The sequence below is a fragment of the Panthera pardus genome, unplaced genomic scaffold (genome assembly GCF_024362965.1).
Source record: "Panthera pardus isolate Hobbes unplaced genomic scaffold, ASM2436296v1 HiC_scaffold_20, whole genome shotgun sequence".
NCBI classification, from domain to species: Eukaryota; Metazoa; Chordata; class Mammalia; order Carnivora; family Felidae; genus Panthera; species Panthera pardus.
In genome coordinates, this window is record NW_026526766.1 from 66,882,751 (window position 1) to 67,026,929 (window position 144,179).

Below are 144,179 nucleotides of genomic sequence, written 5' to 3' on the forward strand. Positions count from 1 at the left end.
ATCATGACCTGAACCAAAGTCGGATACTTAACTGACTGAGGCACCCCTCGGGTGCCTGTAAGTGTCTGACTCTTGACTTAACCTCAGGTTATGATCTCATGGTTCATGGGACTGAGCCCTCCATCTGGCTCTGTGCTGTTAGCATGGATTCTCAATCTCCCACTCTCTCTGCCCCTCCCCTGCTCTCACTCTCTTGCTCTCTCAAAATAAACATATATTAAAAAAAAGAAATGAAATGAGTTTTAACATGTCATTTAACTCAATGTAAATATTTTTTCAACATATATATGAAATTATTAATGAAATAATTTGCTTGATTTTTTTCATAGGAAGCCCTTGAAATCTCTTATATTTTAGACTTCTATCTCAAGCCGGGCTAGCCACATTTTAAGTGCTCGGTAGCCATATATGGCTAGTGGCTACTATATGGGACAGCAGAGTTCTAGAACAAAACTACCTGTATTCCAAGTGCTGCCACATACAACTATTTTTCCTGAAAACTTACTTCTGGCTCCAGTTTGCTGGGTCTGTGAGGGATTCAACTTACTACATGTTGTGCCTAGGATTATTTCCTTTTAGCCTAGTATTGTGTCTCATTTGCCAATTCAGACTCCACTTCCTTTACAGTGAACTGCCTTTTAGGAGTCTCCTGTATTTTCCTACTTTGCTACTACTCTATTAGAGAAAAATGTTTTAAATCCTTGAACATCAGTAGGTAGGGGGCAAGAAAGTCAGAATTTTATTCCCCTTTCTCTCATGAAGTTCCTCTGCTCCTATGTGGATTTGTAGATACAAAGTATATGTGGGAATCTGTAACTCAAGTGCATAGAGATATGATGGAGAATGAATATCTCTTAACAATGGCTGGCAGTTTCTGAGCCCTAGGCATTGGGCTATCTAAAATGTTCTGTTGACTCCTGGAAGTTATGCTAGATGGAGTATAAAGGAATGATGTGGAGGGGCAGACACAAGTGGTACTGTACTAGTATGGACTTCCTGGAGGAGGCATGCACTAGAAGAATTCTCCATTAGTGACAATGGTGTTATGGAGGTCCTGTGCACAAGGGATTCATGTGTCTTGTTTCCCAGGGTAGAGATTATTATCCCTGTTTATGGATGAAATAGTAAAACTCCAAGAGGTTAAGTAGTTTAGCTAAGGCCACAAGAAACGACCCACGTCTGGGGTCTCCATAGACCTTGCTCCTTCCAGTGTCTCGCTGCTGCCCTTGATGGCTAAGGATTGGCTCAAGGGACCACTGGAGTGTACCCAAGGAACTTTTGCTGGAGAGCAAGAGGTCTCTGCAGCAAATATTTGTAATTTCTTACAGAGGATATGGTTATAGTGCATTGATACTACGTTAACTATTGCCGTGGAACAAATTACCCCAAAATGGCATAAAATAATTCTTATCCTCACAATTCTGTGGGTCACAAATTCAGTCAGGGCAGAGTGGAATTGGTTTATCTCTGCTCCATAACATGGGAGGCCCCAGTTGGAAGACTCAAAGGCTAAGGGCTAGAAAGATCTGAAGATTTGTTTATTCCCAGATCTGCTGGCTGAGGTTGGCTGTCAGTGAGGTAGGTGCCTCAGACCTCTCCATGTCCTCTCTCTAGTAGACTGGTTTTAGCTTTTTCCCAGCATGGTGGCTGGGTTCTAAAGAACCAGACAAGAGGTATATTGCTTATCATTCCCTTGCCCCAGAAGTCATGCACTTCATTCACTTTATTCAACAAGGTGGTCACAAAGTCCTGTCTAGGTGAAACAGACACTTCCTCTCGATGGGAAGTGGCAAGGTCCCAGGTGGGCAAGTAGCACCAGAAATATATCTGTTGCCGTTTTTGGAAAATACAATCAGTTATGGTCATTATCAATGTTGTTGGCTCACTTATGGATGAGGAAGGAAAGGTGGAGAGGTAACTGGGAAGGAAATGTTTTACTGAGATCTCTAGTAAATGTCAAAATAATGAAGGGGATTAGGAAAATAATGAAAATGCAAATAAGTTCAAAGGAAAATGGGGGAGTATTTGAAGTCTTCCTCCAGCTGGAGATTCCTTCAAAAAAGGCATCTTTGACTTAGTCCACTGGCCTAATGCTCTTCCTTGCAGCCTCGGGCAGCCTCCACTGGCCAGAGTCCTGTCCCTAATAAACTTCCATAGCTCAGACCCAGGCCAGGCCACAACAGCTGGCCTTCGGCCTGCCCTTTTTTCTTCATGGCTTAACCCCATGCCTCCTTTTACTAGAGATTTGGAATTTCATTAAATCAGGGCTTGAACTGAGAAATAACGACTGCCTTTATATGCACTGGCTCTTTACTGGCAAGCTATTAGAGGGAAGATAAGGTTCTATAACACCGCAGGAATAAAGCCCAGAAAATTATGCGAAAAGCTCCACCATCCAGGATAAATGTTATAGGAGGCATTAACCTTCCATAAAAATCCCTTTGCTAGGCAGGAATTTAAATGACAGTCTCTGTGAGAGGAGATATTTAGCCTTAGAAACGTATTATACTGCTACCCTGTCTTAGAATAGCAAGTTCTTTGGTTATAAGCAGTTGGGTATTGTTCATCTTTTTCATAGGAATGTGTGCTCAGTAGTGTAGCAACTATGTGGATGTGGTTTCCTGGGTATACCCCTGTATTGCACTATGTGGTTTCCAAGAAGTTGTATATACATTCTGCTTTTATTTTGGAAAATTGAATAAGAAATTGAATTAGAGTTGAAGCACACTCTTATGATAGTCTCCAAATTACTTGTCTTAAGGGAAAAATAATTTTTCTCCCTAAGGTGTAAGTGTGATTCTCCAATGAATGTGTTAGGCTTGAAAGCGATTATCCTCTCTTTTTATATAAATTTGGCTCTTCAGCAAACAAGCCAACAAAGTCACAGGGCAAAGCCTTTATATAGAGACTTTATGCATGTTGCACATACATGTTTATATGTGCTGGGGGAGGACCTTAGCTTATGGCCTAAAAATTATTATTCGGCTTTAAATTCTTAATCTCCATGTCTCAACATGGAAAGCATTTGTAAACGGGAGGAGAGACAAGATTCTTTCTTACTGTCTTAGAGACTCAGCTGGAGCCCCAGAGCTGCTTTCTGCTCTTCCACAGTTTGGTGGGGAAAAGGTGCTGAATTTCCCAGTGGGCTGAGTGGATGCAAGTTGTAATCCCTACCCTCTTGAGTTCTACCATGCCTCCTGAGTGGTTCCTCCCCAGAAATTAAAAAATGGCACATTATTTTTCTTTCTGTTGACTGAGTCCCTTTGAAATTATTGTTTGGGCCTGGAATTGAAACTTCTCATAATGGGTGGTTGAAAAACCCATAGTTCCCCCTCATTTCCTTTAGTCAAGTTGACGTACTTATGAGGCAATCGCATTAAGAATTTTAAGATTTTCTCTAGATTAAATCACAATAAGACCAAACTGAGATTAACCTTGGGAGTCAGAAACAGTTACAAAGAAATGAAAGAAAAATAGATTTTTCTAAAAGGCTGTATAGTTATGCATCCTACTAATTTGTTAGAAACTACTTATTTAGAATATTTAAAAGCTTCCAGCCTTACAGTGGACTAAGTTTAAAAAAAAATCTTAAGAGGACTGTATCTGTTCCCAAATGAGATTTGTTATTGTAGGAAAAGTGAAACTAACATTTATGGGGCCAGTGTATGCCAGGCACTGTACTCTCTAAATTGCTTTGATCACTGGACAATCAGAATCCCATTTTTATACATAAGAGAACAAAGGCCTAGAGAGGTCTCCCAACTTGCTCAGACTTCAGATTACCTGGACTAAGCCAGCGTTTGTTACTCATCACCCCACATTCATTCTGGATCTTTAGAAATTTCTCGAAGTTCTGGGGTGGCCAGCCAGTTTCTTAAGTGGCAAAACTAGGTAAAATACCTCCTTTTTCCTTCCAGTTAAAGCTAATCCGTTGAAAATTTTCTCAGTTCTCCCCCTAAACTGATCACAAATCCATGTGTTTTTTTTTCTGTTGTCACCAGTGTTGTCATTAGAGCCTGGGGCACCATCCCTTCTAGCCCATTGCCTTCCCTGGTTTCCAAGTGTGCTCCCTTCTTTGGTGCTTGCTCACCGGCATCATGCAGAGCTGCCAGAACCATCTTCCAGGAAATGAAGATAAAATGTGTCTTTCCTCCACTTAGATTTCTCTGTGGATTTCCTATTGTGCCTAGAATAAAATTTGAATTTCTTACCTTGGCTTATGAGATCTGGCGTGCTGTGGCCCCAGCCTTCCCCTCTCTTGCTGTCTCCTACACTGTTTGCTTTGCTCTCCATGCTCCACTCCCCCACAGACTATTTCTAGAAAAGGGCAAGCTCTTTCCTGCTTCTTGCTCTTTTTCTCTCCCTTGAATATTCTTATACTGGCTCTTCATATGGCTGGAGTCTTGCCCTTCAGGTCTTGGTTTAAAGGCCAGTTACTCTGTGAGACCTTTGACAACCTTATTTAAAGAACTGCCCTCCACTGTGTTATTTGCCATCAGGTGCCCTCTTTGCTTCCTTCATGGCTCTTGTCACAAACTGTAATTACTTGGTGTATTTGCTTGTTATCTTGCCCCTCTCCCTACTCAGACTGTAAGCCACATGTGAGCACTGTATCACGTTCTTTGCTGTTACCTTGGTGCCTGACACGAGGTTGCTACTCAACAGATCTTTGATGCAAAAATCAATGCATACTTCGGTGGTCCTTCTCTTAAAGTGCCTCCCTTTGCTAAATCACAAAGTGTATTCAATCATCATCATCTTCTCAGTGTCCCATTGGGCAAAAATATTGGAGTTGGCTTCAAGAACACTGGTCTCCATTCCCATCTTGGGCATTAATTTGCTGTATGACCTTGGACAAGTCATAATTTCTCTCCAGATGATCTTTAAGTTCCCTCTGATTCCTGACCTCTGATTGTTTGCAGTTTCCTTACTGCTGTCCCCCTGAAGCAATCTTAATAGAAGCAACTTGCTTTTAACCAATTATGCTGGAATGCAGCCTGAAATTTATTGAGGTGGACCCAGGTTTCCCTTGTGTTTGGAGACTCTTGGGTGGTATTAAAGGAGTGTGTCAGGTGATGATGTCTGGGGAAGGGGGTCCCTCCAGATGCACTGCACAGGAGAGGCAGATGGGTTTCATTGCTGGAAGCTATTGTGACAATGGGGAGAACCTGTTTGCCTTTTGTGACACCGCAGCCCGGCTGAACAACCACAGAGAAACCAGTACCTACTAGTATATAGTGTCTTTGGGTTCTCCTCCCTCAGGAGTTCCTCCCTGGGAATCCCAGTCGGCAAAGGTGACTATAGACCAGAGAAAGTGAGTTCCTGTATGTGGGCTGGATCTGGACTGGGTGGCAGAGCCCAATTGGCTGCTCATCTGTGTCTTCTGCTTGTGGGAACCTGCTTTCTTCTGTCATGTTTACCTGGGAATGGAGGAGGAGAGCAAGGTGGGTGTTATTTGCTGTGCTAAATAAACACTCTACATTCATTGCTTCACTAAATTCTGTGGGACAGTTATTATCTTCCTATAGTCCCCATTTTCCAGATGGGGAAGGTGAGGTGTACAGAGAGATTAACTTGCTTGAGGTCCCAGTGTTAGGAAATGGCAGAGTTCTGGAGTGCTCACTGTGTGATCTCTACTTCTCTCTCATGTCATTGGTCAGTTTTTGGTGTCACGGGGAACACCAGACTCCTCAAAAGAAGCCATTTTCAGGGACTGTTTGAAAAGTCAATGTAATCAAATGTACTGGGATTAGATTTGGCAAACAAATTCCCAGCACCTGAACTTTGGAACTTAAAAAATAGGCAGGTTATATCAGATGTTAACATAGAGTCAAATAAGTGACGGTGAAGAAGAATCCTCTGCTTAATAGGAAAAAAGATTTAAGAGTTGAAGTGAACTTAAAAATATATATTTTTCTTTATATCCCTATTGGCATCATGGCTTTTGGATGTTTCAAGAAAGCTGAAGTTTTCTCAAGCCGGAAAACCAACCTTCTAGAAGGTTATCTGGGGTCTAAAGGAGGAGATATTCCACACTGTTTATGATGTTGGTGATGTTGGGCCAGGCCCCGCTGGTCACTGGAGATAAAAAGGTGAAGAAGATACAGCCCCAGGCTGAGGATGGAGGTCAGGGACAGACAAAGTGGACGGTTTAATATGCTGTCATTAGGCTGTGACAGAGCTGAGAACAGGAGCCTGGGGAAAATTCTCTAGAGGAGACCGATTTTGAGATGAGGCTTGAAGGATAAGCTGGCAGAAATAAAGGAGACAAGTGTGGGCAAAACTACAGAACCACAGGACATGTGAGTGTCTGGGGTGGTCAGGATGAGGCTGGAGAGAGTGATCATAACCTGCCTGTGGAGGGCCTTGCCGTTAGACTTTGGAGCTTGGATGTTATCCTGTGGTGAGGGTTTTAGAAAGATCCCCCTGGAGGGCCATTTGAGAACGTACTGGAGAGAAAGGACAGAAAGGATGGGAGGAAGGTTGTTCTAACAGTCCTGGCAAGACTGAAGCAGTCTTGAACTAGGGCAGCGGCAGCGTAGGAGAGAGGAGAGGACAGACTCAATCATGTAAGGAATTCTACCATTTGCAGAATTCGTGTATGAGGATGGTGTATAACGAAAGGACCTGGCACAAAGTAGATGCTACTGTGTGAATGGAAGCTGAGTATACAGATGGATTGTATTACACATGCACATATACCAGCTATGTAATTTTTTAAAAATGTTTATTTCTGACACACAGAGAGAGACAGAGCATGAGCGGGGGGAGGGGCTGAGAGAGAGGGAGACACAGAATCGGAAGCAGGCTCCAGGCTCCGAGCTGTCAGCACAGAGCCTGACGTGGGGCTCGAACTCATGGACTGAGAGATCATGATCTGAGCCAAAGTCGGATGCTCAAATGACTGAGCCACGCAGGCGCCCCACCAGCTATGTAATTTTTATGTTAAGCATAAATACCTGGGAATTTTAAGTTAAAATATTTACTTTCATTATAGAAAGTGAATGCCATTTATGGCAATTCTGTGGCATCTAATGTTCTGTACGTTAAGATGACAAATTATTCTTTCCCAAATATTCATACTTAGTAACAAATTTTTCTTCTCAATTGCTTATTATTTTATTGTACTATTACAGATGTTGTATTTGATTTCAGAGTGGAATTTGCTGTTCCATATCATTAAATAAATTCTCAGGGATATAATTTATTTCACTCCTCAGAGAATAGAAGGAATTCAGTAGTTTTGAAGCCTGTGCCTGTCTTTCAGGGAGTTAGAAAAGCACAGAATACCTTGTTGAAATTGTTTTCCACAAACAAAGACAGGTGTTTTTGGGGTGGGGGCACGGATATAATGTTGAAGATGGGATATAGTTGTGTGATGAAGATGGGCTGTACTTTTTAAAGTATGACCACTTATGCTTCGGAGCTAGAGAGAGCTCATGGCTGCCTGCTCATCCACTCTAAGTCCCCCTCATGGCACCCTGTTCTCATCCTTCATAGTGTTTTTCACAACTGTGATTTATATATTTGTGGTAGACTAAATCCAGCTGCAGATTCTTTCCTATCTCTTCTATCAGTAAGAGTGGGATCCCTATGACCTTTCATTGAATCTGGGTGGGCTCTATGACTGTTAGGCCAATAGAACATGGCAAAAGTTATGATGTGAGAATTTCCAGGCCCAGACCTTAATAAATCAGTGGCTTCTACTTCCCATGTCTTGGAGCACTTTCTGGGAGCCCCCAGCTACTGAGCAAGAATCCTGATTACCCTGACACTGCCATGCCAGAGTGTGCTTGTAGAGGCACTTGTTCACCTCTCCCTGCTGAGCCCGGTTTTCCAGCCATCCTTCTCAAGGCCTATGGCATGTTAGTGAGCTACTTCGTATCCTTCAGACTTCTTTGTATCTGCCAGTAGAATATTGTCTTGTGATCTCCATCAACACCACGTGGCACCGAACTGCCTAGCTAAACCCTACCCGAACTCCTGACCCTCAGTGTTGGGAGATATAATACAATGGTGGATCCTCTAAGCCATCATGCTTTGGGGTAGCTTTTTTCGGCAGTAACAAAAAATTGGAACGATACTTGTTAGTGTTTATTACTAATATGTATTTTTTTCTTTAGACAGTAAGCATGACGAGGATAATAGAGACCCTGCCTTGTTTGTTCACATGGTGTGCTCAGCCCATGATTAGAGGACCAGAGGAACTTAATATTTATTTATTTATTTATTTATTTAAAAAAAAGTTTTTTTCAACGTTTTTTTATTTATTTTTGGGACAGAGAGAGACAAAGCATGAACGGGGGAGGGGCAGAGAGAGAGGGAGACACAGAATCGGAAACAGGCTCCAGGCTCCGAGCCATCAGCCCAGAGCCTGACGCGGGGCTCGAACTCAGGGACCGCGAGATCGTGACCTGGCTGAAGTCGGACGCTTAACCGACTGCGCCACCCAGGGGCCCCGGAACTTAATATTTAAAGAATGGATGAAAGTTCCATGAATGCAATTGAACAGAGTGGAGTTAGCCTAAAACATAGGTGTGGATTCTTTACTTGGACTCCTGAATTATTCCTGTATGCTCTTTTTCATTCTTCGGTTTTCTTCCAATGTGTGTCTGGGTCCTGATACTAAAACTCCTCTGGTTGTTTGCATGCAATGTATTTTGAGGCTAAGCATGCTATTTGTCTTAAGTTAGGGGTATATATTTTTTCTAGAACCCATTACGTGCCTAATTTTCTCAGATTGGTGATTGCAAAAGGGTGAGCATCATCTGGGTCTAAAATGAATTAAGAAGCAATATCTAGATCCATATGTTCTTCCTTCCATCCATCCTTGCTTCCTTCCATCCTTCCTTCCATCCTTCCTTCCATCCTTCCTTCCATCCTTCCTTCCTTCCATCCATCCTTCCTTCCATCCATCCTTCCTTCCATCCATCCTTCCTTCCATCCATCCTTCCTTCCATCCATCCTTCCTTCCATCCATCCTTCCTTCCATCCATCCTTCCTTCCATCCATCCTTCCTTCCATCCATCCTTCCTTCCATCCTTCCTTCCATCCATCCTTCCTTCCATCCATCCTTCCTTCCTTCCATCCTTCCTTCCATCCTTCCTTCCATCCTTCCTTCCATTCTTCCTTCCATCCTTCCTTCCATCCTTCCATCCTTCCATCCTTCCATCCATCCTTCCATCCATCCTTCCATCCATCCTTCCATCCATCCTTCCATCCTTCCTTCCATCCTTCCTTCCTTCCATCCTTCCTTCCTTCCTTCCTTCCTTCCTTCCTTCCTTCCTTCCTTCCTTCCATGAAGCCTAATTTTGTCTCTGATGCAAAACTTCAAAAATAACTCTTGGGCTTATTAGCATCTGATGCCACACTGTACACCGAGAAACTGGCATGTTCATAGTAGGATGGAGGGCTTCTTTTCCTGACTTGCTTTGATAGCCCAACTTCTGTTTTCTTAGAGTCCACAAGTCACAACTATTAGTAAAGCTTTGTTCAAGTGGAATGCTGGTGCTGGATGCTTTATCTTTTCAACACACAATTCTGTTCCTCTTCCTCCTCTTTCTTTTGTTTGGTTGCAGTCTCACCTTCCATACACAGCGAATGTGAACATTTGGTGACACTTGGGGCATCTTTATTAATTTCTCTAAGAATCTTTTCCATCACCTAGAAGATGGATCTTTTGGAAAGCACCAAGCTGATGTGATAGCTGAGGTAGTTTTAATAGTAGTATTTTGTTTTCTCAGGGCAGCTCTTTGTAGTAAATAAAAAAATACTGTCATGACTTTTTAGCATGCTTTGTTTTAAATGGATTGTCCTGAGTGGATATCATTAATACTACCCTTTGGCTGGGAGGGGGGTGTGCACCAAGGCAATGGGATGATGGACTGGATGCTTACTTTCTCACAATTGGGCTGTTTTACATTGGGTAAACCAGGGTCCTAAAAGCCCTCGTTTCATCTATATATATTTTTTCCTGATGGGGATTTGAAAGAATTTCATGGCAGTATAGTCAGAGATAATGCAAAAAGTGGTGCCTGGTAATAATTTATTAATGTGATTAGTACTATGGAAGAGTCAGGGAACAATTCCATTTAGGGGGTCCATTGGGTATAGGTATGTAAGTGGATAGGGGAAAGGGTACTCATGTTGCCAGTGATTATGTTAAAAGCTGGGATGCATCAAGGGAGTCTTAACATTTCATTCATGATTGAAAGTGACTGAAAAGTTGGTATATTAGTCAGGATTCATTTGGTCACAAATGACAACACAACTCACTGTCTTAAAAAAAAAAAGTAAAATTTATTGACACATGTAATCGAAAAGTCTAGGTCTTCAGACATGGTTGAATCCAGGTGCTCAAATAATGTCACTGTGTTGGACTGATTCTAAGGAAGGCTTTTTTGAACTAGTGGCAAAGATATCCTCTAGTAACTCAGGACTTTCATACAGGAGGGGACACAGAGTAGATTCTTTTCTGAAAGCTCTAGCAAAAATTCTGGGGTGATTCTCCTTGGCCTTATTTAGATCATATAATTATCCCCAAACCCATAACTGGCCAGCAGGAGGGTGTGTGCTAATTATCCAGGTCTGGGTCATGTGCTTATCATCCTTGGAACTGGAAGCACGGTCAGACCCAAGTGAGTCATGACTAGAAATGGTGGGGAGGTGGTTTCTCAGAGGACCGCCTCAAGACATATTCCATTATAGTTGCTTATTAGTCTTCCAAGATCCTAGGAGCAGAGAGTGAGATGCTTCCTGCACTGACCTTCAGATGGGAGAACTGAGTCTAGATGTATTCTGCTGTTCACTCACTAAATGACTTTGGGCTAGTCAGTTTCCCTCATGGGGTCTCACATACCTCATTTGTAAGGTGAGGAATTTAGACCAGGTGATTCTAATGATCCCATTCACCTCAAAGATTCTACAGTTTTCTTTACCCTGGCTGGAGGGATTATTGTAAACATCCAGGCCGATGAAGTATGGTACTATGCTACATAAACACAAGGGGTTTCTGATTCTGATGTCGATGGTACTGATGGTGACAACAGTCCCGCACTCTGTTAAAAACAGCCCCCAGTCCTCTGCTCAGCATCTGAAGAAATGCTGCTTCAGAGCTCCCCCTACTTCCCCTCGTCAGCTCAACAGCCTTGCTGGTGAGACTTTCTGGCTGCTGTAAGGTCACTGGGATAAATGGAAAGGTTGGCCCATTGCCTGAAAATGAGTTTGGCTTAAAAGTTCCTTGCCCAAGAAATGGAAAGAAAAAACCTGCTGGGATAGCCAAGGGGAAAGAGAAGTGAGTGACCTCTTTAGAAAGAACTGCAGCCCTGAAAATCTGACTAATGGCTGGAGAGGGTACGTGATGATAACTCACAGTGGCCACTTGGATTTAATTATAGCAACATTTGCAGACAATAAGTGGGTCTTGAGTGAAGCCGGCCTGATGATATGGCAGTGACAGAAGCTAATCTGGATTTCTGGCCAAAAGGATGGATGAGAAAGAACTTGGGAACATTTCTTCTAGGAGATCCATGTTTGTGGAGGTTTTTTTGTTATCCTCATGGTCAAATATTTACTAAGTTCCTGGGGTGAAGATGATGATGTTCTGAATTGTGGAAAAAGAAGTGGATTTGGGGTTTGGAAACCCTGGGCTCACTTCTAGAGTTTTCACTCATTCACTGAGCCTCATTTGAATCATTTGCAAAATGAGGAGCTTTGTTCTTTGTGGTCCTAAAAATTAGTAATTTTGAGACTAGAGGTTTGTTAAGGTACATTATTTTTTTTTTCTTCTAACATTCTATGCTTTTTTAGTTCTGTGGCTTACCAATACTACTACTACAGTATTCTTGACATAGTACTCTCAGTAAAAAGGACTTATTAGAATAGTAGAAAACTCAAAAATTCTTAATACTGAGCTGTCCGTAGGATTCCAGCAGAAAATACATGGTCTGAACAGCAAAGCAAACATTTTTCCAACTAGCTTCTGTTTATTGAGTGTCTACTATGTGTCTACTCTTGAATGTCAACACTGTGCTTTGTGCTTTATATACAGAGAATGCTGTAGGGGAGGTTTTACTAAACCCATTTTAAAGGTTAGGATACTGAAGGTCCGATAGGCTAAGTAACTTGCTCAAAAAAATCAATTATGCCTTAACTCTTGTCCTTTAGTCTAAAAATTACTTTTAAGACTAAAAAGAACTCATTTTGAAGAGGGTAACTGGAAACACCAGAAGTGAACAAGATTTCCTAAGTTCAAGCCCAGTAAATAACCTTGCAAGGTATGGAGCTGGATTCAGGTCTCAGTGCAAGGACTGTTCTCTTAGCATTCTGTTATACCTCTGTTCTGTATCTCTTCTCAGGTCTCGTTAAATATAGGCAGCTTTGGAATTTCTGGTCCTAGGAATCATCTTTTAGCAGTAGATTTCTGCCCGATACCTGTCGTGTCTGAAATCCAAGCTTTGTGAGTTGTAAAAGCACACGGAAATATAGAAAGGCCTGGGGAATGGGGACCCTAGAGGACGCTGAGGGTTGTGGTTAGCCTCTTGCACTCAGCCAGCTCTGGATACATATTGGTTGGTAATGATGATTGTTTTTTGTGTCCTTCAAGTGAATTGCATTTTTCATGAGGATAAGTTGCTATGATTTGCTCCTATATGTAATGGAGTCATGGAGTCCAAGATGATGGTCCTAAAAAGGTTTTGATTATATTTTATATCTTTGTAGTATTCACAACTCTCAAATGATTATTTTCCTTCGGCTGAATTATTATTTTCCAGCCCTGTGAATGTTCTCAGCTACTGCGTAAGTTGACTTTTACTGCTTACAAATTTTCCCCAAATATAGTGGTTTGAAACAACAAACATATATTTATTTAGATTATGATGCTGTGGATTAGCAAGTAGGACTAGGCCCAGCCAAGTGGTTCTTCTGGTCTGGGATGGCCGTAGTCTTGCATGAACTTCCAGTTAGCTAGGTGGCTCTGCTTTTGGGACTTGGTTGGGGAAATGGGGGTCACTGCGTCACATGTCATTCATTATCCATCAGGGTAACCTGGGCTTGTTCACTTGACGGCTGGATGGGATTCTAAGAGAAGAGAACTTCTCAAGTTCTCTGGAGTCTCAGAACCATCACATTACTTCTGCTTCTTTCTTATCTACTCAAGTCACAAAACCCACCTACAGTCAAGGGGTAGGGAAAGTGCTTCCATGTTTTTGATGGTAGTTGCTACAAACTCACATTGCAAAGGTGAAGTCACACAGGGAAGGAAACCACTGTGAATTTTTGTGAGAAGTCTACCATAGTCATTCCTATTGCCATTGAGCTCATGAATGACTACGTAGACTGTCATGGTTGCTGTGGAATCCTAGCCCTTTGCAATAAGAAAGCAGGACATTGTCTTTAGCAAATAAATGGAGCTTTGATTGAATATTTTTGTTCTTTTTCATTTCAGAAGGAATTTGGATGGCTTTTAGAGTTACATGTAACAAGGTAAAAGAGAAAATGGAAAGTATAGGGAAAAGTAAAGTAGAAAAAGATGAAGCCAGGAGCATAGTGTAAGACAGCATGCTCAGAGGTCTTGTATAGTTGCTAGAAGTGGGCATGTTTGGACCTGGGCTCCTTGTAGCCAAACAGAGGAGAACATGATCAGTTGTGTGAACCGTAGTGCCCATAAGACAGAAGGAAGCTAGTCTCTGATGTTGGGTATGATACTTCAGAGTTGGTAGGAGTATAGCTCAGGGAGGGAACTTTTCTTTTTGTCTCATGGGAAGACTAGTGGGGTAGAATGTACTAAATAGAATTTGAAAAGAGACCAAGAGTAATTCAAGTCAATAGGTATATACTGTGTTTGATAATTAAATCTAACAGTCACATTTTACAGGTAATGTGTGTTTTATAGATTATCAAGTACTTGTGCATCATCATTTGTTGCCTTCAACAATGGTGTGAGATAAATAGGGGAAATATGGTAATATGACTTGTACTATCTCACAGGGAAACTCAGAGAGGTCCAGTGACTTGATTAAGGTCCTATAGTAATAAGGCATGTCTTCTGACTTCAGAATCAGTGTGATATGTGGGAAATACTGGATGAGATGCTTTGGAAGATACAGAGGAGGGATATGGTATCAGGAAACTATTAACTCTGGGGGAGAAAGGATTTAATAATGGTAACAGTAATAATAAGGAGTATTTTCTTTTGCCTTCTTTTTTATATGTATTATTTGTGTTGATCTTTGCACAGACCCCATTTTACAGATGGTAAACACAGGCTTAAAGAGCATAAATCACTTGACTGCGGTCTCCCACGTGGTCTCCAATGTTGGTTCGTGACTTTGGCTCTATATCAAATTCTAGGACTTTCCACTAAATGAGTCAAGTAAACTTGATATTAGCAGGGGATGCTGTAAGAGGGTGTGTAATAATATACAAATAGAACCTTAGGAAATCAGAAGAAGCAGACACCAGAGGAGGCCAAATTAGTAGGGGAGAATTAATGGAGGGACACAGAATTAGCTGGAGTCTGAAGGGCTGGCAGTGATGTGCATGGTAAGGGAAGGCCAAAGAGCTAGGTGAAGCAGGGGGAATAGTACAAGTAGGTGCAGAGGCAGGAATGAGTGAGGCTTATTCAGGGCAATAGTGGGAAAAATTAATCTGATTCACTTGTTAAGTGCAGTAAGTGAAAAGATAAATTAGATATGGCTGGGTCCTCAAAAAACTTAGTAGACAAACACCCATAAGGAAAGTAGTGGAATTTAAGTTTGGGGAAATACTGGTCGACCAAATATTGGAAGAACTATCAAGATAAGGGCTTGATCTATAGGGACTAAAGGAAAAATCATGGATCTAACAATACCAGGATTCCATGAGCCAGGTCACAGATGTAAAGAGGAAATAGTCCTAATGTCAACTATTAAATAGAAACTCTGGTAGAAAGACCCCTGGCCTGTGTGTCCCGGAGAGGGCTTGGGTCCAGATAACTGGGCCGATCTGTGGCAGAGTTCAAGCATCGTGAATGCAGGAGATGGCAGCCCGTTACCTCAGCACTGTCATGCAGAGAGTATTCAGGGCTAAAGTATGTACTTAACGTGATTTTCTTTAAAAAAAAAAAAAAAAAAAGTCATGTTGTTTCTCTGATGGTAAATATGTGTTCATGGTAGGAAAATTTAAAAACATCCAGAATTTAAAACCGATAATACATTACCTAGGGAGAAACACTGTGACTTTTGAAGAACTTCTTCTAGGTTTTTTTTTTCCTATTTATGGGTCTTAAAATAGATGTATTTATTCCAATTCCTCTTATGTATAGATCAGAGAGCTGAGTCCTGGCCCTCATCTCTGATTATGTTTTTAGTGATCCTAGAAATGAAATCACTTGGTTGTATTAATGATCATCATACTGCTAAAATTACTAAAAATTTTTTTTTGAATGTTTATTTTTGAGAGAGACAGAGCATGAATGGGGAAGGGGAAGAGAAAGAGGGAGACACAGAATGTGAAGAAGGCTCTAGGCTCTGAGCTGTCAGCACAGAGCCCAACATGAACTGCGAGATTATGACCTGAGCCAAAGCTGGACACTTAACTGACTGAGCCACCCAGGTGCCCCTTGCTAAAATTATTTCTAAGGAAGGTGTAGCAGGTTTTACTTTCACACTATATGAGAATGCTCTTCTTAATGCACCTTTGTCAGTCTTGGTCACAATCATTAAAACTAAATCTGTTATTCTAAATCCTTGAACCCAGTACTGTATAATCATTCATCAGGCAAATCCCATTAAAAGGAAATTTTACAAAATTCCTGACCAGTACTTCTCAAAACTGTCAAAGTCATTGAAAACAAGTAAAGCGTGTGAAGCTATCATAGTCAAGAAAAGCTTAAGGAGACATGACAACTAAATGTAATGTATCCTGGATGGGGAAAAGGCCGTTAGGTAAGACTAAGGAAATCTGAACAAATTATGAACTTTAGATAATAACAATGTATCAATAGTAATCATTTGCACAAATTTGCCATACCAATGGTGTGTGGTATATCTTCACAATTTTTCTGTAAATCTAAAGCTGTTCTAACATAAGTTTATTGAAAATTAAAAAATAAGGTGCACACACACAAACACAGGTGCAACCAATGAAGTAATGAAGTGACTAGAGAGCTATAAATACCTCTTAAAAATTTGCTAAAATGGTTGGTCTATACCTAACAACATGAGTCATTTATGGTCACTAAGATTTTCTTGAAATTACCCGAGATCACAGATGAGGTTGCTGAAAAGGATCATATGTTAATCCATATGATATACTATGTTCTATTGGATTGAGAGTATAGTGCTTAAGAGCATGGAGACTGGAATCAAAATGCCTTGGCTTGAGCCCTCATTCTGTTATTTACCAGCTGAATGACTTTGGATTAGTTGTCTCATGAATCTGCTCCTTAGTCTTTCAGTCTGTAAACTGGTGATAAAAATAGACTTTAGTAACTTGCTCTCAGAATGATGTGTTGATATTTGTATAGCACAGAACTATGCCAGGCATTTAGTGCCATGAAAGTGTTTGTTAATAAATTAGTAATGATGAAAAAGTAAATCTGTTAATCACGGAATAAACATGTACTGATCAACCATCCATGCCAGGCATTGGGTTCAGTGCTAAAAACATAGTTGTAGAAAGACCTTGCCCTCAAGGAGATTAATGTTTAGCAGGCAGATGATAAATAGGTAATCAAATTGCAGTAAGTGTTAGGAAGGAAATAATAAGGCTAAATTGATGCTTAAATATGTTTCATTGTTTTAAATTTATATTTCTTTGATTCCTTGTGATAGGAGATGTTTTATTCTATTTGTTAATCACTTAGTTTATTGCTTTTAATTTATGTGTGCCTTTTGTCTATGTTTCTATTGGGGCAGTTCTTATATTGATTTATAAGAGCTCTTATTTATTAAGGGTATTAAATCTTCTAGTTTTATATTTACCTTTTAATCCTATTTCTACTTTAAAAATATACACTGCAAGATTTGAATTATTATATGGGCATTTTAGCCCACTTACCCTGGAGAATGCCTCCATTGCTTTTATGAGACGAATGTAAAAGTTTCCTTTAACCCAAAAGCAAACATATATTCATATATATTTTTCTTCTTAACATCTTTTCTTTTTTAATGTTTATTTATTTTTGAGAGAACCAGAGAGAGAGAGACAGAGTGTGAATGAGGGAGGGGCTTTGAGATCATGACCTGAGCCTAAGTTGGATACTTAACCGACCGAGCTACCCAGGCATCCCTCTTCTTAATATTTTCTGAGTTCATTTTTTACCCTTAGCTCTTTCATCCATCTGAATTTTATTTTTTTAATAAGGCATGATGTAAAGAGCTAACTGGATTTTTTCCTAAACCTGGTTAATTTCTTGACTAATTCTTTGTTTTCCTACTTTTTGTGATGTTGTTATCATTCCTTATTATTTTTTTTTTTACCTACTAGAGTTTTACTTCTGGGTATCATATTATGTTTCTCTGATTTTAAAAACACCTCTCACACACTTGATTGTTGTAGCTCTGTGGTATGCTTTACTTTGGTAGATTTACTATTGGCAGGTACTACTTCATTTTTTTTTTTTTTTCCTTCTCTAAACTTTTTAGTTATTTCTATCAGTTTTATATTTTGGGTGAACTTTAGAGTTATTTTAACAAATTTCAATAAAATTCCACTTAAGCTGTTGACTAGGATTTTATTAACATTTCACACTGTATTGTCTGTTGGACAATTTTTTTTTTCCTGTTGGTCTCTTTTTATCAGTTTTGACTAATACTTAACAAATCCTTTTGTTCAGTAGATACAAATTTTTCTTCAGTGTTGCCCAGTTTTCCTCCCTCCCTTTAAATCTTTGATTTTTTTCTTCTTTTCTATTTGTCTTGTCTTATTTTTAGAAATATTGTGTGTAGATTTCATTTCTAGTCCCTACCCTCTGTATCTTCTCTCTCTTTGTTTTCTTTTCTGTCCTTTGCATTCTTAAAGGACTTTTGAAATTTGTTCTTATGCCACGAATTTTTATACCACTGATTTTCTACAGCGTCTATGGTTATGTATTTTGCTTCTAATGCAGATTTTGGCTCTGTTTTGTCATTTTTTGTTGCCTTCTCATCTCCGCAAGCTTATCTTTATGTCTCTGCCTATATTTCACTTGTTTTTTATTGCATCTGGCACTGGATATTCTCAACTTTTACTTGCTTAATGTTGTCCTTATTTTCTCTAAAAATTAAAATGGATGCTGTCTGAATTTCTTTAGTTTTCTAAGTAAATAATTTTTGGAAAGCAGCTTTTTGATTGAGACGTGGTTCTTAATTTAATGTAAAAGAAACTAACTTTGGAAGATTTCAGTAGAAAATTGGGTTGTTATGGAATTGCTGGGATGGAGAATGTGTGCTGGAGAAGTGGACCCAGAGGCAACATTGTGAGAGTCTTGTCAAGATCACACCATAGAACTGGGCAGTGAACATTCACTGAGGTCTTTGATAAGCACAAGGTAGCTCTTCCTCTGTCATTGCTGCCTCCAGAAAGTGGCTATTACTGATTTTAATTTGGATTTCCGTGATTACTTGTCATTTGAGCAGTTTCTTCCCCATGTGTGGACCATCCATTTGTTTGCATTCTTTTGTGAAGTGTCTACTCAAGCTTGTTGTCTACAATTTAATCGTCATTTTTCTTATTATTGAGTTGTTATAGTTCTTTATGAATTTCAAATACTAGTTCTTTCTCATAATGCAAATATTTTCTACTATGTAGCTTATCTCTTCATATCTTAAGACTGTCTTTTGGTGAGCAAAAGTTTTAAATTTTGATAAGATCCAATTTACCGATTTCTTTTAATAGTTTGTGGGGTTTTGTTGTAAGTAATTATTCCTTACCACAGGGCTGCAAGTATTTTTCTCCTTTGTTTCTCTTGTTTGCATTACATCTAGATATATGGAAATTTTAATTAATTTTTGTTTATGGTATTAGAGAAGGGTCCATGTTTCTTTTCCCACTTATGCATATGTAGTTGTTTCAGCAGTTTGGTAAAAAATTTTCTTTCTGCATTAAATTGTCACAGTATTTTTGTTGAAAATTGACCATGGTATGAATCTTCTTCTTGATTCCATATTCTGTACAAATTGAACTACATGTTTATCCTTTTGTATTATTGTCTTGGTGACTGTGTTTTCAGAGTAACTCTATTTGAAATCAGTGTAAGAATGCCAACTTTGTTCTTTTTCAAAAATGGTTTTTATATTCTAAGTGAATTTATATACGTATATTTTATAATCACCTTTTTTTTTTTTTTTTAACGTTTTATTTATTTTTGAGACAGGGAGAGACAGAGCATGAACGGGGGAGGGTCAGAGAGAGGAAGGCACAGAATCTGAAACAGACTCCAGGCTCTGAGCTGTCAGCACAGGGCCCGACGCGGGGCTCGAACTCACGGACCGCGAGATCATGACCTGAGCTGAAGTCGGCCGCTTAACCGACTGAGCCACCCAGGCGCCCCTATAATCACCTTCTAATTTTATATTAAAGTTCTGCTGGTATTTAAATTGGCATTATGTTGAAACCATAGGTAAATTTGGATGTACCAAATGTAATATTCTGTATATTTTGGTGTAGGTGTCCTATATGGCTTTTGTTGGATATTACCATTTTTTGGTGCTATTATAAATGAAATTTGAAAAATTTGTATTCCAGTTGTTTGCTGTTGGTATAAAATTCAATTAATTTTGATTATCAGGTTTTCAATTTTTTGATTTTCGGTTTTGATTTTAAAGTTTTAATTCCATATCCTGAGATCTTCCTATATTCACTCATTAGTTCTAGTAGTTTTGTATCTTATTGAAGATTTTCTACAGAAATAATCATATCCTCTGAAAATAGAGACAGTTTTATTTCTTTTCTGATTTTTTTTATTTTTGTCAATGTATTGCAATGGCTAACACCAGCAGTGTTGAGTAGAACTAGTGACAGCAGGCATCCTTACTTTCTTCTTGATCTTAAGAGGAAAACATTCATTATTTCACCAGTAAGTATGATACTGGCTTTAAAGTTTTTTTTCTGGATGTCTTTACCACATAGAGGAAGTTTCCTTCTATTCATAGTTTGCCTCAGAATTTTTATCATGAATGGGTGTGGTTTTGACAAGTGAGTTTTTCTGCATATAATTTTTCTCCTTTATTTTGTTAATATGGTGAATCGCATTGGTTTCTTTTTACCTTGCATTACTGGCATAAACTTTACTTAGTCACGATGTATTATTCTTTTGATATATTGCTGGGTTTGATTTGCTGGAAGTTTGCTAAGAGTTTCTGCATCTGTGTTCCTGAAGCATATGGATCTATAGTTTTTCTTTGATTGTAATATCTCAGTATGGATTAGCATCAAGATGATGTCATTCTCTTCTTCTATTTTCTGTAGGAATTTTTGTATAATTAGTATGATTTTCTTTCTTTTATGTCTGGTAGAAGTCACTAGGGTGACTAGAGATTTTCTTCATGGGAAGGATTTTTAGCAAAGACTCATTTTCTTAATAGCTGTCAAGTTATCCATTTCTTCTTGATGGTACTTCACTAGCTTTCAAGGAATATATTTTATTAAGTTGTCAATTTTTCAACATAAAACTGTAATTCTTAGCATTTTAATATGTGTAATATCTATATAGTTGTAACCTCTTTTTTATTCCCAATATTGGTCATTTGTGTCCTCTTCCCCACTCCACTTCCAATTCAGTCCAGCTAGAGCTTTAGGAATTTTGTTTATCCTTATCATAGAGGAAGCTTTTGGCTTTATTAATTCTATTTATTTTTTCTGTTTTATTGTTTTTTGCTCTTAATTTTATATTTCCTTTTACTTGCCTTGGCTTACTTACTTTGTTCTCCTTTTTCCAGAGGTCACTAATTGTAGATGATTCCTGTTGTTTCTCTAAGAAGTGTTTAAAACCATAATTTTTCCTCCAACTACTGCATTAGCCTCACCCCACAAATATCATTCCATTTCAAATATTTTCTAATTCTTTTCTAATTTCTTTTTTGACCCTTGGGTTATTAAGAAAGCTGTTGTCTGATTTCCAGACATTTGTGATCACCTTAGCTATATTGTTGTTATTGATTTATAACTTAATATTTTAGTATCCAAAGAACATTCTTTGTAGGACTTCAGTACTTTGAAATTATTGAAGCTTGCATGATGGTTTAACATAATGGTTTATCTTGGTGAATTTACAATATACACTTGAAAATGTGTATTGTGCAGTTGTTGGGTGTAATGTTTTATAAATACAAATTAGGTATAAATCAATGATAGGTCCAGTTATTCTATTCTATGTATTTACTGGTTTTGTCTAACTTTTCTGTCATTTGCTGAAAGAGAGGTGTTAAATTTTCTCACTGTGATTGAAGCATCATCTATATCTTCCTTTCATGTTGTCAGTGTTCAACTCTTGTATTTTAAGGCTGTATTTATTTGACACATGCCCATTTATGATGTCTATGCTTTTTCTGATCAATTGGCTCTTTTATTATGAAATGTTCTTCATTTTTTTTGGTAATACTCTTGAAATCTATTTTATCTGGTATTATTATAGCCATTTCAGCTGTACTTTGGTTATTCTTTTTTACATGGTGTGTCTTTTTTGTGTTTACTTTTAAACATTTTATATTTAAAAACATGTCACTTATGGATAGCATTTAATTGGGTCTTGGTTTTTTAATTCTGATGATTTGTGGCTTTTAATTGAAATGTTTAACTCATTAACATTTAATGTAATTATTGATATGGCTAGATTTAGGTCTACCATTTTATTTGTGTGTGTGGGCGCGCGCGCGTGCACATGTGTGTGTTTTAACCCATTTCCCCCCTTTCTCCCATCCTGCTCTCTTTTGGATTATTTTAATATTTTAACTTCCATTTCAGTTATTTATTGGTTTATAATTATACTCCTGATCACTTAAAAAAAATTTGGTCTATCCACTCTTAACTATGCATAGTGTATGTAGTGTTAAGTAATAAAAAGATCTTTAAAATTATCCTACATGGGCCTGAATAATTCTACTCTTAGGACTCAAACCTATGTAAATAGTCTGAAACAATAGAAGTAAACTTTAATAACAATGATTGTCGTCACAGCATTATTCAGTAGTGCAAACAGTAAACAACAATAAATGTCTAAATAAACCCTAAATGTCTAAAAAAAAAAAGTAATAAAAAGAGAGTATTGTAATGCATAGGTTCATTTACTCTCTATCCTACCATACTCTTAAGTTATAGCTGTTTTTATATCATACCTACATGTGTTATAAATCCCACAAGACGATGCTGTACTTTTTCCTGTGAATAGTCATATGTATTCAACAAAAAATTTAAAAGCCTTTTATATTTACATATATCTATATATTATTTGTATACAATGCTCTTCATTCATTCCTGAAAATCCAAGATTCCCTTTGGTATCATTTCCCTCAATCTTTATTTATTTATCTTAATTTTTCCAATGTACATTTAGTACAAGTCTGGTGGTGACAAATTCCTGTTTGTTTTTTTTTTAAATCTGAAAGTGTCTTTATTTCACTTAATTCTTGATGGGTATTTTGCTTAATTTGAAATTCCACATTGGCAGTTATTTTCTTTTAACATAAAAGATGTTCCACTGTTTCCTAGCCTCCGTGGTTTTGGTGAAGTCTATAGTGACTTCTCTCTTGTTTTCTTACACATAATGTAATGTTGTTCTTTGTTTGAAATTTTTTTCTCTTTATCTTTGCTGGTCAACAGTTTGACTATAATGTGCTAAGGCATGGATTTCTCTAAATTAATTCTGTTTAAGATTTTTTGAACTTCCTGAATCTATGAATTTATGTCTTTCACAAATTTAGGATGGTTTCTGGTATTTCTTTTTCTTTAAAAATATTTTCCTGCCCTATTCTTTCTCTCAGTGATACATTTTGAAGTTATTTCACAGGTCCCTGAGGGTTTGTTAAAATTTTTCAACTTTTTTCTATCTCTCTTATTCAAATTGAGTGATTTCTATTGATTCATCTTCAAATTCACTGTTTCCTTTCATCCCTAAATTTGCCATTAGGCTCATCTATTGAATTTTTAATTTCAGATGTTTTGTGTTTCAGTTCTAACATTTCCACTTAAAAAATATTTTCTACTTCTCTGCTGAAGTTTCTCTTGTTCATTATGAGTGTATTTTCCTTGACCTCACTGAGTATACTTATAATAGTTATTTTATTTAACATTTTTTTTAAGTTTATTTATTTTTGAGAGAGAGAGAGAATGCAAGCGAGGGAGGGGCAGAGAGAGAGAGGGAGCCACAAGATCTGAATGAAGCAGGCTCCAGGCTGGGAGCTGTCAGCACAGACCCCGATGTGGGGCTCAAACTCATGAACCCTGAGATCATGATCTGAGCGGAAGTCAGACGCCTAACCGACTGAGCCACCCAGGTGCCCCTATAATAGCTATTAAAAGTTTTTTGTTTTTAATGTTTATTTATTTTTGAGACAATGCAAGAGACAGAGTGCAAGCAGCGGAGGGGCAGACAGAGGGAGACACAGAATCTGAAGCAGGCTCCAGGCTCTGAGCTGTCAGCCCAGAGCCCGACGTGGGGCTCGAACTCGCGAACTGTGAGATCATGATCTGAGCCGAAGTTGGACGCTTAACTGATTGAGCCACTCAGATGCCCCTATAATAGCTATTTTAAAATTCTTCCCTCATAAGTGACTATATGGACTATCTTGAAGTTGGCATCTATTGTTTACAATTTCTCTTGAGAGTGAGCCATATTTTTTGTGTGTTGAGTATTTTTACATTATACTGGACATTGTGAATATTATATTGTACAGACTCTGGATTTTGCTATATTGCTCTAGAGAGTATTGATGTTTTGTTTTTGCAGGGAATGAACTTGGTTTGACTTAAACTGAAAATTGTAATGCTGATGATGAGTGGAATTTAAGACCTGAGCTCAGTTCTTTAAGCCTTAACTACTAGCTGCTTTCCATTAGGCCCACTGATACATGGTTTAGGGATCAGGCAGAAACTTAGGCTTTACTTAAGCACAGAATTTGATATTCCTTTTTCCTGACTCTCTTCTTTCTTTACTCTCTGATTGTGCAGTTTTCCTGGACTTTTCCAGCTGGTTCCTCTAGCCAGAATAGTAGCAGACCTTTTCTTGGAATTTCAGCCATGCCATCTTGGCCATGATTCTGGCTGCCTTCAGGGCATACCTGAAAAAAACTGGAATTCACTCAGCGCTGGTTTCTTGCTACAATTTTGACTGCCTTCCAAAATATGCCTGCTTTTTTTGAGTTCCTGGAGCCCACAATGGTTTGTTTTTTTTTCCTTCCATCTTTATAGATGTTATTTATAGGTGGATGAGTTGTTGGGCACTCCTTTAAAAGCAAAACTCTGTTTCCTATCTTTAGAGGTCTGTGATTTGCTTAGTGTTTCCTTTATTAATCCTCAGTTTACTTGAGCTAGCTTGATTGGATTTGTTTCTTTTGAAGCCAGAACAGAAGCCATTAGTTATGGAGTGCAGAACTACTATAGACTTGGCAGAACGGCACAATGGCAAGGGCATAGGTTTGGGAAACAGACATACTGTTGTAGTTCAGCTATATGACTTACCCAAGTATTTGTGTTATCCATTGTTGTATAAAAAATTACCTGAATACTTAGAAACTGAAAACCAGAAACATTTATTATTTCATGTGGATTCTGAGGGTTAGGAATTTGGGAGCTACTTAGATGGATGTTTCTGACTCAGAGCCTCTCACGAGGTTGCAATCAAGCTGTCAGACAAAGCTGCAGTGCTAAAGATTTGACTGGGGCTGGAAAATCTATTTCTAAGTTCACTTACTGTTGGCAGGAGGCTTTTGGCAGGAGGCTTCCATTCCTTGCCACATGGGCCTCTCTCTATAGGGCTGCTGACAACATGGCTGTCCCCAGAGCCAGTGGGTGGGGTAAGAGAGAGGAAGGGAGGGGGAGAAGACAAGAAAGTGGTTAGCATTTAATTCACATAAATAAGCTTCCTTTCTTATACTGCCCTTGGCAATTGGCTTTGAATGGCCTGGAATCTAAGCAGCTAGGTGGCCAGTTTGCTTGCTTACTGTGGCTTTCATAGCTCATGGTCACATTGAAGCTACTGAGATGCCTCAGCAACATAACCAAAACATTAACCCATGGAGGTCTTATAGAACTCTGATAAATTTGGAGATATGCAAGGATCTCAAGTATCAGGCTTTGACTCACTGATATCCTGAGAGTCCATTTTGAACATTTGAAGACCCCAGAGGGCACAGGAGCATGGAAGGTTAAGAGGAAAGAATAACTGGGTTGATTCTGGTCCTTCTCTGTTTAACAGAATTCCCCACTGCTCTTTCTATTTCCTCCTGAATAATTCCCAGCAGCGCTGTGTTAGAAATGCCTGTATCCTGCCCTTTGTCCACACTGTAGCCCCAAATTTCTATTCATTCTATTCTTCTTCCTGAGGAGGAAGAGTTGGTCTTTAGTGGTCAACTCCGGTAAGATTTCCCTGGTTGTCCCCAGAAGTGGGAAGCTTCTTTTGTGCCACCCATGGAGTTTCCTATCCTCAGTCTTCATACATTTTGGATTCATATTATTTGTACTATAGAATTGGTACAGAACCTAGCATTTAGTCACAGCTTGTTAACCTAAGATTGTATTTAAATTCTGTGGGGTTTTTCAGATTGGAGGATTGCTGAACACCTGGAAATATGCTTGCTTTTAACCCTGTTCACTTGTGCACTTGTGACGATGACAACAACAACAACAATAACAAGAAACCTTCTCTGTGAGGGAACCTAGAAAACCTGACATCTGAACCAAGTCTCCCTCTGTTTTTGGCCAGGATGTCTGGCTATATTTCCACCCTTGAGGATCAGACAGTGAAGATGCCTTGACCTGTCCCTTTTATACATCTTCAATATTCATAGGTACCACTCAAACAGTAACACTGAACCATATGCCTCTCTGTTGCTAAAGACTAAAGAGGACATGGGAGGGAAGACAGGAACCAACTTGCTGCCAAGCTTCCTCAGTTTCCACAATGATTTGGAATTAGTTGATCTGAAGAGGTACAGATGGCAGAGGGTACAAGTTTATCTGGGCACCTTTCTGAACTAGTGAATGTATTAGCACAGCCATTTCTGTATTCTTCGTGTCAGGACAGAATCCTTAAGCCCATGGATTACCTGTTTTATATTAAAAATTATGTCTAGTGCCTCTAGGAAGAAGAGGAGTGTCTACCCTTTAAATCTGTCTAATGTCTTCAATTGAGTAGGTTCCATTTGCTTCTTTGGGTCCTACAAGCAGTTGTCACTACTGCACATTCTGGGGCCATTTCTGCCTGGGTTTGTATCCTGGCTCTGGAACTTACTGTGTAGCTTTGGGCAAATCCCATACTCTCCACCCTGTGCCTCAGTTTTCTTATCTGTATAATGGGGATAATTACAGTACCACCCTGTACCACCCTATGAATACTAAATGACCTGTCCCTTTTATACATCTTCTTCGATATTCATAAGTACCACCTATGAATACTAAATGAGGTAATTAATATGAATAGCTTAGAACAATGTCTGACACTTCGTAAGTGCTGTAGATATTACCTGTTGCTGTTGGTCCTTACTCTCTTCTTCTCCTTTTGTTTGTCCTCCTCTTTCTTCTTGTGTCTTCCAGGCCCTTGCTTTTCCTGTGATTCCTGAGATGCCCAAAATATGTACCGACACAGGGAGGAGCAGACAGCAAGGCAGAGGGAGGGAGATAGGGAAAAAAAATTAGACTTCAAGCCCATATAACTTGTATTTCCAGAAAAAAATAACTTATCTTTTGAGTCCTTAAAATATATTAAATACTTAATATATATTTTTCTAGTTCATACAGCAATACTGGGAGTTAGATATCATTATTACTGTTTTACAGTTGAAGAAAACCATGGTAACTTGCCCAGAGTACTACAGTTAGTAAAGACTGCATTGAAAGGCACACCTGACCCCATCTTATTTAAATCCCATGCAGTTTTCCGTAGGCTATTTGGACTTGTGAATTTTTTTAGCTCCTTCCACTAAAATTCTCAATTCTAGTCCTGGGGAGATGGAGGGATGGGAGAGACTGGTATGTATTTGGATGATACTAGGAGCTCTTTTTGCAGTGGAAGTATGGAAAGGGGCCTAAGGTTTTGTGGCTAATTGAGTGTACATCTCCCAGGTTTTCAGGCTGCAGGTGGCACCAGCAGCATGGCCAACAAATCTGCGGTAATTGACCCTTCACAAACCTAATCTTGGCCTTGGTATATTTCAGACTAGCTACACTGAGTGCCTTTGGGTATGTGTTTAGGTCTGTACAAGGTGGTACGATGGATGGGAGCATCTTTATTCCCAGAGATATGGATACATTTTTGCCCCAATACATGGTATATTCCCATCTCCACTGACGCTTTTCCTAGCAACAAAATCCAGGGCCATGAATGGGCTCACCCACATACTTCTCTACTGAAACACATAGTATGACGGTATGATTTTGTGCCAATAAGAGAAGTTGTCTGCTTTTCTTTTCCTTCTTGTTTTTGCCAGGTTTATCACTTGGTGTTCTGGGTAATATGCCTATTGATTGGTGCATATTGATTGGGGGTTGCAGCCATCCTCACACTATGAACAAATGAAATGTAGAGTTTCTCTTTTATCATACAAATTTGGGGGGAGATGCTGAATTTAGACGATGCCTTGGTATAAAATAGTGAGGCTGCTGGCAGAAGTGCTCAAGGGGAGGCTTTTTATAATGTATCAAGTTTTAAGTGGTCTCTGTTTCACCAATAAACAGCAGTGTTATTCATTGGATTTATTAAAAAGCCTTCTGAGAGATGGGGATCTGATTCTGAGTTTGAGGATTCCTTGCTGATTGTAAGTTAAGGCTCCTGAATGGGTTTCCTTGTCACCTCCCCTTTCGACCCAGCAGAAGGTAGAGTTCCTGGCAGTTGTATTCCAACTCTGTAATTCCTTATTTTGCCTCCTTCCTCACTAATTCATTCTGAACTCCAGACCCACTGATTTCCCCTTGCTTCAAACTGGTTTTACCTAATTATTAGCCCAGCAGGAAGGATTAACTTTTAACTCCAGTGTTGTTTTTGTGTCTCTTGAGACATCTCAGCATGACTGAGCACCATGGAATCTGAGCAGTGATTTCTGGACCTGGAGTGTGGTGTAGAGGAGGAAACTTGAGGGGTGGCTTGTAACATAAGGAAATCATTTCGATGGGAGTAAGTGTCTGCAAGTGAACATTCACTAATGAGGCTGAGAGCTTATTTATAGCAAATAATAACAGTTATTATTCTTTACTTGCTATGAATCATTCCAGCACTAGGTCCTGTACAACGTGCCAAGGTTTTTGCTGAGTGTTTTCATTTTAAGTCATATGGACAAGACAGTTTAAACATGTGAAGGGTAATCCAATTAGAGGAGTAGAGCGTTTTCTTGATCTTTTATGTCTCTAAGTCAATAAATAAAGACCAACAGCTAATGTATATATATTTGAAATAATCTATAATCAGATTGTCCAGGAAAGGTGGGTAGAGTCCATTGAGAGGGAGGGACAGTATGTGAAAGAGAATAAGAAACAAAGCTAAAAGTTATTTGCTGTGAATTTGTAATAATAGCTACCATATTGGCTTTTGGTGCCAGGCAAATCTAGGCGCCACCTGTTTATGTAAATAGAATTTTACTGGAACATAGTTGTGTCCATTTGTCCACGTATCATCCATTGCTGCTTTCACACTATGACAGCAGAGTAGAGTATTGCCGCAGGGAATGCATGGCCACAGTGCCTAGAATATTTACTATCCGATCTTCCGTAGCAAAAGTTAGCCCACCCGTATATTAGCTCAGTTGAATCTCAAAATACACCTTTAGGTGACTATAATTATCACTATTTTTGTAGATAAAGAACCTGAAGCACAGAAAAGTCATACTTTGCCCGAGGTGACACAACTAGGGGGCAGCCGACTTAAGGTGCATACTCCAGAGGTGACTCCAGAGCCTGTGCTCTTAACTGATATACCGCACTACCTTTTCTACTGTATAAGACACGATTCTATGATTCTAGTTGCAAATGGAAAGCAATTTGAATTCACCAGTCTGTTGTATGTCTTTCACCAGCCTGGCTCAGACTCTGTCAGGAAAAAAGAACAATTTGAGTATGTTATAGGCTCAGATTGGGAAGTGGTTGAAGATACTGTCAGCAGTGAAGGCACTTACTCTCCACCATTGGGCTCAGATACATTAGACAGAGTTCTGCATAGGCAGACATTGGTCTTTCCTTTATTAAAATCTACCTCCTGCATCGCAGTGCAATTGCACATGATAGGAATTCAAAGGATATTTGTAGAATAAAAGATTGCATGTCATTGTGGGTTTCCTGTCCAGTGTCCATGATCTCTCTTTCCTGATAACAGCACCCTGAATTTTCTTTGAGAAAGCACCTCTCTACCATAGTCATTTATGTAGACCGGGTGGGATTGACCTCACCCCTGACTCTAGTAGCGGGCTCTGATTAGTCTCAACTAACTAAAGTATCTCTTCCTTGTGCTTGTTAGGATTGGTTCAGGGATGGGCACATAACTTAAGCTAGTCCAATCATAGTGAAGCTCACCACCTGCAGTGGAACCGCAGAGGCAGTTCTCACGGAAGCTGGGTAATGTCAGGATCTGAGTCCTCTACCACCAGAGAAGAACCTGTAGTTGTTAAGGGGCACCTTGTGGGGAGAACTTTACCCTGAGATATGAAACCAGACTTCTCTCTGAACTGTATAGTTATGTAAACAGACAAAAGAAAAAAGAGAGAAGAGAAAGAAAAATCACTCTGTTGTTTAAGATTTGAATTGAATTTTCTGCTGTGGTCATCAAAAGATTTCTAATTGATATAGGTGGTAGTCTGATACACTTCAAAGAGGATGGAACTGGAGTGAAGAAAGCTGGATACATCATGTATATTCTCAGAGTTATGTTTGAAGGTAGAGAAAGAGAGTACCCCTGGCAGGGTTGACATCTTGCTGACTGGAGTCAGTTCTCTCTAGTACCCTCGGGTACAGCAAAGACTTACAGAACTTTCTTAGTCTTGTTCCGTTGGCAATCATACAATGGTAAGATGGTGCCATTTGCGTATCTATCTGGTTTGATAGACCTCTCACAGTATTGGTTCTTAAGGGGAAAGTTTCTTTCATAAGTCTCTCATGGATTTTCTACTTTGGGTCAGGAGTGAGGGACACAGAAGTAAGTAGATGACTAAAGAGAATGCCATGCTGATTCAGGTGGAAGGAATCAGATGATGGACAGGTTCCACACATTAGGATGCAGAGAGAGCACAAATGCACTTGGCTTGGATAAGTTCCTCATTTGTTTCCAGGTAGACATTTTTAAATAGTTGGCTCACTGTACCATTGGGACAGGAAGCAGACAACCAGGCTTTTGGACTTGTTAGCAGCTGTCTGTGCAACACTGGGTTGGTGACCAAATGACTAAAGCCTCCTGAGGCCTCAGGTTTTCTTGTCTATTAAATGGGCATCTTGTACCTTTCCTGGCAACCTGACATTGCTGGTATGGAGATGCTATGAAAGGATGTCAGTAAAAATGATTTGTATTTGCAGAAAGCCCAATAAGAGAATATATTTGCAAAATTCAGAAGCTGCCCATATTTTTAAGACTTAAATACTTTGCTCACTGAAATACTTTGTAGAGGGAATTTTTACTCTGTGAATTATGCTTTCCAATGGCATATCTGGCAGGGCATGGTAACTTCTAAGCTACTTGTGATCTTCATGATTCAGTGTGTACATGTAGCTACTTTCTAGAAAAGGCCCGTGAATCCTCCTCCTCCTCCTCCTCCTCATCATCATCCACCACCATCACCATCTTGAGCATATGCATCCTTATCACTACTATTCTTTAGTTAATGCCAAAGGTATATCTGTTATTACGGTTGGTTCTTGGCGTACCTTTTCTATGTAAACTTAGGACATCCCTATGAGATACTATCCCCTTTTCACATAAGAGAAAAATCAAGATTCAGAGAGATTGAGTTTCCCAAGGTCACAGAGTGAATGGAGAGCTGTGCTGTAACCCAAGCCTCTACTCTTTTCACTGCAGCATATTGCCTTTACCAAAGGGAGCTTTGGAATTAGACCTGGAAGTTCTGATCTCATTCCATTGCTTCAGCAATTCAACACAAAGGCTCTGGTCCAACTCTTTTCCTTTTGTGTCTCAGTAAGTAAGTAATATTTCATCCCTCTCCCCTCTGATCCCACCCTCATTGCCAGATTCTGGAACTGTCTGTGTATTTCTGGTCTATAGTTCAGCTTCTCTCCCCAGGCATTCGAGAAAGGCATTCTTCACAAAAAGGGAAAACACATTTTATTAAAGCAAACATGCAGTCCTCAGCACTTTTACTTATCTTATTTATACACTGCAGTGCAGCTTTCTATGACCTAGTGATTATCATTTCCCAGAGCTATCATCATTTTAAAGCTACCTGTTCATCCTGCTTCAGCAGATGGTACTATGCTAGGAGTATTGTAAGAGCTTTAAAGAAAGCAAACAAACAAACAAAGGAAAGATGTGCGGTTGGGTCAGCTTGAGGAAGAACTCACTTGCGTTGTCTGCCAACACTGTTCCATTTCAGCTGGCTCTGTGAGGTGGGAGGTGACTCCCAGACGTCTCCAATCACCAGGGGCATTTAGGTGGTGCGTTTCACTTTTTTTTCTTTTTCTCTATCAATTGGTGAAATGGAATGGGCAGTCTGCATACAGTTGGTTTAAAAAATTCTTATATCTGATCATCCCAATGAAATCTGTTAACGTCATTCATCCCTTCATTTATCCCCACTTTCTGAGTGCCTATCCTATGTAGGGTGCCATTCCAGCTTTGGGTTCTGACTGCCTCAAATCATTCTGTGTCCTTGGGAAAATCCTTCTCTTTTCCAGACCTCAGTTTTACCTTCTGTGAAATGAGAGATCTGGCTCAGGTCACTGAGTCTTCTCTCAGAAGCAAAGGATTGGAGCTCATAAAAGTCTTTTATGGATAAAAAATACTAAAGTTGCAAACAAGCCAGGCTGATTCTCCAAGGAAAACTCCCCACAGTTAGAATTCAAGTTAGGTGGGCTGCTCAGGCTGAATAAGGACCAAGCCGTCCCTCTTCTCTGTTTCAAATTCTCTGACGTTTTTAATTCCCTAGAGCAGTGTTTCTCAACCTTTTTTTCATTATCTCTCCCATAAAGAATCTTTTGAGACTTTTTTTTCCCCTTAATCCCCCCCGCCATGAAATCTTAATACCACAGAAATACTGGATCTTGTTTATGTATTCATGGAAAACCCACTGTAGTACATGAGATTTTTTGGCCCTCAAGAACCAAATTTCATTCCTTGGGAGTTATATTGCCAACCCACTTGAGAATGTATGCCCTAAAGCAGTAATTTCAAACCTGTTTTTTATTCTATGCAAATTCTATGCAAAATTCACTATATGAAATTGATAAAAGCAGTATTTTAGTGGTAGGAATGTATTTTAAATATTAAATTATGTAAACATTTTATCTTAAAGTCAGCTAATGAGAAAACTGGTTAATATCCTGGTAGTCTCCAAAGGGTTATCATTGAGTATATAACACTTAAATATACTTCTTGTTTTTTTATTATAGTTTTAAAATATTTTAAAATATATTTAAAAGTCAAACATTTGAGGAACTACTAAAACACTGAAAGAGTTTGAAAACCATTGCTAGAAAACCTTTTGGAACATGGGCTTTGGAATCAGATGGGATGAGTCTGAGTTTATTCTCAGTTCCACCACCTACCATTTATCAGATTGTGGGCGAGTCTTAGAGCTTTGGTGTTATCATCTGTAAAATGGGTATTGGAATATCTATCTCATAGGGTAGCTGTGAGGATTAAAAGAGATAATCAGCTGTGCCTGGCACATCTAGTAGGCACTCAGTAAACATTAGTTATCTTTTGCTTCACTCTGTATCTTTGTATTTTCTTCCACTGACCATAGCAACTTGTGTCTGAACACATAGCGGACAATAGCTGCTGAAGAACTTGTGGCCAAATCAAACAAGGAGGGATTCCAGTATCACTCTCAGTGACTCTGCTTTCCTTTTCCTGGACCTCAAACAGGGAAAGGTATTACTCTGCCTGAGATCATGTTTAATTGGCATGAAACCCAACTTTTTTTTTTTTTTTTTTTTTTTTTAATGAAACCAGTGGGCCCAGCTATTAACTCTTCATATTCTGAGTAATGTAGATCTTATCCTGTAAAAAACAAAAATTACATACCATTAAATGGAGACCACCCAGTTTTATAGGTGAAAACACTAAATGTTTCATAACAAACTTTCTCATAAAGTGTGCTCCATTTTGATAGAATTTAACAGTGCATACGATTTTTTTCTTTGGACATAATGAGTAGTCTTACGCTCCTTTATGGGTTGGGTGCATCTTGAATGTAATGAAAACCATTAAGTATCATTGACCATATCTTTTTCAAAGCTCTAGTTGGGCTTGCTCTCCAAAAGGTGAGATGACTTCATGGGGCTTGGGACCAAAATAATTAAGAATATTACCAGATACAGACTTTTTAAAGGCAATTCAGAGAGGTGGGCTATAGTCTCTTCCCATTTGAATTGCTTCTGGGATTTTGCTGTGGTCATCTGTAGAAGGGGCAGTGCGAGTTCACATAAAGTGCACTCTTTCAGATCCATCAATGTGAAAAACAGAAATAATGATCCCAATGACTCCCTCCCTCATTCTAACATGTTTTGAAGAAGAAAAAATGATGGGGGTGGAGATGAGAAAAGAATGCACAACTGGTTCACTGGGATAACTTTAAAATTTCTGCGAGGGAAAAAAATATGTATTTCTTCTTTTGTGTGTGTGTTGAAGCCTATGGTTGATAAGACTGAAGTTCTACATCATAAATTCCCATTTGGACATTCAGTTCTGAGAACCTGCATCCAGCAGCCTTATCACTTTGAAGTGAAGTCACAATCACTAATGGAATCTGCTAGCTTTTCACACACTGAAATTAGCTTTGATTCTTTCTCCCAAACATATTTTGAAAAGCAACATGCACATACTGTATACTGGCCCATGAAAGCAATTGATGCCATGGAGGAGGCTTGTGGACTTACCTATTGGGGTTGAGAGACATAAATGTATTTCTTTTAGGAGAAGAAACAGGATTTCTGAACCTTCTTCTGGCCCCAAAGAAGGGAGAGCCTCCTCCTTCCATCCCTATGAAGAAAGAGAAAGTAAATGCCATTTTCCTTTGCGACTGTGAATAATAACATTTATGCTCTGAGATCGGTTTGCTTCTTTAATATGAAAAACGATATCCTGTTTGGATGAGACATTTCCTTGAATGCTTAGCATAAATTGAGCCCTTAAGCTTTTAACAAGAAATTCTGGGCTATCTTGCCTGAAAACTCAGAGTGGATCTTGGAAACATTGCAGGTTTCTTGATTTGCAAAAACTAGCCTTTTCCATGAGATTACTAACAGTGTTCTTTGTTTGATATTCAGGAAGAGCCATCTGAAAGAATCCTTGTTTGTCTATCATTTTTCTCTCTGTCTTTGTCTCCTTGTTTTTCTGATTCTCTCACTTGGTCTCTTTCTGTCTCTGTCCTCGCCCCTTTGCTCTTCCTCTCTATCCCTTTCCCTCTTTCTCTCACATGTTCACACACCCACTTCTTTTCCTTTTTATTTTTTATCACACTCTCAAGTGACACAGGCCCAGTTAAGGTATTACAAAGCTGGGAGATAAGTATGTTGGAGAAGGAAATGCATTTTTCGTCACTCACAGTGACAATTAAAATGACAACAACAAGGCCAGACTCTTCCATCATTGTTTTTTAATGCTGTCAGCACCAACTTTGCCAGAATTATCCTGTCTGATGCATGAGTGGACTTAGTCATTTTTCACATTTTGCCATTCAGTACCTCGAAATCATTTAAGAGAGTAAATTAGTCTGCGTCTCATTTAAATGAGCATTTAAAAAACCCTTCTCAGCAACCTGCTTCCCCCTGCCAGAGAGAGTTAATTTGGTGGGCTGGGATGTGTCTTTAGATATAAAATCTCTCTTTGTAGATCTTGGTTTGAATTCTGGTGTTAGGAGAGCAAAGGCATTTTGGTGAACCGCATTTTGATTCACTAAGAGGACTCTGTGGGTAAGTTATAGCCACTGAAACTGAGATTCTTCTATATATATTCTGTATGTATATAGATTCTTATATATATGCACACACACACATATATGATCTCTAATATATACCTTGATTATTCAGTTCTGGAGAACACACATAGGATGAGTGAAGCGTTTGAAGTCTATCCAAGGGAAAATAAATGGCTAGTTGTTTCACAGTGTGGTTTGCATGCTTGTACCAGGCAGGATGTATCCTCATGCTAGTCAGAGACTGGTTGAACCTCTTTGAAAAAGGGGCTTTTTCTTGCGACCTGGGTACTCTGCCCTGCCTTTGACTTCTCATTTGGGTACCGAGAATTGGTAGTTCACCGATGGACTGAATGGGGTCCAAAGAGGACCTGTACTTATGTTTGCAGCTGCCAGAGACCTCTGAGAATTTTATTCTTTGAGCGGTTTTCTGGAGAGGGAGTGAATTGGAGAGATGGCGGCCGGGCAGAAGCTGTGCCCACTAAAATCTCACTTGGAGAGACTGAAGTCTGACCTTTCTCATAACATGTAACCTTCTGAAGTCGGCCCTTGGGTGACATAAATCAATTCTTGATCAATAGAAAGCATGGGTAATAGAAACCCAACAAATCTGACTTGGCAAAGTCAACATACTTTTGTGTTCCTGGAGGTAGTTGTATTTCAAGCTATATTTATTTGCTTGTCTAGAGATTGTGACCTCACTCTAGGCCTGTTTCTTTTGTCCACCTCTCCGATGGTTAATATCTTTAAGCCTTAACTCAAATGACCTTTAAAGAAAGAAATCTTAAAAAAAAATGGATACCTTTCCTTCCGGGTGGTCCCTTCTCTTTAGTTGTCTCTGCTCTAGCTCTCGTTGTATTACAGTCCAGGTATTGGTTTCTCTCTCTACTGGACATGAGCTCTTTGGGGGCAAGGGCCATGCCTTCCTCATCTCTGATCCCTGGTACCTAGATAGCACCTGATACATTCTAGATGCTTTGTGGATGCAGAATTGAACTCCACAGACCAATTTAGGAAAATCTTTTGAGAAAAAGTATGATTTTGTGCACTTGTGCCAAGCCTTCCCAACCTTAGTTCAGGTGCATGCTTGGAGGAGATTTAGAAACCATGATGCAGAAGGGTTATAAATCATTTAAGTAAAGTCAAAGGAAGTTGAATATCCCTGGGAACTCATCAATCCTAATTTAATAGGAGTGGGAGATGTTTCACATTTCAAATTCTGGCTTTCTGGTTTTCGAGGGTAATGCCGTATTGACCAATTGTTCATGCCTAACATTCCCTCCCCCCCCCCCCTTTTCATCTGTGAATAGCCATCTCATTGATGTTGGGAGATGCTCATGGACGTTGAAAGCATTTTACTTTGTTGTTTAAAGAAGCCTTTGTCCTGAAGGCATGAGATTATTCTTTCACATGAGGTGGAAAGGAAAATAAGAAAGCCTCCCTCTGTCCTTGGGTTCACATGGTAGGAACTCTTTCTTGCAGCAATAAAAGCCTTTGGAGGAGACCTTTCATTATAAGGGTTTCGTGTTAAGTACTGCACATGGGGACGGAAGCTAAATCCCAATTTACTCAGCTGCATTTCCCAAGATTTGTTCCCTTGCGGCACAGGAGCTCTGTGCAAGCTCCATCAGGCCACTGCAGACCAAGCCAGAGGATTTGAATATTAATGCCATTCAGGTTTCCTTTTAGAGGAAGCTCTCTTAGTCACAATAGTGAGACACTGCCTGCAAGTCTATGACTGAACATGAAAATAAAGAGTTCAGAGTGTATTAAAAAAAAAAAAAAAAGGATCAGGAAAATGCACACAAATCATGCCCAACCACCCAACCTGTCCCAACTTCTTTCTATCAGTGTGTAGAGAGTGCTTTCTCCAGGGACATGCTCATTGCATAATGAAGGCTTGTCATTTAGAAGCCAAAAGAAAATCAGTTTTCCGTGTAGTCAGATACATTCTTGATGAGATTCCGAGTCTCACAAAAGAATGTTGCAGATTCCTTCCACTCACATCAAGCATCTAAATGTTGATCTGGAGAAACAAAGAAATGGAAAAAGAAAAATGAGTTTGTTGTCAAATTGAAATACCACATTTTTGTATTGCTGGCTGATATATCTGTAATTCTCATCTGCCATTCCTTCATCGTGTGTGTGTGTGTGTGTGTGTGTGTGTGTGTGTAATTTTCCTCTCCAAACCTGCAAAACATTGCAAAACTAGATTTAAATATTTCAGGCGGACTGCGCCCAGCATTTGCATTCCTCTGACTCATTCAGAGAAAAGACATCTGAGCAGAAATACAGAAGATAAAAGAGAAACCATTAATCCAAGGAAGATTACTGGCACAGAATCTTTATCCTGTATCCTTCCTGAAATGAGACAAAGATCTCACTATGTACATCCCTCTGGCTTAGCTTCAGATAGTAAGCAATATAGAAGTATAGACATGGTCCTTTTTAAAGGCACACTGCATTTGTCTGAATTCTGAAGCAGAATCATCCTTTGGTTAGATTCTTGCTCTCTTGAGGATCTTCGTTTCTCCAGGGCCTTCTGCCCTTGCTCTCATTCTTTCAAGTGTAGCTTTCTAACTGGAGCCTTTGCCTTCCTGTGGATGTTGAGCTTGACTTTTAAAAAACCATTACATAAAGTCCAAGGTAGTACTAAGTGCTCTGGGCCATAAGGCAGATGAGACAGGGTCTCAGCTTAATTCATTAACTGCAGGACGCTAGGTATAACTACTTTCTTCATCTGTAAAATGGGCCTTATACCATAGACGCGGAGAGAGACTTAGTTCATTTGAAAAAGCTTTGGGAATAGAAGCAATGTGAAAATAAAAGGTATAATATTTTTAAGCATAATATTAGAAGCAAGTTGAATACAGATTTAAATCATTTTGGGAGTATTAGCCCTATTTACTAAGGAAATTTAAATCAGCCTTGGGAAAGAACTCTCCTGCCTTCTTAGTTGAAGCCAAACACAGTAATGATCATTACCTTTGCCATTTCGTGAGCATTTACTGCAATGTGCCAGGCATCTTTCAGGAATTATCTCATTCAGTTCTTACTGCAACCCTGAAAAGTGTATCTGTTAACACTTTTATTTTGCAGATGAAGATATTAAAGCTTAGGGTAAGAAATTTTCCCAGAGATGGATAGTTAATGGGTGTCTGGATTTGAACTCAGGTTTCAATTTGAACTCTAAATTATTTTTAATATACTATTCTCCTACTGTAGTTTCTAAGAGTCCAATTAGGTTAATGTTCTCAACTTTTATGTTTCTTCATTTACATATTTCCACTCCAGATGGATGAGAATATCATACTACATATGTATATGTAATATAAATATATTAACATACGGTGGTTTAATAAGCAATTTCCAAGTCTAACAACCTCACCACCACTTTCTGATGGATCACCCCAATTTATGGGTCAAGCCCATTGTCTTTTAATCTTGTTGAAAGCCGAGCACTGGTCCTCACTCCCCATGCACGAAGCAACAATCCTTACTCCAAGTGTCCCATGAGGGGGCAGTGCCAAGTCAGAATCTCTCATAGAGAAATGACACTGGTCTGAGGTGTCTTTGGGCACCGCATTTGTCTCCATCTGTGCGTCGGAAAGGTGTGATCAAGCAAAGTGTATTAAAAACCCTCTGGCACCCCATGCCCTCTGCAAATGGAAGGGATGATGATGATAATGTTGATGGTCTTTTAAAGCAGGGATTTGTAAACTGAGGGGTTAACTAGCAAATATTTTAAGCTCTGCAGGCCAAGTGGGTGTCTATCATTAACTACTGAACTGCCATTACAGTGCAAAAGCAGCCACAGACAATATGTAAATGAATGAGTGTGGTTATCTTTCAATAAAGCTTTATTAACAAAAATAAGCAGTAAGCTAGATTTGGATCATGGGTGTAATTTGCCAACGCCTGACGTGAAGGAAGGGGAGCCAAGTGTTTTTGAGCAGCCGTGATAGTCAAGAGCTACTTATTTTTATTTCTTCTTTTTTTTAAATGTTTGTTTATTTTGTGGGGGGGGGGGGGGGAGAGAGAGAGCGCGCGCGCACGCGCGCGCGCACACACAACACACACACACACACACACACACACCACACACGCGAGCAAGTGGGGGAGGGGCAGAGAGAGGAGGCACAGAATCTGGAGCAGGATCCAGGCTCTGAGCTGTCAGCACAGAGCCCGATGCAGGGCTCAAACTCAAAAACTGTGAGATGATCTGAGCCAAAGTTGGATACTTAATTGACTGAGCCACCCAGGTGCCCCAACTCATTTTTATTTCAATGGACTTTCTTGACTGGAGGTAATGAGAACATGAATAGTGGTTTTCCCTCTCTGGTCATTGTCCTTTCCTAAGATTACTAGACAAAAACAAGGCAGGATGGTGTTGATGATGTTGATAAAATCACAGAGCAATTCATAACCATCTGAAATCAGTGCAAGCACTTGTCTCCATCAAGCAATAATTGGAAGTCCAATATTTTTCTGACCATTGTGGCTGCTGAGCTGGCTGTGGCCATTGGCTGTTTAAATAAAATAATTTATTTCCATGTTGCAACAATAGCAAAACCTACTGTGTCCAATTAAATCTCCACTTACAGCAGCCCAGGGAGTGTGATCGTTTTCTGGAGATAGATCCGTGTTCCTGTGACCTTATCTTCTTATACTTTGCATTCAGCTATGAAATTAAATTGCAGGAAATGATTCAGTTTTGAATCATTCTGTTCAAAAAGGCAGAAGCCGAAAGTTCTCCAATGAGTGACAAACGTGTGGACTGCTTTTTAGATGGGAAACATCTTTAAGCAGACTCTGTAAACTGGGCCAGAGGTTTCAAACATCTCCAGGCCTGATGGGGCTTGAGCTTTCAGATTTGCTCCGGCTAGATTTTATTTCTGACAAAGGGCCTTATTCAGATAAAGGGAGTTTGCCTTCCTCGTTTCCTAGGAAACTTTTTTTTAAGTTCTCTGGGAAAGACTCTTCTTGAGGTATTCTCAATCTAACCTCCTCTCCTGGCTAACTGAAGGATGACATTAAAACTTGAGGTTATGGAGAGTTATGCCAACTGGGACTAAGCTGTGATTATTTTGTTGATTTAAACTGACAGAAAGGTGAGGTCAGAATAAAATCTTGTTTCTCCTGTAATTTAGAGGCGAGGAACCATCATGGCTCCCCCCACCTCCCCCAATAATGCTCAAATTATCCATTCAGAGTGATTTGATTTCAGGTTTGAAGCTGGAGATCGCAGTAATAATCTTTCTCAGTATGAAGCACTTATTTATGGAGTAGTCTTTGCCATTTTTAATTGCACTTTCCCCTCATGCCCTTATTAATTATCTCTCTAGTTCCTCTTAGGTCTTGTCACGATGCCAAATATTGAAATAGAAAGGTTTATTTATTTCCAAAGACATACAGAAGAGGACAGGCTTTCGAACTTTTTATTTTGACTCTTAAAGGTTCATACTTTCAGAAAGTATGCTTCATGAAAAGTGGGTGCCCCCTGGATTTCCTGATGGTAATGGCCCCTTGGGACCATTAATTGCTTAGAGTGTCCTTGGAATTCTTACAAAGCAAGGTGCTTTATGAGCCTAGTGAGGCTGCGATTTCCAGTTAGGATCCTGCTTTGCTCAAAAATGGTCAGTAATTCCCCCATGCTCCTGGGATCAGATATTATCTCCTCTAACATGCCCTCCCCATGCCCCCGCCCCTAAATTTCCCTCTATCTTCCTCTTTGCAGACAAACAAGTCTCTCCAGTGTGACCAAATTAGTATGCACACTTTTCTGTACCAGTGCTCATGGTATGTCCTGCATTTGGAACATCCTCATCCATGCTCCTGTTAAAATCTTAAATATAACCCTTCAAGGCTCATCAAATTTTCCTTTTTCTTAGAGCCTTTTATAAACCCTCTTTTGACTCTGCAGAGTGCTTAGATTATGCTGCTTTTATGATGTCATGTTGTCCTGCCTTACATTGTAACCATTGGTAATCTTAACTGTCCCAGCTTGATTGTAAACTCCTTGAGGACAAGAAGGTACTGGCTCCTATTTGTAGTCCCCTGGGGCCTTTGCAAAGTGTGTCATGTGCAGTAGGTGTAGCCTCAAACTCCATTGCAATAAAATATTCCAGTTCAATGAGTGAGGATCTGTTCTGGGGAAAGTGGGCTTCTCTGAAAGAACAGGTCTAACTGTCCTACATGGGCTTTGAAACATAAGGGAATTAGGTAAGGTCTGAAACAAATTTGATTCTAAAACTTGGAATAGCAACCAGAAAATTCCATTCCTCAGCTCCAGGTGGCAGGGATGCAAGAAAATGCGACAATCATTGGCAGTATACCAAAACAACCCCCCCCCCCGCCCCCCCCCCCCCCCCCCGTCCCCAACACCCTCTGTGGCTGAGAGGCCATAGGGACTGAATATATATAAAAGGATTAATTTTTTTTATTTGAAATATCTATAAATTATAGAAGAAGCATTTTGGAGTTACATCTGTATCTTTTTGAGGTAGATTACAAACTTCTTGTGTAAAAATACCTTTTGTGATGAGTGTTAGAGATGAATGTTGCTCAGAGAAACAACTTTTGTGTTTTACTCTTTAAGAATAATTTCAAATCTCAAACTTAATCTCCTCTAACGTGTAGGACAGTTGAATGTCTTCTAACTGAATGATCTCGGCAGGACATCCTGAGCTTCTTAGGAGGTTAGCATTCCAGCAAACATTTGGTTTAGAGAATTCCTAAAACAACAACATGTACTCCGAAGGGCAGTAAAAATTTTAGAAGCCAGTGGAAACTTAGTGTGTGTGTGTAATGTGAGAGATGCTGTTCTCCCTCACAATTTGTTTTTCTCTCTCACGCTGATTGCACACTCAGATCCAATATGTAATAGGGTGTATGTTATTTTCAGACTTTTTAAAGGAAACTCAGCATTCCTTCCTTCATGAGTCAGTTTCCTAGTTGTGGTATAGAAAAAAAAAACGATCTGTCAGAGAAGCTGATGAAGTGACAGATTATTTTTTTTTAATGGGCTTAAATTTTCTGTGATATTCTGAGTCTGAATCATCAGCTGAGTAGCTTTTCCTTTTTGTGTGTGTATCTTAAAGTGCCAGTCATGGTTGAATGTTAATAATCAATCTTGCCATCGATCTCTGAAGACTGAGTATTTTTCCAAATGTGCTATTATGTTTAATACAATTTTATGTTCTTGGTGTGGAGTGGAAAGAGATTGGTGGGATTTGTTTGTTCTGGCATTTTGACATTTGAATCTTTCCTTGTATACTGGTATTCCTCTGTCCATTGGCCCTCCATCCATCCAACATTTAATGTACATCTTTGCCATGTGCCGGGCTCTGTGCTACAGAAGTGTCTATGAAAAAGCAAAGACCTTGTGGGATGCAACTAGAGAACAATTTCTAAGAAAAAAAGGCTTCAGACAGTTCCCTGATAACTGACCTTCCAGAGTCACTGTTGTCTGCTACTGCCTGATATAAACCCTCTTCCCTCCTTTTATAACCTCCGAGCCCCAAAGACCTTTGCGTGTCTTAGAGGTCAGCTCACAGATGTGGCCCTGGGACACCCTTCTCTTTATCTATATTGTACTTACAAGAGATGGAGGCACATGGGTCTTTTATAATTTTTCCCCTTTTTTCTTTTTTGATTAGCATCTGCACAAATGGCCTCAGTTCATTGCTTTAAACTAACTAATCCGGCTTGTTAAGACGGAGATTGTCATCCACAAGTTGTTATTAACAGGGTTCTAAAGGAAGAGGGTCTCTGTCAGAGCAGGGCGGGCTTGGAGAAAGGTTATATAATATAATATGTTCTTCAGGCACCATACGAGAGGGAGACAATGCTGCCTTACAGGACCTGTTCTCAAGTGCTACTTAGAGGCTTACATAGTTCTGCCTATTCTACCTCATGAAAAGGGAGATCCAATCATTGCTTTCTGGAAACTATTCTCCTCATCTCTTTGGCTGTCATATGTATTTAACAGTAGTGCCCTCAAGGACAATGGGGTGGGTAAGCGTGCTAGGGGGCTCCAGCCTACAGCCTGTAGTTTTTCATTTCACATTGCTGGGTCTGCTAAGAATGGCCTTCTTTGTTTCCATTTTGAGTCATGGCTGAATTCTTATATGTTGTCTGATCTTCAAGCTCAAATACCCAAGGGACCAGGCAGCTGTGAATCAACCCTGTGTGTGTGTGTGTGTGTGTGCATGTGTGTGTGTGCGTATGCACGTGTGTGTTTGCTAGCAGGTACTATAGCAAAGAAGACAGTATACTTTTCCTTATTTCTTTAAATCGATAGGGATTTGGAGGAAAAGACTTTAATAAAATAGAATTGTGACTGATTATTTTCCCCCTTTCCGAACACTGCTGTAAAATACGAAAGTTCTGAATAGTATGAGGAAAAAAATAATAAAAAAACCCTTTGTAATGTAGTCCTACGGGTTTAAACCCAAACCTTCAATTTATAATGAAAGCTCAGTGTCTATATACTAACCTCCACCTTATGAGATGGCTCTCCTTTTCCGATTGCAGAGTATAAGGAAATCTTCCACATGCTTTCACTTATTGGGAAGGTACACAGTTGCTTATCTGTTATTTTTCTTCCACATAGTCTATGTTATGATTTGGAAATTCGACATCATGTATTATTTTCCCCCAGGCCAGATGTTTTATCCTTCTATGTTAAGTCATCTTGACATGTTGCCATGAAATGGAAACAACTGCTAGTTTTAATATTGCTCCATATCTTTATTACAAGATACGTCTCATGCATCTTAATTCCTCGTATTCTCCCTCTCTGTTGTTCTCTGATCTTCTCCATCCCAACCCCCCTTTACTCCTGAAGAAGGCATATTGTAATTGTATGACAGTCGTGTCCCAGTAGCTAAAAAGGTTCTAGATAGCATAATGAATATGCAGCGCATTATCTCCCAGGATGTGTGCCTGTGTCTTTAATCACAGCTGGAATGCAAAATCGGGCTCCACCTTTCAACTCTATCTCCATCATGCTGAGAGAGTGAGAGAGAGCGAGACGGAGACTGCTAGACAGCTCGAAAGAGATTGCAGCTCAGATGTCCTGAAAAACAGCAAATCCCTCAGACCTGGCAGATTCCGTTACCATGAGAACTGCAGATATTTCCATTGTGATGGTTTGCTCCAGCAGCCATCTGTTACACCCATTTGATTAGGAAGTACAGTTCAGCTTGTATGGGATTTTCATCACACCTTATCCCAGGGCAGTATACAGAGGCTCTTGCTTTTTTATATGCTAAACTCCAAGGCTTCAAAGTACTGTAATTTACCGAGGCGGAGGGCATTTAATGAAACAGTACGAGAAGGTCACTGAAGACCGAAGCTCCAAGAAGAAATACACACAGGAGAAGTAAGAGAGGATCAGACCCCACAGCAGAAATGCGACCAACTCAGAAAATTAACCATATTTAGCAATGCCTTCTTCTCTTGGTGGAGGGGAGTGAAATGAAGACTTAGGTCCTGAAACCTGGATTCCTAGAGGGAGGAAGATTTTGTGTAGTCAGGTCATGATGCTACTGGAGCAGTAATTCTCTCTCAGGACTCAAGGACAGTCAAGAGAAAAGGAGGGAAGGTAGGGCCTCAAATACATCTCATCAGTTGAGATGAATTCACTGTATAAAGATTACATTAGCTCTAAAAATTTTATGATGCCATCTAACTTTTCCGTAGACACAAAACGACCTTAAAAGTTCCTTGAAGCAGTGCTGTAATTTACAGATTTAAACCAGTTATTTGGACTAGTTGCCCCTCTGTGTATTTTTGTAGGGGAGGAAATGCTGATGGTACATCATATAGACATAAAAATAGGAATTCCCTTCAATTAAGACTCTCCAAATCTCCTTCCCAGGCAGTAGGCATGCTAGGTCCAAGCTTCCAGGGGGGTTGGTGTGGTCTGGGAGGAGCCGCCTAGAGTGTCTTAAATTGACCAGGGTTTCTATAAACCGGGGAAGCTAATTAAATGCTTACACAGCGACATGAATTTGTGATTGCTGCACAGGGGGCCCTTGATGTGGCCTCCCTTTGTTTCCCAGCCTGTGTTTTCTAGAATGGACTCTGATACTGTGTCACTCTGGTTGGGCAAGGGCTGCCAAATTTTTCCAAACTTGCTAAGTTTGCAAGACCCATTATGTCACATTTTGCCTGTTGGTTTGGTTTCTGGGTAACTCTTTGAAACAGGGGAAATGTTCCCTGATTGCACTGCTGGCTGGAGAACTTTCCCTCAGACTTATTTCTTGGCCTGGTGTCAGGTTGCCATCTAGGGAGGCTGGGATGTCAGGAGGAACCAGAGAACTCATTCCTTGCTTTGAGGCCAAAGATACATTTCTGGTGAGATAAAAATCAATGATCAGGACCATGGAGGTTAAAAATTGGGACAAGATGTTGGTCTTTGTTGCTGAAATGGGGTGGATTTTGTAAATCTTTACAGTGGAAAAGCTCAAACCTCATAGATGAGGACCTGTGTTTTTCTTGAAGAAGCACCTTGCCTGGCCGGCAGCTGAAGGTACAAATGAATCCTAGTCCCTCCCCTGAGAATGGGTAGTTAGAAGGCTCTCTTCCTCCATCCCAGCAGCAGATGCCTGGCCGTGCACATCTTCCAGTGGTGTTGACTTTCCCATTAAACCCTCAATCCTGCACCCTAGAGATTGCCTTTTCTCCAAGGCTTTTGAGACAGGGCCCTGGTTTTATGAACGCAGCGTCTGTCTCTGAAAGGCAGCAGATGCAATGAAGGCCCGAATGGAAACAATAAATACCATTCAGGTTTCCTGCACAGAACCTCTTATAGTGGTGCCTTTGTTAAAGGAAGTGTGGACTAAAATACCTTCTCCCTCCCTCACCTCTCCCCCCAGTTCCCCTGCAATGCTAGGGTCCCAACCACCTTTGGAAAGTAAAGGTTAAGTATTTGCGGCAAAATGAGTAGACACACAAAAGAGACTAAAGCAAATGTAGCACTCACTTGCCAGCAAGAGGGGTGGGGCCGAGAGCTTTTGGGGAGGGGAATGCATTTTCCTTGAAGCCAGAAGAAAAACAGCCCTTGGAGGGGAGTGCTAGCTAGAAATATTCTCCTCTGAGCTGGGATGTTAACAGTGGCACCTTCTGACTTAATGTGGCATCTTTCTTCATCGTTATCAATCTCATGAGAGCTTTCCTGCCATCTGTACCATCCGTGCTTCAGGCTCCCATATGAAAGTCCAATCTGGCAGCATAAATACTGGCTAATGAAGAGTAGGTGTCTGACTGACTGGGAGAGAAGCGATCCTGTGTCAATGATGGAGCAGAATTCATTCATTTAGAAAAAAAGATCTGCATTTATACCGCCATTCAAGATGAAATCCTCTCCCCTTCTCTTTATCCCCCTCCCTACTCTCTCTTATCCTCCTTTCTCATTTTCTTCCTGTGTCATCCTACGTTAATGGAGTTCATGCAAAAGTCAGCATAAAAATGGTCTTTGCCTAGATTGTTGTACCTTGGAGATTAAAAATAGGAACGTGATGTGGACTTGCCGACATGTGGTGGGTTATTTTTTCCCCTTCAGTGGGAAAGCTATAACTACATAGATTAGCAAAACTTGTGTAAGAATGGATGTAAAACAGATTTATCTCTGTGTCAGCTTTATCTGATCCATTTGGTCTTGCAGAGTTTGGATGGCTTCCTTTGTTACAATAACCAGCTTTCAAACATCTATATCCTTAGGGTATTAAATGTCAGCCTCCTGATGTACCAGTCAAGGATAGAAGGTTGACAGTCTGTAGGCTGGAGAAGTGCTCTTTGTGTGCAGTGGAGAGGGGTTGCTCCTGCACCAAGGCCAGTGCCTGGTCTGACCGGACTCCCACCACCTTTCTGCATCACCGTCACCGTGTTGGGGTGCTAAAGCTTACCACCACCATTAATATCCTTTACAAAGAATTCAAAAAGATTTCCTGTCACTGACAAGGACAGATTTGTTAGAGATCTCTCAAGGAAATGGACAATAACTAATTAATTGAGCTCTCCATGACTTTCCGTGCTGTCGTTTTTCATTTATCTGTTCTCGTTTCTCACCATGCAGGTCTAGCTCTTGTTCGTCCTTTCCTTCCTTTATCTACCTTTCCCAGTATTTCTGTCACTCTCTTCTTCCCTCTTGCCTCATTTTTCCCAGCTTTCTTCTTTTTCTTTATTTTACAGACTCTGTACCTAAAACAAAACCCAAATCTATAGTGACCTACTGAAGTGGTACATTATTTTTATTATTATTATTACTATTATTAGTATCAAGGAATGACATACTATATACACTATAGAAAATAGGGAGCCAAGCTAATTATCTCAATTTAGGGAAAAACTATCTTATTAAATGGAAATGTCATGAGAACCTGCCAACAGTTCTCTGAGATCTTGAATACTCCATGTAGATGTTGCTTCCTCTTCCTCCTTATAACTGGGCTGCCTAGCTCAGTGGGTTAGAGGAGGTCACCAATGAATTCAAGGTCTACTGTTCCCTTTTCCGTCACTCTGTGTGCAGAGAATCTGAATTCTTCAGTGTGCTTGCCCCACTGCCTCTGTTCTCATGTCCATCTGTGCAGAGAAATACAGGGCGTGGAGTGGGGTTGTTGGAGGTCACCCTCGATGAAAGCAAACAGATCTGGGATTGAATCCTGGTTTTGCTGCTTTCTTTATATAACCTTTAGCAATCATTGGACCTCTTACTGCCTCAGTTTTGTCATCTAGAAAATGGAGATACAAATATCTTGAATCTCAGCAACATCTATTGTATAAATCAAATGACCTAAGTCTGTGGAAGTGCTGAGAACTTAGTGCTGACTCAAGGGTGACTACTGTCCCAGTTTGCCTAGGACTGGGTTGGGGCACAGGACTCTCAGTGCTAAAATCAGGACAGTTCTGGGAAAACTGAGATGGATGTTTATCATACTCAGCAATTCATCCCCCTTAGGAGGGCCCAGACCCAGCTTAAGCAAGTACTTCAGTGGGTAATGGAAGTTTCTTCATGGTTCAAAGAAGTCTTGTTTTCTTCTGTGGACTAATTGCCTGCTCTGTTTTGGATCTATGGATTCTTAACTGTGGTTTGAAGAAGGTTACTCATGGTCCCTCTTCTCAATGTCTTAAGGGGTGGCATGAAACTTTAGGAGTATGAAACATAAAATGAAGTAAGCACAAATTGCTTCCTCTGGGTTGGAGCTTATTCATTCATCAAGACCCAGTACGTTTGTCGCCATTCATAAGCCATTAGCCCATGCTGATGTATCTCCTCAGAATGACTCTGAGCTTTCAAAGCGTACTTAGGTTACTGCTTTATTTCCAGGTAGATTTTTAAATACCTTGAAGGCAGAGAGCTTTCTTTATATTTTCTGAGTAACCTCTGAATGAGTGAATGAGAGAGGGAATGATCTATAAGTTGGGAAAAGAGCCCAAAAAAATAAATGGGGAATGAGGGTGTAAAGAAATGAATGAGTGAATTAGTGATTTTTTGTGTTTATTTCTTTACATTCCGTTTCAGTCTTGGTCTGGCCCCGTTGTGTATCTTATGTCTAACATTTATGAACGTCAAATCTGGGATCCCTAGCCTTACTTCTCAGCCTTAGCTACTATATTAAATTCCTAAAACCCCAAATAACCCAGCTTACCTTGGAGGCACTACTCATTTGACAGACTTGGGGAATACAACTTTTTTCCTCTAAAATTTTAAACATTAATTTAAAAACTAAAATAAAACCTGCATATAGCAAACAGAGAAATCATTCAAACTACCCAAGTTTAAAATGAAAAGCAAAAATCTTTGTTCTACGTGACCCACTCCCCATACCTTTTGTATGTATTTCTCTGAAATTAAAGTTTTTGATTTTAGTTTTTCTGTGGCCACCGTGGAAATTCTAAATAGCAGGATTTTATGTTTTGAAAGTCTCTCTTGACATTCTATTATGTAAATTTGAGGTATTTGGTCATTTTTAGTGTTGTCTACCTTTCCTCTCTTCTTTACCTCCTGAGATACATAATTCTAATGGTTAGCTTTATGCATTTACAGATTCTCTCTTTTCTGTTTGTCGGCTTACGTTTAGTTATTATATATGGAATTCCCACTATTTAGTATACTTACATTTACTTCTACATCTACCATCTCCTGATCTTTGTTGTATTTATTTTTATGATGTCAAGTTTTATAATATCTACTTTCTGTTCTGTCACTGTAATTGTCTTTAATAGTGCTTTACCTACAAGTTAATTCTAGATATTAACCAAAGAATAATAATATTTACATAACTCAACTGTTAGGTAACTGGATCCAAAGAGAAGGAAATGTAATCCTAAATCACTCACAAGAGATCCTAAGCCACAGGGACCAGAGGTTTCTCTCTTGATTTCTTTGGAGCTGTCTTTCCTTCTGGGCCATGCTCAGCTGTTTTTTCTTCATATGTTTATCTTATCTCATTTTCTTCTTACATGACATTTTTATTTTACTGGAACCTCTCATTAGGAATTTTTTTCAAATGGAATATAAGGGCATAACATTTAAAAGCCTTTGTATGTCTTAAAAATGTCTTGAGTTTGAGTTCCCAGTTGACTGATAGTTTGGCTGGGTATAGAATTTCAATTTCAAACACTTCCCTCACAACTTTAAGGGAATGGCTATTGAACTATGCTGTCATTGTGATCTTGTTACTTTATAGGTTACCTTTCTTCTTTAAGATAATTTTTAGGACTTTGTCTTTACTCTTATAGTTCTGAAATTTCTCAGAAATTTGTTTAGATGTATGCTGTTCCTATTCATTTTGCTTTTAATTTGGTAGGTCTTTTCATTATAAAGATTTATTTACCTCTGGGATTTTTACCCCCCAACCCCGTTATTTATTTGACTACTTTCTCTTCTTTAATTTTTACTTTTAGAATTTCATTAGATATATGTAGACTTCCGGGCTCTGTCTTCCACAGCCTCATGTTTTCTATCTCTTTTCATTTTTTATTTTATTTTTTTGAGCAGTAGGCAAAAGTTTATCAGAATATAAAATTAGAAAGGAAGAATAGTAAGAAAGCTCTCTTTACAGAGAGGGGACATTCGAAAGTGAATACCCCCGTTTTTTGCTTTTTTTAATGGGGACTTACCCTATCTATCCAATCTTCAACTGTTAATTCCTATTCCATACGTTGATTAAAAAATTTTTTTTTGGTAATCTTTTTTCAGTTCCAGGAATTTTTCTTGCAATATGATTTCATAGCAATTACAATTTACTTATTCATTTATTTTGGTGTGTATTCAACTCTGATGTCTCTGAAAGCACATATTAGAACATTTTAAAAATTGCTTTCATTTTCCTTAATCATTTCTATTTCTTTTGATGTCACGTTAGTTCATCTTTTTAATGAAAATCAATTTTGTCAAATGTCTTGTGATCCTCATTGTAAATGAAGGAGTGGTTTGATTCATATGGAGAGCTTATTTAAAAACTCTGCAGCTTTAAAATGTCTGTTTCCTCAATAGGTGTCTACCGTGAAGGTCTTTGGGCTCCAATAAAGGTGGGTGGCTAGGCAGATTTTTTCCATAGAATCCTTGAACAAGGATGAATTGAGTAGGTTGGGGACCCTCACCCTGACAATCTCCAAAGTAATAGAAATTTACTCTGGGGTTAGCACTCTTTTATTTCATGCCTAGGTGGAGCTAATACCTTCTATATATCCCTTCCATCTGGTCTAATGTGCAAGTCTACAGTCATTTATTCAAACTCTTTCAGGCCCTACCTACTTCCTACACTAACTTGCTTTCCCAGTCACATTCCTTTTATTCCCAGGGAGAAGTTGTTATGCTTTACCTTAGGTGCATAAAATGCTGCTGCTAGTCTCATAAGCTCTATAAGCCTGGGGACAGAGCAAAGGTCTGATTAACATTATGATTCCTATTCTTGTTTTGTAGTTTATTACCTTGATGATGAACTGTCTGCCCACTCAGGCTCTGTTGTACTCTTGGGAAGGACCACTCTGTCTTTTGGGCAAGAGTTTTCTCAACTCTTATTCTTTATTGATCTTATCTTAGCAGCTCTATATTTTTTGGATTTCCTTAATATTTCTGATGACAATTGTCTCCTTTTCTTATATTTGACTTGGTCAAGAAAACATTTTTTTCTGTCATATCTATATATCAGTAGGACTCAGTAGATGGAGAGGTGATGCACATGCTTAGTCTATTAGATAGGAATAGTAGGCAGAATAGAATTTCTGGGAAAGCCTATATGGGGATGGTGGGTTACCTGATGAGCTTAAAAATGTATTTCATTTAAATGTGCCCTTTTCTTTTGGCCAAACAGCTTCTTCATTTCTCTGTAAACCTGTCCTCCTTTGCCATCTGCTTCAAAAGCCCAGATGCCTTAACATTTTTCTCTCTGAAATTTCCTTTGGTTTCTCCAGCTCACCTAGAATCTGTTTCTGAAACTCCAGAAACACCTCAAAGTCTGGGTTGGAGAGGTAAATGCATGGTATTTGTATAGCTTTTTATCTGTTTCTACCCCTAAACTGATGGTAAAACCGCTTCAGAACTGGACCAAGTGTTCTTGTATATTTATATAAGAGTGTGTGCGGTGGTGGGGTTTAGTGGGTGAGTGTGGTCTGCTAGCCTCACAGAGTATAGTTACTGAATACTTACTGATGAATTAAAAAAAAAAAAAAGTGAAAACCTATCCTCATAAGAAGCTTAACTATGCATTGTTTCTCTTCTGTAACTCTAGGAACATGCTAGAATTGTGCTACTGAAACTTTGATTAAAAAAAAAAGTTTTTAATGCCTATGATTTTTTTTAACATTTAAAAATAACACATTTAGTGCCAAAGAGGTTTGAGTTTGTAATATATAATTAGGAGTTTCCTCTTCCCCCCCATTTCCGTACATGTTCGTGGGAATTCAACATCTCTGCAGTCTGCCTTTTTCTTGTAATCTCTTCTTTCTTGCACAAGGAAAGTTGAACTATTGATTGCTGTATCAGTCACTTTAAGATTTAATATTTCCCCTTCTATGAGCTGCATACCCCTCTGTGACTTCTGTCTATTCTCACAGCTGCCTGAGAGATAAGCAACTGTAAAGTCTCTGGAAGTAATCTGTAAATTATATTCAAATTCATGTGTCCAAATGATGCTGTCTAAAGTGACTCTCCTAGAGGCTTGCTAGTGAACTTCAGTTGGAAAAATTATGTTTTCCACCTACTCATATTCATGTCAAATATGTTAGTGTTAGAAAAGAATGAATAGAACTGGTGAAATAGGCCTTCAGGCTCTCTGCCAGCTAGAAAGGTGTCATGAGTACAAGGGGGCACCCTAGTTCAAGACAGTAATCCATGGCTCTTGAAAGAAAAGCAGAAAAATGAGAATGAGAATTAAATTATCTGGTTGCTGTTGGAAGAGGCATCTCTTGTGAACTATATTTGGTACACCAGTGCTCTCAGACATTGAGAAAGATTCTTGATTCTAATCAATATATAATGTTGTTGAACTATGCCCAAGAGAGAGTATAAGGGCTAGGTTATCATAGTAGAATCACAAGGCATCCATTTCCTATGATTTGACTGAGGTATCTCAAGTTTCATACCCTCTGTCCTATCTTACCAATCTAACCTTGTCTCCAGGCTGTCCCTCAAAATCAAAGAACTGAATTATTTCTTACAGAGATCCTGTTATGTTCCTAATACTCTGTCAACTGTATAGGATGTAGAGAAAGATTTATAATTAACGTTTATTCAACACCTACTATGTGCCAGGCACTGGATGGGGCCATGTGCATGGAGCATTATCTGGCCCAACTCTCCTATCTTACACAATTTCTAGTTTGTAGATGAAGAAACAGAAGTTATCCATCCAGTAAGTGTAAGAACTTACTTTGAATTTATGCTTATCTTACTCTAAATTCCTTGTTCTTTTCATTACACCATGATATCTGTGCCAATGGATTTCTAATCTAGTTGGGGTGCAAGATAGAGATACACGGAATCATAAAATATTACGATCTCAGAGTTGGGAGGGTTTTTTGGCATCTCCTAGAGATCAGATATTCTATATGACATCTTAATGAAAAAACAGCTTCATGAAAAAACAACTTCTATCTGAAATCTTCAGTGACATGGATCCCCTACCTGTCATGTTGCACCTGGGTGAAACACCTTAAATTTGTCCCTATTGAATGCTTTATTGCCAGTGTTGGCCCTTTTTCTAATTAGTTCAGAAAAAAACTTAACTTTATTTGGTCATTCTTTTTTTCCTTCAAGTCGTTTTTTTTTTTTTTTTTTTTTTTTCCTCAGAGTGCAGTAATTACTACCATCCTGCCATTGACAAACATGTTCTTAGGGTGGACCTGTGAGCATACCACTGCTGCTCTCCTTGCTAGTTGATAGCTTTGCAATAATTGACATCCTTTAGTTGTGGTCATTTCATCATCTAGAAAGTTCATCAAGCTTATTATTGTTGCTCTTAAATTTGTGGTAAGGAGAGCTTTTGTTAAATAGTGATGAGGGGCGCCTGGGTAGCTCAGTCGGTTAAGCGTCCGACTTCAGCTCAGGTCACGATCTCGCGGTCCGTGAGTTCGAGCCCCGCGTCGGGCTCTGGGCTGATGTCTCAAAGCCTGGAGCCTGCTTCCGATTCTGTGTCTCCCTCTGTCTCTGCCCCTCCCCCATTCATGCTCTGTCTCTCTCTGTCTCAAAAATAAATAAACGTTAAAAAAAAAATAAATAGTGATGAAATTCAAGAACATTGCATTTATTCCATTTTCCCATTTTCACCTTTGTAAAGTCCCTGAACACAAAGCCAGTCTGGTGTGTGACTTGTTTTTGCTGGGCTTAGGTTGACAACATGGCATCTTTTCATTTCTTTCCAAGTCTGCATAAGCTGCCTATTTGCTAATCTGTTCTAGAATTCATCCCAAAATGATACAGATGACTTATGACATCCAAATTCTTGCAATTTTGAAAAATTAGGACACTGTTTGTAAAAGAACATAAACAATGACCTGGTGGCAGTCAATAATGAAGCACCTTACTTGACATAGACCATATATATGTAGTTGTGGGAGAGCAGAAGAGCATGGTGTAATTATGAAAGTCTTTTGAGGATGGTTAGAGTTGCGTCACAGAGTGAGAATATGAAAGAGAATTCCAAATGATGGGAATGGGTTGAGGGTTGAAGGTATGGAGGTCTAAGATATGAATGAGTTTGGTGTGTTTGTCGGCCTAAGAGGCATGGGTTTGGTAGGAATGGTAAGTACATGCTGGAGAGTTTCAAGAATGCAGTGGGGCAGGCAAGGTGGGGCTTGCTTGTGGGATAATCGTGAAGGTGACACAGAGAGTGTTGGCTGTGGATGTTGTAGTAGGACAAAAGGTGTTGAAGATTTTTGAGCAGTGACCTGGCAAGAGTAGCACCGAAAGAGGATGACCTTGGCTGCTATGTGTAGGAAAGCATAATATGGAAGAGCTACTGGAATCCAGGAGACCTAACTGGAAATGACACAGTGATCCCATAATGAGAATGGAAGAGTCTTGCCTTACTGTAGGGACATTGGAACTCAATAAGAATGGACACAGAGCCATTTCAATGGGAAACTGGCTGTATTAACTATAATGATTAATTTTAAGTGTCAACTTTTTTTTAACAATTTATTTATTTATTTTGAGATAGAGAGCAAGCATGAGCAGGCTCCATGCTGTCAGTGCAGAGTCCGACATGGGGTTTGAGCCCACGAACCGTGAGATCATGACCTGAGCCAAAGTCAAGAGTCACTTACTGACTGAGCCACGCAGGCACCCCAGTGTCAACTTAATCTTAAGTGTTAGTTTATTTGGGCCATGGGATGCCCAAGTATCTAGTCACACATTATACCTGGGTGTGTCTATGAGGGTGTTTCCAGGAAAGATTAGCTCTTGAATCTGTGGAGTCCGTTCAGATCACCTACCCCAGTGTAGGTGAGCATCATCCAATCCATTGAGGGTCTGAATAGAACAAAAAGGCAGAGGAAGGGAGAATTCTCTGCCTGACTGATTGAGCTGGGTAGTTAGTCTTTTGCCCTCAGACTGGGACTTATATATACCATTGGTGCTCCTGGTTCTAAGACCTTTAGACTTGGCCTGGAACTTATAGTATTGGCCTTCCTGAGTTGGTCTGCAGCTTGCATATGGCAGATTGTGGGATTCCTCAGCATCCACAATCACAAGCCTGTTCCTCATAATACATTTATTTATATATCTGTCCTATCCTATTGCTTCTGTTTTTCCTGAGAAGCCTGACTGATATGGGATGTTTGACTAGCTCAGTGATGGAATGATTGAATGGATGCTATGAGGAATGAAGGGGGTGGTGAGTATAACTTTTTCCAGTCTACTTTTCGTCTGGAAGGAGTCTCTTGTCATGGAAAGTGATAGTATAGGTGAATAATGGCAGGCATATATACTTTGGTTGGGAAACTGGATTAACTGAAAATGAAATCCTGTATAGAAATGTTACTTTCAGAGGCATTCTAAGCACTTCTCTACCAAAACTTACATTTGGAGGTTAATTCATTGTAGGTATCTCTTTAAATATATATGTAGAGGTAGCAAAATAACCTCCCACCTGTAAGAAAATAAGAGGCCCTGTAACTATTGAGGAAAAATACATTCACCTTCAAATTATATTGTTTTAGAGGTTAAAAGTATATAATTTCCCAGGGAACACATCGCGATTCAGCCTGCTGGGAGGCTATTGCTCAATTACTCCCAGCAGTGGGGAAGGTGCCTACGATTCCTCCAGCTCTGCTTAAGTTAGTGGAAGCAGAGGCCTTGCCCAGGCTGCAGGCTGACAGGGCAAATTCGGGCCTGCCAGGGCACATGGGCCTGCCCCTTGGGCTGTGGTCCCTCTGCTCTGATGTGTCAGGAGCCTGCCTAATCGCAGGTTGCTTACACGGGTGGCCCTGGCCTCTGCTCTCCATGCCTGTTAGTTAATTTGTCTGGCTGGCCTGTCTCTGAGCAAGTTTGTGTTCCAGCCTCTGTCCCTTGGGTGTGACCAAGCGGAACGATTTGTGTAGTTTCTTGTCTCCACGGAAAGAGGCCAAGTCTGAGCTTAGCCATTTCGAGAGGCCAGGGTGACTGCCAGAGGTGACCCTGCCCTTGCAGGTGTAGACTGTATCACCTTCAGTCTGGAAAGGCCCTGCTGGGCAGGATGAGCTGCTAAGAGCTCAGCAGGCTCAAGGCCTGATGCCAGAGGATGCATCTTATTAGAGATAGTTACTTGTTATCGCGCATTGTGAGGGGCTGTGACCACCTTGAATTTCTGTTACTTTCATAACTTAGCATCTGATGTTTTCGGTGGTTTCCAGTGTGACACAAGGGGACATCAGCTGTGTATGTACCAAATGTGTAGATCATCTAGAAATAATTTGCTTTTCTCTATTTTTTTTTTTCTCATGTACATAGTATCTTGATATTCTGGCAGTTTTGGACAATGGGGTTGTTGAAATCACTTAGGATTTTAGGTCTTTCTTCCAGTGCCCTTCCTTAATTTTGCCAATTCGAATGTCATTTGGCATGAGCAGAAACACTACTTGACCTGGGGAAAAAATGGAGAAGAGAGTAAACTGGTGGCTCCAGAGGTAGCAGAGAGAAGAAAATAATCTAAGCAGGACAGTAGGAGTGGGTGTGAGTGCCTGGGAAGCCCTTATTCCCTCACATCCTTCCTCCTACCGCCAATCCTTGAAAGATTGCTCATTAAAACTCCTGAGAATGTGCAACCAAAACAATCCACTGTAATCAATTCAAAGGTTGATTCTGGTCTGCACTTTGAGGTTTTGGAAAAGGATCACTGGCTCATGTTAAAGATTTATAAACAGGCCCCAATGTCAGTCAAAGGCAGAGCGTCAAGAAAGGGAAATGCTAGAAGCTTTGACTCATCAAAGAGAGGCTGTAGCTTTTCTAGCTCTTTCTTTCTCAGTGTCTCTCCTGGTAACAAGGAGAGTTTGGAAATTGTTTTTTAGCAAATGCATTAGAGGGAAGGTTGAAGAGAAGTGACACATTGACAAGTGACTGAAGGAACAAACCTGGGGAAGGATGGTAAATACGATGGCTGCTGAAAATGAGGGGCTCCCCAAATCCCTTCCAGATTTAATTGTAGGTGTGCAGCTGACCCATGTAAACTGGGCACTAGAAGGGGGGCTGGGTGGCTCAGTCAGTTAAGCGACCGACTTTGACTCACATCATGATCTCTTGGTTTGTGAGTTCAAGCCCTGCATCGGACTCTGTTCTGTCAGCACAGAGCCCACTTCTGATCTTCTGCCTCCCTCTCTTTCTCTGCCCCTCCCCCCCGCAAATTAACATTAAAAAAAACTGGGCACTGGAAGTGATGGGGCAGCATATCTTCTTCCCTTCAAAAGCCCAGCAGAGCAGAAACAGTAGCCCCTGCCCATATACTCTATCTGCAGCTACGTGTATGTGTCTCTACTCCCCACCTTTGTGCAGGTTTCCTACTGTGTGTTGTCACCATCATCATCATCTTCTTCATCATAATAGCCGCTAACGTGTGTTGATGTTTACTCTGTGCCAGGCACTATAGTCAGGGGTTGTTTTCCCCCCTACCAAGCCAATGTGGTAATTATTATTATTCCCATTTGACATAATGAGAAAATTGAGACTTAAAGGAATGAAGTGCTTTGTTCAAATCACACATCCAGTAAGCTGTGGAGTCAGGGTTCAACTCAGGAAGCCTGGCTCCAGAGCCTCTATGCTATAAATGCATAGAGGGATGGATGAATGGACAGATAAATGAACAGCTGGATAAATGACTTTCCAGTGGGCTCTCTAGCAGTGGTATCTTTGCCCTGACTTGTGGCATCTCTCTGCAGTCCTCGTCAGTGGTGGTACCATTCCCCTTTTGGGGGATGTGTCCCCTGCTCAGATACACAACCCTCTTGTGGCAGGTTGCCGGTAACTCTGTATACCTAAGTGAACACTACCACAGCGCTGTATGGCAGCACTGGGTAGGGCACCTCTGAGAGTCCCCAGAAATGCCAGGGAGAAGAGTGTCTTTACCTTACATACTAGAGATACTGTGAAGCCTCTTGGCCACACTCAGATTCAGAGGGACCAGGTTAAGCACCTTTTCCATGGCTGGAGATGGGAGCAGAAGGAGAGGGGGTGAGACCGAGTGCCAAAGTATGATCCCCTAAACCACCAAACTGTGCTTTTGCTCTGAAGATAACCTCTGTAATGGATTGAATTCTGTCCCCCAAAAGATATGTTCAAGTCTTAACCCCTGGTGAACGTGATCTTATTTGGAAATAGGGTCTTTTTCTTTTTTCTTTTTTTTTTTTTTTTGCACATGTAGTTAGTTAAGAGGAGGTTACATTGGATTGAGGTGGGCCCTAAAACCAGTGATTGGTGTCTTTATGGGAAGAGGAGAGGACACACACAGGGAAGATGTCCACATAAAGACAAAGGAACATTGGAGTGATACAGCTATAAGCCAAGGAATGGCAGGGATTTCTGGGAGGCATCAGAAGCTAGGAAGAGACCAGAAGGGAAGGAAAGAAGGATTCTCCCCTGCTGCCTTTAGAGGGATTACGGCCCTTCTGATTTTGGACTTCTATGTTCCAGGATTATGAGAGAATGCATCTGTTGTTTTAAGTCACCAGTTTGTGGTAATTTGTTATGGCAGCCCTAGGAAACTAACATACTTCCCTTCTGTTTTCTCCCTCTCCACTTGTTTTTTATCTTAGGATGTTACTTCTTCTGGCACTCTAACCCATGTCTGTCCCACTCTGCAAAGTCTTCACTAGATCTAGCCTTCAATAATTTGGGTTACAGATAACTCAGAAAAAAGGAGCTTGATATTTCAAGTTGTTGCCACAAAGAAATAACATCACATCACTAAGTTACACCTTGACACTTAGTAGGTGCTCAATAATGTCTAGTGAATCAAAGGATGAAAGACTGAATAAAGATGCAATTCATGGAGCATAGCTTTCCATTTTGCCTTCTGCCCCTCACTACCTACTCTGTGGAGTGAATTTTTACGAAATAAAAGACTGATTTGTTTCAGATCTTCAAAGTATAGACTAAGACTCTTGAGAGTTCAAGCCAAGATGCAATCACTCAGTGCATTAGTATTGCCTCCATTTATAAAAGAATCTTGTGTGTGCCAGGCACCATACTGGTTTCTTACATGCATTGTCTCATTTACTTACTATATAACCCAATGAGGCACCTACCTTATTACTACTTAATTGATGAAGGAACTATGAGGTAATTAATTATAATACTAATAACAACAAACATGTTTTGAGTACTTATTATGTGCAATGCCGGGGATTGTCCATACATTACTTTATATAATGTTTCCAATGACCATCTGAGGTTGGTTCCATTTCCTCCAGTTTGCAGAGAGGTTAAGTGACTTGCCCCACGTTGCATAGCATCATGTCTATTATTAGTACACACACACAAAATCTGAAGATGTGACTTTTTCCCTCTTGGACCTTACAGTCCAGATGGAGAGAGGAAACTGATTCATGGAACAACTCAGTTTTGTTTACTGATACATTACCTGAGGCTCAGGCTGGCTTTGAGAATCAACTTCATTCTAGAGGAAAATGAGAAGGAACGAGGAGGAGTCTACCGGGATTGTTACTGAAATGCCTCATTTTAATTGTGTTGGAAGGGTAGGGCATGATGGTGGGAGGTCCTTAACATTTGTAAGAAGGTCCTCCTCTGAGAGGGGCAGTTACACACATCAGTGCAGAAATGGCTGAACTTGGCTGTCTCCATAAGAAAAGAGTGTCAGGGGTGGTCCTTAGTTCTGTTCACTTAATGAACATTAAAATGTTCAAATCAAATTAAGATCTGTGTGTCTTTAGGGTGTGTTGAGAATCAACTCTCCTGTTACCTTCCAGTTTGAGGTAATGTTGTACTTCATGGGGTTTTGGCTACAACCCAGAGGACTTATTCTTAGGATTTTAAATTCCCTGGGTTTGGAGTTGGTGTCCTTAGACATCTGATTATACCTGGTTTGGGGATGTGGGTAGGACAGACTCTTGATAGTTGCCATTTTGTCATTGTAGGTCAGCTCCCTCTGCCTGTAATGGTCTGATCTTCCCATTTTCTACCAAGCCGGTGAGGGTCATGGAGCCCTGGGCTTGTGTGTAATGCCATAGGAAATGACACATCTGAATGTTCCAAAAGGTAGGACAGAGAAGAGTGACAAGATAGACAGCACCTGGGGTAGAAACCAAAATTAAAGTTTGGAAACTGTTCACCTAAAAGGGCTAAAAAGAGGTTGAATTTATAATAAAGACAGGAGAAATAGGAAGAAAGTGAAAAATTGGGGGAGAACTTTAGAGGTGGACAATGGAGGGCTTCTGGATTCAGAGAAGGTAACCACAGGGACTCACTTGGAAAACCCCTGTGCATTCTTCAAAACCCAACACAGGCATTAATCTCCCAGATGATTTCCCTGATCCCTCATCGTGCATTAGGAGCCTCTGTTCTGTGTTATTATAACATTTTTTTCTTACCTTTGCCTCATGTTTACTAGCCTATCCTATAATCATCTATTTTTCCCTTTTCCTCCACTGTATACAACTTGGTGTTAGGACAGTGCAATGTTATTTGCTGCATTTCCATCCAGCACATGGCCCATAGTAGAAGCTCAAAGTATGTTTATTGATCCCAATTATAAATTTAAAAATGGCCATTTTATTCCACTCAATTTTGCTGTGAATCTAAAACTGCTCTAAAACAATAAAGTCTACTAAGAAGAAAAAAATCCGTTTTGTTTTATATACCAGCCTTTTGTGAGATTAATTGGAATGTGAGTTCTTAAGAGCCCAATTAGTTTTGGATACATGGGCAAAATCATATTTTTGGATCCAAAACTGAGTAGACACACTGAGCACCCTCAGACTCTGGCCCCAGGGAGGTCCAGCCTATGTCCATTTCTCTCTGACATCCCTGTGCTTTAGATTCAGTGGTGTTTGAGGCTGCCTCTGTCCTCTGGGTCTGTGGAATTTGCAGATGGTGCTGGCAGATGCCCAGCTTGGTCCTCTTCAATGCTCGTTGTTTTCTGCTGGCGGTCACTGCGTGGTAGGCCTGGTGCTGGCAGAGGGGGGTGGGAGTCCAGGGAAGAGGAGCTGGGAAATCTGAATTTCGTGTCTGGAAAGAAGACTCACCCATGTGACCTGGGGAAAGCATTTCACCCTCTTTGGATGGCCTGTGCTGAAATGGCCGTGGAACTGCGAGGCTCTGCTGACCCCGAGGAGAAGTTTTCAGGCAAGGCAATACTGCCGTGCTCGATTTCCGTCCCTGGGGTGGAAACATCTCCTGCTTCCGCCTTCAGAGAGCCTTTCTCTGTGCTTCTTTGTGAGACATTTCTGAGAACTGCCTGCATTCTGTTTCTGGTGGTGAATTGATTTAGGAGATCCTTTGTTGATAGCTCAGCTTCAAAAGCGTCAGAGTCTGCTGTTTATCTTCCTTCTCCCTTACAAGTGAGGAGATGCTCTTACAAAGGAGAGGGGGAAAAATAAAAATGCCCTTGTTACTGACTTATAAACTCATTAGACCCTTTTGGGGGGGCCATAGTGTAACTACTTTGTGGCTAAATAGTGTGATTTCTACATGTTTTATATTCAGTTAAATGGGGGTGGGTGGGTAAGGGTAAATGAAATCATTCTGTGTCTGTGAAGAGTATGTGAGTTTTATATTAAATGTTTCATAGCTTTCTTTTGTTCCAGATGCTTATTTAAATTTATTTCAGCAAACATTCCTTGAGCCCTTAGTGTGTGGTAAATGTAGATAAAAAAGGATTTTGGGGAGCTCATGGACTCCTGGAAGAAAGACAAGTTAACACTGAAGTTTTTAGAGCAATTAAGGCACCACTTTGAGATACTCACTGTAGAGGTCATAGTTCCTCAAGGGCACTGTACAGGTCTAAATTATGGTTGTATAAATCTGGGTACAGGCAGATCCTAGGCCATATCTTCTTAGTTCAGACTCTGGGGCAGAAAAGACTCTTAATTCCAATTTGGAAAATTCTGGGGCTGGACTGGGATTATTCTGGCTGGATCACGCAGTCCCTTTGGTAGCCTGCAATGAGGTATGAAGTGTGGTGGGAAAGTATGACTATCCAACCCCACTAACGTAGGTGTTTGGAGAAAGAGTAGGCACCATCCTCATTAAAAAGGCTTAGAGAGAAGGAGGAGTGCTTGGGCCGAGAAACAGTAGCTGTCCACTACAGCTGAGGAGCATTGATCAGCATCGATTCCTGTCTGGAGAGAAAGCCAATTCTTACATTCATCCACTTCAGATGTCTTCATCCACAGCCACCCCTTCTGGTTAGGGACATCATAAGCTATCCTCATCACTGTCATCATCATACTTATTTAGTGAGCACCTGCTATATGCTAGGCACTGGGCCAGGTGCTCTATATAAATTATTTTTACAACAATCTTATAAGGCAGATATTATTTTGCTACTTTATTGAGGCTCAGACACATTAAGTTGACTTACCCAAAGTGGGGAGATGGGATTTGAATTCCAGTCTCTCTGGCTTTGATGCCTGTCTTTCTGCTACCATATTGCTGTTTGGGATTTGTGCATCTCTAGGATGAAAGATAGTCTGTAATGATAATATGTAACTGAACTCAAAGACTTTTGACCTCCAGCCATGGCCTACAAAATCTCCAATGGGAATTCTCTGTGATGATTTATTGTCATGTTTTATGAGGGCTCCAGGCACAAGGAAGGGTGTTCAGAACAGTCTTGGAGCAAACAACTCTTCTAGCATGTCCCCTAGTGCAAAGCTGTAGGTGGTCATGGTCAGCCAACTGGCAAAGAAAGAATAGGTAGTGGAACACATTAATGATCGGTTGTTGATGGAAACAATTATGGTGTTCATGATTATTATTTTTCAGAGTATTTGGAAAAACAAGCTGGAGGAATGCCATGAAAATCTGTTATGTTCTGAGGAGAGTATTGGTTGACTAATACAATAGTGATGATGATAATAATAATAATAATAATAATATGTCCATAGTCTGGCATTGGTTCTTTTTTTTAATGTGTATATAATATGCTAATGCTCGAAAAATTTATTGAAGTATAACTAACATACAATTTTAGTTTTAGGTGTACAACATAATTCGTCATTTTTAAAAAATTTTTTTTAACGTTTATTTATTTTTGAGACAGAGAGAGACAGAGCATGAACGGGGGAGGGTCAGAGAGAGAGGGAGACACAGAATCTGAAACAGGCTTCAGGCTCTGAGCAGTCAGCACAGAGCCTGACGCGGGGCTCGAACTCACATACCGCGAGATTGTGACCTGAGCCGAAGTCGGACGCTTAACCGACTGAGCCACCCAGGCGCCCCTCGTCATTTTTATACATTGTAAAATTGTCTCCATAATAGTTCCAGTTACCATGTGTGACTCTACAAAGTTGATACAATGTTATTGACTATGTTCCCCATGCTGTATGTTACATCCCTATTACTTATTTTTATTTTATAACTGGAAGTATGTACTTCTTAATTCTGTTTGCCCAATTTGTGCACCTCCTGCAACCCCCTCTTCCCTCTGGCAAAGACCCAGTCTCTTCCCTGTATCTATGAGTCTGTGTTTTGTTTTGTTTTTGTTTGTTTTATTTTTTAGTTTCCACATATGAGTGAAATCATGTGGTATTTGTCTGTCTGACATACTTCACTTAGCATAATACCTTCAAGGTCCATCCATGTTGTCAAAAATGGTAAGATTTCATTTTTTTTTCTTTAATGGCTGAGTAGTATTCCATTGTGGGTGTGTGGGTGTGTATATATCATGTCTTATTTATTCATCAGTGGATGGATACTTAAATTGTTTACTTTTCTTAGCTATTGTAAATAATGCTGTAATGAATATAGGGGTGCATATATCTTTTCAAATTTGTGTTTTTCTTTTCTTTCAATAGATACCCAGTAGTGGAATTATTGCATCACATGGTAGTTCTTTTTTAAAATTTTTGAGGAAACTCCATACTTTATTCCACAGTGGCTGCACCAGTTTACGTTCCTACCAGTGGTGCACATTCTCACCAGCACTTGTTATTTCCTGTTTTGTTGATAATAGCTGTTTGGACAGATATAAGGTAATAATGTCATTGTGGTTTTGATTTGCATTTCCCTAATGACTAGTGATGTTGAGCATCCTTTATGTGTCTATTGGCCATCTGTATGTCTTCTTTGAAAAAGATGTCTATTCAAATCCTCTTCCCAGTATTAAATAGAATTGTTTGTTTTTTTGTTATTGAGTTATAGGAGTTCTTTATATTTTGACACTGACCCCTTATCAGGTGTGTGATTTGCAAATATCTTCTTCCATTTAGTAGTTTGTCTTTGTATTTTGTTGATGGTTGATGGTTTCCTTTGTTGTATAGAAGCCTTTTAGTTTGGTGTAGTCCCATTTGTTTATTTTTGCTTTTGTTTCCCTGCCTTTGGAATCAGATCCAAAGAAACGTTGCTAAAATTGATGTCAAGGAGATTACTGTTCATGTTTTCTTCCTAGTTTTATGGCTTCAGGGCTTACATTCAAGTTTTTAATCAGTTTTGGGTTGATTTTTGTGTATGGTGTAACATAGTGGTCCACTTTCTTTCCTTTGCATGGGGCAATTTAGTTTTCCCAGCACCATTTATTGAAGAGACCATCCTTTTTCCACTTTATATCCTTACCTTATTTGTTGTAAATAATTGATAAAAGAGGTGTGGGGTTATTTCTAGGGCTGTCTATTCTGTTCTATTGATAAATATATCTGTTTTTATTCAATACCATACTGCTTTGATTACTGTAGCTTTATAGTATAGTTTGAGACCAGGGATTGTGATACTAATAGCATTTTCCTTCTTTCTCAAGATTGTTTTGTCTATTCAAGTTCTCTTGTGGTTCCATACAGACTTTAGAATTATTTGTTCTAGTTCTGTGAAAAATGTCATTGGGATTTTCATAGGGATTGTATTAAATCTAAAGATTAATTTTGAGAGTATGGACATTTTAACAATATGAATTCTTCTAATCTATGAGCATGGAGTATTTTTCCATTTATTTGTGTCTTCAGTTGCTTTCATCAACGTCATAGTTTTCAGTGTATAGGTCTTTCATCCCCTTGGTTAAATTTATTCTTTTGAATGTGATTATAAATGGGATTATATTCTTGATTTCTCTTTTGGGTAGTTCATTATTAGTGTATAGAAATGCAACATATTTTTGCATATTAATTTCATATTCTACAACTTTCCTGAATTTATTAGTTCCAACGGTTTTTTGGTGGAGTCTTTAGGGTGTTTTACATCTAGCATCATGTCTTTTGCATATAGTGACAGTTTTACTTTTTCCTTTCCAATTTGTATGATTTTTAATTTCTTTTCCTTGCCTAATTGCTATGGCTAGGACTATGTTGAATAAAAGTGGGATTTGTGGGCATTCTTGTCTTATTACTGATCTTAGAGGAAATCTTTCAGCTTTTTAACCATTGAATATATTAACTGTGGGTATGTCATATATTGCCTTTGTTATGTTGCGATATGTTCCCTCTAGCCCCACTTTGTTGAGAGTTTTTATTATAAATGTATGTTGAATTTTGTCAAATGCTTTTTTTGCATCTATTGAGATGATCATATGATTTTAATTTTGATTGACTGATCTTTAATTTTGATTGATTCACCAATGTTGAACCATCCTTGCTTCCCTCGAATAAATACCACTTGATCATGATGTATGATACTCTTAATGCATTTTTGAGTTTGGTTTGCTAATATTTTGTTGAGAATTTTTACATCTATGTTCAGCAGGGTTAGTAGCCTATACTCCTCTTTTTTAATGTAGTGTCCTTCTCTGTGTTTGGTATTGGGGTAATGCTGGACTTGTAAAATGAGTTTGGAGGCTTTACCTCTTCAATTTTTTGGAAGACTTTGAGAAGAATAAGCTTTAAATCTTTGAATGTTTGGTAGAATTCACTAGTGAAACCATCAGGTCCTGGACTTTTGTTTCTTGGGAGAGTTTTGATTACTGATTCAATCTCCTTACTAGTAATTGGTCTATTCATATTTTCTATTTCTTTATAATTCAGGTTTGGAAGATTGTAAATTTCTAGGAATTTTGTATTTCTTCTAAGTTGTCCAATTTGTTGGCATATAATTGTTCATATAGTCTCTTGTGATCCTTTGTATTTTTGTAGTTTCAGTTGTAAATTCTTTTTCTGATTCTGTTTATCTGAAACTTCTCTTTTTCTGTTCAGTCCAGTCAAATGTTGGTCAAACTTATTTTTTTTTTCAAAGAATCGGCTCTTTATAGATCTTTTCATTGTCTTTTTAGTCTCTATTTCATTTATTTCTGCTTTGTTCTTTATTATTTCCTTCTTTTTACTAACTTTGGCTCTGTTTGTTCTTTTTTTCCTAGTTTCTTTAGTTGTAGAGTTAAATTATTTATTTGAAATTTCTCCTGTGTCTTGAGGTAGGCCTGTATTGCTATGACCTTCTTTCTTTTTTTAAAAAAAAATTTTATCGTTTATTTATTTTTGAGAGACAGAGCACGAGGAAGAGAGGGTGATACAGAATCCGAAGCAGGCTCCAGCTCGGAGCTGTCAGCACAGAGCCTGACACGAGGCTCAAACTCACAAATTGTGAGATCATGACCTGAGCTGAAGTCAGTCGCTCAACCGAATGAGCCACCCAGGTGTCTCTGAACTTCTTTCTTAGAACTTCTTTTGCTTCATCCCATAGATTTTGGTGTGTTCTATTTCTGTTTTCATTTGTTTGTAGGTATTTTTTGACTTCTTTAATTTTTTCTATGACCCAGTAGTTGTTCATAACGTGTTGTTTAAGCTCCATATATTTGTAGACTTTTTTTTTTCTTCCAGTTTTCTTCTCGTAATTGATTTCAAGTTTCATACCATTGTGGTTAGAAAAGATGCTTGATATAATTTCAGTCTTCTTGAATTTATCGAGATTTGTTTTGTTGCCTAAAATCTGATCTTTCCTGGAGAATTCTCCATGTGCAGTTGAGAAGAATGTATATTCTGCTTTTGGATGGAATGTTCTATATACATCTATTAAGTCTATCTGGTTTACTGTGCCATTTGAGGTTGTCATTTCCTTATTGATTTTCTGTCTATTGATGTAAGTACAGTGTTGAATTCCCTTACTATTGTTTTGCTGTCAATTTCTCTGTTAATATTTGCTTTATATATTTTGATTCTCCTATGTTGCCTGCATATATATTTATAAAAGTTATATCTTCTTGATGGATTGACCCTTTATCATTATTTAGTGCCCCTTTTTGTCTTTTATTACAGTCTTTGTTTTATTCTAATTTTTAAAAATGTTTATTTTTGAGAGAGGGAGAGACAGAGTACAAGCAGGGGAAGGACAGAGAGAGGGAGACACAGAATCCGAAGCAGGCTCCAGGCTCCAGGCTCCAGGCTCCATGCTGTGGGGCTTGAACTCACAGGCTGTAATATCATGACCTGAGCCAAAGTTGGATGCTTAACTGACTGAGCCACCCAGGAGCCCCTACACTCTTTATTTTAAAGTCTATTTTCTCCAAAATGAGTATGGCTACACCAGCTTTCTCTTTGTTTCCTTTTGCATGGATTATCTTTTTCCGTCTTTTCACTTTCAGTCTGTATGTGTCTTTACTTGTGAGTGTGTATATGGCAGTATATGGATCTTTTTTCCTCTTTTAATCCATTCAAGCACTCTAAGTCTTTTGATTGAAGAATTTAGTTAATTTACATTGTAAATAACTATTAATAGATAAGTACTTATTGCCATCTTGCCAATTGTTTTCTGCCTATTTTTATAGTTCCTCTTTGTTCCTTCTTCTTTTTCTCTGTTGTGGTTTGATGACTTTCTTTGGTGTTACTTAGATTCCTTCCTCCTTTTCTTTTGTGGATTTACTGTAATTCTTTGCTTTGTAGTTACTGTGATGTTCACATATATTCTATGTATATGACAGTCTCTTTTAAATTGATAGAAACTTAAATTTGAACACATTCCAAAACTCTACATTAAAAATATTTTTTGTAATATTTATTTTTGAGAGAGAGAGACAGAGACAGAGAACAAGCAGGGGAGGGGCAGAGCGAGAGTGAGACACATAATCTGAAGCAGGCTCCAGGCTCTGAGCTGTCAGCCCAGAGCCTGAAGTGGGGGTTGAACCCACAAGCCGTGAGATTATGACCTGAGTCAAACTTGGGTGCTTAATAGACTGAGCCACCCAGGCGCCCCCAAAACTCTACATTTTAAACCATATTCCCCGTGTTTTATGTTTTGGATGTCACTTTTTACATCTTTTTATTTTAGGTATCCCTTAACTAATTATTATAGCTTTAGTTAATTTTACCACTTTGTCTTTTAATCTTCTTAGTAGCTTTATAAGTGATTAATTCACTACCTTTACTATATATTTACCTTTCCCAGTGAGATTTTAACTTTTGTTATCTTGTTATTAGTGCCATTTCTTTTCAGCTTAGAGAGGTCCTTTTAATAGTTCTTGTAAGGCTAGTTTAGTAATGCTAAACACTTTAGCTTTTTGCTTCTTTGGAAAACTCTTTATCAGTCTTCAGATGTGAATGATAATCTTGCTGGATAGAGTTTTCTTGGTTGGAAGTGTTTTCCTTTTAGCACTTTGAATATGTCTTGTCTCTCCCTTCTTGTCCACAAAGTTTCTGCTGAGAAATCTGCTGATTGCCTTGTGGGATTTCCCTTGTATGTAAAAATTTGTTTTTCTCTTGTTTTTTTTTTTTAAGATTCTCTGTTTGTAACTACTGACATAATTTTATTTATATTTTGTCTTGGTGTGGCTGTCTTTGGGTTCATTTTATTTGGAACTTTCTGGGTTTCCTGGACTTGGATATCTGTTTCCTTCCCTAAGTTAGGAAAAATTTTAACTATTATTTCTTCAGGTAAGTTTTATGTTCCTTTCTCTCTCTTTTCCTTCTGAGAACCCTATAATTCAAATGTTATTCTGCTCAATGCGTCTAGAGATCTCTTAAGTTATCTTCATTTTTAAAAATTCCTTTTTTCTTTTTGCTGCTGTGGGTGGATTCCATTGCTTTATCTTCCAGCTTGCTGATCTGTACTTCTACTTCATCCAGTCTGCTATTGAACCATTTTAGTGTATTTTTCAATGCATTTGTTGTTTTCTTCATCTCTGTGACTACTATTAGGCGCTTTTTTATATTTCCTGAAGTTTTCACTGTATTTATCCATTCTTCTCCCAAGTTCAGTGAACATTTTTACAACTATTACTTGGAATTCTTTGTCAGGTACATTACTTAACTCCATATAATTAAGGTCTTTTCCTGAGGTTTTGTCTGGTTCTTTCATTTGGAACGTATTTCTCTATCTCCTTATTTTACTTGAGTCTGTGTTTGTTTCCATGTATTAGGTGAAGCAGCTACCTCTCTGTCTTAAAGGCATGGACTTGTGTAAATGATGATCCTTCTTGTTTACATTTGCCCTTGGTTGTCTCTCAAACCTTTGTGATTGTCTAAACCACCTGATTTATTCTTGATAAGTTTCTGTTGTTGAGAGTGTGCCAGGACTTGTCAAAGATCCAAAGGGAGGAATCTCAATTAGCACCTAGTTTCAGGCTGATTGGAAACCAGACCCCCAGGTAGCAGCTTTCAAAGTATGCAAATATATACACTTCTGTGGGTCCACAATTGTAATCCCTACTGGACTTCACACCCGGAGATCTGGAGGTGTCCCCTAGGCGACAGTTGCAAAAATTGGGGCTCCAAGTGAGTGTGTAAGCTCCTTTCTAGGACATCTTGATAAACTGTAGGGAGACCAAGGGGGTCCCTGCTTCTGTTTCCTGGGTGTGCCTCTTCACCCTCTAGACAAGTGGGAAACCTGATGTCTGTTCCTCAGGCTGAAGCTCCAGGCTAAGTAAATAAGTCTTTTTCATAGGAAAATTGGGTTGTGTTTCATTCTGCTTCCCTGAGAATGGTGGCCTGCCAAGAGTTGTCTTTCCAGTTGTTACAGTCCCATGGAGCTCTGGAATGCTAGTCCTCTTGGCCAGTAGGGCTAGGTGATCGAGGGGTGTCCCCAGTGTAGTTTGCACAGGCTTGCTGGCTTTGGCAAGGCAGCTGGAGAGTGTAGTGGGCAGGGCATGCTTGCTGACTTCAGAAAAGCATTGGGAAACTATTTTGTCTAAGCACACCTGTGGATTTCAGCAATGTAAAGAAAGTGAGCCTTGTCTGTGCATGTACACTGGCTTTAGGCTGGGAGTGGACTCACATTTGGGCATTCCTAGTCATGGGGTACAGATGCCACTTCTTATTTTCCCTAACTAGCCAAATACGTGAAAATATGGAAAATTTCAGACTTATTTTGTGGATTTTCATTTTAAAAGTTTATTTTTATTGTTATTTTGGGGTAAAATACACAAAACACAAAACTTGCTATCTTGACCATTTTTTATTATACAGCTCAGTGATGTTAAGCACTATCATATTGTTGTGCAAACATCACTACCATCCATCCCTAGAACTCTTTTCATCTTAATTTTTTTTTTTTATTGTTTATTTATTTTTGAGACAGAGACAGAGTGTGATCAGGGGAGGGGCAGAGAGAAAGGGAGACAGAACCCAGAACAGGCTCCAGGCTCTGAGCTGTCAGCACAGAGCCTGACACAGGGGCTCGAACTCACAAGCCGTGAGATCATGACCTGAACCAAAGTCGGACGCTTAACCAACTGAGCCACCCAGGTGCCCCTCTTTTCATCGTACAAACTGAACTTTCTACCCATTATACAATAACTCTTCATGACCACCTTCCCCTCTGTCAACCATCAGTCTACTCTTTGTTACTATGAGTTTAGCTTCCCCCTCCCCCCCTTAAAAAAAAGATCCACATATAAGTGGGATCCTGCATTATTTGCTTTTCTGTGTATGGCTTATTTCACTTAGTATAATGTCCTTCAGACTCATCCATGTTGTGGCAAATGGAAAGCTATCCTTTTTAAAAGGCTGGATAATATTCTATTATGTGTATGCTTATACACCATATTTTCTTTATCCATTTATCCACCAGTTTTATTTCGAATAAAAGTATCAAGCTATACTAAAACCTCTTGGCATGGTATGTAAAGGTTAGTGTACCATTCTTGTTTCAGAGTAAATGAAATTGCACCCTGTTACAACACTGATGGTGAAGATGAGGGTAACCTTCATCCTTCAAGCGTTTTTTTGCCCTTGTGAGGAAAAGATATGCTCACCATATATGGAGGAAACCTGCACAAAGGATGGCTGGGATTATTACTTGTTAAGACCTTAGAACAGAGCCTGGCACACAGTGAGGCCTATATAAGTATTACTTAAATAATGCACAGGACTTTGAAGCCTACAAGCCCTTTCATACATGTTGCCTCTTTCACTCTTACAATAACCTGGAGGTTTGGTAGAATTGAGTTTATTATTTCCACTTCACAAATAAAGAAAGTGTAGTTCAGAGGAGTTAAGGAATTTGCTTAAGGTCACCCAGGTAATGACTAGAAGGAATTAATCTAGAATTCAGGATTCTGTTTTCCTTTTGGGTGCTCAAAAATAATAATGTCCATCCATAGCTATGGCTTCTTCTGGGTGGCCTTTTCTCCCTGGATCTAGCTCCCCACAACCTACACTGACACTGTTTCCTCCCCTTGACCCTTCTGGACCTCTCGCTGTCCTTGTTTATCTCCCTACTCTCCAAGCTCTGTGAGTAGTCCTTTTATTAAAGTCTCTTTATTTGAACCATCTGGGGTGAATTCTGTTTCCTGCTGAGACCCTGATTGTTATAAAGACCAATATTGACTTGCTTATTTTTAGATTGCTAACTGAGGACATAAACAAATAAGCAAAACCCAAATAAAACTGCTACTTACTACTGTTTCATTTATATCATTGAAACAAAACAAAGACTAACACCAAAAAAAAAAAAAAAAAGGAATAATTGTAGCAAATCTTACTGTATTACTTTGTTCTTATTTTGTTATGACCTAGTGAAAACTGTATCAGAGATAGGATGGGGCCCATGGGCCAATGTTTGGAAGCAAATAGGTGAGATCACTTTACCACTCTAGCAATTTGTTCCCCTGGTATTTAATATAGTTAGAAAGTGAGCACAATACATCATATATGCATTTCCCAATACAGGATAATACAATGTACTTTTGAAGTTTCTTAAATGCTCCATGGGCTCTTTTCAACAAACCTGTACCGAACATCTATTTTTTGTCTCCCCCACCCCCCCATCCCCCGCTGCCCCGATACACAAACGGGGGATGTATAGGTGCATAAGACCATAATCCCTGCCATCACAGTCTAGTGGGGGTGACAGACAAGAGGCGATTGTAGTATATGGAAGACAGTGCCAAGAGAAAGGTCAGCATGAACCTGTAGGAGCACGTTGCAAACATAACAACTAAAATTCTTGGGGATGGGGTGGTGAGGTGATGTCCAGACCAGGTGACATTTGAGCTGAAGCTTTGAAACATTATAAGAGTTTGCCTAATGGACAAGGGGAAAGGGCATTTCAAGTAAAAAGTCCAACTTGAATAAAGGCATGGGGGCATGAGAGAATATGGTATGCATAGGAGTATGTCCTGAAATTAACCTGGTGTGGCTGAATTGCATGGTTGAGGGGGAGATGCAGAATGGAGCCAAAGGATGAAGAACTTTAGATTTAGCACTGAGGGATTTAGCCTTTATCCTCCAGGCAGCTTTGATTTATTGGAGGTTTTTTTTTTCTTTTTTCTTTTTATTAAGAGGTGTGACATGGTCAAATGGGCATTTAAAGATCACTCTGGTTATCGTTTAAGAGATGGAATGGAAGGGTGTGAGATTAGGGACTCAGATGCCAGTAAGGATGTTATGGTGATGGTTTAGGAAATAAAAAAAGGTGAGGTTCTTGGTTAAAATGACAGAGTAGATGCAATATTCCCAGCGCAAATCCCCTTAAATCCACCTGCTGAACAAGGGGCCAGTGAGGGAGAAACTTCCTTTGAATTTTCCTCTTAGCTCCAGCCTACAATCTGCCCCCTGGTAACCCTAAGCCCCACCAGTCTATGAAAGGTGGCAACTAAGACTTCCCACCCTCTTATGAGTTTTTTGGACTCACATTGAGTTAGGAATCTCATGAATTCTATAATTTTACAAAGTGGTGTATTGGTGAAATAAAAGGCAGACTGTGTATCCCAGGAAGTATCTCCAGGCAAGTGCCACTTCCTTTGATTTGTGAGTATTTTGCCTGTGTGTTTGTACATTTAGGGCCTAAGGGTTTGGGGGATCTCATCTGTGTGTGCGTGCGCATGTGTGTGTATCCCCTGCTTTCCCTGTGCCTACTTGCCCGTATCACCTTGCAAAATGAAGTCTTGTTTGCCATCTGCCTGGGAGCAAACCTCCTGATTGCAAAGTTGGATGTTGTGAATTTTCAGATACTGCTGTGTGATTGGGGCTACATTTCTCTGGCCTTTCTGTCAGGTTTTTCATTCTAAAACAATGAAAATTTTATACACATACACTAATCATTTTCATGAGCTGTGTAGCATGGGGAGTTTCACTTTTATTTATTACATGCATCAGTTTGTCTATGTATTTATATATGTGTCTGAGAAATCTTTTTACTAGTTCTATGAAAAACTATGAAAGCTGCTTTACCTAAATCTAACGTAAGCATCCCTGTCTTATTAAGCTGTGGAGTATTAAGCAAATTACTTAACTTTTCTGAGACTCAGTGTCATTATGAATAAAACAAACGGATTTTACAAACTTCAAAATGCGTCATGAGTACTATTATTGTTATTATTAGGAACACAATTTGTGTATATTTCAAATGTCAGTGTAACCTTTATAAAACTATTCTGATAGTGGTTATGGTGAGTGTAGATGACTCTTACAAATTTCAGATCTGGTATCTCTTATAGCCGAACACAAGAGAATCTTCTCTTGACTGAATAGAATTCCTTACGTGTTTATTTATATGTTTACGTTCTGGAGACATTTTTACTATACTTTCTTCCCTGTAGCTGGCTATTATTAATAAACATTTTTTAACTTTATTTTTATAATAAATTATTTTGGAGAGAGAGACCGAGAGAGAAAGAGGGAGAAAGTGCGAGTGAGGAGGGGCAGAGATAGAGGGAGCGAGAGGATCCCAGCTAGGCTCTACACTGTCAGCACAGAGTCGATGAGGGGTTCGATCTCACAAACTGTGAGATCATGACCTGAGCTGAAATCAGGAGTCAGATACTTAACTGACTGAGCCACCCAGGCACCCCATAAAAAAGTAAACTTTTAAAGTACCTGATGCTATCAAGTAAATTGATCCTCACAATAACCATGTGAATTAATTTAGATGACCATCATTATCTCCATTTTACAGATGTAGAGACTAAGATTCAAAGAGGTAAAATTGTGTCCCAATTTCACATAGTAAATAATTAAAGCAACAACCTGATTTGCAGTGTTTGTACTCCAAATTCCCTTTTCTTCCTATTATACCGCCTGTGTCAGGTTGTAATATTTATTAACATAATTTGTTTCCCATTCCCTGCCCCTGTTCCCTTCCCGTACTTTTATGTTGCCGGAATATACTTTTGTGCCTCATTAACTTTGAACTTGGCCGTGTAACTTGCTTTGGACAATGGATTGTGAGCAGATGTGATATAAACCATGTCTACATAGAACTTGTACATGAACTTGCATTGCTCGGTCCTACAACTTGAGTGTCTGCGCTTTGGCATAAGAACAGCATGCCCCAAAGATGATTGCTCTTTGTGCTTGGGTCTCAGAAGGAGAGAATGTGTGGAGCTCAGTGGAGCCCAGTGGAACACACTAGAGCTCGGGCAAGCCCAGCAGAAGCCAACACAGGCCAGTAGAACCAATCTTTGGCCCTCAGGTAATGAGGGCAAGAATTAAGTGTTTGTTGTCATAAACAGCTGAGATTTTGGGGGTCTTTTGTTGTTGTAGCAAAAGCCAACTAATACACCACCCTGTTTTTCTTAGGAGCTAATTTGGTTCTAAGTCTTTGATGCGTCCAATTTCAGTCTTCTTCAGCCTTTTGATACTCAAAATGCTGTGTGACCCAAGGACTAAGCCAACCATCTGCACTAAGCACAAAGCCTAGAATATGCAGGTCTTAAGTAAATGTGTGTGTTGCTAAGAATGATGAAAACCTGAAGTTCTAGTTCGCCGGCCCTGTAATGACCCAGAACAGAGAACAAAATACTGTATATTGAAGGACTTTTTGGTAGGCAAGGAAGTCTCTGGGTGAAATGAGGCAAGTGGGGGTAGGGACTAGGACATGGAACCAAATCGACTGAAACATGAGAAGAGCCTTGGGGTAAAAGCTCAGTTGTAAAAGGATGTTCAGCTAAGCTGTCACAATGTGGAGGCAAGTTTGTAACATCACTAAAAGGAGCAAATTTCCTTGGAACTTTGCAGCCAGCTCATGCCCCTTTCAGTTTTATCAACCTCAGGCACAGTCAAACTTCTTATCCTTCCAGAATATAGAAAACTGTCACCAGAGGAGTAAGCCTTGATTGCTTTACTCTATGAAGCTATGCCCCAGCCTTACTCAGGGTGCACTTGGCATCATTGTAACTATAGTTTGTTCTCTTCCAGAAGGTATCTCACATGACTGGAACCACTTTTGTCTTATTAACAGTAGGAACTCTATGAATATTTGTCATATATACATATATATATATATATATATAATATACATATATATGTCATATGTACATATATATATGTCATATTATATATATATAATAAATCAGAAACGTCTTCACCTTACCTGAAAACTGGATGATCTTGGACAGTAAGTCGTAAGTCTTTGCAGTTTTGTCCAGTGAAGATTACTCTGCCTATTTTCTAGTGGCTCCAGGGAATGGAGAGATTTCTATATAGTCTTCGGCCTTTTCTGTTGCTTTTTTGTTACCCTTCACAGTTTCTCATCAGGCTCTTGGCTTTTGTAATCTGTGACTCCATTCACGTTGCTCTCCACTAGATTCGGCCTGGAAATTTGGTGACTTCCAAATTGCTCTCATCTTTATTGATCATCTCACCCTGAATCACAGCCTTTGCTTGTATCCTATCCAAAGTTGACTTTTTTGGGAACTTCAGTATCCTTACTACAGATTAGTTTCACAGTTCCTCAGCCTCTTGAAATCTGTGACCTTCATCTATACCCCATATGTCAAATCTTTTTAAGCTTCAGAAAAATAGAATTTTAGCCATTCAGTGCAGGAAGTGCCCTTAGATCATCTAATTCAACCCCGTTATTATTCAGATGAGGTGATGGAAGCAAGAACTTGGTCAAGTGAGTTAATAGCAGAGAATAGAACCCAAATGGCTCTCTTCCTGGTCTAGGATTCTTTCAGCTCCACCATCTTCCCTTCCTAGTCACACTCCTCTTGTCTTACTATCCAGTGTGTAACCACAGTGCATGTGACATACCTGGAAGTGTTACTACTGTGAACGTGAATCCAAACATGCAAGGTTCTGTTTGAATTTAGAGAATATGTTCGTGCTTGAGTTTTCTTCTTGCTTAATATCTATAGGAAAAAAACAGTGACTTGGTTCTAGAGTAAATTAATCCACAAGATTTCCTTAAATAACAAAGAACTAGATAATTGAACTTGTGGTGGTGCTAGGGGCAAGGGGGGGAGGTGGGGGGCACAGGGTTGAAGATCAAAAAGTGTTTATTGGGTTGTGCGATGTGGAGCTCACAGGTATTCTTGGTGAGAGCATTTAGGGGGTTGAATTGAGAAGTCAATGATAGTCTGAGTACATTGAAAGTGGGCAACTCCTAGATTCTTGCCTTTGGGGGAAAAAACGGAAGGAGAGGGCAATAGTATCACTATTATAGTATCACTATATAGAGATATGGGTGTAGCAGAATGGGAGAGAGTATTAAAGTTAGGAGGTAATTGTTTATGTTTCTTAGTAGTGGTGGAAGGATCCAGTAGAGAGAAAGGATTTAAACCAGCAGAAGTTGAAGAACAGTTGATGGAAAGGAAGAAGTTAGAAGGAAGAACCTCTCTTCCTTGGATATTGGAGGGAGAAAGTCAGAAGAATTTGGGTGTAAGATGGTTGTTAGTGTAGAGGACAGAGGACAAGGGATTCCAGACTAGATAACATGTCTTGTCCATGAGATAATTTTTTTGTGAGATTATCTGACGGGAAGGGATGTAGGGAAGATAGAGGGCTTGAGGAGGGGTTTGGAGTAGTCACCGAAGAGAATAGAGAGGGAACTGGCCACAGACAAGTAAGAGCAATGCTAGTGAAAGCACTTTGAAGGCTCAGCTTACATTAAAAAGCTCTAACCTATCCTGACATCAATCGGAATGTCGTGTCCTCTTCTTGGACTCCATCTTGGATGATGTCTGAGGATAACCAGGATGAAATGGCATTTTGTTCTGTGGGGGGGTCTCTGTAAATTTGTGTTTGGCTCAAGGTTTTGTCAGTGTTAGGTTCTAAGCACTGAATTCTTACTTTATCTCTTGGTTCAACTATTCCATATGCTTTTATGGTTCTGTAAATCAGGGTTGCCCAGGAGGAACATAACAGCAAGAAATTCCCTGAATTCCCTAAGAAGTCACAGGACTTGATTACCACTTGTATATGGAAATGCCACATTTCTAATAAAAATAAAATCTCCAAGTTGACACTGTAATTAGAATTCCATGAAAGGAGAGGGCAAATGAATCAAGAAATCTGTCTTTACCCCCATGATTTACTTTCCTGATGGAGCTTCTCAAGTATTATTGCTGCCACTATGATGCTGCCCTTTTCAAAAGAGCACCTTTTGCCTGTAACATTTGGGGTAACTACATGGGTAAAAGACTTAGCCACTTGTCTATCTGAGTTGTTCAGTAAGCCTTGTTTAGAGGTGGCAATGGGAAAATAAAGATAAGATATAAATCTAGATCTTCATTTAAATTATACGTTTCTAGCTTGAGGTCCTGACAGGGCTCTCTGCCTTCCTAGTTGTCTTTCCTCCTTCACAGAGGGAACACACTTCTGTCATCCACATTTTAAGAGAATAGCTACTGACATTTTTCCTTCTTTTTTTTTTATTTTTATTTTTTAAATTTTTTTTTAACATTTTATTTATTTTTGAGACAGGAAGAGACAGAGCATGAACAGGGGAGGGGCAGAGAGAGAGGGAGACACAGAATCCGAAACAGGCTCCAGGCTCTGAGCTGTCAGCACAGAGCCCAACGCGGGGCTCGAACTTATGGACCGCGAGATGATGACCTGAGCCGAAGTCGGCCGCTTAACCGACTGAGCCACCCAGGCGCCCCATGATATTTTTCCTTCTTGATGTTGGATCCAGAAAGAGAAATGGAGCTCTATTTCCTACCTACCTAGAATTCACCTCATCATTTTTGTTTTCTGAGACCACTTTCTTCTATAGGTGGCCTCAGCTGTAGTGATATCCCTATATTAGCTACAGGGGAGTAGCCTTCTTCATAGGTCTTGATCAGATAAATGGTAACACATCACAGTGACCTCAGTGGTCAGAGAACATAATTCATATCCAAGAAACTTGTTTCCTTATAGCAAACATGATAGATCTGTGGTAGCAGTGGCAGCAAGAGCATCAAAGTTCCCTTTAGTTTCATTTATTACATGCCTATTATGTGTTTTATGACTTATGTATGTTTTTCCCTAATCCTTATATAAACTTTGTTGAGATGACTATTACCTCATCTGAAAGGTGTAAAAAATGAGGCTCTGAGAAACAAGGTAACTTACCTAAAGTTTACAGAGCAAGTGACAGATATTGGGAGTCTAATTAGATCTGCCTGACCCCAAACTAATATCCCTTCCTATGTCTTCTCATATTTGAACTTCACGCTTAAGATCTACATGCTTAAGACCTTAGGAGGAATGGGAAGTTTTGGGTGTGTCTGTGGTAAGAGAGAAGAGAGAAGCCAGACACATTTGGCACTGCTCAGGGGAAAGTTTGGGGAGAAAGAAAACATAGGGGTGGCCTGGCCCAGAAAAGACACTGGAGGAGACAAGTGTTGAATCTGGATTCTTAAGTGGTTTGTTCTGGGGAAGACGTAGCCGGTCTCCTCCCCCAGAGTCTCCACAGATCTTCAGTGAAGTTGACCTTTCTCACTGGTCATCTTTGGAAGGACCCTGAAAAGGTTTCAGTCCTGCATTTGAGTGGATGTGAGGTGAAAACAGAGAGCATTCAGGGGACTGAGAAGCTGGAGATTAAGGATTCAAAGGACTTTGGGGATAGTTATGTGTGAGGAAGATTATTCCTGCCTTAGTATGAGACTGGAACATGTGGGGGAGGGAGGGAGGGAGGGAGGAAGAGGGAGAGAGCGAGAGAGTGAGAGAGAGTCTTAAGCAGGCTCCATGCTCAGCTTAGCTTGATGTGGGGCTCCATCCCAGGACCCTAAGATCAGGACCTGAGCTGAAATCAAGAGTCGGATACTCAATTGACTGAGCCACCTAGGCACACCTAAAAGTGTTTTTAAAATGCTAAAGATCTGCACGATTATGGGGTATTAGTATCATTACTGCAATTATTATTTTCCTGCCTTTTCTGTTTCTGCTCATTTATCTAGTCAGCGTTTATTGGCAGCTACTACTTTGTGGACACTATATTCCATATCATACATGAGGAGAAGTCGATGCTGGCTTTCAGGTCAGAGTCTAGTAGCATATGTAGTGGTAACTTGCTCCTGTGTTTGATTTGTTATTAGTGGGAATGCATTAGGCAGACTGTGAAGGGTAGAGAGGAGGAGTACGTGGATCTAACTGGGTGTCAGGGTTGGAGGGGACACTTGAGTGGAGATGCCCAGGTGAGTAAGCTGTAGCCAGGTGGGCAAATGGAATGGAGTCGGAAGGCAGTTATGCTCACCACTATACCACCAATGCACAATGGAGGTGGGAAGCATGTATGTGGGGTAGGGAAGAGTAAGGAGAAAGGCATGGACATCCAAAGGAAGTGCAGAGAGATGGGCCTAGCTGGCGTGTGGGAGGATTTGACAGGTCATCTGTGGCCAGACCACCAGGGGCCTTGTGGGTATTGCTAAAGGGCTTGAATTTTATCCTGAAGGTAGGCAGAACCTACCTTTGCCACCTACCATTGCCAATTCTGTATCACCGTTGATTCTAGATTGCGTGCTGGAATTAACCAGAGTCCAGCCATACTGACACTTGCTGGGTAAAGGGAGGGTTTGTTCTTACTCTTATTAAAAAAAATGGAAAATTTTTTAAATGTTTGTTTATTTTTGAGAGACTGAGAGAGACAGAGCGTGAGCAGGGGAGGGGCAGAGAGAGGGTGACACAGAATCCGAAGCAGGCTCCGGGCTCCGAGCTGCCAGCACAGAGCCCGATGTGGGACTCGAACTCACTAGCTGCGAGATCATGACCTGAGCCAAAGTCAGCTGCTTAACTGACTGAGCCAACCAGGTGCTCCTAACTTGGCCCTTTTAAATGGCTTGAACACACTCAGAGGGCAAAAGAAACCTCTGAGTTGTGGAAGCAAACGGCAAGGATGATGAGGAAGATATTGGAGCTGATCCTTCACTTCAGCCGGGGCAGTCAGTGTCAATAACCAACACACGGGGCGCTTGTCAGTTTGCCTGGTGCTTTTCGATCCCTGTCATTAAATGCATATAGATTCCTAGTTATTGTGCAGATACTAAGGGTGAGAAAACAGACTTAACCATATCCATGAAGAGGCAAAACTCACTCCAGGTCCCCTGATTCTGCGTCCTGTATGCTTTCTGCTCTTCCACATCGGGTAGGAATTAAGTGGAAAAGCTCATTTTTCCTTTGAGGTCATGGAGGTCCAAACTGGCCACTTACTGCATTCCTTGTTTCAGAGTTCAGGGAAATGCTGGCCAGCGTGAAGCTCTGTCCTATACATTTTCCTAAACCCAAGTGGGAAGATGAGTGGAACATAGCTTCATTTGTTGTCTAGAATCCAACAAGTTTCCAGTAAACACTGTAAATTCCCTCAAATTTTCCAAATATGTGCACTCCTGGTGGGTTGGAGAAAGTGGACTTTGAGTTCTTAAAAAAAAAAAAAAAAAGTGTGCCTTTCCTTCCACCTCTTATCCCATACTTCCAGTTTTACAAAAGTGTCATTTTCACTTTAAAACCTCTTGATTTGGTAGCATCAGTAATCTGTGTTGAACATAACCACCCACATCTAGTAATATTAAATACTTCAGATATAAACTCCTAGGATGCTGACTGAAGAAAGGGGGTGAAACAGAAGGAGAAATGAGCCCATGGTAAGGAAGCTTGTAAACCATTAAAGGGAAGTTTAAAAACTGCAGACACTCTAACATCTTTTCCATCCAGAAAGATAGTTGGAAAGGAACAGCTGCAATGTCCTGCTAAGCTGATTGTTCCAGGAAAGAATATCAGCGGCTCTTTCATTTCACACGTTCCCTGCATTTTCTCTCTTCTTGGTAGTACCCTTTCTTGTTTGTCCATTCTTTCCCTCCCTCTCTTTAGTCCTCCACCACCTTGGATATTGTGTTTCTTTTCCATGAGTACCCAGTGGAACAAAAGAAACCAAAAGCTAACAAACAGCTGTGAAGGAAAGAAAACTGCTTAAGGAGAAAGAGCAATCTTTTCTTAGGGGAAATAGTGATGTCTCCTGAGGGAATTTAAAAAAAGAAAAAAAGAAGCTCATGTCCACTTTGCAAAGTTGTGGACCAAGGTTGTGTTACTGCTTACAGATAACGTGGCAGCAACACATAGGCTTGAAAAATGAACCATCCCTTCCTGGGTGAAGCTTAGCCTATCCCCCTCTATCATAATTATCGACAGATTTAGATGGAAGTGATTGTGGAACGCATTGTCCTTAACGATATTCAGGGACGTGACCACGAGCAACTCTGATGGAAAAGACTGGAAGCAGTGCAGTTCATCATCACAGTCCCTGAAATGGCTGAGATATGCAGAAGTGCTGGTTTGATCCAAAAGGTATAAATAGCACACGAGAGGGGAGGGTGAGCAGGGCTTGCAGGCTGCTGTGTTTGAGGAACAATTTGACAGAGACAGAGCAAGATGATGATAACTTGGAAAAAGGATAATTTGTCATGATTACCTCTTTCCCCCCTCCTCCCTGAAAAGAATAGCTTGCACCCATTGGAATTCATGTGTGGGTTAAAAAAAAGAGAGAGAAATGCAAATTGGCATTGTAACAAAGAAAACATACCATTTTATCTTTTACTTTTTCTGGGTCGTCACTTTGCATGGGGCATCAGATGGTGAAGGTTCTGCTAAAAAGATGAGGCATGTTGATAGGGTTCCCCTAAGGTTTTAGACATTTTAGCACAAGTCGCTTCTTCATTACTAAGTGCCACTCCTTAAGAGCAAGCGCTTGAGGCTTATGACCGCTTACTCAGTCGCCATGTCCCCTCCACCAGTTTTGCTACAAATGCATCTGTCCCATAAACTCAGATGGTGCCAACCGCTCTCAAAGTTCTGAAGAGAAATCCTAAAAGTTTCGTAGCAAAAATGTCAAATAGCTTGCTTACTTTTCCTTTTAAAATAATGTTCACTGATTTTTAAAAATTTGGTTATAAAAGTATTACATAGTCAACATAGCGCTTTTGGAAATAGGTAGAAGTATGAAGATTAAGGAATGAAACAGTATCTATAATTACATCCCTCTTGTGTGTTCATGCTAAGACTCCATGAGGACCTCGGAATCTTTAGTCTGATCCACAATAGGGTGGTTTTCTTTGTTCTACCCCTGCTCTTTTCTTGTCCTACTCTGTGCTATGAATTTGGTTCATTACCTTTGCCTTATGGCTAATCCCTGAGTTCTTTCAGGAATTTCATTGGTGGAGTGTGGTAATAGTTTCTTTACACCAAAATTTGATGAACCATAGGAATATATTACAGAAAAATGGCTCAATTTATTTGTACTCTAGAACAGCACTCGCAGATTGCTGCCCTGTGGTAAGAAAATGCCGCCTCAAATCCCCACTTCTGGCACATGCGTTGGATAACAGCAGGGAGCCCTGGATGGAGGACTGGGCTGAAACTAGGATTGCCAGATTTAGCAGATAAAAATACAGATGTTTCATGGAACATGCTTAGATTTTAAAAACTTTTGTTGTTTATCTGAAATTCAAGTTTAACCGGGCACCCTGTGTTTTATCTGGCAAACTCTAGCTGAAACAGTAGCCCAGCCTCCAGAAAGGCAAGGGATTAAAAGACAAAAGAGACCAGGGAAAGTGGACTCGTCAAGATTCAACAAGTTTGTGGAAGTCCTGTTGGTTTCCAGCACTGGGTGATTCCACCCACAGGACCTCCGTCTGACGCTCTTCCTCCTCTATGGACCGTCAGAGTATCACCTGATCCTGGTGATTCTATCACCTAAAAACTACCCACTGCCCCACCACCACCGTCCATTCAGGAGGTCATTGTGGGTCACCTTGACCATTGTGGTGGCTCTCTAGACCAGACTCTAATGTTCTCCATTTTTTAGTGCTGAGAGACTTTCTAAACCTAAATCTAGTCACATCCACTCCCAGACTTAAAATGCTTCAAAAAGTTCCCGTTGCCTTTAGGATAAATAAAGCCTAATCTCTTGAAAGTCTGATCAGACCTTCCTGATACGGCCTTAACTCATCTCTCTAACCTTTATAGGCTCCTCCTTGCTCCTTTATGTTCACCCTATTTTTCCCCCCAATTCCCTGAATCAGATGTGTTGTTTCTTGCAAGAAAACCATGGTATCCTTTTGATGCACTCAAAAAACATTTATTTCTCCTCTACTAAGTGCCAGGCATTGTTCCTGGTGAGGAAGACATTGTTCCTACCCTTATGCAGGTCTCGACCAGGGCCTCAACACTCAAATGGGACGAGGGCTGTTCTGGCCATACTACTGAGGGCAAAGAGCTGGATGAAACACATCTCCCTTGTTCTATCCTACCTTTTCTACTTTTGGTAGCAACATGGATGTAGGAAGCATTTTTCTTGAACTCTCCTTAGAAAGACAACATCACAAGCTCGATAAATGGCAGCTGACTTAGGCCTCAGTGTTAGGGGCACAAGAGGAAGTGGTGAGGACTGGGGTAGACCAGGCCCCGTTTAAAGGGAACATCACTACTCAATTCCAGCCAGTTGTTACCTTGAGAGAATTTCAGGAGAAATCAGAAATCTGAACGTTAATGGGAAGTCTTGTTTGTTGGCCTTAATTAAGAACAACAATAAATCCACAAAACTTGGTGGGCCAGACAAAATATATCTGTGCATGTGCCTTTTCTCTTGGTTCTCTAGGTTGAGAACTCTATTCCAACTCCCTGATTCACACATTATACCCTGTTTACCTAGAAAACTTACTCATCCTTTAAGCTAAGTCCTTTGCTTAAAAGTGACTTCTGACAGTCACCTTCTTAAATGCCACTCTCAACCCTTGACTATATCTAAAGTTCATCTCCGGGGTGTTTCCATAATAGAGACACTACATGGAAGCTTTCTTTCCCTATCATAGCACTAACACCACTGTCTTGTAATTGCCTAGGTAATTATTTCTCTTGTAGTTGATAGTAACCTCTAAGAGGGCAGGAGGTCTGTTGATGGTGTTAACTTCCGTTCCCACAGGGCACTATGCCTGGAGCATAAGGGTGTGCAGAAATGAATGGTCTAACGGACTCTACAACAGGCATGCCTGTGTGCCTGCTGCATTCCCTCTACTCCCTTAGGATTTAGGCTGTATATTTATTTGCGGTTCCCCTGCTCCCTCTGCTTTTTCCCCATCTTCCTGCTCCATCCAGGCTTTGGTCAGCCGTCATTGTGCTCAGTTCTTGATGCAAAAATGTGAGGGAGTCTTAATCCTGCTCACTTCTTGCCAGAAAGATCAGTGTATGAATAAAAAGCAGATCCCTGTTGGGCAGAAACACGGATGCTCAGACACTGTCTGTGTAACACCACCTGACATCCCTCTCTTCTTCACCAACTCAGTGGGGGTCAGTGTTTAACCATTCCAAACCCAGGATCATCTGGCTCCATGAGTGCTCCTCGATAGCAGCAAAATGTGTCAAACACTTTTAATAAATAAAGATGATGCACCTGGAGAATTTTTATTACAATGACTACTTCAGGTAAGATCTGGATATTATTTGAAGTCAAAGCTTCAGAGCAAATATTCTATTGTATTTAAGGCCATTTTTTCCCCTAAAAATTTGCCTTGATTTATCAGTTTAGTTTCTCATGTTTTGTATGCACTGGGTAGAGGTGTGTGTGTGTGTGTGTGTGTGTGTGTGTGTGTGTGTGTGTGTGTGTAGGGCCCTACAAGTGACCATTTTCATTTTTGACATGGAGTGGATTAGATGAGGGGCTGGGCAAACTCTCGGGGCAAAGATGAGATGAACCTCTTTTCTCCTGAGCAACTCCTGGGTCATGTGCTGGTTGCTATTGATTGGTAGTTGTCAGGAGGCAACAATGAGTGAGCCAGGTTTCCACTCAGCTCCCAGGTTGATGATGATGATGGATGGTGCCTGCCCAGGCAGATGCCTGCCATCTCTCCATCTCACTCTCTTTCTGTCCATGTGATTCCTCCTCTTTTTCTCAACCCCTCAAGTCTTTAGCGGGAGAACAAGTCCCTCTGAAAGTATGCTCTAAATGTGTCTTACACCTGGGCCAGTGGCTTTGAATTCAATGTATAAAATCTCCCTTCTTGGTTTTCTGGTTTCTCAAGGGTCCCCTTTATTTACGTCTGAGCATTAGGTGACTCACATCTAGGCATCTGGACATACGGTGAGGCAGTTGTCTTTGGAGGAACAGTGAAGAAATTCCATGAATTCCACTGTGAATTCAAATTCCATTGTGAAGGAAGTACACACTGATTACTACTCCAAAATAATTATTTTCTACCTACCGGTGTATCTTATATGGTACTTGCTTGTAAGTTCATGTTCAAGATTTTAATGGGAGAACATGTCTAGGGGGCACACTTTTTAAAAATTCAGGTATATTTTCTAAGCTGACCAGAGGATAAACCTTTGAAAAAGTAAGTACGGATGGCAGTTTGTATCACCCTCGGTTTGCAAGGTGCTTTTACTCCTGCCCAGAATGTGAAACCGGCAGAATGGATAGTATCACCCTGTTTAACAGACGAAGACTCAGAGAGGTTATGTGACTTCCCCAAGGTACAAAGCAAGTGAATGGCAGATGATCCAGGCCTTTGGGCGCCATTCCAAGTTGTCTTCTGCTAAGCCCAGGCTGCCTCTCCGTAATACGGAAGTGTTAAGCCTGTCACGAGGAGCCTGTCTCCTAGCATACCTAGAGGGCAGAGACAGATGGATCCCCCTACCCATAGCACTTTATGTACCATCCTATGCCCTATGGACAGTCAGCCCTAGACAGACAAACTGTCTTATGTGAGCTTTCATGAAGAGGACCTCTTGGTCCCTTTTCTTACCATGGCTGATAGGACTGCAGAAACCTCTGACTTGGCTTAAGTAAATGTTCCCTTAATTAGTTAATCCACCCATCAGTTTTCATTTATTAATGCCTATTCCCGGACTAGACTGGGGGAGAGAGATGCATATGCTTTTCCCTCTCTGGCCAGAATGCGGAAGCATGAGGAACGAGGCTTATGCCAGTAAGTGGCTGACAGCCCTGTGCCCCGGTAGGGGTGTGTCTGAGGTGCTGTGGGACCACAGGGGCAGGACCATTAACTGCAACCAGGGTCAGGGAAAGTTTTCGCGGAGCAAACAGAGATGTTGTTCAGGCTGCATTGAGGCGAGGGCATCCCAGCAGAGGGGTCAGCCTGAAGAAATCATGGAAGCCTGAGAATTGCTAGGTTACTAGGTCACCCAGGGGGTGAGTGATGGTGGAAACAGTTTTGGAGATGTATAGAGGAGCCCAAGAACCTAGTCTGGGTCTGGAGTTGATGTGGAAGCAGGAGAGAATCATTGGGGGATGGTGATGATGGTGCTCATAATAGTAATTTAAAAACCTTTCCTGCTGCAGTGAAGAAAATGAGACCTCAGGCTGTCACGTCTGTTGGAGATGGGCACCAGTGGACGCTGGGCGGGAACAGGTATACATTTGAGAGGTGGTCAGCAGAGAGAAGTGACATCAGGAGAGATGGATTTGCTGTGGTAGGTGAGAGAAGAACAAGAACTGACCAATCACCTGTTCTTGGACTAGTAGACTGTGCTGCTCATGAGAAAGGGGTGGGGGGCGAATCTGGTTTGTCAGGCCAACGGGCGGGTCCTGTGGCGGTGTTTACCGGGCAGGGTGGAGTAACAGCGCAGCGCTTCAGAGCGAGGTGTGAGCCGAGGTGCACACTTCCAGCCTTGAAGGAAATCTCCTGCTGCTGCAACGTCAGCTGCCCATCTGAGAGAGGACCTGGAATAGCAGTGGGGAGCTGGTTCAGCTGCTGCAGACCTCGCCTTTGTGCTGCAGGACCTTCAGCTCATGAGCTTCAGGTCTGCTGAGGCAATGAAGAGAGAGAAAAGAGGGGAGCCACTTGCAGCGCAGCTGCTATTAAAACCAAGAAGTAAAGAATAATGCCCTTCCAGGCCTGTCAGGGGAGAAGAGGAATACGGTGAAATTAAACCTCAGTTGATCCGGATCCGAAATAGATTTAGACCAGCTCCATGAAGCCAGGGCAGGTTTTAAAATCAAAACCTGTGCTTTGGGTTCCTTTTGTTAAAGAAATGCCCTTACTGGATGGAACACCAAAACCTCATTAAATTGCAAACATCGGACTATAAAAGATGGAGAATGAGCAATTCCACTTAAACACCGCAGCTCTCCACACGTTGCCCCAGAAGGACAATGAGTTCTAAAGGTCAGGGTTACACATGGCATGGTAAGTGTTTTTCCCCTTCTAACACTAAACGGGCTTGGAAAATGGCCAGTGAGAGAGGGAGGAGGAGGAGGAGAGAGGGGGAGAGAGAGAGAGAACAAGGGAGAGCAGGAGAGACAGCCTGTAGTCAGCCTCCTTCAAGAATGGAAAATAAACTTTTTCCCCCCTGCAGAAAAAAAAAAAAAAACCTGAAGAAAAGCAGACAGCTGCTAACTAGTTGTCTAGCTGTCTATTTGTGGACACTTCCTTTCATCTTGTCATATCTTTTGTGCTGTTTGAAATGTTTGGAGCTTAAGAGTAGAAGAACACTCAGTGGAATCCAAACTTTTATTAAAAGAAAGGGAAAAGGAGGCAGCAAAGTTCTGACAACAAGTGTGTGTTTAGATGTCGGGGCCATATTCTGCCCAAATACCAAGCAGAGGAGCGATTCATTTCTAGCTAGATGAAGCCAGAAAACACACTTCTATTGAAAAATACGCAAGAAGATAACGTGTAAGAAACCAACCTATTTTGTGGGAAGGCTGCGCAGAGATACAAATGGACCTTAAAAAGGAAGTGGAGGGAAGGGGCCTCTGTCCCTGGCTTGGCCTTGGTCTCTTTGTGCTGGTTCATTGGAATGCTAATGTCTGCTCCATTGTCCTAGAGAAGCCACTCTGCTTTCTCTCACTGGAAGCCATTCTCACTCTCTTGTCTTTGGTGGTCTTCACCAGCTGCTCCTATTAGCTTAGAGCCTCAGGAGATTTTTATTTCCATGAATGTAGTTTTGCTCAGACCGTTTTGTTTTGTTTTGTTTTGTTTTTGGTCGATTCCTCAATTTGATTTTCATTCCTTTTTGCCTTCTTCGTCAGGGGTTAGATCACCAGATTATGGTTTCCTTGTTAAAATTAGAAACCCAAAATGGACTGTCATAAGGATCCCGGGGCTTTTGCCTTTGACATCCATTTCGGAGGAAATGGAAATTGAAATCATAGCAGGAGAATCTCTTCAGGGACTCTTTGATTTTTCCTTTAAAGGGAAAGAAGTTCTGAATTAAAATAAATACCTAGACTTCAGATGAGGCGACAGAGAATCAACAGAGAGCCCAAGTCTTTGTTTCTCTGGCTGGCTGTGCGCGCCACAATTAGGGGAAAGAGCTTAGAGAATTATCTGCAGCTCCGCTTTCACAGTCAGCTTTCTTTTCAAACTGGATCCTTCCCATGACGCTCAGAATATGTATTTGAAGGACTTCTGTGGGTGCCCATGGCATGCTGCGGCAATGACAGATGGGCAGAAGCAGGAAAGATGGGCTCTGCTTGTTCACGTCCTGAAATACCAACAGCTTTCGGTCTGCACATCTCTGTGGTGCTTGTGGCTTTCCACCTGGCATTAGAATGAGTTGAGCTCTTCTCTCATTTCTTCCGCCACATCAGGAGACCCCTGGTGTCCGGTGACAGGGTGGTGTGACAGGAAGAGCCAAGGCAAGGTTCAGTCAGATCTGGCTTGTGCCGCACTTCTGCCCTGAGCCTCAGTTTCCTTACCAGGAGAATGGGGATAATTTGTGGTTGTAAGGATTATGTGAGATCACTTATGCAAAGTTCTAGGATCTGGAAGGCATTCAAGAAATATTTGTCATTTTCTCCTCTATTCCTCCACTGCTGCCTCTATGAAAGATTGAGGTATGATTCTGAGCTTCCCAAGATTTGATTCTTGAATGTGCCTTGAATGTGCTATGCTTTTTCAAGTCTCAGTAATTTGGTTGGCACTGCTGCTCTTCTTACTGGAATTGTCTTTCCCCAGATTTTCCCATGGCTTGCTCTTATGCCTCATTCAAGCCTTAGCTCAAAGGTTACCTCTTTCAGAGACCTTTCTTGAGCAAAGTTAACCCTAATAACCCTGTTTATTTTTCTCCTAGAACTCATGGCTATCTGAAATGTTCTTATTCTTCTGCTTTGCCTTGATGTGTATTACCTACTTCCCTCTACTGGAACTTAAGGACCGCAAGCATAGGCACTTTGTCTTGTTCACTAGACTACTGCCTGGCATAGACACTTATATACTTGGTCTAGTGCTGGCTGGGGATATAGATGTGAATGAGACCCCGATCCTGCTCTCCAGGGTCTTGCAGAGAGAGGTAAGCAAATAATTATGATGTACACAGGATTCTTATGAGAATACTTTCGGCTTCCACAGAGGCCTCTACACACTCAAGTATACAGTACTCTGAGGTCAGTGCATCAGTAAAAGTGTGTTCTAGGGACAGTTGTGGCACAAAATAAAGATCTGACTGTTCTGCCTGGATGTCCCAGGTGAGGCTTCAAAGAGGAGAAGATGATTCAGCTAGGAATGGCAGGATGGATAGCAGATCCTGGCTAGGTAGGCTAGGTTGGAGGGGCATTCTAGACAGGGGAGCAGCATGAAACATGGAGATACAAGGCAGTACACGGCAGATATTAGGGCACACTTCATTCAGGTTGTTATATTAAACCTATAAAACTTCACCATATTGGCTTCTGCTCTGCATTCCAACCTGTTCAGGCTGGTTTCAATTCCTCCTCCTGACATCTGTGGTATTTATAGTCTCTCCTGAGCTTAGTCATCTGAAATGTGTCCATAAAGCCCTATAAAATTGGCCAGCATCTGGAATTGAAGAGGAAGAATGAAAATGGGCATAGGAAGTGAGAGATTTACCCAAGAAAGAGGTAAAAATGAGCCAATCACAGCAGGGCAGAATGTGGGGTGGAAAGAACCCTGGATCTGAAATTGGAAGAGTTGAAACCTGCCTCTTCTGTGTAGTCTTCTTGTGGCCCTTCTTGTGTAGTCTTAGGTGGGTCACTTACTCTCTCTAAACCTGTTTCTTCATCTGTTTTTTTAAAAAGGTATAGCTAATAACACCCAGGAAGAAATCAGTGGTGCTAAGATTCCATGGGCTTTAAATACTTCTTAATTTGCCTTTTTTTAAAAAAATCATTTCCAGGTATAGGTTTATGAGGTATTTTCACTTCCCTTTTTTCCAGTCCTCCCTACATTCATTTGTAACCCTGCGTATTGGTGTTTCTTCTGCTTTATCATCAACAACAGCTCAGCACTAGGGAGGATTTCCATCCCAGATACTTCTGCAAGAAGCGGATCAAATGATATCCTTGTTTTGCATATCTCCTCACAGAGATACTGGTGAAGATTAGAGTCATTAGGCATCTCACTTTATGACAGCATGTTAAATCGATTTTTCAGATTGCTTATGGTATGGGTCTCTTTCTGTCTGTTCCTATATGAGCTGAGGTTCTGGCTTCTATTGGCTGTGCAATTGATATCTAATGAGAGCTCTAAAGAACTCTGGGCATCCTCTAATTCAGCTCTCTCACTTTACAGAAGAAGAAACTGAGGCCCTGCCAGGCAATCAATGAGCCAAAATAAGATAAAACACACAATAGAAGAAATTGAAAATGGCCGATGATACAACCTTTGTAATTCTGTTCATATTTACAGTCTGTGTAAAACTACCAATATACTCATTTGTCCCCCCCAAAAGATCAGGGCGACTTTAAAAAATATGCACTACAAAAGTATTTCCATAAAGAGGAGAAGATTCCAAGCCCCAGATTGGAAGAAAATATATGCAACACAACATTATCTGATAAAGGACTGTTATCCAAAAATAAACAAGTAACTCTTAAAACTCAACATTAAGAAACCAACTAATTAAAAAATGGGCAAAAAGTCTGAACAGACATCTAATCAAAGAAGATATACAGATTGCAAATAAGTGTATGCAAAGATGCTCAACATCCTATAACATAGGGAGTCACAAACTAAAACAATGAGATACTACTACACATTTAGAATGGCTAACATCCAAACCACTGGCAACACCAAATGCTGGATAAGATGTAGAGCAACAGGAACTCTCATTGATTACTAATGGGAATACAGAATGATGCAGTCAGAAGACAGTTTGGAGATTTCTTACAAAACTAAATGTACGCTTACCATACAGTCCAGCAATTGAACTCCTTGGTGTTTATCCAAAGGAATTTGGTATTAGTCAAACCTTATGTTCACACACATACCTATACACAGATGTTTATAGCAGCTCTATTCATCATTGCCAAACCAAGCTATCCTTCAGTGGATGAATGGATAAATGAACATGGTACGTGCAGACAATGGAATATTATTCAGTGCTAAAAAGACAAGAGCTATGAAGCCATGAAAAGGTTTCAAATGCACATTACTAAGTGAAAGAAGCCAATCCAAAAGGCTACATACTGTATGACTCCAACCATGTGACATTTTTGGAAGAAGTAAAACTATGGAGATCGGTAATTTTTCTATCAGTGGGGTGGAGCCCAGGTGATATGTAGGTCAGTGAAACTATTCTGTATGACACTGTATTGGTGACTGTGTGTCATTACACATTCATTCAAAGCCATAGAACATACAGCATCACGAATGAACCCTAAGGTAAACTATGGATTTTGGGTGATACTGATGTTGATAACGGGGGATACTGTGTATGTATGGAGGAAGGGAATATTTGGGAATTCTCTACTTTCTACTCAATTTTGCTGTGAACCTAAAACTTCTCAGTCTATGTTTTTAAAAAGTAATTGAGAAAATTAGGGCAAAAGGAAAATCATGACAAGGAAATAAGTTTGAAACCTAGGTAAGGTTAATGAATAAAATGTGTGCCTTCCTTTTGGGATGAGCACTGGGTGTTGTATGGAAACCAATTTGACAATAAATTTCATATATTGAAAAAATAAATAAAAAGAAAAAGAAAAAAAAATGTGTGCCTTAAACTTTTGCACATTTGCTGAGGGTGGGGCACATGCTTAATTTCTCTCTCTCTTTTTAAATATCTATTTTTTAAGTTTATTGATTCTGAGAGAGAGAGAGAGAGAGTGAGCAGGGGAGGGGCAGAGAGAGAGAGAGAGAGAGAGAGAGAGAGAGAGAGAGAGAGAGAGAGAATCCTAAGTAGGCTCTTTGCTGGCAGCACAGAGCCCATCCAGGGGCTTGAACACACAAACGGTGAGATCATGACCTGAGCTGAAATCAAGAGTCAGATGCTCAACTGAGTGAGCCACTCAGGTGCCCGGCACATGTTTAATTTCTAAGTAGCTAATTAAAAACAGCTAATTCAAAAGGAGGACTCCTAGTATCCATTAAGTGAAAAAACGATTTAGCATAGTTAATCCTGGGACTAAGACCAGAGAATAATTTCTCTTGTTTGTACCGGGAACAGAATGAAATGGTGAACGATGTCCTCAACAACTTTTGCTATGTAAGTAGAACAATGGGTTTCATAGGGTATAGGCCTTGACCTTATAATGCAGTTTCCCAAAGGGGTCCTGGTCTCAGGGACAAGCTGGGGTGTTCTGACCTGGCAGGGTGGGTCTGTATGAATAAAAGCTTGGCAGGTCCCCTGAAAGAAATGCCACCATGGGTGCTGGAGCTGGCTGCTTCCTGTCAGGAAAGAAGAGGATGCTTTCAAGTTTTCAGGCAATGGGCTGGACATTGGTAAGGATTGACCATTAATTAAATGCCAGCATGGTGGAGTAATTTCAGATATAGCAACTGTAATTGTGTTGACCTCCTTTCCTCTAAGGAACTTGTTTCAGTTTCTAGAAGAACATTGTGCAAAATTGAAAGAGTGAGGAAACAAAAAAAATTAACATTGAGGTGTATTTTGTATACAGTGAAATTTATGCATGCTAGTATACAGCTTACTAATTATTGCCTCAGTACAGATACAAAACATCCCTACCTTCTCAGATAGTTCTCTTAATGTCTCTTTCTTTCCAGTCAATCTCTTCCTCCTGCCTCTCCTGCCTACCCCCTACCCAGGGGCAAATATCGACTTGGTTTATATCACTACTTATTAGTTTTGTCTATTTGGTATTTCATATAAATGAGACCATATATGTCCTTTTTGTATCTTGTTTCTTTCACTTTGCATAATGTCTAAGATTCATCAGTATCATTGTGTATGTCATTAGTACGTTCTTTTTTATTGCTGACTATTCCTTTTCACAAATATACCACAGTTTATTTATCTGTTCACCTGTTGATAAACAGTTTGTTTCCAGTGCTGCGATATTATGACTAAAGCTTTGCAGAACATCCATTTACAAGTGTTTGTGTGGACACATGTTGTAAGTTCTGTTACTATGACTAGTGCACAGTGTTAGGTGTTAAAAGTTATAGTGTGTGTTAAAAGTTACTTCCTGCCTGCTTTCCATTTCCTTTTTGCTTTCTTAAGCTCAACTAAGAGAGTTTCTTTTAGATTTTTTTATTCCCAGGTGGCAACATATGCTCGGGGAGTGCCTTTCCTGATGCTCATCATTGTCTCTGTTTCACTTGTGGTAGACTTTTACATGGAAGCTCTACAGTGTTTTCTGAAGGCATGCCTGAGCATGCAAGTCCTCTATTTTGGCTGTATGGCAAACCCTGTTCTAAAACATAGCTTTTCCTGGAGAGAGCAGCATTGAGGGTTATGTAGTGTTTGCACTGTTTAATAAGCCCCACCTTCCTGTTATTTTCTCTTATAATATCCAGTTATTTGCCTTCATTATATTTATCACAGTTGGTAATTATATGTAACTTGCTAGTGGTTTATTGATCAATGCTTGTCTCTTCTGCTGGATTGATATTTTACTAACCACTGTGTACCCAGCACTCGGCATGGAGATTGGCTTGAGTAGGTGCCCCAAAATATCTGCTGAATGAATACAGAGGTTCCAGATATCACCTTTGTCAGACTTTGATAAACGTGATTATGATGCAGTCTCCATTATTGCACATCTCAGGATAGTCTGGCTAAAGGTATGTCACTACATGTAGGTGTCAACTCCCTGACTTTGTGAGAAGATTTTCCCTAGTTGCTAAGGGCATTCAGATCTCCTTTGCTTCATTTAATGTATGTGTAATACTGAAATCTTCAAAGCATCATTGGCTGAAGTGATGTACCTTCATCCTTGTGTTGATGGAGACTTGAGACGTATAGAGAGATTTTTCTAAGACATCAGGACCTGTCCATTTGAAGCATAATGGTTTTGGGGGTTAGAATGATAGGACTTGAGTTTGAGTCCGTCTCTACCACCAAGTCACTGTATGATTTTGATTAACTTAACCTCCTTGAGCCTAGTTTCTAGTTTACTAGGGCTTTTGACATGCCACTTCAAGCCATCTCCAGGCCAAATGGTTTCTTTGACAGGTCCTTTTGTGCCATAAGTTTGAGTCTGCTTATCTTAGGGTTACTTTCAACTGAACACATCTGAGTGTTCCATTCTCTTCCTAGAATACAGGGTCCAAAGCTGAGAGCAGCCACCATGCAAGGTGTGGCCTGACTAGTGTAGAGGTAGGCAGGGGTGTTTCCCCCTTGTTCTGAGTGTATATGTTATCTTTGCAGCTGATGCTGACTGTCATGTCAGCTGTCATGGCAGACACATTGTTCTGCTGATTCAGGTCTGGCTCCTCATTGATTAATACCCTTACCTCTTCTCTTCATGTCAGCCATTATTACTATTCTTATCATTTAAAAATTTTAAGTTTGTTTTAAGTTCCCTTGCCATCCTGGTATGTCTAGAAATCGAGAGTCAAATCCTTTTGGTTATTTTCTTGTTCTCAATTTATCGTATTATCTTTGGGTGAAAACAGAAGCCCACATTTCTAGGAAACATAAGGCCCAAACAACCAAACTATATTATTTTCTCTTTCTATATTCTTCTGTTCTTTCTTTGCCCACTCATCTCCGTGGGAGAGTCCTCAGGGTAGGGTTACTTAACAGCATTCCTGAATTCTTATTATGTGCTGGTGTCACATTCAGTAAGGAGGGTAGAGAAGTGGAAGATTACACTGCAGTGTAACAAGTGTGTTGATAGAGGGAAGTACACCAGAGGAGGGACCCCAAACCATGGAGACGAGAGCTTCAAGCTAGTAGTTCACTGTATTGACTGGAGAGGTATTTTGGGTTGATCCCTGGGGGGATTAGTGTCTACTTCTTCAAATCCTTTGCATTTTGAGGTCTGTGTTCTTCCCAGTCTTCCGATGCCATAAGCCAGCTCTGTATAAAAGAGGTATTCTGCGCCCCGATGATACATCCATTTACTCACTCGGTGAATATTGGAGGACCTTGCAGGTGCAGGCTTACATAAGGGAACAAAAGAAACAAAATCTCTGTCCTCATGGAGATGGCATTCCATAGTCTTTGGCCAGAACTGCTTACTTTAGGCCATTTTGTACCTTACTTCCTGACCTGTACCTAATATTCTTGGTTTTTGACCTCTTGGTTCTTTGCCTGTTTATTGCTTCAGTGTAACCTTAGAGCAGAGACCTAAACTGCTTCTCTGGAGTTTCTTCCCTGATGTAATGCAGGCTCTTTCCTTGGCTGTATATATGAGCTTTGAAAAAAATATTCTTCTTCACTTGGTCAGAGCCCTGAGACCTGTTCCCTTCGCACACACGTGTCTGGCTGCCAGTGGGTGGCACACCGCACTGGGTTTGTTTTAGCGGCACAAGTCAGACTTAAAGAGCTGAGAAGCCGAGCAGGTCCAATTCAGGGCGGCTTTTGATAGCAGAGTGTGTTGTGTGTGGTTTATAGCGGAACTGGGAATACATTCCACGGCCGGGGATAAAGAGAACAGTTTGAACCTTACTGGAGAAAGCGGGTGGCAAGCACTTTGCCATGTCTGGGACCTAGTCAGATAGGCCAAGGTTTTGGGCAAGTATCTGGGCTTAGGCCAGAAGCCTCTCATACAGCCTGTGACTAGTGATGATGATGGGAAGGAAAATAACAATAATAATAATAATAATGACAAACCCTGAAATGGCTTTGACAGTATATATTTACTGTACTAGTTTAGTCTGGGACTTTTCAGGGGGGTGGGGGAGGGGTCTTATAAAGATGCCATTCAAAAGAAGCTAAGATCACTAGATGTTATCACTGAGGACAGACACCTCTGCTAAGGGCTCTCAATTCTACAATTTCTCTTGAAAAACATACCCTATGTTTATCATGCTTGACTTTTATGATGCTGAGTTAAGGAGATGGAAAAAATTGTTGTGGTTATGGTATAGTGTGGTGGGGAGTGAGTTTTAACTCCTGGAAGCCTTTAAAAAAATTTTTTTTTAGTGTTTATTTTTGAGAGAGAGAAAGAGAGAGAGACAAAGCAGGAGCAGGAGTCAGGGAGGGGCAGAGAGACAGAGACACAGAATCCAAAGCAGGCTCTGGCCTCTGAGTTGTCAGCACAGAGCTGGATGCAGGGCTCGAACTCAGGAGTCGTGAGATCATGACCTGAACTAAAGTTGGATGCTTAACTGAGCTCCCCAAGTGCCCCTAGAAACCTGGCCTGACGCGACCTGCCAGTATCATGGCAAAGAGGATAATGAAGCCAATAAGAATTCTGAAAAGACCATGAACCGGACTAGTCTTTGCTCTTTCTTCTCTGTGTCATCTGGAACCCCAGGGAGGCCTAGCACCAAGTGGAGGTGCTGGTAGTGGAAATGCTAAGGAAGACAGAAACTGAGCTGATAGGGCTTCTTTTACAAATGTGCAAGGAGCCCTCCATTTACATGCTGCATCATCTTACGCCTCCTGGAGAACAGGGGCCATGCTTGTGCTTCGTGGTATCCTCCACGGTGTCTTGACTGCAGGAAGTAATTGTTGACTTAGGTTGAAGAGCAGCCTCCTTCTTTGCATGGGAGATGGGTAAGAGGACTTGAGGGATTCCATGGATTTCTCTGTGACTGAGTTCATGTGGATGAGTGAAATGAAACCTAACGCTTAGCACTTAGTAGGGGTCATTAAATACCTGTTAAATAAAAGCCCTTTTCCTCACTGGATACCGAATTATAAAATCAGGGTTAAGAGGAGCTCTGAGAATTCTCTTGTTCAAGCAGTGTTACTTACTTTCAGCCTTTTCTAGGCAGTGAGGAGAGTCCTAAATCCATCCAGCAGGCAATTCATCTGGTCTGAGAAACTGGGCTCCTGGCCTGGAAGGATGCCTGCAGTGTTTTCCTTTTAAGCAGGGATACTTGGTAGGCATTGGGAAGACCTACCCAGGAATATTTGTACTAGTGCATCACCAAAGTTCCTATTGCAGAGAATGGAAGACATATAAATAGATGTGGCCCAGAAAGGCTTACTTTTCTCCCTTCATTCCTGGTTGAACCGTAGCCCCTCCAGGCTTCCTGACTTGTGAGAAGCATGAATTTTTGAATCCACAATCAGCTTTGAATTCACAGGTCTACAATTATTTTCTTTACTGATCTCTGAAAAACTTTTGCTCAGGCTCTTTCATTAACGGACACTAGCCTTAGTGTTTTGTACTTTCTGGAAAATAGGCTTGCTGTGTTTAAGAGGTTTGGGTATGGAGTTGGACATATCTGCCTTTGAATCTAGTTGCCGAAAAAAAAAACAACCCAAAAACCAAAAAACAACTTTGAGCAAATTATCTTTTGTGAGCATGAGCCTTAGTTTTATTATGCCTAAAAGTAGAATAATACTATCTTGCTGGAAGGCTGTGAAGGAAAAAGTGATGATATGCAGTACTGGGCACCTAGTAGGCATTCAGTAAATATATGCAATATTGGTCATATATATTCAATAAATATTTCTTTCTTTGTTACTGCCTTAGTTTTTGTTTCTCTGGCATTTTCTGTCTTTGTCATTTTTAGGCAGAGTGGAGCCCTAATGAGCTTGTATAAAAGCCTGGTAGCCTGTTTTGGCTCTAGATTGCTTTTGCCTTTTCTCACTCGAAAAGAAGCATTACTTCCTGGTTCCTTGTTGATTTTCAGAGACACGACTATTTGACAAACCATTTCAGGTGCTGTCTGCAGGCTGCCTAACGAGTCTTCATCTTTCACATCACTGACTGTTCGACTGATTTAGGGAAAAGTACCCCCCGCTGATGTGTAAGAAACAGATGCAGCATAATTGTTCCAAATCTTTTCTCCTTTTCTTTCCTTCCATCTCCACTTCCCTGCAAGCTTTCCTAGGAGGCCTGGTGGCTCCCCTTACCTTTTCTCTCCTGGGAATATATTCTAATAATGCCATTTACTGTTAATTAAGGTATTAGTATTTATGAGAACTTTTTCTTAGTCTAATATCGTTGCCCTTTCATCTAATGTTTATTATTTAATGGGCTAGTGTCTCATTTCTAGATTACTTTAAACCTTAGAAATGCTTTTAGTTTGTCTTTGGACATCTCTGTTTCTGCCTGGTTTGGTGGCTCTACCCTTCTTATCCTTCCTTCCTTTTTTTTTTTTTTAATGTTTATTTATTTTTGAGACAGAGAGAGACAGAGTGCAAGTGGGGGAGGGGCCGAGAGAGAGGGAGACACAGAATCGGAAACAGGCTCCAGGCTCTGAGCTGTCAGCACAGAGCCCGACGCGGGGCTCGAACCCACGAACCGTGAGATCATGACCTGAGCCGAAGTCGGACGCTCAACCGACTGAGCCACCCAGGCGCCCCATTATCCTTCCTTCTTAAGGTGATAAATAGTAGTACTTGTGTGCCTCTAGTTAAACTGGTACATAAGTGCCTTTAGCAAAGTTCTCTAGCTGTGTGTCTCAAAGCGGCAGTGCTCAACTAGAACTATGCATTTTGTTATCAATCCAATTTCCTCCATCAACTCATATGGTTTGTATCTTGGAATAACAAAATGCACATTTGAATCGTGGGCTCCTAGGGCTGCATGGGTCCTGAAAGAAGGTGCGGTCCAAATCCCTATCTGATGCTTTGCTAGACTTTCTTAGGCAACATAGAGAGATCAGAACCTCTCACCTACCTTTGCGCTTGGACAGGCTAGAAAAGAGAGGAGTATGATGCTGAATTCAAGAGACAAATTTCATTTTGGTGAATAAGTCTGTGGTTGTGTTAATTTCAGAACAGCAGACTTTTTGTTGTTGTCATTATTGTTAAATTAGGATGTGTTGACTATTACCAATCTGTGAAAATTGGTGGTCTCTTGGGGATTTATGGGTAAAGACTTAATACTGTTACAGCTGTGTTGTATGTCTATGGTAGCAGTCTTTGCCAGAGTTGCAAGAGGAACTTGGTCATAGTGATTCAATTAATCCTGTTTTGTAACTAGGATGGAAAAATTCAAGGGAAACTCAATGGTCTCTGCCAAAACCCAAAAAGTTGATGCTAAGGAGCTGCTTAATTGTAGCAGTTATTTTTAGGTGTAATTATTTAAACTAAGGATTCCCATCTTCCCTGGAAATGTACTTCTAACCTAGTCCACAAAGGATTTGAAGTAGCTCAAATATTGTATTTCATTACACAGCAGCCTTTCTCAAAGAGCGCAATGAAATATATATTTATTTTTCAAATTAACGTAAACTAAATTGTGTTTTGGACATTTTTCAAAAATCAGAGGGGAAATGCAGTAGGAAAAGCTCTGAAACTAGAACCAGATGACCTCAGCTTTTTCCCCCCAGTTTCACTGATTAATAGGTGTATGGCCTTGGATATGTCATTCTGATTTTTTGTCTAAAAAATGGGGAAGATCATATAGATGATGTAATAATAATAGCTTTCATTTATTATTAACACATGTCATGTATGTATTGTAGCTTTAAACCTTTCTGAGTTGCTGTATAGTATGTTATGATGTCCCCTGGTTTAAAGAGGAGTAAAATGGAGTCAGGGGAGGTGATATGACATGTTCACATAAGTCCTATTTTTAAGTTTATTTATTTATTTAGAGAGAGAGAAAGAGCGAGCACGCAAGCATGCACAGGAGCGGGGAAGAGAGAAAATCCCAAGCAGACTCTGCCCTGTCAGTACAGACCCTGACATGAGGCCCAATCCCACAAACCATGAGATCATGACCTTTGCCGAAATCAAGAGTGGGACACTTAACTGACTGAGCCACCCATGTGTCCCACATAAGTCCTATTTTTTTTTCTTTTTTTTTTCTTTTTCTTTTTTTTTTTTTTTTACCCCTTATTTGCTTAAGCCTTGTCCATAATGCCAGGATATCTCTAGGTAGAGGGAGGAGCAAGTTGAATGAGATTCTGTTAACATACGTTTTTCATGCTCATAGAGAGATGGCCAATGAGTGTAGCTGCCTTAGTGCAGGGACTGTCATGTTACTGGGCTGCTGAACTTGTTGCCTCAGGTAGGTTCATATTTTATAAGCTTATTCTAGTTAAATGTTTCTAACCTGTGTAACTGAAGAAATAAAGTTTATGATAGGATAACCTGGCTTCAAGGCCAGTTTTTCTTGCATTAGTTGTCTAGTCTTGGTTGCTTTAAACAACACACCTTTATTATCTTAGTGTCTGTAGGTCAGAAGTCCAGGCATGGCTGAGTTGGGTCCTCTGCCGAGAGTCTTAGAGGGTTCAGTCAGGGTAACTGCCAAGCTCTGTTCTTATCTGGAGTCTTGACTGCAAAAGAATATACTTCCAAGCTTTGTCACATTGTTGGCAGAGTTCATTTCTTTGTGGGGCTGGGGGCCTTGGTTTCTTATTGGCTAGTGGCTGGAGGCCACCCAAAGGTCCTAGAGGTTACCTGCAGTTCCCTGCCAATTGTCCTTTTCCATATGTAGTTCACAGCATAGCAGCTTCCTTCTTTAAGTCCAGGAGGAAAGGCAGAGTGAGTTGGCTAGCAGAATGGAGTTTTACATAAAATAATGTAATCATGAGGTTGACATCTTATCTCCTTTGAAGGATTCTATGGCTTAGAAGCAAGTCACAGTTCACACCCACATTAAGGGGACTCCCAAATCTATTTTGGAGTTTTCTGTGGGAGCTGTAATATACTTTTCTTTTAGTAAAGGGTGGTTTTTTTAGTTGGGAAGGTGTGATCATTTGTGGAGCCTCAAAAGAGGAGTGATAGGGGAAGGTGACACTTGCCTGGGTGATCACATTAGCCAAATCAATTGGTTGCATCAATATTGATGCCAAATCTTGTTACAATGAACTGATGTTTGGGAAGTCACTTACTCTTTTTGAATTTTCTTAGTTGTTGGGTTGTAATCTTAATTACTTACCTTGTAGGGTTTTGGTGGGATGATGGATGTCAAAAAAGCTGTTTGCAAAGAATAACATGATACACTTACTAGTCACCTTCCTGCTCAGAGTCTGGATCCCTACACACATCAGCTTCTGAGAGATGGCATGGTGCCAGCTTCTTTTCTAGGAATCCATCTGCCCCTGCCCTACAGAAATAAAAATGCAAACACTTTCTGGTATGATGAAAAATAATGCAGCGATTTGCACATTTTGGATGCTTAAAAATCAACACGGGCCATTGTAAAGAGTCCTCCAAGCGTCTTTTAAAAGGACTGACATGTCATCATTTTGCTGGGAGTTTTCATCTCTTTTTCATTCTACCTTGTAATTTTCCTTCTGGACCAGCTAAAAAAAAAAAAAAAGTTTAAAAGCAGCAGTAAAAGAAAGCCTTAAGAAAACACTCCCATGCCCCACAGTTAGCCAGAGGTTTCTGAAATGGTCACTTCCTGCCTAATTCTGGCCTTGCATCCTTATTCAGGTGCCTGGGTTAGGAATCCCTGGTTAAGAAAACAGGGCCATAATGGTATCTTGTGTAAACATATGCTCACTTCTAAAGGGATTCTTATGATTACCAGAATATAATTTTCATCTGAAGGATTGGCTGAATTGGATGGTTTAGTTTTTGATGGTTCCAAAACTCAACATGTTTGCTCTGACAAATGGCGGAGGGACTTGCCTTTAGCAGTCACTCCTTATGCTTGTGAAATTAGATGGTGTAACTCAGATTGGACTATTACAGTTGTATTTCTTCTGTGGTTCTCATGAACAATGCTCAGCAATTTTTAAAACAATTTTTTATTGTATTTTGTGTATAACTTTCACTATTTTTGCCTTGTCGTTATATTCAAATAGCCCATTTTTGAGGAGGACAGTGTTACCTACTCTTGGCTTCTCCAGTTTCTCTATAATTCATAGACTTACTGGTCTCACTTATCTTGCATGGATCACCCTTAATGCCCAGTCTAGTTATCTAATTGCTGGGTTTGATTTCTGTAGAAGAATCTTAATGCAGTCACTAAATCAGTAATCTCTCCCCAAACAAACACAACAGCATTTTAAATGAACCTCTTAAAAAATTTGCATCTTGGAAATCATTCTCTGAGAAAACTTTTTCTAAGAGCCAACGGTGTGGCAGGCATTCTGCTTGATGCTAGAGTACAAAGAGAACTAGGATTGCAGTAGTATTGTTGTAAGTTCCTTGAAGGCAATGGCCATGTTTTACTCATCTGTGAATATAGCAGATATGAGCACTTGAAACATACCAGTAATTATGAAAAAAAATAGGTAATGTTATTATAGAATTATTGATAAAATGCTCTGGAATCAGATTGTTTTAGCGGTAAGTTATTTCAGAGTTTAAAATGACAGATACATTTTATCTATTGCGTAGAAAATAAGGGAATTCTTTATGTAAGAAACAGTTTTTGTTGTAGGGGAGGTGACCTTTCTTCCAGACTCTCTCCATATGTTTGTGCAACTTCTCATAAGAGGTATGACCCATGTCTCGTAACATAAACTGAAATGGCCATATAATTGCTTTCCTTGGACTCACAAACTGGGCCTTGTGCAAGTAGTGCAAGCCGCCATTCCAGGATTTTGAATCTAAATGTATGGAGCAAAGAAGCAGGGACAGTTTAGAATATTCTGGAATGGTGGGAGTGGCATCTGCGGTCCAATGACAGCATTGTCAGTGCTAATGACAAGATACTGGCTGTAGTCCAGTATGCGCAGTTTCCATTGGTTTATGGGCTTGGTCTTCTAGCTTTGTTATTAATCCTATGAACTATCCACTGTCTTACTTACAGGGGCCTACAAATTCTCCCATTCTGTTAGTTAGTTAAATTTGAAGTAATATTCCATCTTTGAGGGAATTTACAGTGATTAGTTTCCCTACCAAAGAAGTGAAAATATGGACATGGAGATTTCTGTGTCACATTTAATTCTCCAATATGGTCAATGCACAATATAAATCTTGTGAAATTTTTGGAGCAGCATAATACTGATAATATACAAAAGAAAACTGTAAACCATTCTCTAATGAATTGATACAAAACTCCTAAATAAAATGGTAGCAAACTGAATACGATAATACATCAAAAGAATCATCCATCACAACTAAGCATGGTTTATCCTGGGAAAATGAAGGTAGTTCTTTCATTAATTCCAGGATGGAAGGAAATTGATTAATATAATACATCATAACTCTAGGTGAAAGAACAAAGAGCTGTATGATAATCTTGGTAGATAGTGAAAAGGCATTTTATAACATGCTATTCCAGATTTAAAAATATAAACCTTAAGAAACTTAAATCTTAAGAGTAGTTTTTCACTGTGCCAAAAATGAATCATTTAAAAATAAGCACTGATACTTAATGATGAAACATTAGACTCATTGCCACCAAAGTCAGGAACAAGATATTTTTGTGACTTTGTTCTGGAAGTTAAGGGCCACACAATGGGACATCAAACAGAAATAAGACTATTTATTGTAAAGGAAGACGCGAAGACCTCACTATTTGCATATGTTTAATTTCTAGAAAAGCCTGAGCACATCAACTGTAAAACTCTTAGAAGTAATGAGTTTAGTAATATGTATAACAAATATATAAAAAGTATAGTTTTCTGTATGTAACAAAATATTTGGCAAAATAATAGAAAAAATATTGAACCTACAACAACAACTATAGAAATAGTAACAATTTTACAGCATGGAAGAAGCATTTAACAAACTGTATGGAACAATATAAAGAATATTTGGATAAACAGATATAGCATTTTCTGTATACATTATTTTGTTTGTTTTGTTTTGTTTTGAGTGTGAGCAGGGGAGGGGCAGAGGGAGAGAGAGAGAATCTCCATGCCTAGTGTGGAGCCTGATGCGGGCTTGATCTCACAACCATGAGATCATGACCTGAGCCGAAATCAAGAGTCAGTTTGTTTAACAAACTGAGCCATCCAGGTGCCCCCAGCATGTTCTATATTCTTGAATGAGAAGCCTGACTGGCATGAAAATGTCTTATCTTCTCATGGACACTGTGCTCATTTCTTCTTAAGTCTTATCAAACAGGAGGTACGTAGTGGGGCCTGATCATAGACTAATCATCATTACTGTGTTGCAATACAAGTGCCACAATATAGCTTATGGACAGTATAGCACTGTGGTTCTGCTGGCAGAAGAAGAAACTACTCAGACTTAGACATCAGATTCACATATGTGTTGCTAAAGATATTTTTTAAGCCATATAGAGTCTCAGGATGATAATGTAGGGGAGATATGAAACTTAGCAAGCTCCCACTTAGGTGTTTCCATCTCTGTCTGTATATCACCATGGACAGGCAGACAGCTACTGCTGATACTCAAGGAAACTGAGTCTCTACAACTCAGGAAGCCCCAGTCAGCTTGATATCTGTGGGTTACCAGGGCCCTGGGGAGTAGTTTATGGGTATGCCACTTGTATAATTGCACAGAGCCCTATACTTTATAGGGGTCTGCACTTGGTTTAATGCTCTGCTGTCATGATCTTGAAATTCTTAATTTGTGAGCAAGAGAAGGTGCATTTTCATTTTGTACTGCCTGTCACTGTAAAACCTAACTTGTTTTAGGTTTTACCTAACCTAAGTCTCAAACAAAACTCCTCTTTGGACCCCTGCCCTCCTCACATACCCTGGGGTCCTTTGTGGACACCTGTTCTAAGATTCTGGCCTGTGCTACAGAGATGCAGACAGAGATGAAAGGCACTGCTCCCATCCTCAGGATACCCACTCATGTTGCAGTGAAGTGATAGGAATACAAACAAATATGGTACAAGGTGATGTGTGCCCTAAGAGAAGTATAAACCAAGAATCCTGGGAGGACTAGAGGAGTAGTTGACTGCTTCTCATGGAGATGTAATGTTTGCTCTGGTCTTTGAAGATGAATAGCAGTAAACGGGGAGAAAAGCTGGGGGAGGGCAATCCTAGCTGGGAAGGCAAGGGAAGAGTATAGGTAAAAAGGTCTTGAAAGAATAGTGTGCATTTCAGGAACAGCTGAGGGTTCATGGTGACTGGAATAGGAAAATGGATGAGAATAATGGGTAGAGGATGCAACTGGAGAGGTAAGTTGGGGTTAGACTGAAGAGGTTTGCATGCCAGGCAATTTGGATTCTATCCAGTAGACAATTACTTTGATTTGAAAGATTTCCTTTTCTTTTTTCAACTATACAAAGTGAATCAATCATACGGTAAAGTTGAAAAAGTTTAAGAGTGAGCACCTCTATCCTCACCACCTAGATTCCATTATTAACATTTTACTACACTTTAAAAAAATCCCATAGTTCTGAAACGTTTTTAGCAAGGAAGCAGGATCAATACAAAAATGTGGAAGATAGACTAGAAGCAGAGAGATGTATGGGAGGAGATCGTTTAGGCTCTTCCCATATTACATACAACACAGGATAAGAATCTCAAATGAAGAATTGTGTTCATAATACTCATATTACAGTATTTTTCCTTCAAATCTTTGTAGATATTGATTTAATATCTTTTGCCATTTTGATGTTCCAGAGTAAGAATCTGAGGCCAGCTTGAAATTTGTTCTTTCAAGATAACTACTTTCTTTCTCTTGGATGTTTTTAGGATTTTCTCCTTTAATTCACAAAAGTTCCAGATATCTGGATTTAGGCTTGCTTTTATTATTTTTAGTGGATCAATTATTCAAACAACAGTCCATTTTTTTTTTAAGCTCTGAAGTTTTCTTCAGTTATATCTTTGATTATTTTTTCTTAAGATTCCTAGAATCGTCTATTATTAGATTCCTTTTTTGTTATGTACCAAATAATTTTTTTTCTCTTTGAGTTTTTAGGGACCTCCATTTTCCCTCTGTAAGTATGTGATGAAGTTTTACAATGCCAATTCTATTTCTAATGGAGATATCATTTCTGTTACTAATTTTCTAATTTTGTGTGGCTCCTGCTTTTAAAATTTTTTTTAATTAAGACTTTTTTTTTTAAATTTAAATTTTAGTTAACATACAGTGAAATGTTGGTTTCAGGAGTAGAATTCTGTGATTCATCACTTACATACAACACCCAGGACTCATCACAACAAGTGTCCCCCTTAGTACCCATCTCCCATCCACCTCCCTCCATCAACCCACAATTTGTTCTGTAACATTAAGAGTTTCTCGTGTTTTTTTTTTCCCCATCTCTTCTCATTCTCCCTCTTCCTGTATGTTCATCTGTTTTGTTTCTTAAATTCCACATATGAGTGAAATTATATGGTATTTATCTTTCTCTGATTGACTTATTTTGCTTAACATAATATATCCTAACTCCATTCACATTGTTGCACATGGCAAGATTTCATTATTTTTGGTGGCTGAGTAATATCCCATTGTTTCATATATACCACACCTTCTTGATGCATTCATCAGTTGATGGACATTTGGTCTCTCTCCGTAGTTTGGCTATTGTTGATAATGCTACTATAAACATTGGGGTGCATGTACTCCTTTGAATCTGTAATTTTTTTTTAGGGTTTATTTATTTTTGAGAGAGAGCAAGTGTGAGCCAGGGAGGGGCAGAGAGAGAGAGAGAGAGGAGACAGAGGATCCCAAGCAGGCTCCACACTGTCAGCGAAGAGCCCCAATGCGGGATTTGAACCCATGAACTGAGAGATCATGACCTGAGCCTAAATCAAAAGTCGGATGCTCAATGGACTGAGCCCCCCAGGTGCCCTGAATCTGTATTTTTGTATATTCTTTGGGCAAATACCTAATAGTGCAATGCTGGATTGTAGGGTAGTTCTATTTTTAGTTTATTGAGAAACTTCCATACTGTTCTCCAGAGTAGCTGCACCAGTTTGCTTTCCCACCAGCAGTACAAAAGAGATCCTCTTTCTCCACATCCTCTCTTTCTCCACATTCCTACCAACAGTGCAAGAGGGTTCCCCTTTCTCTGCATCTTCCCTGTTACCTGTTATTTTTTGTGTTATTAATTTTATCCTGACTCCTGCTTATTCTTGGCTAATTGTCTTGTATCTCATCCTATTATCCTTTTACTTCTCCTTTCTTTCCTTTTCTTTTAGTATTTTATATTTTTGGTATGACTTCTATAAAAAATAATTATAATATCTTGAATTCCATTGGAAATTCATTATCATATGAAATTCCCTTTTAATTCACATAATGTTTTTTAAGGATATTGCATCTCCTTTGAGTATCAGGATGACTCTATCCTTCCCTCTGGTTGTAGTTTTATTTCACATGCTCTTTATTGGACTTATCTTTTGTTCATCTGCAAATAAGGGAATGCTTCTTATGTATTTGTGTGTGCACAGTACATGGGTTGGCTTTGGCCTTATTGTCTTCTTGGGTGTAGATAAACCCTTTCTCACTTCTAGACCTGGGGGACACATTGTTTTTAAGATATCCTGGTCCAAATACCATTGGGTATTGGTCTTTTATCAACTTCCAGTGATACAGGCTGAAGTGAGATTGTTTTCTACACAACTGCCTGATTTTTGATACTTTTAACTATGGTTCAATATATAATATATAATGGCATATATTAAAAATGACTATTCCCAGCATGTGCTGTGTCATTGCATAGTACTTTACCTCCCAAGATATAATGGGTCACAGATATGCTCCATAAGTAAGTGGGAGTTTGGTTATTAAGTTGAAGATCAGTGACCACATGTAGCACTGTGTTGCCCAGCTTATCATCATGATGAAAGAAGGCTTAGTAAATACTGATGATATTAATGTTGACTGTATAACAGATCTCTTCCACTACATATGATTTTAACAAGCCCCTTGCACTTATGATTTATGGATTTCACATTCTTTAGGGTGTGCTAAGTGTCCTTAGTCTAACATCATAGGAGATTCAAAAGTTAGGAAATAGATGCCCAGTGGGAGAGATTCTTACTCCTATGCCTTTTACATGTGGATATTCCCCGCACCGCACCCCCCCCCCCCCCGCCAGTGTCTTGCAGGTGGGGGTTGCCTCATCCACCTTTAAATCTTCTCAGTCTTAGCTGTTCCGGAAGATCCCCAAGTGTGTGCAGTACTGTTGATGCCTAAAGTCATGTTTTGGATTGATTTAAATAGGCCTGCTTTTTTTGTATAGGTATAAGATGTGCCTTGGGGGTGGGGCCCATATCTTAGGTGTTAGTGTGGGGGTGGAGAAAACTCAGGGCTTAGGGGTCAAGGGACAGAAAGGAAGGAGGAGACTTAAAGGAAATGTGTAACTTGTATCTCAGAGCTCCTGGTGTGCATATATGTATTGCATTAAGGAAGACTTAGGGAAGGATGGTAACAGGAGGCAGATTTCTTTAGAAGTTGTAATAAATCTAATTATTCTTCCACATGGCTATCTAAAGAGCTTTGTAAAAGAAAGGATTCAGTTAATGTTATGATTAAAATTTTTCCACAGTTCACTGTTCCCTAGAGGACAAAGTGCATGTCATTTACGGCTGAGCCCCACTCATTGTTCCCCTATACACGCATCCTATGCTTCTGCCACTCTGGGTATTCTTTACATTTCTATACCTTTGTTCATACTGTCCCTTTTGATTGGAAAGGCTCTCTTCTCACCTCCATCAGGAAAATTTCTATTCATCCTGAGTCAACAGTGACTCCAATGTCATTATTTCAGTAAAGTTTTCTATCATTTCTCCACTTAGAATTATTTATTCTTCTATGCTTTCCTAATGTAAGGGGACTCAATTACAGTTGTGTACATTTGTCTACTCCGATAAATTGAGGATAAATAGAATGCCATTTGAATATATTTGATATATAGCACAATAGCTGAAATTCATTCAGTTAACAAATACTTATTGAACACCATTCTATGACAAACACTGTGCTAGGCACTTAGGATATAAGGATGAACAAGACAAAGTTCCTGACTTCATGAAGTTCACAGTTCAGTGAAGGATAATAAGGACTACTAAATAAATAATTTCAGATGGTGACCCAAAGCAGCCACTTATGAAATGTCTGATGAACTAATTTTTTTGAATGAATGTTAGCTGCTAGCATAGAACAATGAAGTACAAATTGTGTAGCAGTTATCTTTTGCTTCAGAACATTTAATAACCACAGAAGTCTCAGCATTATACAATAAGCATGTTTTTAGCTCCTGTGTCGCTGGGTCAACTCAGCTATATTCGGCTGGGCTCAGCTGGGTAGTTGAGCTGGGTTTACTCATATGTCCGTGACTGGTTAGGGTTGGCGGATTTAGGCTGGGCTTAGCAAATTCTTTTTCTTTTTCTTTCTCTTTTCCTTTTTATCTTTTTTTTCTCTTTTTCTTTTTTCTTCTCTTTTTTTGTGACCCTCAGGATAACTTTGGCATAAAGTGTAAGAGTGCAAACCCCAATAAGCAACCGTATTACAAATCTTCCCTTGTGTCCTATCTGCTACGATTCCATTGACCAAAGCAAGTCACATGGTCAAGTCAAGTGAGGAGATACACCTGACCCAAAGTGAGAGGCACTGCAAAGTTACATGGCAAAGGGTATAGTTTTATAATCCTGTTATTGGGTAGGGAATTAAAGTTGGAACAATAATCTAGTCTGCCTCATGTCTCTTAATATGTATGAAATCATGTGATAAGAAGGATTGGAGCCTATTAATTCATCATGCCAGTTCTTTGGTAAATTTCTTGACCTTTCCTTTACTGTCTGTCCTTTATTCCATTACCCCCAACACCCTATCACTACCCCTTGCCATCAGCATATGCTTGCTCATTCACTCAGTTCATATGTTGACTCAGTGACGTCATGGCATCTTTTGCATGGGAGTGTTTTTTTTTTTTCTTTGTGTGTGTGTGTGTTGGACTGTTCTGCACAGCAGAGCAAGAGCACCAAAACATTAATGCCAGACAGAAGTTTGTGTAAATATTCCAGTTCTCTTACTCAAAAGAGGTGGATGTCTGAAGTGTATCTTCTATAGCATCCCCAGAGTTCCCCAGTGGAATAGAACTCCTTGTCTGGCAATAAACCTTTTAGTGACTATCTCAAGTCTCCACTCCCCTACTGGTGTTTCATGGGATTACTCTCAAACTACTTATACTAACATCCTTGCCTGGAGGTCTGCTTCCTTGGGAAGCCAAGTAAGAAAACATGTAGTGAAAGTCTACTGTGAGCACATAGCATCCTAGAAGTTCACTCTTATGCTAGTAAGTGAATCCTGGGAAGTTGTATTATTGCTGATATTAGTTTATAGAAAGAAATCCAATAGGTAGTAGAAAGAACATGAGCTTTGGAATCAAACCTGGGATCCAACCCTTTCTCTACCACTTATTTTCCTAAACTTCCTGAGTCTTTTCATCTGTAAAATGGGGATAATGTCAGTCTAATAGTGTGAGGACTAGATGCAATAACACATACAGAGTTCCTGGCACATAGCAGCTATTTGCTAAGTAGCTGTCTTGTCAGAATATAATTTCCTTTTAGATAATGACTCTACTGATACAACACCGTGAGTAGATGTTATTTCATTTAATCCTCACTGCAAGCGCATGGGGCAAGTATCATTATTATCAGACCTGTTCTTAGAAAAAGAAACTAAAGCTCGGGGGAGCCAAGAGACTCACCCAGGATCACTCAGCCAGCACTGGACATTAGAAACAAATCTTGCGACCTCAAGATCCAAATTCTTTAATTTTACTTTATCTTCCTTTAGCCATCTTGGTTTATTCTCTGCCTTGCCTAGTATAAGTTTTCCAAAAAAGGAATATACATATTTTCCCCATGGATTCTGGGGCTCCACTCAGGGAACTTGGTTGTTGAGAAAGGAATTAAATAATTGTCAGTGGGAAAAGACAGCTTGTAGGAGAGTGTGATAAATTCAACTGAGAAGGCGCCAAGGGTAAAGACACATGCAAAGCTGGCACCAGAGCTCAGGCCTTTAGGCTGCTCCTTAATGATATTAACAACTAATATTTGTCTAGCATTTTACAGTTGTCAAAGTACTTCCTGATGTTTAGTGTTGCTTGATTCTCATGACAGCCTTGTGCTCTGAGGTGACTTCCTTTGTCAATATTTTCACTGCAGGAAACTGAGGCTCAGATAGTAAACGTTACTGAGGCCCAGCCAGTAAACATGAGCACCAGAGGATCTGGGCTGGGGGTGTCTGGAAACGAGATCTTCTGTTGTCAACTGCTGGGGGTTATGAGACAGAACGTTTTCCTACGCTAGTAATGACTATAATTTGCATAGTGACTAGAATTGCATAGTGCCGAGCAGTTGAGCAGTTAAAGCACGTTCATGAATATCCTCTCAATTTCTACAGCCATCAAGGCATTATCCCCTTTTTATGGAGAAGGGAGATGGGGTTCAAAGAGGTAAAAGTACTTGCCCAAGACATTATAGGCGATTGCCTGAGGCAGGATTCAAACAGGGATCCTTTAGCCACAAAATCCCTCCCCCGCTCTACTCTACTGGACCCTAAGTGCAACCTCCCTAATCAAGATGAAGAAATCCCTTCTCTTAATCTATTTCCAGCTTCTTGTCAGAGAAAACCTTTCTTTTTGCCCTTTTCCCCTTTTTAGTCCTTAGTCAAGATGGGAACAGTCCTCACAAGGGGCAGGAACGGGGCCAGGCGGAAGGTCTTGGCAGGAGCGCAGCTTGGCCTATTTGCTAATGAAGATCAGCTGGGCCTCTTGAGCTCCCCTCCCCTCCCCTCCTCTCCCTCTGACAGGAGACAGGAGGCTTCTCACTGAGTTAAAAGTGCGGCTTCAGACGCAAACATTTCTCACAAACCAGGAACTCATGTGGCTTCCTGAACAGGGTATTCTATTCATGTATTGTCCTTCCACTTCTCCATCCACAGGGAAACATGGTAATGAAGACAAGGAAGAGGGTGGGAAAGGAGGCTGGGCCATACCCCTTCAGAATGAGCAACGGCTTCCTGCTTGTATCCAGCAGAGGGTCTGGGGGAAGACCGAACTTTGGTACCATGTCAAGCCAGGGAACTTCTATATCAGTTGCAGAATCTGGGTGTTTATTTTTCTTTGCTTGTATTGCAAATTTATAACAAGCTGAGAAAAAAGCAGACCTCTCTCTCTTTTTTTGTTGGCCTCTCACTCTCTTCTCAACAATGTCAGGGTTTCCCTCAAAGCTCCCAAGTGCTAATTTGAAAAATATGTTGCCGACAAGTGGGAGAAAAGCAGGCATCCAATGTGAAATGCCCTGTGAGGCAAGTTGGAGCTCCCAGAGAGAGAGAGAGAGAGAGAGAGAGAGAGCGAGAGCAAGGGTGAGAGAGCATGCCAGGGGGGCACATTCTGAGAAACAGGAAGAAATGTGTACTGATGGAGGCTAAGACGTTCTGACCTGCCTGGTGAAACCCTTCACTGCGTTTACGGTACGAAGGAAATCTCACTGTTGATACCTTTCAGCACATTTCTCAGAGACACCTGTAGACACTCCATAAGAAAAAAAAATATTTTAGAGTTAATTACTAGGAAATACTAGCTTCTACTGGGGAGATTATATGTTTTCTTCTAATGAATAAAAGGATATAGCACACATTAGGTTTCTGATTTTGCTTTGTCTACCAGGAAGCTTGGAGCAAAATTTACAGCTTAAATAGAGCTGTGGTAGAGATTCCATTGCCCACTTAACCAATATCCTATTTTTCCCTTGGTTTGTCTCTCAAATACTTTTTCTTTTAATGTTTATTTTAAGAGAGCAAGTGTGAGTGGGGGAGGCGCAGAGAGGGACAGAGAGCAGGCTGCACGCTCAGCGTGTCTGATGTCAGGCTTGAACCCACAACAATGAGATCATGACCTAAGCTGAAATCAAGAGTGGGATATTCAACCACTGAGCCACCTGGGCACCCTTCTCATATTCTAATGCAGTTTCTCTCTCTCTCTCTTTCTACCTTTCTTCCTTCCCTTCCTTTTCTCCTCCCCTCTCCCTTCTTCCCTCCTTTCGATTTTAAATGGATGGTTTACCACACATAGAATGATTTCAAATTCTTTGGGATCAGGCAGTATACAAGTTAATACATAGACACATAATTAAACTTTGATGGAACAAACTTTGGATGAGTAAATTAAAGGGATGAAGGAACAAAGGTAGGAAATACTGAAATTGAGTTCAGCCTTTTTTCCTCCATCTACATCAGATTCCATCATTTCATTCCCAGCTACTACCACTCTTGAGAGAGGCACCATGGATTTGGAGAGAATTTTGAAGGAAAGGTTAGGAGGACTGGCTTATGGTGGGTGGGTGCTGACCCTTTGCTCCTCTCTCCAGAGCACCAACAACTAAGGGCATAGAATTTAATTCAGTTTCAACATGTCAGAGAGATCTTCCCTGGCTTCTTCCCTGTGCTTTCCAACCTCCTCATGGCAATCTGATTTTTTTTTTTTTTTTTTTTTTTTAGAGTGTTAGAGTATGGAATTTAGAGTCCTGAGACCATAGAGTTTCTAGCTCCGCCTGTGAGGACTTGGGCCTAACCTCCCTTACCTTCTGAAAAGAGTAGAAAATAGTAACAACTCTACAAGATTAATTTAAATATAGAGTGAAAATGCAGGTAAAAATTCCAGATAGATTGTGAGATACTACACAAATCTCATTATCATCATGAATTTATGCCCTCCACCATGGGTCTAGCATCTCTTATGATACAGTCATTCCTTGACTGTGCCTCTGCCTGGAATGCCCTTAAGTCCATGGTAGATTCCTATTCAACCTTTAAAGCCCAGCTCAAATACTACCACCTTCAAGTCATAGCCCTGAGATCTGCAATGACTACTTTGCTTTTTCCTTATTCTTTGTCACCAGAGCACTTGGTTTATACTATTAATGTTGCACGTATGGTATTGCAGTTGGTTGCCTCCTGCCTGTCACCTCTCAGTGCAGCTCCCTTATAACAGGAGCTGTTTTGTTCAGTTTTAAGTCTTTAGCACATTGGCAGGCGCATCTAGCTTCAAGATGTTAAATAAACTAAATATAAGGTGGATTTTGAGACCTGTGAGTGGAAAATAAAATGTTCTCAAAATCCATCTATCCTTAGAAATATTTTGTGCTACAAAAAGCTGGTTTGATTAAAATGAAATACCAGACAATAGCATTGCAATGGACTGTTGATTTTGTGATTATTAAATGGTGATGGACAGATGCTCCCAATTTCCTCTGAGAACTCCTGATTTCCAAGTATAAGGACACATCAGCTTTGGCTTGGGGTATCAAAGGGCTGTCAAGAGCCATTTGTGGACATCGTGTTTTTAGAAGGGAAATGAGACGGATTGGGTAGTGGTGGGAACAGTAAAGAAGAGAGATTTGGAGCCCTGGTATGGCATCAGCTACCTGAGTAAGCAGTTTAATCTCTGTTTCCATGTGATGGTTAATTATCTGTGTCAATTACAAGATGCCTAGACAACTGATAAGCCATTATTTCTGGGTGTGTCTGTGAGGGTGTCTCTGGAAGAGACGAGCATTTGAATCTACAGACTGAATGAAGAAGATCGCCCTCCCAAAGCAGGTGTGCATCATCCAGTCTGTTGAGGGCCTGAATAAAACAGAAATGTAGAGGAAAGGCAGATTTCCTATTTTGCTTGAGCTGAGGTGTCCATCTTCTGCACTCACACATCAGTGCTCCTGGTTCTTGGGCCTTCACATATGCCCAGGACTTACACCATTGGCTCCCTGGTTCTCAGGCCTTCTGGTTTGGACTGGAGCTACACCACTGGCTTTCCTGGGCCTCCAGCTTACAGATGGTGGATTGTGAACTTCTCAGTCTTCACAATACTATGAGCCAATCCCTCGTGATAAGTATGTTTTTATATATATCATATTGGTTCTGTTTCTCTGGAGAACCCTGACGAATGCACTCCTCATTTGAAAATGGGGATGATAATAGCTAGTAACACATTGGTTTGTTTTGAGAATTAAATGAGATAATGCATGGCCATCAATAAATATAGTGCCTGCCATGTGGTAAGTGTTCCTTTCTTCTTGTAATTAAAGTGCAACCCATTTCACACAGAAGACCTGTGTGTCTCCTGAACTTTCAAAGTTTTGACAGCCCTCTGCTGCTGGTTGTTGCCTGCCTCCTTCCTAAGTAGACCTGTATGCTTGTATTATGTGGGCAAGATCAGGACTTTCACTGGGGTTCGGTGGTTGATGTAGGAGTGACTGGAACCTGGATGTACCTTGACGGGAGACACATGGCCTTGCTCTGCTTTGCTCATATCTCCTCAAACATCTTCATCTGGATGCAGCATTTGGAGAGGCTCATCAACAAAAAGGACTTTGTTCAAAAGCTCATTTCCCTATCTGTACTATGAAGATGACAATATTAATATTATTTCTGAAAAGAACCAGTGATATAAAGTATATTACGGTGCTTTATAAACCAAAAAGGACCGTCTGTATCTTTGTTATTATTTTGATGGGCCAGTGTAAGTTCGATTAGTCTGATGGACAAGAACATCAGAACAAATTCGAATATGACTTAACCATATTGTATTATGAGCCATCAAGCCCATGTGTGGAGATGCAGTCCTAGGCATGGATGAGACATAAGGGAAAATAGACTGCAGTGGTGCCTTTCAGTGCTTTGTGCCAGGTGTGGATTTTCTCCAAACAAAAAAGGGAATAATTCTTCTCAGTTACGAATGAAAACTTGGAGTGATCTCTCCTGGTTGACAGGGAACCACTATCACCTCTGCTGACCTAAGAGAGCCGCTCCTTGGATTATGGAGGGTTGTCACAGAAATATTGTGTTCACTTAGCCAAGGGAGCTGCATCAGCATTTTAGAAGATTGCTGAACTCAACTATTCAGAGAGCCCTACATCTTCTCCCTGACAGGACACCACAGCAGTGATGAGGACAAGAGGGAACAAGACTGTTCTGGCAGGGACATGGTGATTTAAACTCAGGCCCTACTCACTCTGATAATGGGCATCAAAGCAGGAGAAATCTTGTTTTAACTGTGAACAATAGTTTGGGCAATGGTTTTGTTCCTCAAGATTTATGTGCAAGGTAGATTTTTGTAAATCAGGTCACTGATGGAATTCATTGAGGAGGCTGAGAATCCTTCTGTGGTGGGAGGTTTAGGTGTTTTGTAAATTTCAGGTTTTATAAGTTGAATTATTTTTGAAATGTGGGCAATACTTTAACAAAAATGTGTTTGTCTAAAGTTTACCACGGATTTCTTAAATAGTACATCTTGTTCATATGACCTTGCATTTGGATAGACTGTCATGCATTGGCAAAGTTTTATATTTCATTGGAAATTAATTCAATTAAAATAACCTGGACAATTTGCTCTGCTTAGAGTGCTGTGTAAATCAAATTCTCTGGCATTTTATGAAGCAGAGGCATTGGATATTCATGGATATCTCTATCTACAACTCCTGTCTCTCAAGTATCCTCTTGAAGAGTGGATCTGGCTTTTAAATATCCACAAAATGTTTTTATGGAATAGCTAAAGAATATGGGGTGTTGTGTTTATATAATACTACTTAATTTTATGTGCTGGGAAATGGACTTGCCTATCAGCTTGCCCTGTGCCATCACATACTGAGCATCTACGCTCTGCTAGCTCTTGCATCAGGCACTTGCGTGTTCAATATTTCACCCAGTCATGATGATAGATGTTATTTAACCTGCTTTATAGATGAGGAACTCAAGATTGAGAAAATTTAAGTAACTTATCAGAGGTCGAGTAAGTTGCAGATGTGGGACTTAAAACCAGATTTTGTCCTACATTATCATGTAACCAGAGAACAAAATTGACTAATGATTTAAATCAAGATTGAAGGATTGGGGAGTAGAAGGGACTAGTGACTGAAGATAATAGTTGCAAAGAATGGAAAGCCTTCTTAATATGGATATCGTAACCATATAGCTATCTTTTATCGAGTGCTTATCAGGAGCCTGGCATTGTGCTAAGTGTTCTAATTAAAATCCTCACGAAGTACTGTCTTCCTATCCAATTGTACAGATGAAGAAATTGAGGTACTGAGGTTTAAACTGACTTGCCTTAGGCCATGCAACTTAATAAGCAGGGGCATTTGGACTTAGACCCTTTCGGTCTCTCTCTGAAGTTTGTATTTCCATAATGCTCTGCTGCTTACCATCCAAACTCTTGAAATGTAAATGCTGTTGCCAACTAGTAATAACTGGGATTTAAGCCCCAATCTGAAACTAGTTCAATATTATACAAGACCATGAAGCCCTAAGACAATGCACTTTGAAACTTAAAGACAAGCATTTTCTTGGTAGAGCAAGTCTTCTTTGATGCTGTGAAAGTAAAATTATAGAAACCGATCTTCCTTAAAGCATGGCAAGATGGCCTTTTAAAGGTATATTTTATAAAAGTTATAAATACACATAAAGTCAAGTAGTTTTACATGACTTAAAATGGAAAACAGTAATCTCCTGCTTCCTTCCACCCCCATCCCTTATTCCCATTCCCACTTCCCAGAGGCAATCAGTTACATTTATGGCTGCCTCCATGTTTAGAACATCATGTATGCACTGCCATTTCTTTGTCTGTCTGTCTGTCTATGTAGCTGGCTAGCTATTTGCATTGATTTCCTAGGGCTGCTATAACAAAATGCCACAATTTGATGACTGAAACATCAGAAATTTGTTCTGTAGTCTGGAGGCTAGAGGTCTGAGATCATGGTGTCAGCAAGGTTGGTTTCTTCTGAGGGCTTTGAGGGAGAAGCTGTTCCATATGTCTTAGTTTATAATGGTTTGCTGATAATCCTTGGAGTTCCTTGCTTAGCCTGTAGTTGCACCACCTTGATCTCTGCCTTCATCTTCACATGACATTTCTCCCTGTATCTTCACACAGTCTTCTCTCTGTGAATGTTTATTTCTGTGTCCAAATTCCTCCTGAATACGAGTCATACTGGATTAAAGCCCCACTTAATGACCTCGCTTTTACTTGATTACATCTATCAAGACTATATTTTCAAATAAGGTCACATTCTGAGGTGCTAGGAGTTAGGACTTCAACATAGCTTTTTGGCCTGGGGTGGGTGGTTTAGGGGTGCAATTCAATCCGTAGGGATTATCTATTGTCTTCCTAACATAAAAGATGAGATTTAGCTTTTATCTTTACATCTTTCCCTCCACTCACTTATCCTCTTTCAATCTTTCTGGTAGTAATTATTGTTAGATTAAAATGCACTGGTTCATATCATTATGACTATGCAAACAGTATTTACATCTGAGTCATGTAATAAGTTTGATTAAATTTCCTGTGAAACTTTTGGTTTTCATGGAATTATTAATGGTCTTGTGTTCTTATCTGCATAGTTTTCCAAGTTAAAAGAGACCCAAGTTCTAGACTATAAAAGGAAAAATCAGAAGAGATAGAAAGTAGTAAAAACATGGGCAAAAGTACCAACAGGTAATTCAAAAAAGAGAAAAACCCACAAGGTTAATAATCAGATGAAGAGATACTTTAACTAATTGGTGATTAGAAAAATGAAAATATTAAAATACTGCTTTACACCTCTAAGATTGGCCATAATTGGAAAGCTGGAAGTACAAAAGGTTGGCAGGCATGTGGCAATTGATGACCTGCAAAGTACCACTAGTGGACATGTGGACCAGGTTAGCAATTCTGGAGGGCTCTCTGTTACTCCTTAGTCGACTCTGTCACACTCTAAGATGTGTGTCCTACAGAAATTCCCTCCTTGTTTGTGGTAGCAGGAAGTTGTAAACAGTATAGTTGTTGATCAGTAACAGAGCAGATAAGTACATATGGTGGCTAGACATTAAGAAATACTTGTGAATTAGGAGCAGTGAATTAAATGTACACCCTGCAATATGCATAGATCTAAAAAATAGTGTTGAATGAAAAAGTTAAGAAAAAGAGTAAGATATTTAGTAAAATACAACTTGTGTAAATGAAAAGTATATGCAGATAATACAAACCACATTTTAAAAGAATGCATAAATGATACACTTCAAACATATCAGGGTGTTTGCATATGGGAGAAATGGAAATAAGGGGAATACACAAATAAGAGAGGGGGCTGCACCAAGTCCAATCTGGTGAGCCAGGGATTGAGGAGTATGGTTAACTCGACCAACTGCATTTGAGATCTAAAGACAAATTCAGTGTTTACACAATTATGACTAAATAAGCGTTATGTATGCCTGCATCATGTAGTGTATTATGATTAAATTTCTCTTTTGGGAGACAGGGGGAAGTATAGGTTTTTTGTACTTCCCTGGATTTAGTAATGATCCAAACTTCTGTTTAATTAGTTTTCTGTGCACATATCACTAATTCATCCCTAAACTCTTTGCCAAGTGAATGTATCTCTTCCTTTTATGTTCAAATTGCTCAGATAATCTATCAGAGCTGTCTGTCTGTCTATCATTCCTCTTGCACACTTCTGTCCTCTACTATGGACTGAACTGTACGTCCCCCCCCCCCAGACTTTATGTTAAAGCCCTAATCCCCAATATGACTATAACTTGGAGATAGTTTTTGTTAGTAATTAAGGTTAAGTGAACTCCTCAGATGCAGCCGTAATCCAACAGAACTGGTGGCCTTATAAGAAGAAGTTTCTCTCTCTCTCTGCCAAGTGAGGACATAATGAGAAGTTGGCCATCTGCAAGCCAGGAAGAGAGATTTCACAGAAACCAACCCTGCCAGATCTGGGACTTGTAGCCTCCAGAACTGTGAGAAAATAAATTTATGTTGTGTAAGTCATCCAGTCTGTGGTATTTTGTTATGGTAGCCTGAGATGAATAAGATGGGTATTGGAAACAAGAAGTGAGGTGCCACTGTAACAAATACCTAAAAATATGGAAGCAGCTTTGGAACTGAGTGATACGTAGAAGCTGGAAGAGGTTTGAGGTTCAGCTAGAAAAAGTCTAGATTGCCATGAACAGACTGTTGGTAGAAATGTGGATGTTAAAGGTGTTTCTGGTGAGGACTCAGAAAGAAAAGAGGACAGCTGGAGAGAAAGCCTTCACTTTCTTAGAGAATGTGTAATGAATGATTATGATCAGAACGTTGGTAGAAATATGGGTGTTAGGGGCGCCTGGGTGGCTCGGTCGGTTAAACGTCCGACTCCGGCTCAGGTCATGATCTCGCGGTCCGTGAGTTCGAGCCCCACGTCGGGCTCTGTGCTGACCGCTCAGAGCCTGGAACCTGTTTCAGATTCTGTGTCTCCCTCTCTCTCTGCCCCTCCCCTGTTCATGCTCTGTCTCTCTCTGTCTCAAAAATAAATAAATGTTAAAAAAAAAAAAAGAAATATGGATGTTAAAGGTCATTTTGGTGAGATATCGGGTGGAAATTAAGAACATGTTATTGGTAACTGGAGGAAATGTGATCCTTGTCATAAAGTGGTAAAAAACTTATGTTCCGTTGGTTTTTGGAGAGTAGAACTTAGTGAGCGATGAAATAAGATATTTAATTGAGAAGATTTCTAATGTTGAAGATGCATCCTGGGTCCTCCTGATTGTTATAATAAAATGTGAGAGGAGAAAGAGGAATTAAAGAAGAAATTGTTAAGTGAAAGGAACAGGAACTTGAAGATTAGAAAAATTCTCAGCATATTCATGTTGCAAACACACACACACAAACAAAAAAAAATTAGAAAACTTCTGAAGGGTGTGGTTGAAACACCACTTGATAAGGAAATCAGTATGCATGTGAACCATGAATTTTACAGGCCACTTCAGCAGAAGGCATACCTAGACATAGGGTTCTACCAGCTGAAACACTACCAGTTTTACCTAAAGGAGACGGAGATGGAACAAAAGGGAGGAAGGCTGTCTGGCATCTGAGAATCTGCAGGACAGGACAGTGGAGCCATTTGGCTGTAATTTTGTGCTATTTTTCAAGAAAAGGGAAAAATGATTCTGAATTTTCTCTCCTCTGGTTTCTCTTTTCTCTTTCCTAGAACTTCCAATCTGTGCCTCTAATTTGCTCCTCTCTTCCCCCTAGTTTCCATCTCTTTTTATTTATACTTTCTGAGAGAGATTTTCAGTGTTACCTTCCAACCCTTCTATTGATTTTATTCCTCTTCACTTATTTTTAATTTCAAAAGCTTTCATTTTAGGCAGATTGAATCTTTTAAAAACAGATACATACTCTATCCTTATCCTTGTTTCTGTGTAGAGGTTAGTGTTTGGAGACATTCTTCTCTCTTCTGCATTATTTTTCTTTCCTCTGAGATCCTTTTACTTTTTGATGTTTTGGTCTCTTTCACACCAGAAGCTTTCCCTCAAGTGTCTGGTGATGTGGGGCTGTTTGCTCAAAGAGCAAGACACTAGAACTCCCATCCTTCAGCTCTGCGTAAAGACCCCAAGACCAGAGTCCCTGGTTGAGTTTCTTCATAGAGTATACATCTGGTTGTTTGCTGGGATGGGAGGAAGATAGATTCTAATCCAGACTTCCAGCTAAATCTCTTATTTCAGTCTCATGTGCATTCCAACTTTCAAAAGTGCATTGAGCCACAAATTCTTAAGTTTCCTCAAGTTCTTCCACATGCACAGGCTTATTTCTGGGCCACCCTCCTAATCAGTTTAGGATTCAACCTTTGTGGGTCTGATAAGTCAGCTACTTCTTTAGCATATGCTTTCTACTTTCCAAAATTTTGTTGCTGTCACCTTCTTAGCCATTCTCTTGTCATTCAGTGTTATGTCTTTTTGTACTTTTATATCATTGTGATATTTGAAAGGGAGAAATGACAAAACACTTCTGTCAAAACTTCAATTTGATCATAAGTCCTATGGTTAGTTTTTGAGAGAAATAGGGATATTTGGGAGACATTTATTATTTATTGAAACTAAGGATTTCAGAGAGCCACAAAATTGAATTTTAAGTCCTGGTTCATATTTTGCATAGCCATATGACTTTGGGCATGTTACTTAACCTTTTTTGGCCTCTTGAGGAAAGAGGATAATAACATCTACCTTACAGAGTTGTTAGAATTAGAAGCATGTGTGTAAAGCATGTAATATGTAAAACTGATGTTATAAGTACTCAGTGAGTGGCAACCTTTATTATTTTATTGTCAAAGGATAGAGATGCCATTTACTTTTTCTCTCCTCTAGGGGAAAAAAAAGTGAAATAAAAAGCAATCCGAGTGTCAGTTTTATGAGTGGTGTCAGGGAAATGTCAAGTAAACCTCCTTCTCTTCTTCTCAAATGCAGGATTCTCTAACAACTAGATTGGAGAATGGGGTAAGGTCTCCTGTTTTCCATCTAGAATGGAGAGCAGTAGAGGCAACTTACTAACTTATTACAAGTAGGTGGAGAAGTTGGGAAGTGATTAGCTTCCTCCATGCTACACAGAGTTGGTGCCCACGAACCTTTTACCCTCTCTGGAGTTTGAAGGTACATTTAGAGCACAGTCCATCTAAACACAGGCAAGTCCAAGAAAAGTAGAAGAGAAGAGACATCCTAGACAATAGTAGCCTTTTTAATTCACTGACCCCATGTTCTGATAAAATTATAGGCATAGGATGACAGACTGTCACCAACCAACTTAGTTTCACAAATGATCAAAAATTAGTCAAATGGTTTTAAGAGAAACTAGAAGAGTTTGCTCCAGATCCATCTCCCAGGTTTGTCTCATAAAGAGCGGAGTGAAAATCCCCTACAATGATAAGGACAGAGGAATTGAATTCAGTTCAATTCATTCTTTTGAAAGAATTATTGACACTGTGAAGTCCAAATCCCATGCTCTGTCATATTTCACTCCATGTTCCTGTCACCTTTAGAACACTGTTTACTATTGCTTTATATACATTTTTGTTTGATTCTCACTTCTCTGTAATGAGTTTATATTGTTTATAACCTAAAATATATTCTTTGTCTTAAGTTCTTGAGGTAGATAATGCAGGCACTGTTTCTCCTCAAAGTAATTTATTAATATCAATTTGCCAAACAAAGAGGACTTCAGATTGATCAAGAACCAATCTTTAAATTACTGCTTCCTTGATGGGAACGTGGTCCACACATGTCCAGTTTTGGTAATAGGAATCTTACATCCAGTCTTCTCCCTATACCCCATTAATGTGAAGCTTCTTTCCTGGGGCTAGAGCACACAGTTGGACTATCCTACTCTGGGTTCTTGTAACTTCTCTTTCCGATGAGGGATACTTTCTCTGTGGGATTGGAATGCAAAATAATCTTCGCCAGTGACTTCCTTCTTTGGATGGTGATTCTGAAGTCTGGATTTTTGGCCAAAATTAGCATTTGTAAAAGTGAAATTTCTATACAAAAAGATCCCTGTCATAAAAATAATGATAAAACAAACAACAGCCCTATTGGAATAGAAAGGTTTCTACCATGACAGAATTTCACTCTTCTGTTCCTTCATTTCTCCTTTCTCTCACCACTTACTTTTTCTCTTTCTCTTTTCTTTTTCCCTCTTTTTCTTTAATTTCTCTACCTCTTTTCATCCTTATCTCCTCCCATTGTTAGTTTATTTTCATTCTCCTGCTTTTCTTTGTCCTCCTCTTCCTTTTCTTCCTCTCTGGGCTTCATCCTCCTCAGATTGTTACCACCTCAGCTGCATTAATCAGGCAGGATATTGAGCAGAGGCTTTCCAGAGTTACTCAAAAAAAAAAAAAAGTGACTTCTATTTCTCACAGAGCTTACATTTGAGAACATACATTTGTGAACATGAAGGTGCATAGGACCAACTTAGGAGTCTTAGGCCAAATCTATGGGCTTCTGTTGAAATTGTTATTCCTCAATGAGCCTGTGGGTATCAATCATAGGGTGGTGACTACAAAGCAGTGACCTCCTCTGGGACCTCCAACTCATTTCTCAGAGGGCACTGAGAGTCTACAACCACCACAACTTTGTGCAACTTTCAACCTCACACAAATCTGAACTGATGACCTGAGGGTGAGGGGCTGTGTATAACTTGATTACATTTTTTAAAAATTCCATTTTTCTCATGAAAAGACACCTTCAGAACACAATGTCAGTTTATCTCTGCAATTTTAGACATCAAATAGCTTATTTTTTAGTTCTCTCTGGGTCAAAGAATGTTATTAAGAAGAAAAATGTAAAAAATATTGGTTTTGTAACAATTCAGTATCCAAACTGAAGGGTCTAATAAACTCACAGAAATATTCTTGCTTTGAAATTTTTTATAGTACAAAGGGAAGATAAAAATATGATTCAGGGCAAGAGTGTCCTAAAATTTACATTAAAAAATAAAACCAAGCAAATAAAATAGCCAACAAATCTTGAATGTTAATGTGCCAAAATACCTTTTTGGTGGGAATTATCATGTAGGTTCTAGATGTTATGATTTTACTCCTTGATTTCTAGGGGAGATCACTTGAGAATCCAGAGGGTAGATTTCGCACAAATAGAAAGGGAGGAAATGAGAATTACTCCTTAACTTCTCTCTTTATGCGAGAATAGGTCATCTGAGCTATTTGCCCCACTTCTCAGGGCAGGCAAAAGGCACTGGATCTTACTTTAGCACCTCAGGATTAGAACTTCATCTGGAGATACTGTGAGGTTGCTTCATCAAAATAGACATTAAGAAATTAAAACAACTGGTACAATGTAATGAAAATGAACAAGGTGTTCTTCATTTTTTTTTAAATGCATGGAAAAAAAAATCAATATTTTGTCTTCAAGTGCTTACACCTATGCAGGAACGAGGTGGAAAAACGAATTGTTCCATCTAGAATTTCAAGCAGGGAAAATGAGTTACAAGCATATCAGCAAAATACAGACAGAGGTAGACCCAGCGAAGCAGAAGGAAAATGACTAACCACCATTTCCCCTTATTCCCATAACTGATTGGATGTAAACAAAACATTCTTCCCCAAATGAGAGGCAGAAGTCTGATACTGAGCAGTGGCTACTTCTCAAGATATCTTTGTCAGCAAGATGGGTTCAAGTTATGATTTCACCATTTCTGTGATTGACATTGTTACGGTTCTTAGAGCAGTTACCATGGAAACAGAAGGGCCTTGCATGTATTTGAAGTAATTCACCTGACCTAGTGCTCAAAATGAGGGAGAGCTGAGCACTAGTATTTCTCCCAAGTATTCCCCATGATCTGGCCAGTGCAGGCTGCAGTCTTGGCTCGGATCTGAAGAGGCTGTCAAGTAGTGCACGTGAGGAAGGATGAGAAAAATGGCAAATTTCTGCATCTGCTTAGACAAATTGTAGCCTGAGATTTCCTCTAGGGAGTCATGATGCTGTGTCAGTAGCCTCTGATGCTTTCTCCTTCCTAAATATGGACTTGATTTCTGCCCTTTCACTTCTGATATCTGCTGGGGAGGCCTACAGGAAGGATGCTTCAGTCAATTTGTAGCAGGACATTTGTGTCACCTCTGGGCCAGAGGAAAATGGGGAAAGAGATTTGAGATTGAGAGAGACATTGAGCAAGCTTAAGGTGGTTCTCTGCCTTGGGGCAGATGCATCACATTCTACCAAAAATGGTGTCTGGCTTATTTTAAAGATGAGCCTGTGGCTCCCCATCCCTTTTAGAGCAGAGGGCAAAATTCAGGCAGTCTGACTCTCACACCATCTTAGATTCTCTTCAACGGTGACATTGATCAGATCCATCTACGAACCAAACACTCTCCACATTCTGTCTGCCCCTTTCACTAATACATTTCTCTGGATTGTCTCATGTGTCATTTCTACTTCAGGATGTTCGCATTTCGTGAGACTGAGAAGGAGTGCTGGCAATTTTTTCACTCTCCTTGCAGCTTTGGATGATTTTTCTACCAACGCTCCTCAATCTTTGTGAGAACTCAAGGTTTCCACTTCTGTGGAAATTCAGAGTTGCCACTTGGGCCATTTCTTTCCTATCCTCATTGCTATCACTAACTGACCTGTTACTTCTTCTTCTCTCCTCAGTGACTTTAGCACTTTGCTTGGCGTTTTACTTCCTGATTTCCTTCCACCTGATACACACGGAATTTAACTTTGTAATAGTAACTCTTCTCCTACATTAGTCCTCTCCCTTTCTTGGTTTTCTCAACTCTGGTCACTCTTATCTGCCCTCTAACCATGGTCACTAGGGTAGTAATAACTGCATTTTGATTTCACCTTTGCCCAAGACTGAGATTCTTCATTTACTACCACAGCTTCCCATCCTCTCACCGTCAATCAGCCTCCTGTTGATCCTTACGATGGCTTCAGTCTTGGGAACCACTCTGTTCTCTTTTGGACCTTTCTTGGCCTCTTAGGCATTCTTACCTAGCTAGATCACTATGGTTAATTAGTTCAGCTTTTTTCTCAACAGCAGTGTGGGCTTTCTTAGACCCTACACACTTAGTTAGGTACAATATCAATTCATTCATTCTTCTATTCCTCAAATATTGACTGAGCAGCTGGCATTGTTATAGGTACTAGGGATATGGGCCACTTCTCTGCCCTCCTGGAAATAGTGGATGAATCAGTTCTCTGCCTTATGAAATAGTAGGTGAACAGTAAGTATGACACACAGTAAACATGAAACAAATGTTTGATGTGTGAACATAGTAAGTAAACATGAAACACTGAAGTACAAATTAAAATGTTTGAGGGAAGTAAGTCATTATTGAACACTTAAAGGACCAGGCACTGTAATTTTCTTATGCTTGTTGATTCATTTAATTGTCACAATCAGCCTCTGAATAACTGTTACATATTATTCCCACATAGTGGAGAACAATGAAGTTACTTGCTTGGGGTCATACAAGTGATGAAGCAGAGACTTGAAATTAGGCAGTTTCCTTGGTCTACCATCTCAACTGTCAGATCCCTGCTTTAGAGTAGTGATGGGTATTTCCTTGGACAAGCTGATCATTGAGGACTTTTTTTGAAAAGAAGGCATTTGGCATGAGGCTTCAGGAAAGAGAAGGAACCCTCCACACAGACAGAAATAAATGAAAGGGCCAGGAAAGAGCGTTTAGGTGAGAGCAAGTAGCATTCAGAATGACCTGAGTAATAAGGAGCATGGTTTATTTGAAAAATGGAGAGAAGATCAAAATTATTGGATCACAAAAAGGGGGAGAGAATGACATAAAATTGAGCTAGACAGGAGAGCTCGGACAGAGGATCTAAGAGTGCTTGGCAGAAAAGGGATTTTTATTGTATTCATGGAGCCATGGGGGAGCTGGAATCAATTCTCACTTATGCAGTCCCTCTCTGGCAGCTGCATGGAGAATAGAGGAAGTAGGTAAACACCTGGAAAGCTCTTGCAGGGATCTAGGCTAGGGATCATTGTGGCTTGGAATACAGCGGTGGCACTGGAAATGGAGATGTGGCTTTATTATAGATACACTTTGGAGGCAGGATCAACAGGACTAGGTGGGGGTGGACATTGGGAGTGAGACAAGGGGCAAAAGCAAGGATGTGTACTGAGCAGACAAGACCATAAGGAAACAGCTCTCAGTAGTCTTTCCTTCACCTTCTGAAGGTGCATCTTTTTCTCTTTTTTACCATATCAGGGGAAGTTTTCTCACTCCATTTCCGTATAATGTCTTCAATCACCAGTTTTAAGCCATTCTTTCTATGGCGTTGCTAGATCTCTTTTTTTTTTTTTTTAACTTGTTTTATTTTTTATTTTTTAAAATTTACATCCAAATTAATTAGCATATAGTGCAACAATGATTTCAGGAGTAGATTCCTTAGTGCCCCTTACCCATTTAGCCCATCCCCCCTCCCACAACCCCTCCAGTAACTCTCTGTTTATTCTCCATATTTATGAATCTCTTCTGTTTTGTCCCCCTCCCTGTTTTCATATTATTTTTGTTTCCCTTCCCTTATGTTCATCTGTTTTGTCTCTTAAAGTCCTCATATGAGTGAAGTCATAGGATTTTTGTCTTTCTCTAATTTTACTTAGCATAATACCCTCCAGTTCCATCCACATAATTGCAAATGGCAAAATTTCATTGTTTTTGATTGCTGAGTAATACTCCATTGTGTATATATACCACATCTTTATCCATTCATCCATCGATGGCCATTTGGACTCTTTCCATACTTTGGCTATTGTTGGTAGTGCTGCTATAAACATGGGGGTGCAGGTGTCCCTTGGAAACAGCACACCTGTATCCCTTGGATAAATGCCTAGTAGCACAATTGCTGGGTCGTAGGACAGTTCTAGTTTTAGTTTTTTGAGGAAGCTCCATACTGTTTTCCAGAGTGGCTGCACCAGCTTGCATTCCCATGGCATTCATAGATCTCTTAGCCTCATTTTGTCTTGTGTCTTTAACTCCCATTCCCTGCACCGCCCCCCCCCTCCCCCGCCCCCTGAATCCTCCTCAGCATATAAAACCAATTTGAGCATTATCTACTATGAATTAAAAACACTTCTCTCAATGTCAATTATCTTTTTCAAATTTAAATTTTAGTTAATATAGAGTGCAATATTGGTTTCAGAAGTAGAATGCAGTGATTCATCACTTAGATACAACAACACCCAGTGCCCATCACAACAAGTACCCTCCTTAATACTCATCACCCATCTAGCCCATCTCAGTGATCTTTTGAGTTGCTCCCTCAGTTCCCTATCTTTCTTTGAGAGCAAGTTGTTTTAGTAAGTAGTCTATATTTTTCAGGGCTTCCCAGAATAGATGTTCTCACCACGATGTCATATGAGCAAAGAGTGATATTGGGCCATGTTGGGTGTTTTCCAGGCATGTGATTTAGCCAACAGTCCTGAACATTTTGCCTCACATAGTTCTTGTTTCCTTGCATTCCCATTATCTTTGTTGGCAGAGATTTAGTAAAGGGCAAACAGTACCTGATGCAGATACATTGGGAAGAAACTAATGCTTATTTCCTTGGAGTTTCCTCTCTAGGAATCTCCTACAATCTTGGGCTTCCAAAGTTCATTAAGCAGAGTATTTCCCTTATTTGCTTCTCCTTTTCACCCCTCACAAAGTCCATGGAAAATTGGGTAATGGTTTTCCATTTAGATAATAAATAAATTATGGTGTAGCCTCTTCTGATACGGCAAAAATATGGCCTTTATAAACATATGGCCAAATACTTGGGATCGTTTTTAAATACTCAGTGTTAGGTAGTTATCCAAATAACACCTAACGGTTGGTGATTGATTGATTTAAATTCAAGTTAATTAACATACAGTGCAGTGATGGCTTCAGGAGTAGAACCCAGTGATTGATGTCTTACATATGACAGATACTCAGTGCTCATCCCGAAAAGTGCCTTCCTTAATGCTCATCACCTGTTCCCCTACCCACTGGTTCTCCCGCAACTCTCAGTTCTCTGTATTTAAGAGTCTCTTATGGTTTGCCTCCCTGTTTTTATCTTATTTTTCCTTCTCTTCCCCTATGTTCATCCATTGTATTTCTCAAATTCTTCATGAGTTAAGTCATATGATACCTGTCTTTCTCTGATTTATTTTGCTCAGCATAATAACCTCTAGTTCATCCACATTGTTTCAAATGGCAAGATTTCATTCTTTGCATTGCTGAGTAGTATTCCATTGTATGTACGTACACTACATCTTCTTCATCGATTTATCAGTCGATGGACATTTGGGCTCTTTCCATAATTTGGCTTTGTTCATAAGGCTGCTATAAACATTGGGGTGCATGTGCCCCTTCAAATCAACATTTTTGTATCCTTGGGATAAATACCTAGTAATGCATTTGCTGGGTTGTAGGGTTGTTCTGTTTTTAATTTTTTGAGGAACCTTCATACTATTTTCCAGAGTGGCTGCACCAGTTTGCATTCCCACCAACAGTGCAAAAGGGTTCCCTTTTCTCCTCATCCTTGCCAACATTTGTTGTTTTGTGAGTCACTAATTTTAGCCATTCTGACAGATGTGAGGTGGTGTAAGCACATTGTTTATCCAAGGTGGATAGTTCCATGATTATTCCTCATGGTATATTTGTTCTGATGAGCAACAAGGCTAGCTGTAGAATTAAAGGGGACCAAAGAGGAAGATAGAAGATTGGCTTTGGAGCCCCGAGAAGGGCCATTGACAGGAACCCAGTTTAATCGAATAGCTGTGAGGGAATGTTAGGGAGGCTAATTTAATACGCAGCTTTATTAGCCTTGGCTTCTGCCAATTTTTGGTATGTTTTCCTCGTTTGGCTATATATACTGCCCAGTTATCTTCAAACACTGAGCTTCTGTATCCTGGTTGTACATTAACCTTCCCGATCCTCCCTTCTCTGGCTTGCAAACTGCTTATTCTACAAGATCTGTTTCCAGTGCCACCTTTTCTTTTTCTTTTTCTTTTTTTTTTAAGTTAAAATAACACATCTTTTTATTTCTTAAAATCAGTAGTAGAATGTGAGTGAAAGAATGACAACCCCACATCTTCAAGCCTTTTAGTTCCCACAAAAATGTATGTATAAAAGCGAATGATTACTTGAAATAGCAGCATGGGAAGTACATTGTAGTTGGAATTTTTTTTTTTCAGTCATAGCCAGGATTTTTTACAGAGATTTAGGGAATATCATAGGAGTGTCAGTAGGTCATCTACTATAACTTTTGACTCATCTAAATCAATCTCAGAATGTAATCCAGATGGCACATTTTTCATCCAGCCTTAAACACTGCTTCTACTACAAAAGTGCTATCTCGAAGAGTTCCAGCTGACCCACAACATTCTTCTCTAGCATTGTCTCCATGGACTGTGGCCTTGGCAAAAGGCAGTGCCACCTTTTCTATGAGGCATGCATCAATGTCCTAGGTACACTGTAGGGTTTGAAGTGTGGTCTTGGGGCTACCATGCTTGATTCAAATTATGGGTCTGATCTTGTTAGATGTGACCGTTGACAAGAGATTTGACCTCCCTATGCCTCAGTTTCCTGACATGCAAAATGGAAATAATTATAGTAACTATTTCATTGTCTTATTGTGATGCTTATTGAGTTGGCACATGTAGAGTATTTAAAATATTGTTTGGTGGGTAGTAAATAGTCAATAAACGTAGGCAGTAAGTATTTCCCTGGGTAGAACTACTTGCTCCTTCTTCTGAACTCTCATACTTCATTCTTCTGTGGTCATGACTATCACAGTGTACTGATTATTTGTTCATATGCCTATAGGCTGTGGGTTTATAAAAAGAAGCCAGAAACAACAACATTGTTCTTTTAATCTCTTACAGTGTTTCATGTGATATGTGGTCTGTAGTGTAATTTCAATAAATGTTTATTGAATTAATGAATTGTGGGAAATTTTATGGTTAACTTAATATTGGATTAATAGGGGACCCAAGGTGAAGTTATTTATAATAAAATCAGCTATGGCAGTTAACCCAGTTGCATAGTCATTTGAAATTCTGTAATTTTAATCTTTGACTATATTATGATCAAATCTCTATATGTACTAAGGTGAAAGAAGGAATTAGACTTAGTACGATCTATGTGCTCTATGCATCACAATTACTGTCCGCTGTTATTATTACCATTATACGGTTGAACAAATTGATTCAGAGTAGTTTAGTAATTTATTTAAGGTCATAAAACTAATGAGTAGCAGATCTATGTTTCTAATCCATAGAGCCAAACTGTAGACTGAAGTACAGTTGAATCTTGCACAACACTGAGGTTAGGGGCACAGACTCCCCACGCCGCAGTGGGAAATCTGCATATAACTTTTGACTCTCCTAAAACTTAACTAATAGTCTACTGTTGACCAGAAGCCTTGTCAATAACATAAGGAGTCAATTAAAACATACTTTGTATGTTATATGTATATTATATACTATATTCTTACAATACAATAAGCTACAGAAATGTTAAGAAAATCATAAGGATGAGAAAGTACATTTATAGTACTGTGCTGTACGTGTATTTATACTGTATTTATTGAAAATAAATGTTAAAAGTAAATACTGTATTTTTTGAAAAAAATCGGTGTGTAAGTGGACCTGCTCATTCTAAACAAACCCGTGTTGTTCAAGGGTCAACTGCATCTACTCTTTTTACTTTTCTATATTATACTTACCTCTTTCCATTGTTGGTAACCTGCACCATCATCTTTACCTCCAAACCCATCAAATATTTTATGATTTAGCCGTCAGTGCCCTCAGGTCATTGAGACTTATGCGTTACTTGTTACTGGTATCTTTCTTCCACAGAAAGAAAACCATTGTATCTGTTTTGTCAGTCATTGGTGGTCTAAAAATACTTTTGTGACCAGATAAAGGAATTCTGGGTATGAGCAGGGAGTTCAGGTATCACTTCAGCTTGATAAAAATATCAGACTTTAACTGTCAGCTCTCTTAAGCTTCACACTCCTCTTTAGCATGGTATAACCTCAGCCACAAAAGCGAGCTCTCCCTGAAGGCATTCCTAGTCATGGAGGAAACAAGAGGCCTTTTCCTACTAGTTTCTCTAGCACTACCATCAGGTTCAGATTGGACTCTCTTCAAAGTAGTCCCCATTCTCCTGAGAGGTGAAACTCTCTTGGTTTCCCATATAGTGAAATCCTCATTATTGAACCTTTCTGTTTCCTGCACTTCTTGCCTAAACAATTTCCCAACCATGACTGTCTTGTGCTCCCAAGTTTTAACTTTTAAGTGAGTTACCTAATACATCTGCATTTTGATTGTTTCTGAGGCCTTTCAAACTGGAAAAAAGTTATTCGGTCTCTGAGACTGCCTTTCTCTAAACTAGGATTCCGTGCACACTGTATTCCATCTGCACGGCAGAATAGTTCAACTATTCAGGCTGTCCAAGCTTTGTTTCTACCAATGATGAATTTGGCTCCTCCATTCTCAGTTTTTACATCTTTGAGAACTTAGTCAATTGGAAACAGATCAGATCACCCACCATTGGAGGAGATTTGTGTTTTCTTTTTAGTCAGGATACTTTGATGTGTGAAAAACATTATACAGCGTTTAATACCAAAAACTTGAGGGTAAATTTCCACTCTTACAAAGGTGTATCTGTTTCAAAAGATCTAGTAGGTTAAATAGATTACCTACACATAGAAAACAAATATGTGCTGTCTCAGGAGCAAGCAGTAACCTAGAATTAAATGATGGACTTTTGTGCAGAGTTTCCTCCCTCTTCTCACCATTTTTGGAATGATGGTGGATTTTTAGTTGATGAAATCAGTTTAGAATTCTACCATAGGCATGTCTTTTTCACCAATTCTTCCAGAGATTCTGTTGTAATGTTAAGCAAATAAATCATTCCTTTATGCTCTAGCTTTTCTATCAGTGGCAAATGGCAATAGACTCCCAATTTATCTTCTTTTTAAAATTAATTAATTACTCTAATTGACTCTTTATTCAAGTATAAATAACATACAGTGTTATATTATTTTCAGGTGTACAATATAATGATTTAACAATCCTTTACATTTCTCAGTGCTTATCAAGTGTACTCCTAACCCCCTTTATTTAATCCATCCCCCACTCACCCCCCCCCCGGCAACCACCAGTTGTCAATATTTCAATCCCTGATTTTTTTTCTCTCTTTTGTTTGTTCATTTTGTTTCTTAAATTTCACATATGAGTGAAATAATCTGGTATTTGTCTTTCCCTGACTTATTTCACTTAACATTATATCTTGTAGGTCTATCCATGTTGTTGCAAATGGCAAGATTTCATTCTTTTTTTTATGGACAAGTAATATTCCAGTGTGTGTGTGTGTGTGTGTGTGTGTGTGTGTGTGTGCGCGCGCGCGCGCGCGCGCGCATGTGTGTATACACATACCATATCTTTTTTATCCATTCATCTATCGATGGACACTTCGATTTTACACGCTGAAGGAAACCATCAACAAAACAAAAAGGCAACCTACTGAATGGAAGAAGATATTTGCAAATGACATATTCGATTAGGGGGTTGATATCCCAAAGTATATATATAAAAAATTTTACAACTCAACACACCAAAAAACCACCAAATAATCCAATTAAAAAATGGGCAGAGGACCTGAATAAATTTTTTTCCAAAAAAGAAATACAAATGGCCAACAGACACATGAAAAGATGCTCAACACTAATCATTAGGGAAGTGCAAATCAAAACCATAATGAGGTATTGCTTTACATCTGTCAGAATAGTTAAAAGAAAAACACAAGAAATAGCAAGTATTGGTGAGGATGTGGAGAAAAAGGAAATGAAACCTTGTGAACTGTTGGTGGGAATGCAAACTTGTGCAGCCACTGTGTGAAGCTTCTCCAATTTATCTTCTTGCTTTTGCCTTTAACTTCCTCTTAAAAACAACAACCAGAGTTATTCTGTTAAAGTGGAGGTTAGAAACTCACTCCTCTGCACAGAACCCTCCAGTGACTTCCCACTCCTTATCAATAAAAGCCAAACTCCTTATGAGGTCATCCTCATCCATGATCTGGCCCCGTGTCTGACCTTACTTCCTCTGAACTTTTTTCTTTGATCCCTCTACTCCAGGCAGACTTGGTGCCTTGCAAGTCCTTGGACTTAACAGGAAGTCTCTTGCCTTAGGGAGTTTATAGGCCCCTCCTGGATCTCTCTCCAATATCCTTTGGCTCAATTCCTTTCAGATCTTTACATCTGTGAGAGGTTCCCTAATCTCCCTATTGGAAAGCCACAAAACTCAAACTTTGCCAATCCTTTTCTACCTTGTTTTTGCTCCATCATAGTATTTTTTGTGCTCATTTAAATATTTTGTCTTTCTTTACTGAAAAATAAGCTTGAATCATTTGTTCACTGCTTTTATTCATAGCTTCTAGAACAGCATCTGACAAATGGTAGGTATTCAATAAATATTTGTTAGATGAGTGGGTGGCAAAGCCTATGATTTTGGGATTCTTTCCATTGATTTCCCTCAAGTTCTCTGATAAGGCTATATGTAAGGGCATGGCTCTGGCTTTTTTCTGTCCTTGAGGAGACTGCCAGCAATTTGAATCTGTCTACAAAGATCTGGGAAATACTCAGATCTGGACCCTGGAGAGTTCTCTGGGGTGGACTCTTGTTCTTTAAATTCCTTTTTTCTTATATCTCACATGTAAATAAAACTCCCACCCAGTGATCTCATTCACTCTTCACATTAACCCTGTGAGACAGATTTAAAAAAAAAAGAAAGAAAGAAATCAGCAATAATTGAGCATCACTTGGTGCCTCCAATAGAGCCAGGAAATTTCACAATAGTTATTTTGCATCAATCCTAGGATGGAGCTATCTTTATCCCTATTTTACAGATGTGGATCAGGATGTGGTAACCTGCTTCACTCATACCTAATTGTTTTGCTCATCTTCCTTGCTCCCAAAGCGTCTTTGTGTGGGCTTAGTTTCATGTAAGTCTTATCATAATTTTGCTTCTTCTCTAAAGCCTTTTTGGCTTTGGTAAGAACAAGTTGTAGGTTCTTCATTTTGGTTACTATTTGTCCTTGAGCATGAACCCAGGGACCACAGCAGACAGACACAATTTAATGAACTGCAAACAATAAATGAACTGCTTAGGGTTTTTAACTCATTGGAAGAAATTTATCCCATTAATTTAGGGCACTATAGGCTACAGAAATGAGATTGTCTTCAACATTTGGCTTGGCATCTTGACAATGAGCACTGGGGGGTTTATTTGGGAAGAACATTGAAGGTCCTTCATCCTGTGAAAGGAAGATTTAAAGTCTTTCAAGGCAGCATCTGAGTTTGTTTTCTGAAAAGAGAAGGTTGATTGGGAGGAAACAGATCTGTCCTTAGCAAAAGTGCACACAACTTAAAAAATAAAACATCTAGTTCAGCCAAGTTTTCTCTGTTGGCAGAATTCAAGACATATCCTCATCTTATAATCAGTCCAGTCCTGGGAGAATTTCTCAAAGTAAAAAAAAAAAAGTCCCCAAATTATCTGAATAGTGAAGCTTGAAAAGCAGCCAAAGAGAATTGCATCTTTTCTATTACTACCACATGTGCTTCCCTGGATACCCCATTTCACAAAGAGCTGAACAATGGTATACTGTCACATCATCCCATTGGCATGATGGTGTCCTGCATCATCCCATTGGCATGATGATGTTCTAGAGCAGAAAGCCACAAGCTCCTGGTTTTCCTTGTGCTGGGTTGCCATCCTTACTTCCTACTTCATTCTCAGCTCATGTGCTTTGAATTTAAGTTTTTTCCTTATGTAAGGTACATGTGTTGCATTTACACATAATGAAGGGATTTTATTTTTTATCTGAGTAATCTTGCTATAGTACTTTCAGGATACTGCAAAACAAATAAAATGATTTACCACCCAAAATAAGATTTTTAGAAAGTGTTCAAGTATAAGCATATCTGGAAGAAACTTTTATGGGGAGCCAAAGCTGGCTACTGGATATGCAAAAATATTTGAATTGGTCTTGAAAAATGGGGAAGGCATGGGGCTTGATGCAACATATTTAGTGACTTATTTGTCATCTTATTTTGGTCATGATTGCTATGATTATGGATTCTCTGTTTACTCAAAGAAGAAAAAGAAAAAGAAAGAATAGCAAAAGCAAAAGAAGGAAATGCTATCTGATTTAGATCCAGAAATGTCTGGATTGAAAATGTCATGCCTTGCCTTCTATTTGCTATGTGGTCTTCAGTATGCTATTTAACCTGAGTCTCATTTGCCTTATCTGCAGATATAGGAGTGACAATCTTTTCCTTAGAGTTTTACAGGGAATAAATGATATCTATGTAACCATGATATGCATAATATATTTCTCCCCTTCCTGAAAAATTCTGCCCTACTTTGATGGCTTATTGGCCCTCCAAGTGTAACTGGTTGGGTTTTCACCTCCATCCCATTTTATAATTAAGTTAGATCATTCTTTCCTCATTCTTTCTCCTGGAAGACATGCTTTCAGCTATGATTTCTGGAGTGGATATACTACAGGTTAAATCCTGAGGGGATCCCAGCACCAAATGTTACATAATAGTCCACTGTTATATGTTGACACTAATATTTACATAGCACGTTAGCATTTAAGAAACACTTTCAAATATGCTCTCCTGTTTAATTCTTAAAATTATTTTGTGAGCTAGTTATTAGTATCTGTTGTCACTCCATTTTCCAGGTGAGGAAATTAGGGCTCTGAAATGTTTAGGGATTCAGCCATGGTCACACAGCTGGAGACAGAGTAAGCATGGTTTCCCCCAGTGCACCTAACAGTAACAAATAGTACTTTCCAGGTACTGACCCTACCTCTCTTTTCTGTGTCCCCTACCTGCTTGCTGCCACTGTTCCCTGGTCCCTTTGTATTTCTGGGATCCTTTGTGGGGTCCTACATAGGTCCTCACAAATCTCTTAGCTACTGTTTGGTGTTGTCCATTTTCCTCCTCTCCAGGTTTCATTTATTTTGGTGAAGTTTGGGGTTTGCCACCTGAAAAGATGCATTGTTAAGGTGCCTCTCTGTTGCCATGGCTACTGGTGCCTGCCACTAAAGGAGCTTATATTGAGGGCCCAGTCTCATTATGCTCCCAGAGTTACCAGTGTTTCTGGTCACTACTGACACTGCCTAAGCATAGTGACCCTGCTGTCTGGTATCTTTGTGGTAAGGCCACCCAAGTAGGGGGAAACTCCTTATTTTGTGCGAACTCCATTCATCAAGCCCTAAGGCAGTACTACCTTCCCCCTTCCCCAGTGGCTTACAAAGTTTAGTGAAAACAGTTTTAATAGCCCTCCTGAAAGTTGCAGTGAGACCTTATATTAGTTGAGGTTCTCCAGAGAGTCAGAACTAATAGGATGGATGGATAGATGGAAAGGAAGGAAGGAAGGAGGAAAGATAGATAGATTGATTATGAGAGATTGGCTTATGTGATTATGGAGGCTAAGAAGTCTCACCATATGCCATCTACAAGCTGGAGACCCAGGAAAACAAGTAGTCTAGTTCCAGTCTCAAACCCAAAGGACTAGGAACCAAGGGATCCAATGTTATAAACCCCAGCCCCAGTCATAATGTCCAAGAGCCAAGAGCTCTGATGTCTGAGGGAAGATGAAATGTTCCAACTCTAGCAAAGTGAGTGAATTTTCCCTTCCTCTGTCTTTTTGTTCTGTTTGGGTTCTCAACATACCGAATGTTGCCCACCTGCACTGGTGAGGGTGATCTTCTTTGCTCAGTCTATGGATTCAAATCTTTTCTGGAGACACCCTCACAGATGCATCTAGAAATAATGTTTTAGCAGCAATCTGGGCATCCCTTAGCCCAGTGAAATGTATACATACAATTAACCATCACAGACATTATTGAAGAAAAGATACACTCAAGGGACAGATAGCATGCTGACCTTGGAATCACTCTCTGACTTCAACCATTGATCATTAACCAATGTGCCTGAGGGGACTATTTCTCATCTCTTACTAATTTTTTCCCCCTCTGAATTTCTTAGTTCTTAAAGCAAATAAGAAGGTATTCTGGTTGTCCCTACTTCAAACACAACTGATTCTTTCTGTGACTGTAGCTTAGGCCAATATAGGGACCTCTGTCATCCATGTATTATGTTAGTGGTACTCTGGCTTTTGAGTTTCAAAGATCTGCAATAGTTGAGAAACCATTTGCAGAAGTAACATTGAATTGCCTACTGTTTATTTTGCCAACTGAGGAAAACAACCAAACAGCAAAACAAAAACAATAGCCATTTATTGAAACCTTACAGAAAGAGCCGGACCTTTGCTAGCTCTTTGGTTTAATAACACAACGATGATTTTAACACTAGGAAAGTAGGAAAAGTATAATATCCAAATAAAGGGTAGTCATGTTAATTGAATAAATAGCTTCATCAAAAACCCGTGCATCATTCTCCCATTTTGCTACAAACTGAAATATTTTTCACACTCTGGCATCTTGGAGCTATTATATTGCTTCATTTGGCATTCACAGCAACACTGTGAGGTAAGTGTTATTATCGTCCCCATTTTACAATTGTAGAAATTCAGGACCAGAGAAGTTGGGCATCATGCCAAAAGTCACAGAGATAATAGGAGAGTAGCTAGGTCTTAAATATAAGCCCTTTGCTGCCTAATGTGTCTTTGCTTGGCTGACTAAGCAACTGAAGATGATGGGGATATTCACCTGGAATTAAGTCTGCTCATATATTTAGAATATTTTCAGTATTTAAAACAGATCATTGTTTATAATTTTCTCCAGCATGTTAGTTGGCCATGTGATATTTATTAATAAACATACATACATAACTATAAAATTTATCACTCTGAATAATTGGCATTGTAATTTGTGTGCAAATTCTTTGGTCTCTATAGTCCCTGAAAAAATCTATAGAAAAAAGTAGGGGATTGTTATTATAATTCTAAGTTTTCCAAAGGTCCAGCTCTTACTTTTTGTATGCTTACCAAAAAATGGGCACTCATAAAATATTTCTAGATTGATTTCATTTTGCTTACCTTTTCCTTTTCCTCTCTACCTAATTCTTCCTGCATGTTTCTCTTCCCTTGACTTTTTCCTGTATTTTTCTTCATTGAGATTTTTACTGTCTGGGTGCTGGAAACATCTTCAGGTAATAAGTTCTTGATTAATCAGCCTCTAGATTTCCTCATATTGGGATGGCTCCTTTTGTCCAGATTAATCTTCAGTTTACATCAACCATAAACATGTACAACTGGTTTTATTTTTGGTGGGGGTGGACTGGAGGGATGGTTTTCCAGTGAAGTGTATCAGTTAAGAGCAATGGAGTGAAGATGTGAAGAGACAGAACATTGGAGAGGGCGGCACCGACAAAGTAATGCAAGATTTTGACGGTCATGCTAATTAGTTTGCATTTACTCAGCCTCCAATGTCTGGACATCTTCTTTTGGTTTGACCCTCACACCCTTCTTGTTTTATTTTATGGTTTTTTTTTTTTTTTTTTTTTTTTTTTTTTTTGAGAATTCTGCTGGCTTCATTATACTTCAGTCCCTGGAACCTAACTTTATTATCTGTCCTGTTTCCCAGTATTCTTCCCAGGGTCTGCCCTGGGAAAAGAGACTGGATAATAGGGGTTTAGACTAATGGAAACTTTTAAAATATCCATGGACTTATAATGTCTTGAATGTTTTCATGAACATCAAAAAGAATGAATTGGTCTTGTCTGAATTAGAGTAATAGGATATTGGAGTGTAGTCCTAGAGATGATGGGACTTCCAAAGACAGGTGGCCAGGAAGCTTGTGTTCACCTCGATTTGTTGCGTTTCAGCCTCTTGCTTTCTGAAGATCAAGCACCTGGGGAAAACTGAGGCAGCTCAAAGATAAATGTTGGTAAATTTGCTTCCTTCATCCCCCTATATCCCCCATCTTTTAGAAGTAACCAAATTACAAGGGATTTCATTTTGGTCCATAGCCTTCTATCTGTCTGAAATGCTTGGAGCCAAATATATTTCATACATCAGATGTTTATGATTTGTGGAAAGTAACATGGAGCATGCACTTTAGATTTTGTGATATGCCTAGAGGTTCTAGAGTGGCGCCTTGTAATCATCACATTAATGTTTCTGTAGCATAATGTATACATGTCTACACAGAGCTAGATAACCAAGATTTTAAAAAGTTTCTAGTGAGTTCAGGTCAGATTTTGCCCCCAATGAATTAAGTTCACAACAGGTTTTGAGGCTAGATGAATTATGTGAAGGTGTTTAGATTTCAGAGCTTTTGAATTTCAGAATTGCGAATTAAAGAGTGTGGACCTGTAGCATATCAATTTGTTAGGCGTGATGGAAAAAATTACTCACTATAGTGATTGAAAAACTCTAGAAGATTCTTAACCAGGAGTGTGCATTTCTGGTTGGAGATCTACTAAATCAGACCATGTGGGAGTGGACCAGGAAAAGATACTTTTAACAAGCTCCCTAGATGACTCTGATTCACATCAAAATTTAATCTCTGCTCAAGAAGAAATTTTGAAGGGAGATTGTGAAATCTTCTTCCCTATACATTTAAGAAAGTGTTGATTTTCTTTAGATCTCTGTGAACTGATAAATGTATTGACTTTGCCTCCAACAGGCTCCTGCTAGAGCTAAGATGGGGATTCAGGTAGTTTAGCTTTTTTAGTTTCCCTGTCCCTCTAGAGATAAGAACTGTCCTGCCCAAAGACCAGTGGGTAATATGCATGTTGAGTGTGCTAAGGCTATGACTCGGTAGTTCCTATCTCAGGTTCCCTAGTCACTCAAGTGCTTTGATATAGATTCTCCTGAATGACCAGCCCTCTGTGAGACACTGTGGAAAGAATGGTGGATTGCTATTCTCAAAGAGCTCACTGTTACCTTAAAGAAAAAAACACTTGCACATGTTAATGTTAATTAATGCCGGTGTTTTTAGTTTGGTCACAGTTCAACTTACTACTGTTACCACCCTAGAGCTGCGTTGACGCATGTTCTTTTAAAACTTTTAATTGACATTTACTTTTTGACTTTGGGGGCAATAATAAACTCATATGGCAGAGGTACTGGAGAGAGGAGAACCTATTAGGAAAGAGTATGGGAGAGACATTTTGCAGTGAATCAAGGTATGAATATGATTACACTATTTTTATAAACAAGGGATTAATCGGGAGTGGAGTGAAAGAACAAGGACTTTGGCATCAAACCAGCCCTGGCTTTGAATTTTAGTTCTGCCTCTATCAGCTTTATGACGGGGGCATATTAACTAAATTTCTGCATCTCAGTTGCCCATATATGATATAGACACAATTAACATGTACTTCATGGGGTTGCTGTATGGATTTAGTCAGCTTCTCTCTGTGGATTTACCTGGAATAGTGAACATTGGTTTCTTCATTCTCTTTGCCCCAGAACACTTGGGTCCTTTGTGTTTTCTGCACCTATTTCTCTGCCTTGTGCCATTCATCTTTTGTTTATTGGCCTTTCACACTGGATTGTGAGCTCCTGAAGAACATGGACTTCATCTTTCTGTGAAGGAAGTGGGCAGTGAGCAGTGGTATGGTGGTTAAGTGTTTAACAACCAGCTTGCCAATAAAAATGTATGTGTGTGTTATGTTTATTATAAATTTTACTAACATAAAGATTTGTGTATAACACAAATTTACAAATCAGAAAGTATACGGCACCCTTTGTTGTCAATTTATATAGGCAATTGATTCCTTAAGAATGCTTTCCTGAGTGGGGATCAGAGGTTGGCCTGTGAATCAAATCTAATCCACCACCTACTTTTGAAAATAACATTTTACTGAGGCATAGCCACACCCAGTGACTACCATTGCACTACTGTGGCAGAATTGAGTAACTGTAACAGAGTGTAAAGCTCACAAATCCTAGTATATTTACTATCAGACCCTTTTGAATCTCTGCATCTTCTCCCCTTCTCCTCTTCCTCCCCTTCCTCCCCTTCCTCCCCTTCCTCCCCTTCTTTTTTTCCCTCCTCTTCCTCTTCTTTCTTGTTCTTTTATGATGAGATCTTTATAACCTTTAAAAATGTAAAGATCACTTTTAGCTTGTGGGCAATACAAAAGTAAGGACTGGATTTGTCTGTTGAGCCACCGATCACTGAGGCCTGGTCTGGACAATCAGTAGAACAATAAATCAAGCTCTGATTTGTAGCATTGCCAATTTCTGTGCTATAAATACTCCCACCATGGCCGATTTCAAGCTATCAGTGTGATATCACTGAACATGGAGTAGATGCACAATAGTATTTCAACCATACAGAGTGAATAGATGTAAATAATGGCAAGAGTATAGATAATAGTAAAATTATCAGCACAGCAAGTGCAGAAACACAAAATGTAGTAAAGTAATTAGGAAGGGATGAGTTTTGAATATTTATTACCCTTGTTTCTAATATAACTTAATGATAATTTTATATAATTTAATTTCTAATAATAGCGTGATTAACAACTGGCTTGCAAAATTCCTGAAAATTAAGTTGTCAGCTTTTGCAAATTGATAAAACTGGTTCCATCACATTCCTGGGCCATTGGGTTGGTTCCTGTTTGAGGTTTGGGTCTTGCTAAATATAGGAGGAGAGAGGCAGCCATCGAGCTTTGCACCTCATTTCTTTGTCCCACAGCTTTTGTGTAGATAAATTCTACTGACAGTAATTCAGAATCTGATCCAAGTTAGACTTTCTCTCTGCAAAGGTATAAACTGAACTCTCAGAGGTGAGGATGGGAGTAAAACCTGGTGAAGGAACCATATAGGGGTTCAAGTTACTAAGACAGTGCCCTATACCATTGGTCACTCTAGTTAGTCCTGCCAACTGTAGTGATCATCCTTATGAATGACCCTGTTCTTATGAATAGGCTTCACTTGGTTGTGTAAATAGA